Source organism: Lathyrus oleraceus, chromosome 2 (assembly GCF_024323335.1).
Source record: "Lathyrus oleraceus cultivar Zhongwan6 chromosome 2, CAAS_Psat_ZW6_1.0, whole genome shotgun sequence".
NCBI lineage: Eukaryota > Viridiplantae > Streptophyta > Magnoliopsida > Fabales > Fabaceae > Lathyrus > Lathyrus oleraceus.
In genome coordinates, this window is record NC_066580.1 from 1098210 (window position 1) to 1242388 (window position 144179).

At 35.1% G+C, this 144179-nt stretch overlaps 5 protein-coding genes across 5 annotated transcripts; 1 reads left to right on the forward strand and 4 right to left on the reverse strand.

Annotated features, from left to right (window-relative positions):
- Window positions 1-24503: 24503 nt before the first annotated feature.
- LOC127120978 (uncharacterized) lies at window positions 24504-25538 on the reverse strand. Its single transcript, XM_051051601.1, has 3 exons — window positions 25152-25538; window positions 24646-24906; window positions 24504-24539 (listed from the first exon to the last, which is right to left on the reverse strand). Exons 1-3 carry the CDS (start codon window positions 25536-25538, stop codon window positions 24504-24506), a joined length of 684 nt encoding a protein of 227 aa, XP_050907558.1.
- A 37963-nt stretch (window positions 25539-63501) lies between these two features.
- Window positions 63502-64657, reverse strand: LOC127120980 (zinc finger protein ZAT3-like). The gene has a single exon (XM_051051602.1). It carries the CDS (start codon window positions 64633-64635, stop codon window positions 63502-63504), a length of 1134 nt encoding a protein of 377 aa, XP_050907559.1. The 5' UTR covers window positions 64636-64657.
- Window positions 64658-65824: 1167 nt separating this feature from the next.
- Window positions 65825-68948, reverse strand: LOC127117453 (uncharacterized). The gene is made up of 6 exons (XM_051047472.1): window positions 68721-68948; window positions 68553-68633; window positions 68293-68421; window positions 68139-68201; window positions 67401-67525; window positions 65825-66300 (listed from the first exon to the last, which is right to left on the reverse strand). The coding sequence occupies exons 1-6, from the start codon at window positions 68805-68807 to the stop codon at window positions 66108-66110; spliced, it is 678 nt and encodes a 225-aa protein (XP_050903429.1). The 5' UTR covers window positions 68808-68948; the 3' UTR covers window positions 65825-66107.
- Window positions 68949-70227: 1279 nt separating this feature from the next.
- Window positions 70228-77235, reverse strand: LOC127117454 (protein DETOXIFICATION 45, chloroplastic). Its single transcript, XM_051047473.1, has 14 exons — window positions 76672-77235; window positions 76425-76594; window positions 76181-76327; window positions 75741-75919; window positions 75454-75589; window positions 74347-74443; window positions 74161-74261; window positions 72667-72830; window positions 72231-72302; window positions 71963-72079; window positions 71778-71873; window positions 71570-71691; window positions 71006-71063; window positions 70228-70575 (listed from the first exon to the last, which is right to left on the reverse strand). The coding sequence occupies exons 1-14, from the start codon at window positions 76995-76997 to the stop codon at window positions 70564-70566; spliced, it is 1797 nt and encodes a 598-aa protein (XP_050903430.1). The 5' UTR covers window positions 76998-77235; the 3' UTR covers window positions 70228-70563.
- A 14385-nt stretch (window positions 77236-91620) lies between these two features.
- Window positions 91621-95994, forward strand: LOC127117455 (protein ROOT HAIR SPECIFIC 17). Its single transcript, XM_051047474.1, has 10 exons — window positions 91621-92298; window positions 92384-92443; window positions 92540-92630; window positions 92915-92991; window positions 93494-93582; window positions 93719-93902; window positions 94189-94370; window positions 94569-94671; window positions 94767-95098; window positions 95232-95994. Exons 1-10 carry the CDS (start codon window positions 92113-92115, stop codon window positions 95647-95649), a joined length of 1722 nt encoding a protein of 573 aa, XP_050903431.1. The 5' UTR covers window positions 91621-92112; the 3' UTR covers window positions 95650-95994.
- Window positions 95995-144179: the final 48185 nt, after the last annotated feature.

Below are 144179 nucleotides of genomic sequence, written 5' to 3' on the forward strand. Positions count from 1 at the left end.
TGGGGTGCACCAGTGTTATTGGTTAAGAAGAAAGAAGGTACTATGAGGTTGTGTGTGGACTACAGGAAATTGAATAAAGTGACTATCAAGAATCGGTATCCTTTGCCGAGGATTGATGATTTGATGGATCAATTGGTTGGTGCGAGTGTGTTTAGCAAGATAGATTTGAGATCTGGGTATCATCAGATACGTGTGAAAACTGAGGATATTCAGAAGACTGCTTTCAGAACAAGGTATGGACATTATGAGTACTCTGTGATGCCTTTTGGTGTGACTAATGCGCCGGGAGTATTCATGGAGTATATGAATAGGATTTTCCATCCGTACCTAGACCAGTTTGTTGTGGTGTTTATTGATGACATTTTGGTGTATTCGAAATCTGAAGAAGAGCATGCTGAGCATTTGAGAGTGGTTTTAGAAGTTCTACGAGAAAAGAAGTTATTTGCTAAACTGTCAAAGTGTGAATTTTGGTTAGAAGAGGTTAGTTTTCTTGGTCATGTGATTTCAAGAGGTGGTGTTGCTGTTGATCCTTCTAAGATAGAAGCGGTATCTAAGTGGGAAGCTCCGAAGTCAGTTTCTGAGATAAGGAGTTTCCTTGGTTTGGCTGGTTACTATAGGAAATTCATTGAGGGATTTTCTAAGTTGGCGTTACCGTTGACGATGTTGACTAGAAAGGGGCAAGCGTTTGTTTGGGACTCAAAATGTGAAGAAGGTTTCCAAGAATTAAAGAGGAGGTTGACTACTGCTCCTATTCTGATATTACCGAGTTCGTCGGAACCATTTGAGGTTTACTGTGATGCTTCATTGTTGGGTTTGGGTGGTGTGTTGATGCAGAATGAGCAGGTTATAGCTTATGCTTCGAGACAACTGAGGGTTCATGAGAGGAACTATCCGACACACGATTTAGAGTTGGCAGCTGTGGTATTTGTTCTGAAGTTATGGAGGCATTATTTGTACGGGTCAAGATTTGAGGTTTTCAGTGACCATAAAAGTTTAAAGTATTTATTTGATCAGAAAGAGCTGAATATGAGACAGAGGAGATGGTTAGAATTTCTGAAGGATTATGATTTTGGTTTGAATTACCATCCGGGTAAAGCAAACGTAGTAGCTGATGCATTGAGTCAGAAATCATTGCATATGTCGATGTTAATGGTTAAGGAATTGGATTTAATTGAGCAGTTTAGAGACTTGAGTTTGGTGTGTGAGAGTACTCACAATAGTGTTAAATTAGGAATGTTGAAGTTAACGAGTAATATTTTGGATGAGATCAGAGAGGGTCAGAAATCCGATATGCTTTTGGTTGATAAGTTGTCCTTAGTGAATCAAGGTCAAGGTGGTGAATTCAGAGTTGATGAGAATGGTGTTTTGAAATTTGGTAATCGGGTGTGTATTCCGGATGTTACCGAACTTAAGAAGAGTATCCTTGAGGAAGGACATCGTAGTGGCTTGAGTATTCATCCTGGAGCTACAAAGATGTATCATGATTTGAAGAAGTTATTTTGGTGGCCGGGAATGAAAAGAGAAATTGCGAGTTTTGTTTATTCTTGTTTGACTTGTCAGAAGTCAAAGATTGAGCATCAGAAGCCGTCTGGGCTAATGCAACCGTTGGCTATTCCAGAGTGGAAGTGGGATAGTATCAGTATGGATTTTGTTTCTGGTCTGCCGAGGACAAATAAGAATTTTGAAGCCATTTGGGTGATTGTTAACAGGTTGACAAAATCGGCTCATTTCATTCCGATCAGAATGGATTATCCGTTAGAGAGATTAGTCGAGTTGTATATTGAGAAGATTGTAAGTTTGCATGGTATTCCGTCTAGTATTGTTTCGGACAGAGATCCTAGATTTACATCGAAGTTCTGGGAAGGTTTGCAGAGGGCTTTGGGAACTAAGCTGAGATTGAGTTCTGCATATCATCCGCAGACTGATGGTCAGACTGAGAGGACGATTCAGTCGCTAGAGGATCTTTTGAGGGCTTGTGTTTTGGAAAAGGGAGGTGCTTGGGATTGTTATTTGCCTTTGATTGAGTTTACCTACAACAATAGTTTTCATTCGAGCATTGGTATGGCACCGTTTGAAGCTTTGTATGGTAGGAGATGTCGGACACCTTTATGTTGGTATGAGTCCGGTGAGAGTGCTGTGGTTGGACCTGAAATTGTTCAACAAACTACGGAAAAGATTAAGATGATTCAGGAGAAGATGAGAATTGCTCAGAGTCGTCAGAGGAGTTATCATGACAAGAGGAGGAAGTCACTTGAGTTCCAAGAGGGAGATCATGTGTTTCTTCGTGTTACTCCGATAACTGGAGTTGGTCGAGCTTTGAAGTCGAAGAAGTTGACACCTCGATTTATTGGTCCTTATCAGATTTTGGAGAGGATAGGGGAGGTAGCCTATCGTATCGCTTTACCGCCGTCACTTGCGAATTTGCATGAGGTTTTTCATGTATCTCAGTTGAGGAGGTACATTCATGATCCGTCGCATGTGGTCCAAGTAGATGATGTCCAGGTGAGAGATAACCTGACTGTTGAAACATCACCTATGAGGATTGAGGATCGAGAGTTGAAGCAGTTGCGGGGTAAAGAGATTGCTTTGGTAAAGGTAGCTTGGGGCGGACCAGCAGGTGGCAATGTGACTTGGGAACTTGAGAGCCAGATGAAAGAGTCCTATCCAGAGTTATTCGCTTGAGGTATGTTTTCGAGGACGAAAACTCTTTTAGTGGGGGAGAGTTGTAACACCCCGATAAAATAAGATAATTATTTAAATTGAGTTAATAATATATTTATTAATTTAATTAAATAATTGGAATTATTATTATTATTGGAATAATAATTATTGGAATATTATTGGGATTATTATTATTGGATTATTTTATTGTTATTATTGGAATAAAAGTAGAAATCAGTAAAAGGGTTCCATTTGGTAAAAAGAGTTATTTTCACGTGAAAAGGGAAAAGAGGCAGAGAAGGGAAAAGAGGCAGAAAAGGGAAAAAGGGCAAAGAGCCAGAGGACGAAGGTTGAAGGAAGGAAAAGCTTGGAGCTCAGAGATTGCCGGATTTACTCAGGTAAGGGGGGTTTATCATCGATTAATGGGTATTATGGGATAATATGTGATGGGTAGTGAGAAACCATTGAATTGCCTCTGATTGAATGATGTATGATGAATTTGTGAACTTTTGGGATGAACGAAATTGGGATTAAAATTGAAGAAATTCGTAGGAATTAGAGGTAGAAAGGTTAGCCATTTGTGAAATCGAAAGTGCATGATTCGGGTTAGACGAGATGAATGAATTGTGTGTAAAATTTGGGCTGTGGAAGGTTGAATTGGATAGATCTCGTAGCAGAGAAAGCCATTGCAGATCTGGAAATTCTGGTTTCTGGTCATACGCGTATGGCACTAGGCAATACGCGTATGAGATGGCTGATACGCGTATGGATGAGGCCTTACGCGTATGGGTGAGGAAAATGATATTTTGAACGTAGATTTGTCTCTGTTGGTACGCGTATGGGAGAGTGGTACGCGTAGCATACGCGTATGAGGCAGATGATACGCGTATGGGTTGGGCGAGGAAATGCGCCATACGCGTATGGGCATAGGCAATACGCGTATGGACAGACTTGTGGTTTTTCTGAACTATGGTTGTGCAGTTTTTGGTTGTTTAGGCTGAGTGATGTAACTTAGCTGATGTATGACGTAGTAGGGACCATTTTCCCGTTGTTTTGAGTAGTATAGGTATTAGTAGAGTGTGCTAATACTGTGTTTAATTATGCGGCATGATATGATATGCTTTTGTGATAAAATGTGTTGATGATGTGTGATGGTATGCATGATGCTGTGAATGTATCAGTTATGTATGCATTTGTGAATAGACTGGTTTATGGCTTAGAGTGTGAGCATATGTCTATTCTTGAGTTGTTGTTGTTGTTGCATTGCTAGGTGATTAGCATGCATATTGTGGCCTTTATGGTGGTAGCTAATTCCCATGGTGAGGAATTAGTGAGTAAATCATTTTGATTGTTGTTGATGTTTGCATGCTAGGTGATTAGCGTGCATAGCATGGCCCATTTGGGGTGGTAGCTAATTCCCATGGTGAGGAATTAGTGAGTGAGTCACTATGTCTCAAATGAGTGGGACTAGTGAGCTTGGTAGCCGTGCCTGGATTTGGACGGTGAGGTTGAACTATATGTTCACAAATAGTCGGTACCGCATGCATGGAGTCTCATTGCATAATATATGTATGGCGTATAATATGAATGGATGTATTCCAATATTATACGTGTTGTTTGTGTTGGTGTTGAGTATTATGTTGAGTTGATGTGCTGTTACTGAATACATGTTTGGATTAGGGTGATGAAGTGTGTTAAATTACTTAACATGACATGATATTTTATAATACTTATTATATTGATTGAGGAACTCACCCTTACAACTGTTTTTCAGGTAACGAGCAGTGATTGAGTAGGAGCTAGTACTTGGAGTCTAGAGTAGTTCCTTAGTGGGTCATGCTCTGATAGATGTAACATCGGGGAGGGATGTTTTAAATGTTTTACTGTTGGTTGTGAACCATTTTACATGTAATGTGTTACATGCATTGATTGATTTGATTTATATCCGTTGCGATTTATGCAACTGTTTATTTGATTAAATAAAGAGCATGACTGTTATTTTGGAACATGGTGTGAAGTGATTATGTGACACCCTTAACTGCATAATTACTCTGATGTTGTATTTTGATATTTAATTAAATTATTGGGGTATTTTAGAAGGGTGTTACACATGTGGCGGCAAACATCAATGTCTAGGGAGAGCATGTGTAGAGAGTCGAGCGTAGCAAGCTCCGCGTGTAGGTCTAAGGCACGAGCTATAAAAGTAATGAGTCCTCCAAAAGCGATGTGCCCCTTCCCAGAGCACGGGCTTTCATGTGGGCCAACAAAAACGGGGCTGAATTAACCCGTGTATGCTAAAAAAACAGAGTGTATATAAAACAACTCCTTAGCATTAATCCTACTTTTGTTTTCTCGGCCAAAAGTGGTGTGTGGTAACATTTAGCGAAAATAGCGTATGGTCGGGTTATGGATTTGTGTGGCGTTATTGCCCTCAAAACTATCAATCTTGTTACTAGTTAGTTGCTCCCAAAATGGACCGACTTCATATGGCCAATCAGTATCCAAGGGTGTTTCACAAATAACACCCTCTCAGTGAGGAAACTGTAGCAAGTCGACCATTTGGTTAAAATTAAACTCATATTCCATGTTGAACATGCAGAATTTAGCAGTGCCTACTATGCTGGCAGTCCAACTATTTGTAGTGTAAACTAATGAGCTAAGAATCTCTAAGGTCAAACTAGCATATGTGGGATCTCTGCATGCATTTTTTTTGTTAAACTCAACCTATCTAGCATCCAGTATACACTATCATACAGTCCTAGACTACGTAAGCAAGAGTCATCTGTATACCTTGTCGGAACAATGTCTCGGGTCAACATAGCTTCATAGTGCTTTTGCTGCTTCCGACCGTCTCTACCTTCGCGGAAGACTACTCCATTGAAATTAACATTTCCTCCTTGAGCCATTGTTAGAGTTTGTATAAAAGGTATGGTGAAGAGGGAAATATGTAAGAGTGAGAATGGTGAAATTAGTGATGGTAGGTGTTGGTTTATACAGTAATGAGGTTGGAAGGTGAAAGAGTGAAGAAATAATTAGGGATTTTTTGGAATAAGGGTGATTTTTAAAGGGTTAATTAATGAGGGTAGTTTGAAAGTTAGGAGGATAAAGTGGGAAAGTAAAAAATATGGGTTTAAGAGTGATTTTTGCACTCTGCAGGTTCATGGCGACCGCCACAGGGTGTGTGGTGAATGCCATGCTTTATAGTTTTGGAGTTGCTGGTTTAAGAGTTTGTGGCTAACACCACAAGGGGTGTAGCTAACGTCGTGCCTTTTATGCGCTTGGGCTTGCTCTTTTGGGCCTCTGGGCTATTTTTTGCCTGCATCATTGTTAGTGGTGAAATTTTTTCTTTTTGAAGAGTAATAAAACTGCATTTAAGAAATAATAAAAATATAATGGAAAAAATAACATAACATAACATGAAAGAAAAATCGAAAAATTTAATAACATATAAATAGGAAAGAAATTGTGGTTGCCTCCCACACAGCGCTACGTTTTACGTCAATAGCTCGACAGCTCAAGAGTGTAAGTACTCATGGTGGTTCTTCCGAGGATGAGTCCTAGGTTAAGCCTTTAATAATCTTCTATTCCCATGGCCACTTATCAAGCCATCTCTCATATCCCTCACCTTTTCTTTTCTTCATTCTGCGAGGTGGTTTGTTCTTCTAAACTTGTGGTGGTGGTTCTGGCTCTATCCTGAGAACCAAATTTTCAGGTTTGGGTTCAATTTTTTCATCCACCACCTCAAATTCTAACCTTCCCATCTTAACACTAAGAAGTTCCCTAGTTTCACGGTCTTCTAATTTTCTCTTCTTACACAGGATCTCAAACAAAGGTGCATTGGCGTGGATATTTTTCAATAGCTCCACATACCTTTCGGATTGGAAGTCTACCTTAACTTCCACAGACCTTCGCAGGAAATAAATCGGTGATTTATAGGAAGGATGGACAACACATGGTGCTTCTTTCTCTACCTTTTCGACAACCTCCCTTTCGGGTGGTGTCGGTGGGTCTTTCTCAATCACTACTATTTTCTCATCTGAACGCTCCTCATTATTACTTTCCTTAGTACTTCCTATTTGTTTTTCACTAATGGTTGTTACAACATCTGCATATTTCTCAGGGAAGGATCCTAGAGGTGTCTGTGTAAGCAGGGAGAATTGAGTCTCCAATGCCTCGTTGTGAGTGGATAGGGACTCGACCACAGTGTTCAGCTGCCTAAGGGTTTCATTGGTATATAGACTTTGTTTTCTAAATTCTTCATTCTTGAGAGTTTGTGTTTCCACAAAGTGCTCCATCATATATTTTATCCTAGAGTGGGTCTACATCGCAATGAAATCCTCCATTAAAATTTTGAGGTCGAATTTATGGGAAACTTGTTGTTCCTCAAAATACTGGGAGTGGTAATCATAGAGAAAATTTGGGTGATACATAGTAATAGAGAAAAGAGTGCCTTAGTCTATATGGTGCAACAAAGGAGTTACAATATTAACTAAATTGGTCCCCAGCAACGGCGCCAAAAACTTGATCGCGACTTAGTGAGTCTATCAAAATATCTAACTGCAGGTGCAGAGTTATATCATGTAGTTTTAAAAGATATCGAATCCATAGGAACCAATAATCAATCTTATCGTTATCTATTGTTGCTATGTAAATCTAAGGCTTATGAAAATTTGATTTTGGGGAAATTAATACTAAAATTAAAATAAAGTTTAGAAAATATAGCAGAAAAGAGAGGCCAAAACGTGAATCCCGGTGTACCTCGGGGACTCAATAATTTATTGACATGCGTTAATATATTGGATCACTTTTCAGTAGAGAAATATTACTTTAAAAGCTTTTCTCTCACACTCGTTTTGTTAACTCTAGCTATAACTCCAGACCAAATGCCTACTCTTGCTAGCCCATTTGCAATCAGAAAATACTTTTAAAAAAATAATAAGTTCTAATTAATCCTAAAGCGATCTCGCTATTTAGGATTAATACCCAACTTTTACTATCCGGTTCAAGTCTCACACTCTTGTTTTATTGACTAAAATTTTAATGTTTCCCTCTTGTGCAAAAAAATTTAGAATTAAAATTAAAAATTAAAACCAGAAAAAATAATTTATAAAAAGGTTTACGCCAACTTATTATCGAGTCCCGTCGGAACGACGGTCCTCACATACTAGACTCAAAGCAATTTAGCCGGACATGATATTAAACATAATTTTTTTTGGGTTTTCAAATTAAACAAAGATATAGTAATTGGTTTCAAATAATTCAAAGCAATGGTTGCAGATAAATTTAGAGGAGAGTAACAAAAACTCAGTACAATAACAATAATGGGAGAACTTATAAAGCGAATTGTAAATGGCAGAAAGTAAACATTACAGAATTATAAATGGCGGAAAATAAAGGCGGAAAAATAATTGCAATAACTTAAATGATCTTGAAAATAAATTGGAAAGTAAAACTGAGTTGAATAAATTCGAATGATGGAAAGATTGTTTGATCCAAGATTTATATAATGAATGCTTAAAAACACTAAGATGTAGTATTCCCTCTATGTGAGAAAGCTACTACTTTACAAAAGTGAGTTCTACTTAAAACTAAAATTCTCTAAACAGTGTACGTGGCTTCGATCCACAAAACTTCCACATTGTAAAAAGTACATGTCATTTGCAATCTATAGTGATACAATGCTGAAAACGAATGCCATGAGAGTGGAAATCTTGGGAGAAATATAGGAAGAGTAGGGATGAACCAAGTCAATAACTGCTACTGTTTTTTAGGAACTGAAGTTCATGGCGGTCGCCATGAAGCTTATGGCGGTCGCCACAAGTTTAAATTGTATTTTCGGTCTTTTTTGATGTTCATGGCGAATGCCATGAGGCATGTGGCGGTCGCTACAAGCCTGGACTCCATCTTCAGACTTCCTTTTTCCTCTCTGGTGGGTTTCATGTCTGCCTAGTCATGGCATGGGCTATATAGGTCTCCGCAAGTGTATTTTTTTCACTTTTCTCCATTTTTCATCGTTTTTGTCCGGTTTCTTCATAAATCGACTATTACTCGTAAAGTACCTGAAACATCCATAAACCACAAGCCTAATACTATAAAATGCATCAAAGTAATAATAAAACATATGCAAATCGAGTTAGAATAAACTATGTTTTTCGGTGTTATCGCTTAGCTCAGTCATTAACCGATTATGCTAGAGGCTTCAAGTAGCTTGGACTTTGACTAGGCCAGAGGTTTAAATTAACTTAGCTCAGTCACAACCAATTATGTGGAATGTACCTGCCTTAGGATGATTTCTCACCAGTTCTGGGTGTAATCCCGAATTTTGTCTTAGGACCGTTTTGCCTGCTTTATAAATTTAGAATACAATCCTTTTAACTATCGATGCCTCATTAAAAACCCTTGCACTTGCAAGGGAAAAGAGTGAGTTCCCACAATTTTATTTATGATGTCTATTACACATTTTAAATGAAATGAAACTTAAGGTTGGTTACATTCCAAGCTCTAGGTATTTGACCACCCTCTAAACTTTCTAACTTATAAGCCACATTATTTAACTTCTGACGGATACGAAAAAGTCCTCCCTTATTCGGAGTTAACTTGCCTTTCTTCTTTGGATCAATCACCTTCTTCAACATCAGATATCTTTTGTGAAATCCTCTAGCAATTATTTGGCTGGCCATGAAATCCCTTATGTGGGTCATTTCCCTGGCTTCATCCAACATATATGTAGAATTGTCCATATCGTCCGACTTGGTGTTTTCATCAAAAGCAATACGCTTCTTAGTCGGATCATTGATTTCTACCAGAACCATTGCCTCAGCTCCATAACCCATCATGAAAGGAATTTCCTAAATAGTCAAATGAGGGATAAAATGATAAAACTATAAGGTCCTATGCAAGTAATCGGTCCACAACCCCTTAGCCCCACCTGACCTCTTTTTCGTCCCGGACGCAATAATCTTATTTGCTGCCTTTGCCTCTTCTTCTGGTAACTCATTCTGGTTTCAATACTGAACGATAGGTATCCTCTAACCCCTTGAATTTTTTAATTTGAAATAGATTACCTCATAATAATGATTATTCTTGTTTGTCATCAATTCCACCTTATGAGCATCCAACAGATCCATTCGTATCTTATTCAAGTCAGTAAAATTCATGCGCATTCGCCACTTCCCTTATTTCTTTTTAATCATGATTATATTAGCCCACCAAGAGCTTATTTAATATTTTAAATGAAATATGCCTTCCAAAGATTTCCAACTTCATCTTCTATCAATGTTCTCTTCTTGTCGCTACCCTTCCTCTTTCTCTGAGACATTGGCTGGATGGTTGGGTCCAACATCAGACGATGAAAAACTATGCATGGATCGATACCATGTTGGTTAACTGGTTTCTGTGCGAACAAATCTACATTCCCTTTCAATATTCTTATGACCTCGACTTCCTCCCCTAGAGACAAATTAGAACTAATATGAGTTGTCTGAGATATTTGGGTGCCGATCTGCACCTTCTTTTAATATTTAATAGGCATTAGATTATCTTCACCCGAGTATTTTCTTGGCTCAATATCAACTAGATTCACCTTTAAATGATCACCCTTTATTGGCTCATTAGCTTGAGATTTCTTTTTGAGCTTCAAATTGTCTTTGTAGCATTTTCTTGCTAATCTTTGATCACCTTTTATCACTCCAACACGACCATCTTCGAGAGGAAACTTTAGAGTGAGGTATAAAGTGGATAATTCCGCCTCCAAAGCCTTGAATGATGGTCTTCCAATAATAATGTTGTAAGGAGATGTAGAATTTACAATCAAGTACCTGACCTTGAGACTTTTCGCATAATCTCCACTATCGAAAGTTATTATCATATGCAGATGTCCTAGAACTTGCACCTGTTCTCCGAAGAAACCGACCAAGGTGTCTTTAGAAGGTAATAGCTCGGGAATATCGAAATTCATACATTTGAATGCATCCCAGTACAATACATTTGTTGAACTTCCCGGATCTACCAAGACCCGCTTCACACTTCACTCATGAATTTGTACTTCAGTCACCATTGGGTCATTCTCGTGGGCCAATACTCCTCTGACATCTATTTCGGAGAAGCTTATTTCGATTGGGTTTTCATCTTCTTCTGAAAGCGGCTTCTGTCTGACATGCATCATTGGCCGAGCATATCTTTTCCTACTTGAGCTGGTTTCTCCCCCTCATGTGAATCCTCCAACAATGGTATTCAAGGTATGACAGGTCACCCGGACTTCGCAGACCTCATCTGTGCTCTTCCCTTTTTTTATGTAGAGGATTTTCCAAACCGGTATCTTCTATGGGAGGACTTATTTTTTTCCGGATTACTTCCAAAGTATTTCACATAGGATAACAAACGACCTCTCTGAATTAAGATTTTGGTTTCCTTTTTGAGCTGATGGCAATTTTTCATGTGATGACCACGAAGTTTGTGGTATGCACACCACGCATTCTCATATTTTCCCATCATGGCGTGGACTCCCTTTAGACGCTCCAGTATGGGTAGTAATTTGAGATGGTAGATTTCTTTCAAAATATCCTCTTGTATGGTATTCAGTGCCGTGTACCCAACATCTTTGTCAAATGGTCGTCGGGATAGTCTAATCATGGTCTGGTCTCTAGGTCCGGGCCTATGATATTCCTTCCTATGCCTAACTCTCTCCTCCTTAGCTCTCAATTTTTCCTTGACGTCTTGATACCTCTTTTCCTTGTTGTTCTCATCCCCTTTGATGTAGTATTCCACCATGGTAATAACTTCATCCATGATGGTTGCCGACTTTTGTGCTAAGGATTTGTTGAACTGCCCGACTTTGAGGTCGTGTTGAACTTCCCCCGCAAACATCTCCGGATTTGGGTGCGACACCTTAATGGTTTCTTCATTGAATCTCTCTAGATACTCTATGAGAGACTCTGAGTATCCTTTTCGGACGTTGAATAAATTGTAGTCGACACTTTTCTATGTTTGCTTGCCGAAAAATGTTGTACCATCTTTTTAGTTAGGTTCTGATAGATAATGGCCAAGAATCCGGGTAAGCTCATATACTAGTGAAGAGCCCCTTCTTTAAAGGTATGTGTCACGAGTTTACACTTAAGGGAGTTGGAAGCGCCTACTCTCGCCATTTGATTATCAATCGCAATAAGGTGCTCATGTGGATCAGTTTTACCATCAAAAGAAACCAACAGTGGTGGTTTGAAGTTCTCTGAAACTTGATCATCCAAGATTGCTTCAGACAATGGTTGGGAATCCAGAGGATCCTCCTCTATATCCCCATCTTGTTGACTATGTTTTTGTAAAATATGGACACTAACTTGAAATGTTTCATTCTGTTGACGGAGAGCCTCCACCACTACGAGTCATTGGGTTATATCTGGTGGCAGAGGTGGACCACTTCGGCTGGGAGATGATTCAGACATCTTACAGCTGGGTTGGGTGATGATTTTTGTGTAGCCTGGGAAAATATTACCAAGGTCTCATGGTGGGTGCCAAATGTTCTTGCTAAAAAACACTAAAATATTTACTTCCCCAATGCAATTTAGGGAAAGCCTCAAGTGACCAGTTAAGGGTGTGTAAAATGCTTTTTCAGGTCGTTCTCCCTCCCTTTCTCTTAGAGGGAGTCTCCTTTAATACCCCCTCCACCATCAATGGTCATCCAAGAAGTGCTTCTTCATATTCCTCATTAAGGGGACTTGGGATAACGTCTGTTGTCTCCCACAATCATCATATTTCCCTAGTCTTCTGTAACCCCCTTCCATTATGGAGACGTTTCATAATTGACCATTGTGATTATTCATATGGTTTCCTAGCACCGATGTTGGATTCGATTGTCTTCCTCAGTGATAGCACGAGATCGGCTTCGATGTGCTTATCTTGTGTCTAATTGAACCCTTAATCGGATTCTAACTTGTGTAAGGCTATGGCTACTCGGCCCTCTTGCCTTTTCGTACTCGGTTCACAAAAGCTTAGCCTTAAGGAATTTCCGGGATGTACACTCACCAAACACCTCTTAACTCTAATTCTCCCATCTTATTTAAATAAAACCCTAATAACTTTTATTAATTCTAAAACTCTCTTCAATTCTTACTAATTCCACCATTTTCGTCAATTTTAATTAAAACTCTAATTTCCTCCCCAAACTCATATTCTTATTATTTATATTATTCTAATTAAATAAAATTAGTAATAATTCTAACAAAATTCCACCCAACCTTGAATACTACAACTAAAATGATAAAGCACCCAAATAAATAATATAAAGCATATTATTTTCGCCCTTAATATAAACTCCTTTAAAATGAAATAAATGGAAGTCAGGTTGTTAAACGTCTCCACCACTTAAAGTAATTTTCGCCCTAGATATTTACTCGTAGAAAACATATCTAGATTAGACTCCTCATCCGACCCTCTAACTCCCACGCCACACTACCCTCAATGGATTCTTCTCCACTTGTTTCAAACCCACTCCTGCTGGCTAGCGGTTAAAGGAAAGAGACGGTCGACAGAGTTTCACACACATGTCGTACGCCAGAGTACAACCAAGTTCATAAAACCTAGGCTGAATGAACCGACATGCTCTAGTACCAACTATGTAACCCCATAAATCATAAAACTCTTATTTAGATAAAATCCTGTAAACAAAAATATTTTTTATTCAGCAAAGGGTGTCACATCTCTCTTATAAACTATCATTCTCAAAGTTTTAGAATAAAGCAACGAAACTCAAAAACATGTTTCAACTTAGTTGTCTCATAATTCAAAACAACCTCAATTAAATAAAAAAAATAGTTCAAAATCTCATAATAAAAAATAGAAAGGTAATTCATCTCAGTGTTAAACTATTAGAGCGACACACGAAATCTAAAATAAACTCAAATCGATAAACCACGAAGAAGACAAATACACCATCTTCCAACTCAACCACAACTAAAACTCATATACTTGAGTATCTGTATCATCGGCCCAACAAGCCACACAAGCAAACAAAAACGTGTGAGAAACACGTTCATAATGTTAACAGTATAATAAACAGTTAGGATAATCATACATAACATCAATTATCATTCACACATAATAATTCACAAAATAAAAAAGACAATCACAACACAAATGTATTAATGCAATGTACTCTTTCTCCAAGAATGCATGTGGTACAGGGGTTTTAGGCTTCAGAGATTTATTAATGATTTATCCATATCTCTGGTTCCTCTCTGAACATGATACCGTCATGGTTCCTCTCTAAACTTGACCACACTGGACCGAAGTCCTACCTAAATCAAATATATATGTATGGAAGAACATGACAACAGAAATCACAAAGCTCAAAACAAAAGAAAAATATACTCAAAACTCATACTCAAAAGATTCTTCTCTTAATCATAATTTTGCCAATATAAGGCCAACACCTTAATTACTCTCTGAATTACTCATCTCAAAGTTTATATCACAAATATTTATATTAATAATCATAAATAATCAACAACAAAGTAAAAATATATTATTACTCAACAACTCAATTTACTCATCAAGTCAAATTGTTTATCAATTCAGAAAAATTCCCAAAAATATCAACAAAGTAATAATCATAATAATTATTTACGTATGCTCACAACTCATTAAAAGGGTAACAATTATTCTCCTTTACTCAACAGAGTTCTCAAGACGAACTCTAAGTTATTTTAAAACGATCTCTGCAATTCTAAAATAACTCTAAATGACTCTAAATTACTCCAAAGTACTCTATTAATAACTCTTGCATATAAATATAACTCTTATGAACTGTGTTGCCTTGCGGTCTGACTCAAATAATAATATAACTCAAAACAACTCTAAAGAGTCAAATACTTTCACTTCAACTCTAAAGCTAATCAGATTTAATTCTAAACAACTCAAAATTAACTCTGAAAAATCTATAACAAATCTAACAAGCTCTCACATAACAAATCTAACTCATAAACTTATCAGCAAGGCAACAAAAGGTCACTAAACTCAAAATTGGTAAAAACTCTAGAACTAACTCTAAAATTGTCTCACTTTAATATAGCCCCAAATATTATAGGCTTATGATAAAATTATGAAGTTCTCCAGTCTAAAAGTTATTTAAACTCTCTTTAAAATGTAGTTAACCACACCTCAAATGGAGTTAAGAAAACTTTAGTTTTATTCGTTTTAGTTCATCCCTATCGCGATAATTCTTGCATAAACTCTAAAATAAAATGTTTGACCTCAAAATAGCATACAAAATCATATACTCGTGATAAAGTTATGAAACTCTCCAGTTTGAAAGATCATTAACCCTCTTTCTGACGCAACTGATGAAACTCCAAATGGACTTAGGAATCTCAAGTTACGCATGAAATATGATGACCAACGCGAGACTGAAATTGACTACGCCTTTGATATAAAAACTAGTAAACTGCTATTGTTGTAGCACTCATATACATAATTTTTGTTGTGTACAAGTGTGAGTTGGAAGTCCCATATTACTTAGAAAAGTTGAGGTTGAGCACTTTATAAGTGAGAGGAACCATACACCTATCACCTTAAGATTTTGGGTGAATATGTGGTGTCTCTCTCACTTGTCTGATGCTTTTGACCGAATGTGGATGCTCCTTATACCTAAGAGTTGTATCAGAGCTTATGATCCAGTCCGAGTATAAGTGTTACTAGTATGCTCAGTGGTTGCAGTTTTGTCTGATATATTCCATATCAAAAAAGAATGGTATTGTTATGAAAGAGTCATTGAGTCGCGGTCACAAACTCTGTTGTACTATTTGGGATATACAAAATTGATGGAAGAATTTTTTTGACTTGTGGAAATTTCAAGTCAAATATGCAAAACATTTCCAACATGGACAACGAGAAGAGGGAGGAACTAAATTTGAGACCTTCGAGTACAATCTGCATGTCTTTGACTAAGAATATTCTTGGGAACATTCTTGGTACATCGTCAGCCAAAGAGATTTAGGATAAACTTGAAGGGCTATATCAAGTAAAGGGTATATCAAATTATTTATTGTTGAAGAAATAGTTTCATAGCTTGCGTATGGATGAACATGCGAAAGTATCTGATCATCTAATTGTTCTATAAATGGTATTATTTATGAATTATAAACTATTGGAGTCAAGATTGATGATGAACATAAAGCTTTGAGACTCATATGGTCCCTTCCATATTCCTATGAGCATATTAAAATTGTTTTAATATATGGGAAGTAAAAATTTGAGCTTTGAAGAAGTTACTAATAAGATTATTTCTGAAAAAAGAAGATTCAAGGGTGAGGAGAATACTTCATCAAACTCAGTGTTGGTCGCTAGAGGAAAGTCGTATGTGAAGAAAAACAATCAAATAAGCGCGATATGTTGGAAATATGGAAAGCTTGGACATATAAAGTATAAGTGTTCTAATGGGGCAGCGTTAGATAAGGGTTTTTTAATTAAATGCTAGCGATGTCTCTCTCGCTGTGAGAAAGGATGGTCTTCTCTGAAAATTGAGAAGTGTGTTGTCATGACATTTTCGTTGTCATGGAAAAGGAAAAGTTATTGCTAGCGGATTAACACACGGGCTTCCGACCAACATGGAAGTTGCACCATAATATTTCAACTTTGTTTTCGACATGTGAAAATTCTTAAAGTGGTTTAGATTCAAGTGAATTATACTCTTCTTTAGGTGGAGTATAATAGTTTTTTAAAACTATGATTGTCGATAAAGATAATGTGAAAATTCTTGGAGTGGTATAGCTTCAAGTGACTATACTCTTTATGGTGGAGTATGATTGTCAATAAACACAATGCAAGCTTATGTATTATTTTCAATCAAGATGGAGATTGTTGGGGTTGGTTGAAAATATACATGTTGAAGAAGTCTCACATCACTTGGTTTTGTTAATGAAGAGAGAGTTCAAGGCTATATATAGAATACAAGTTCTTTGAAGTCCCACATCTCTTAGTTTTGTGAAGGAAGAGGGTGTCCAAGTCTATATATAGGATTCAAGTTCTTCATTGCAAGATGTACCAGTCAAAAGCACTTAAAGCTTGTATTTGAATTTTTTATATTTTCTATTGTATTCTTGTTTTAGAGTGTTGTGAGAGGTAGTTAAATTTGGAGAGTGCGGTTGTATTGGTTCTTGGGGTGGTTGAGGGTAGTCTATGTGTTGTAACAATTTTCACAAAGTGTTATTATCTAGTTGTCATTTGACAACAATCATGGTTTTTTCAATGGTTTTTGAGTTTCCACGTTAATCTCTCATGTTGTTATTGTGTTTCTCTTTTTTCTCTATGATTTTTTGCCTAACAAGTGGTATCAGATCCTATGGTTCAATAAAGGGACTGACTTCTTGTATCAAAAGTCTTCGTCACAACGTGGTGGCCAGGTGACATGTTTCATTGTAATGTCTGCAATGGTTGTGCAAATGTATATGGACGAAAGAGCTTTCTCTTGAGGAGGAGATTAGTGGATGGACTTACACTTGAGGGGGAGATTGTTGTGTACAAGTGTGAGTTAAAAGTCCCACATTGCTTAGAAAATTGAAGGTTGAGCATTTTATAAGTGAGAGGACACATACACCTATCACCTTAAGGTTTTAGGTGAATATGTGATGTCTCTCTCACTTGTGTGTTACTCTTGACTCAATGTGGATGCTCCTCATGATAACCCAACAATTACCCCATATCAAAAGAAAGATCATAGCTTTATATTTCTAGCAAAACTGACGACACCTCAAACAGACTTAGGAAACTCAAGTTACTCATGAAATAAGATGATCAATCCCCTTCTATGTCTACCTTCAATTTTCTGCATTTTTATCCCTATTGAACAAATTTGAAACTCGCCTATTTCGCCTATGAGTTCTCAACCTCCCAAAAGACACATCGATAAACATAGTCATTGAAAATTAAACACTATAACTCTCGGCTTAGCATAAGGAAACAACAAAAATCTCAATTCAACCTCCGCCTTATCAAAAAGGAAAATTAAACATTTGTACTCTTGCCTTATTACAAGGCACCAACATATGTATCAAATCACAATACAAGAATGCACATAGATCACTCAATAGAGTATAAAATATCTATCATAACAATCGTCTTAGAAGGTTTTGCACAAACCTTCTTCGACATCAAACATTGTCAAAATGAAAATAAAAAAGGAAGAAGGAATGAGGGAAAGTAACTCTCACTATCCATCTTCTTAAACATCCATAGATGAATAATTTCTCCCCATTACCTTGAATTCATAGAAAATATCAAGCTACGACTATGGAGACTCTCTCTTCTCTTACCTTTTGGTCAGTTAGGGCTTTCTCTGACTCTATTGACATCTTTTCTCATCAAACAACTTCTAATTCTAATTATCCTCTCTTATTTAAATAAAACTCTAATAAATTTTATTAATTATAAAGCTCTCCTCAATTCTTACTAATTCAACCTTTATCCTTAGTTTTAGTTAAGACTTTAATTTTTTTTTCCTCGCCAAAATTCATATTCTTATTATTTCTATTATTTTATTTAAATAAATTAGTAATAATTGTAATAAAATTTTACTCAACCTCAAACATTATAACTAAAATAATAAAACATTAAAATAAATAAGATAAAGTATTTAAACTCATTTAAAATGAAATAAATAGAAATTAGGGTGTTACAACTTTCCCTCTTTTAAAAGAACTTTCGCTCTCGAAAATTATCCAAGGAAAACATCTCTAGATAATACCCCTTCATCCGACCCTTTAACTCCCACGTCATGATACCCTCAATAGATTCTCCCCCACTTGTTTCAAATTCTCTCTTGCTGGTTAGCAGTTAAAGAAAAAAGAGTGTTGATATTGTTTCACACACATGTCGTATACCAGGGTGCAAACAAGTTCACAAAACCAAGACCGAATGAATCGACATGCTCTAATACCAACTATGTAACTCCCTACACCCCAAAATACTTATTTAAACAAAATTATGTAAAAGAATTACTTTTTATTCAGCAAAGGGTGTCAGATCTCTCTCATAAATTTATCCTTCTCAAAATTTTGAAATAAAACTGCGGAATTAAAAAACTAGTTTCAATTTAATTATCTCATAATTCAAAACAACTTCATTTAAGTAAAAACAAATAGTTAAAACTCTTAGAACACAAAATAAAAAGATAACTCATCCTGGTATTACATTATCAGAGAGACGTACAACAACTAAAATAAACTCAAATCGATAAACCACGAAGAAGAACATTACGCCATCCTCCAACTCCATAGTAGATAAGGTTCCTCTACTTGAGTTTATGTACCATCAACCCAACAAGACACGCAAGCAAACAAAAAGGAGTGAGAAATACATTCATAATATTAAAGGTGTAATAAACAGTTAGGATAGTCATACATAATATCAATTATCATTCTCATACAATAATTTACAAAACAACAACGACAATCACAATGCAAGTGTACTAATGCAATGTACTCCTCCTCCAAGAATGTATGTGGTACCGGCGCTTTGGACATCAGAGATGAATTATTGATTTATCCATGTCTCTGGTTCCTCTCAGAACCACATTCCTCTTTGAACATGAGACCGTCAGGGTTCCTCTTTGAACATGACCATTGGACCGAAGTCCTACCTAACTCCAATATATATGTATGCATGAACATGATAAAATAAATCATAAAGCTCAAAACAATAGAAAAACATACTCAAAACTTATACTCAAAAGATTCTTTTCTAAATCATAATTTTGCCAATATAAGGCCAACACCGTAATTCCTCTATGAATTACTCATCTCAATTATTTAGATTAATAATTATAAATAATAAATAACATAGTAAAAAATATTATTACTCAACAACTCAATTTACTCATCAACTCAAATTATTTATCCATTCAGAAAAATTCCCAAAACACATCAATAGAGTAATAATTATAATAATTATTTATGTATAATCACAACTCATCAAAAGGGTAACAATTCTTGTCTTTTACTCAACAAAGTTCTCAAGACGAACTCTAAATAACTCCAAAACAATCGCTACAACTCTAAAATAACTCTAAATGACTCTAAAGTACTCTATTGACAACTCTTGCTTATAAAGATAACTCTTACGAAATCTATTGGCTGGTGGCCTGATTCAAATAATAATATAACTCTAAAGAGTCAAATACTTTCACTTTAACTCTATGAGAATACTATATAGAAAGTTATGCAAAGTGTCATAAGTTATTCTCATGGTGATAATGGTGTATGTCACTCTTCGATCTGAAACCACTATGGACCCTAGATGTAGAGTCGAGTGCTTTGTTGCTGATCCAACGTTGTCCGTAACTGGATAATCATAAAGACAGTTGATGGGTACTCCACGAAGCATGTTGAGGGACATGAGTGACCTAGATGGAATTTGCCCATTCTGCGTAACAGGATAAATGTCTATGGGCCCAATATTGAACTGGACAAGGATGACACGGTCTATATCTTGTGTTCAATATAGACATAAGGGCAAAGTGGTAATTATACACATAATTATTATCACAGAAGGACTTGTCAGATCACATGACATTTTCGTGACTTGGGTAGCAGTGATGTGTTGCTAGATACCACTCACTGTTTATTATGTTAAATGCGTGATTTAATATAATTGCCAACGTCGCGAAAACCTACAGGGTCACACACAAAGGACGGATTGATGAGAGATAGAGTAACTAAGGAACATCGTAAGGTACGGTGCACTTAAGTGGAATACGAAATATGGTAAGGTACCAAATACTTAAGTGCTTTTGGCATATTATGAGATATGGGCCAAAATACACTTAAGTGGGCTTTTTAGCTTGAAGCCCACACAAGTGGTTCTATAAATAGAACCCTTGGGTAGAAGCATTGTCACAGAGACTAAAACTCAAGTGAAGACTTGGAATTTCGTTTCCCTCTCTCTCTCACTCAAAGTCTTCATTCGTACTAGCTAGCACTGAGATTGAAGGAACCCGTTCGTGTGGACTGAGTAGAGACGTTGTCATCGTTCAACGTTCGTGATCGCTCCGTGGATTTGTATCCAAGGTTTTGATTGTTACAACAGATCTGCACCAAAGGTTTGAATCGCCACAAGAGGTAACGATTCTATCACTGATCATGCCCATTCGTAAGGATCACTAAATGGAGAAATTTTTAAATTCCACTGCGCCTTGGATGGCAATTCTCCTTCACCAAATACTATAGACTTGTGATAAAATTATGAAACTCTCCAGTCTAAAAGTTCTTTAAAACCTCGTTCAAATGCACTTAACCGCACCTCAAATGGAGTTATGATAACTCCATTTCTATTCTTTTTAGTTCATTCCTATCGCAATAATTTATGCACAAACTCTAAAATATAATGTATTACTTCAAAATAGTACCAAAAATTATATACGCGTATTAAAATTATGAAAATCTCCAGTTAGAAATTTCATTAAGCTCTCTTTCGAACACAACTAACGGCATCCTAAACGGACTTACGAAACTCAAGTTACGCGTGAAACATGAGCACCAACGCATGACTGAAATTGACTATGCATCTGATATAAAAAACAACAAACTGCTATTGTAGTAGCTCTCCTAGACCCAATTTTCTCACATCAAAAGAAAGATTATAGCGTTAGATTTGTAACACAACGGACGACACCTAAAACAGACTTAGGAAAGTCAAGTTACACATGAAATAAGACGAAAATCCCCTTCTATGTCTACTTGTGATTTTCTACAATTTTCTCCCAATTAAACCGATTCGAAACTCACCTATTGCACCTATTTGTGTTCTCACCGCCCCAAAAATATATTGATAAACATAGCCATTGAAAATTAAATATTATAACTCTCGCCTTATCATAAGGAAACAACAAAAATCTAAATTCAACATTTGCCTTATCAAAAATGAAAATTCAACATTAGTACTCTCACCTTATTACATGACACCAACATATGTATCAGATCAAAATACAAGAATGCACATAGATAACTCAATAGAGCAGAAAAATCATATCATAACAATCCCCTTAGAAGGTTTTGCACAAACCTTATTCAGCCTCAAACATTATAAAAATGCAAATAAAAATGGGAAGAAGGAAGTAGGGCAAGGAACACTCACTATCCATCTGCTTAAATACCCATACATGAATAATTTCTCCCCTTTATCTCGAATTCGCAGAAAATCTCAAGCTACGACTATGGAGGCTCTCTCTTCTCCTACTTTTTGCTCTATTAGGGGTTTCTCTAACTCTGTTGACAATTTTTCTCTCCAAACAACTCCTAACTCTTATTCTCCCCTCTTATTTAAATAAAACCCTAATAACTTTTATTAATTCTAAAACTCTCCAAAATTCTTACTAATTCCATCCTTATCATTAATTTTAATTAAAACTCTAATTTCCTTCCCGAAACTCATATTCTTATTATTTATATTATTTTAATTAAATAAAATTAGTAATAATTCTAATCAAATTCTACACAACTTCAAATACTACAACTAAAATAATAAAGCACCCAAATAAATATATAAAACATCTAAATTCACTCAAAATGAAATAAACGAAAATCGGGGTGTTACAACTCTCCCCCACTAAAAATAATTTTCGCCTTTGAAAGTTACCCGAAGAAAACATCTCTAGATAAGAGTCCCTCATCTAACCCTCTAACTCTAACATAACGCTATTCTCAACGGATTCTCCCCCACTTGTTTCAAACCCACTTTTATTGGCTAGTGGTTATAGGAAAAAGAGTGTAGGCAGTGTTTCAAACACATGTCATACACCACGGTATAAACAAGTTCACAAAATCTACGCCAAATAAACTGACATGATTTGATACCAACTATGTAACCCCCTAGACCCTTAAACTCTTATTTAAATAAAATCATGTAAAGGAATTACTTTTTATTCAGCAAAGAGTGTCATATCTCTCTAATAAAACCATCATTCTAAGAATTTTAGAATAAAACAACAAAATTTAAAAACATGTTTTAACTTAATTGTGTCATATTTCAAAACAACTCCATTTAAATAAAAACAAATGGTTCAAACTCTCAGAATACAAGACAAAAAGGTAACTCATCCCAATGTTACACTATTAGGATGGCACACGGAATCTAAAATAAACTCAAATGGATAAACCACGAAGAAGGTCACTACGCCATCCTCCAACTCAATAGCAGCTAAAGCTTATCTACTTGAGTATTTGTACCATCAATCCAACAAGACACACAAGCAAAAAAAAGGGTGAAAAATACGTTCATAATGTTAACAATATAATAAAAAGTTAGGATAGTCATACATAACATAAATTATGATTCTCATACAGTAATTCACAAAACAACAACCATAATCACAATGCAAGTGTACTAATGAAATGTACTTCTTCTCCAAGAATGCGTGTGGTACTGGGGTTTTGATCATCTGAGGTATATTACTGATTTATCCCTGTCTCTAATTTCTCACCGAATCGTGTTCCTCTCTGAACATGTGACTGTCATGGTTCCTCTTTGAACCTGACCTCATTGGACCTAAGTTCTACCTAACTCCAATATACATGTATGCACGAACATGACAACAAAAATCACAAAGCTCAAAACAACATAAAAATATATTCAAAACTCATACTCAAAAGATTCTTCTTTGAATCATAATTTCACTAATATAAGGCCAACACCGTGATTTCTCTCTGAATTACTCATCTCAATTATTTATATTAATAATCAACAACAGATTAAAAATATATTATTACTCAACAACTTAATTTACTAATCAACTCAAACTGTTTATCATTTCAGACAAATTCCCAAAACACATGAACAAAGTAATAATTATAATAACTATTTATGTATACTCACAATTCATCAAAAGGGGTTTTTCTTCTGAAAGCAATCATTTATTAAAATTAGAATACAAGGGGTATCCTAACCCATTACAAAACCAAGGATAAAGGGAGAAATTCTCAACCAACACCATACTATCCTAAGAAACTTAATGGATCCATGCAAAAGTCAAGAAAATTAGAGTTGGAATAAGGAATTTCTCCAATACAAGACCATCTTCAAGCTAAAAATTTAACATTCCAAAACATATCGTTCAAATTATGAATACCATTGTTGAGAATTCTTTCATCCCTACCTTTCCACAAACACCAAACAACCGATAACCAAATCAAGCTCAACTTAAAATTTCCTTCTTGATTATTACTCCAACCACACCAAGCTAGAAAAAAAATTCTCACGAACATCCTGAAAACGAAACTAAACAACCAAACCAAGACCCTACTAAATCCCAAAATTTTGAAGATACAAAACATTCAAAGAGGAGATGCGACAAATTTTCTTCTGCTTAAACACAAAAAAATGCAAGAATGTTCAACGTTTGAAAACCACATGCCTCTTATAATCAGTTGGTCTTTAGTAGCCAATATGTTCAAAAATCCTCCAACCAAAAGTTTTTATTCTCGTCGGCACTTTTGTTCGCCATAGAAAGCAAAAAGCCATGCAAAGGTCAGGCGGTTGATGATCCTATAATATCGACATAGACAATAAAAGATATCATGCTTTAACAATATACCCCATTGATTCTTTATACATACAAACCATTAAATCCTTTGATTCCACCGCAGGAGAAAAATCAGACAAGAGGGACTTCAACTTCTAGAAACTATCCTTCAAGAGATTCTGATCCGACGATGATATGCTGAAGTCACCCTAACTCCAGTTTCTGTCGAACCATTCACCCATATTCTCCACAAGAGCTTATTTTACGTTGCTAATGACAAACATATCATGGAAAATAATATCCAAAGAGGTAGAGCCACATCACACAACGAACCAAAAAGGAATCAAAGTTCCAACACCAAGTTTGAAAGAAATGGAACCTACAAAACAAAAACCAACATTATATGTTAAAAATCTTACTTTGATGATGTCTTTCCATCAGAAAGATGTTGATCTATTGGCTTTAAAGATGTTCTCCTTCAAAACAAAATGCTCTATTCCACCATATCTAGCTTTAAGAACCCTCTTCCACAAAGCATTACTCTCTTCCAAAATTTTCCACTGCCACTTAGAAAGAAGAGCTAGATTAAAATCTTTTATACTCTTAATTGCCAGACCTACCAAATCCTTTTCCTTACAAACATCATTCCATCTAACCCAATGGATGTTGTTCTTTACTTCTGTTCCACCCCACAGAAAACATTGTCTAATCGTATCCATATCTTTCCATATTCTCACTGGATCCTTCTAATACGAGAGAAAGTAAATAGGCAGACTGGTGATAATCGAATTTATTAGAGCCATCCTTCCTACAAGATAAAGATACATCCCTATCCATATGCCAACCTAGATTTGAACTTATCAATTATTGGAGACCAAGATTTGATTCTTCTAGGATTGCATGCAATGGGTAATCCCAAGATTTTGAAAGTAGAATTCTCTAACTTGCAGGTCAGAAAGTTTCAAGCTGCCAAAAGAAAGTATTTTCTAACATTTATACAAATAAACCTACTCTTATGAAAATTCACTCCCTGCCTAGAAACAGGTTTAAAACCCCTGAGAAACGCTTTAATGCTCCAAAGATGCTTCCATCCACCGCCTCCAATAAAAACCGTATCATCCGCAAATTGAATCAGTTCCACCGAAGTTTCCTCATCAACTTTAAACCATTTGAAATCACCCATATCTAACGCCTTTTTTATCAACCCCAATAAATCTTTGGCTATAATCAAAAAAAGAAAAGGAGATAGTGGATCTCCTTGTCTTAAACCTCTTCCCACTTCAAAATCCTTTGTAGGACTTTCATTGACTAAGATAAACCAATGACACTTGAAAATAGACGCATCAATCCATTTCATCCACGTACTTACGAATCCCATTTTAATCATTATAGATCGTAAAAACTCCCAGTTGACACAATCGTAGGCTTTTTCTAAGTCAACTTTGAAAAGAACACTCTTTTTTATCCCTAGTAGCCAAGTCCATAATTTCATTCACGATCAACACTCCATCTAAAAGCTATCTACCGGGGACAAAAGCAAATTGACAATGAGATATGAGGCCACCAATAACAATTTTCAATATAGCCGCCAACAATTTAGCTAATATTTTGTATAAGCTCCCTACCATGCAAATAGGTATGTCATCATTAAGATTGATAGGATACTGAATCTTGGGAATCAGAGTAAGAAAACAAGATGTAATAACCTTCAGTAAAGTCGCTTTACCATGAAAATCCTTCACATAAGAAATGATTTCATCTTTCAGGAAATACCAACATTTCTTAATAAAAACGAAGTTGAATCCATCGGGATAAGGACTTTTTGTACCATCGCAACTCCAAACAACAACTTTGATTTCCTCCTCTATGAAAGGAGCCTCCAAGAAACTAACTTCTACCTCAAATAAAAATTTGAAAGGGATGCCTTCCAACATAGGTCTACTATTGTCTAGTTCATCAAATTTTGCTTTGAAGAAACTCCTAATAGCCTCATTTACTTCCTCTACTAAATCCACCATAACCCCTTCAGTAATATTTGAAACAATAAAGTTTCTCCTAGCCCAACCCTTGATCAGATCATGATAATACTTTGAATTTAGATGACCTTTTCTATTCCACTTCACCCTAGATTTTTGGAACAACATATTATCCTTGATATACAAATGCCTCCACAGAGATTTATAGGTAGTATTACGATTGTCAACTAAATCCTTCACTTCATTCCCTTCCCTCAAACATAATTGATTATCAATATCATTAATGACATCTATATTCTCTTCAGCTTTAACGTCGTACCACCCAAAAACTTCTTTGCTCCATATTTTAATACTCCCCTTCAACATTTTGGAATTTTCTTCGATAGTGTAATCACTCATTGTTGGTGTAAGCCCTAGAGGCCAATACTTTTGGTACTTATATCGAATTATTTATTAATAATAAAAGGCTTTTCCTTTATTATGTTTGTTTAATAAAGTCCCTAGAATAGATGGTCCTTTTAATGTATCAAGTGTGACTTAATCATGAGATCCCATTAAACATAAGGACATTATTATTAAAGTATTTGTAGTCGAGCTTTGTTGTGAAGTGGGATAACATTAAAGCATCAAGACTATTATGTATATAGACTGATGATCACATCTCATGGATCATGGATAAGGAGATATCAAGTCTTAAACATAAGTATGAATATTAAGAGTAATATTTATACTGGATTGACCCGCTATGAGAATACTATATAGAATGTTATGCTAAGTGTCATAAGTTATTCTCATGGTGATAATAGTGTATACCACCCTTTGACCTGAAACCACTATGTACCCTAGATGTAGAGTCAAGTGCCTTATTGTTGATCAAACATTGTCTGTAACTGGATGACCATAAAGACAGTTGATGGGTACTCCACGAAGCATGTTGAGGAACATGAGTGGCCTAGGTGGAATTTACCCATCCTGCGTAACAGGATAAATGTCTACGGGCCCAATATTGAACTAGACAAGGATGAGACGGTATATGCCTTGTGTTCAATATAGACATAAGGAAAAAAGGGTAATTATTCACATAAGTATTATCACAAAAGGATTTGTCAGATCACATGACATTTTCGTGTCTTTGGTAGAAGTGATGTGGATCTAGATACCGCTCACTGTTTATTATGTTAAATACGTGATTTAATATAATTGCTAATGTCGCGAAAACCTACAGGGTCACACACAAAAGGACGGAATGATGAAAGATAGAGTAAATAAGGAACACCGTAAGGTGCGGTGCACTTAAGTAAATTGTAGAACATCATAAGGTACGGTGTACTTAAGTAGAATACGAAATATGGTAAGGTACCACACGCTTAAGTTATTTTGACATATCATAAGATATGGGCCACATAAATTTAAGTGGAATTTTTAGCTTGCATCCTACATAAGTGGTTCTATAAATAGAACCCTTGTGCAGAAGCATTTGTTCAGTTGTAATTTAGTTTCTCTCTCTCTCTCTCTCTCTCTCTCTCTCTCACACACACACACACACACACACACACACACACACACACTCAAAGCCTTCATTCGTAGCAGCTAGCACTGAGATTGAAGGAATTTGTTCGTGTGGACTGAGTAGAGGCGTTGTCACCATTCAACGTTCGTGATCGCTCCGTAGATCTGCATCAAAGGTTTCAATCGCCACAAGAGGTAACGATTCTATCACTGATCATGCCCATTCGTAAGGATCATTAAAGGAGAAATTTTTAAATTCCGTTGCATTTTGGATCGCTCTTCTCCTTCAGTGGTATTAGAGCCACTTACAAAATCATGCACCTGATAGTTGTTTATTTTATGTATTTTCTATATTAATACGATTAAAAGACATAATGAATCAAAGAATAAACGAGTAATTAAATTTGGCATCATGTGTGTACGATTTGGATGATTGATATTGACTATGCTTCGGAATCCGACGTTAGTATGGTGAAGCAGCGATACATCGATCGTCCATAGGTTACGCAATTGAGATCGATCAAGTTATATATATGATATAAGTAATCACTGATCATGCCCATTCGTAAGGATCACTAAAGGAGAAATTTTTAAATTCTGTTGCGTTTTGGATCGCTCTTCTCCTTCAGTGGTATTAGAGCCACTTACAAAATCATGCACCTGATTGTTGTTTATTTTCTGTATTTTCTATATTAATACGATTAAAAGACATAATGAATCAAATAATAAACGAGTAATTAAATTTGGCATCATGTGTGTATGATTTGGATGATTGATATTGACTATGCTTCGGAATCCGACGTTAGTATGGTGAAGCAGCGATACATCGATCGTCCATAGGTTACGCAATTAAGATCGATCAAGTTATATATATGATATAAGTAATCCTGATGCAAAATACGGTATATATGATATATTGTTTCTGTTTCGTTCATTCAAACACTTAATGGTTGTTTTCCTTTGAGCGATCAATGGTCATTTGCTTCTTGATCCGACATTAGTATGGTGAAGCAATGACGTGTTAATCAATCATATTGAATTAACAATCAAGGTGTGTTTGACAGTCTAAAATTGGTGCATTGGGGTTCATGACGGTACAAGGGTTGTTCTGTCAAAGATTTATGCGATTAGGGTTGTGACTGCGCAAGAGTTGTGCTTTAAAGTATCAAGTGTTGATGCGAAAAACGACGTCGATTTCAAATGAGTTTAATTTGGTTTAACTCTGCGTAGTGTGATCGGTTGCTGAAATTTAATTTGGTTTATTTAATTAACAGAATTTAAATTAATAATAATAATGTGTTTATTATTATTGTTTTGTGGTGATCGGCTATGGCCTTAGTTTTTCTTTATTTTGTTTTGGGATTTTAAAATACGACATGCGTGTCGTGCCTCTCTTTTAATCTCTTAATGTAACTTCTTTTATCATCTCACTCCCTCGTATGTAAAACGCGTTTCTTTTATTTAATGTAATATTATGAAGAAAGAGAAGAATACAATATCAAAGGAGGACACCCTTGAAGATCTTGTTTGGAGAAGCTTAGATCGTTATTATGATAACTTAGGTTCTCTCATTGGCTTGGGAGAACAATTGCGCTAGGGCCCGTAACTGTTTCATTTTGTATGTATGTTGATGCATGTGAGATACGATTTATATGATAAATAAGTTGGTGAGATCAGAATTATTGTAAATTCCCTCAAATTAAATATTAAGTTTATGCTTTCCAAGTTTAAGCACTCATCAAGACTAGTATCGAATAATGTAGGTTTCGCCTATGCGAGGTGCATGTTCTATATTAGTAAGGTGCGATGGGATAATTGTAATATCCAATTGCTAAAAAAATGGGTCAAACTTAACTAAACAAATTATAATAAGATTATATATGTTTAGAAGCAAGAGTTGGAAATGATTCATGTGATGGATTGGATTAAGGAGTTATTCACCCAACTAAAATATTCGAGAGTTGTATTAGATACAATTGGAAGGAGTTCCTACCTAAATAACCTAGTTTTGTGTAATCCGCCTACACGGACTTAAATCAAAGTGAAATGTGGATCTCGACCCACTAGAAAATCTTCCAACGGGATTTTCCGAATCAAATGGTGAGGGTCATTTGTTTTGAGTAAAATAGTGGGAGCATATTTAATTAAAGGCCTAATTAAATATGTTATTGATACTTATATTTTCATTATTTTCATGTAGATTACCATGACAAAAACACCTCTAACAACATTTTACGATCAATCCTTGATAAGGAAAAAATGTCTGGGATAAATTTTCTGGATTGGCACCGAAATTTGAGGATTATCCTCAAACATGATAGAAAGTTGTATGTCTTGGAGAAACCTATTCCTGAAGAGGAACCTCCTAGTTCTGCACCTAAGGCAGAAAGAGATGCTTATAACAAGCATGTCGATGATGCCAATGAAACTGCTTGCCTCATGCTAGCTACCATGAACTCAGCTTTGCAAAAGCAACATGAGAACATGGCAGCGTTCGATATGATTGAACACCTGAAGATGCTCTATCAAGAGCAAGCAACGCATGAAAGGTTTAAAGTTTCAAAAGCCCTTTTTCAAGGCAAGTTAGCTGAGGGATCCCCTGTAGGTCCCCATGTGCTCAAGATGATTGGGTATGTGGAGAACCTTGAGAGGTTGGGTTTTCCCCTCAGAAAGGAACTTGCGACTGATTTGATCTTACAATCGTTGCTAGATAGATTCAGTCAATTTGTCCTTAATTTCAATATGAATGATATGGACAAATCTCTTCCTGAACTGCCAGCCATGTTAAGAACTGCTAAGCAGAATCTGAAGTCAAAAGGGAAGTTCATTCTGATGATCGGAAATGGAAAGAGACAGAACAAAAGACCCATCAAGCAGGGTGATAAAGGGAAAGGCAAGGAAGTTGCCAAACCCAAACCCACTGCTCCTGCTTTGAAGCCTAGTGGAGGCATAGCAAAGGAAGGCACCTGCTTCCATTGCGGTAAGATCGGACACTGGAAGAGAAACTGCCCAAAGTACCTGGAAGATAAGAAGAATGGAGTAGAGACTTCAACTTCAGGTATTTTTGTTATTGAAATTAATTTATCTACTTCTGCATCATGGGTATTAGATTCTGGATACGGTTCTCACATTTGTACCAATGCGCAGGGGCTAAAAAGGAGTAGAGATTTGGCAAAAGGTGAAGTTAACCTACGAGTTGGCAATGGAGCAAAGGTTGCTGCTTTAGCCGTAGGAACTTATGTATTGACTTTACCTAGTGGTTTAATAATTCAGTTAGAGAACGGTTATTATGTACCTGCAATTAGCAGGAATATTATTTCCGTTTCTTGTTTATACAAGTTTGATTTTTCATTTATAATAAAGAACAATTGTTGCTCCATTTATTTGAATGATATATTTTATGCTACTGCAGAAATGAACAATGGACTATATGTCCTTGATCTTGAAATGCCTATGTATAACATTAATATCAAAAGGATGAAACCTAATGAGTTAAATCCAACTTACCTTTGGCATTGTCGATTAGGCCACATAAATGAGAAACGCATTTCCAAACTCCATAAAGATTGACTCTTGGACTCTTTTGACTATGAATCATATGAGACATGCAAATCTTGTTTAATTGGAAAGATGACAAAGTCTCCATTCACAGGAAAAGGTGAAAGAGCTAGTGATCTTTTGGCCCTCATACATACTGATGTATGTGGACCACTGAACATACCAACCAGAGGAGGTTTTCAGTACTTCATCATATTTACTGATGATTTCAGTAGATATGGTTATGTGTATTTAATGAAACACAAATCAGAGTCCTTTGAAAAGTTCAAGGAATTTAAGAATGAAGTACAAAACCAACTAGGTAAGAATATTAAAACTCTTCGATCAAATCGAGGTGGTGAGTATTTAAGCCTAGAGTTTGATGACCATCTGAGAGAGTGTGGGATACTATCCCAACTTACTCCTCCTGGAACACCCCAATGGAACGGTGTATCTGAGAGAAGAAATCGAACCATGTTAGACATGGTCCGATCCATGATGAGTCACGCCTATCTTCCAAACTCCTTTTAGGGACATGCATTATTGACAGCAACTTACACACTTAACCGTGTTCCATCCAAAAAGGTTGAGAATACACCATATGAGATATGGAGTGGTAAGAAACCACATATGTCTTACATGAAGATTTGGAGTTGCGAAGTTTATGTGAAACGACAAATTTCAACTAAGCTTGAGCCCAAATCTGACAAATGCTTATTTGTGGGGTATCCTAAAGAAACAAAAGGGTATTACTTCTACAATCCTTCTGAGGGCAAAGTGTTTGTCGCTCGAACTAGAGTTTTCCTAGAAAAGGATTTTATTTCCAAAGGAATAAGTGGGAGGAAAGTAGAGCTTGAAGAAATTCAAGAATCACAAAGCATTGATACACCTATGGAGGAATTAGAGCAGGAAACACAAGTTGTTATGGAAGAGCAACCTGCTCAAGTAGAACAAGACCAGCGTAGGTCAAGAAGGATACGTCACCTACCTGAGAGATATGGATATATCATAACTTATCAAGGTGATGTATTACTCATGGATCAAGATGAGTTTATGACCTACCAAGAGGCCATAACTGGTCTCGAGTCTGAGAAGTGACTAGAAGCCATGAAATCTGAAATGGATTCCATGTACACAAACCAGGTTTGGACCTTGGTAGAGCCTTTTGTAGAAGTTAACCTTATAGGATGAAAGTGGGTCTTCAAAAAGAAGACTGACATGGATGGTAAGGTACATACCTATAAGGCAAGACTGGTTGCAAAAGGATATAAACAAATTCATGAGGTTGACTATGATGAAACCTTTTCACCAGTTTTAATGCTTAAATCTGTTCGAATTTTACTTGCTATCGCTGCATATCGTGATTATGAAATATGGCAGATGGATGTCAAAACTGCTTTCCTTAATGGGAATCTTCTTGGGGATGTGTGTATGACATATCCTGAAGGATTTGACATACCAGAAGAAGCCCAAAAGATATGTAAGTTACAAAGATCAATCTATGGATTGAAGCAAGCTTCCAGAAGCTGGAATCTTCGTTTTGATGAAACGGTAAAACAATATGTATTCATCAAGAATGAAGATGAGCCTTGTGTCTACAAGAAGGTTAGTGGGAGCATGATCATCTTCCTGGTATTATATATAGATGATATATTACTCATTGGAAACGATGTCCCTAACCTACAACAAGTAAACTCTTGGTTGGGGAAATGCTTTTCTATGAAGGACCTAGGTGAAGCAGCCTATATATTAGGAATCAGGATCTATAGAGATAGATCACATAAACTGCTTGGCCTAAGTCAGAGTACATATATAGACAAAGTGCTGAGACACTTTAATATGCATGATTCCAAGAAATGATTCATACCTATGCAACATGGCATGTGTCTATCAAAAATACAATCCCCTTCAACTAAGGAAGAAAGGGATCGCATGAATAAGATTCCATATGCATCTGCAATAGGATCTATCATGTATGTCATGTTATGTACTCGACCATATGTCTCGTATGCTTTAAGTGCAACGAGTAGGTACCAATCTGATCCCGGTGATGCTCATTGGATAGCTGTCAAGAATATCCTTAAGTATTTGAGAAGGACTAAGGAGTCATTCTTGATATATGGAGGTCAGGAAGGGCTTGTTGTAATTGGATACACCGATGCTAGCTTCCATATAGATAAGGATGACTTTAGATCGCAATCTGGTTATGTGTTTTGCTTAAACGGTGGCGCTGTGAGCTGGAAAAGTTTAAAGCAAGATACAGTTACTGATTCTACAATCGAAGCTGGGTGTATTGTTGCCTCAAGTGCAGCAAAGGAAGTTGTTTGGATCAAAAAGTTCATTAGTGAACTTGGCATAGTTCCTAGAATTGTGGATCCCCTTGATCTCTATTATGATAACTATGGTGTTATCGCACAATCTAAGGAGCCTAGATCTCACCAATGATCCAAACACATACTTAGGTGTTATCACCTCATTCGAGAGATATATAAAGGAGATGTGAAAATATGCAGAGTACCTACACTTGACAAATTGTTGACCCACTAACAAAGCCTCTTGCACAGCTGAAGCATGATGGTCATACTAGATCTATGGGCATTAGGGGTATGCATGATTGACTCTAGTGCTAGTGGAAGATTATTGGTGTAAGCCCTAGAGGCCAACAATTTTGGTACTTTTATCGAATTATTTATTAATAATAAAAAGCTTTTTCTTTATTATGTTTGTTTAATAAAGTCCCTAGAATAGATGGTCCGTTTAATCTATCAAGTGTGACTTAATCATGAGATCCCATTAAACATAAGGACATTATTCTTAAAGTATCCGTAGTTGAGCTATATTGTGAGGTGGGATAACATTAAAGCATCAAGACTATTATGTATATAGACTGATGATCATATCTCATGGATCATGGATAAGGAGTTATCAAGTCTTAAACATAAGTATGAATATTGAGAGTAATATTTATACTGGATTAACCCACTATGAGAATACTATATAGAATGTTATGCTAAGTGTCATAAGTTATTCTTGTGGTGATAATGGTGTATGCCACCCTTTGACCTGAAACCACTATGTACCCTAGATGTAGAGTCGAGTGCCTTATTGTTGATCAAACATTGTCCGTAACTGAATGACCATAAAGACAATTGATGGGTACTCCACGAAGCATGTTGAGGCACATGAGTGGCCTAGATGGAATTTACCCATCCTACGTAACTGGATAAATGTCTATGGGCCCAATATTGAACTGGACAAGGATGACACGGTCTATGCCTTGTGTTAAATATAGACATAAGGGCAAAAGGGTAATTATTCACATAAGTATTATCACAAAAGGATTTGTCAGATCACATGACATTTTCGTGTCTTGGGTAGCAGTGATGTGTTGCTAGATACCGCTCACTGTTTATTATGTTAAATATGTGATTTAATATAATTGCTAATGTCGCGAAAACCTACAGGGCCACACACAAAAGGACAGAATAATGAGAGATAGAGTAAATAAGGAACACCGTAAGATACGGTGCACTTAAGTGAATTATAGAACATCGTAAGGTACAATGTACTTAAGTAGAATACGAAATATGGTAAGGTACCATGCGATTAAGTAATCTTGGCATATCAGAAGATATGGGACACATACACTTAAGTGGGCTTTTTAGCTTGCAGCCCACACAAGTGGTTCTATAAATAGAACCCTTGTGCAAAATCATTTCTTTAGTTGTAATTTCGTCTCTCTCTCTCTCTCTCTCACTCACTCAAAGCCTTCATTAGTAGTAGCTAACACTGAGATTGAAGGAATCTGTTCGTGTGGACTGAGCAGAGGCGTTGTCACCATTCAACGTTCGTGATCGCTCCGTAGATCTGTAGTATTACGATTGTTAACTAAATCCTTCACTTCATTCCCTTCACTCAAACATAATTGATTATCAATATCATTAATGACATATATATTCTCTTCAGCTTTAACGTCGTACCACCCAAAAACTTCTTTGCCCCATATTTTAATACTCCCCTTCAACATTTTGGATTTTTCTTTGATAATATAGTCACTCATCCCTACCCCTTTAAACTTTTTCCACTCATTTTCAACAAACTTCATAAATTCTTTGTTATCAAACCAACAATCTGTTGGTGTAATCCCTAGAGGGCAATACTTTTGGTACTTGTATCAAATTATTTATTAATAATAAATGGTTTTTCTTTATTATGTTTGTTTAATAAAGTCCCTATAATAGCTAGTCCGTTTAATGTATCAAGTGTGACTTAATCATGAGATCCCATTAAACATAAGGACACTATTCTTAAAGTATCCGTAGTCGAGCTTTGTTGTAAAGTGGGATAACATTAAAGCATTAAGACTATTATGTATATAGACTGATGATCACATCTCATGGATCATGGATAAGGAGTCATCAAGTCTTAAACATAAGTATGAATATTAAGAGTAATATTAATACTGGATTGACCCACTATGAGAATACTATATAAAATGTTATGCTAAGTGTCATAAGTTATTCTCATGGTGATAGTGGTGTATACCATCCTTCGACCTGAAACCACTATGGACCCTAGATGTAGAATCGAGTGCCTTATTGCTGATCAAACATTGTTCGTAACTGGATGACTATAAATACAGTTGATGGGTACTCCACGAAGCATGTTGAGGGACATGAGTGACCTAGATGGAATTTTCCCATCTTGCGTAACAAGATAAATGTCTAAGGGCCCAATATTGAACTGGACAAGGATGACACGGTCTATGCCTTGTGTTCAATATAGACATAAGGGCAAAAGGGTAATTGTTCACATAAGTATTATCACAAAAGGATTTGTCAGATCACATGACATTTTCGTGTCTTGGGTAGTAACGATGTGTTGCTAGATACCACTCACTGTTTATTATGTTAAATACGTGATTTAATATAATTACCAATGTCGCGAGAACCTACAAGGTCACACACAAAATGACGGATTAATGAGAGATAGAGTAAATAAGGAACACCATAAGGTACGGTGCACTTAAGTGAATTGTAGAATATCGTAAGGTACGGTGCACTTAAGTAGAATACGAAATATGGTAAGGTACCCCGTGCTTAAGTGATTTTGGTATATCATAAGATATGAGCCACATACACTTAAGTTAACTTTTTAGCTTATAGCCCACACAAGTGGTTTTATAAATAGAACCATTGTGCAGAAGTATTTGTGCATATGAAATTTCATTTCTCTCTCTCTCTCTCTCTCTCTCTCTCACACACACACACACACACATTCAAAGCCTTCATTCGTAGCAGCTAGCACTGAGATTTAAGGAATCCGTTCATTTGGACTGAGTAGAGGCGTTGTCACCATTCAACGTTCGTGATCACTCCTTAGATCTGCATCAAAGGTTTCAATCGCCACAAGAGGTAACGATTCTATCACTGATCATACCCATTCGTAAGGATCACTAAAGGAGAAAATTTTAATTTCTGCCGCATTTTGGATCGCTATTCTCCTACACAATCATTCGATTTGAACGGTTTAGGCCCCCAATTGATTGAGCTAATGTTCATCCAGATCAAATAATGATCAAAGATATCCCTCCTCCCTATGACTTGACCAACCACCCCCATCTATCCATGATTGAATCTGCTACCAACAATCTGACAATCCTGCTCATTGATTTACCATCCTCACTAAACCAACTAAATTTATTCCTTGTGTAAAGAATATCCACTAAATCCATTTCATTGATGAAAGCTTTAAAATCCCTTTGTTCTGACTTTTGATTGTTACTAGACGACCCCTTTCTTTCAGAAGATTTAGATACTACATTGAAATCTTCACCCACCAACCATAAGTCATCTATCATCTTCCTCTTAAGATCAAGTAACTCACATAATATCTTTCTCTTTAAACTAATATTGCATGCCGCATAAACGTTAACCACATAATAAACATCATTCTTCCAAGACAGTTTCATACCAAGAAAACCTTTCCCTTTGAAAGAAAAAATAGGACTTATAGACTTATCATTCCACATAGTAATAATTCCTCCTGATTGACCAATAGCATTGCTACTAGACCACCCTACCCCCTGCCTTTTCCACAAACTATTAACAATAGAGAAATCCACAGACTTCAATTTAGATTCTTGAATAAAAAAAATATTTGCTTTACTTGTATTATCGATATGGTTTCTTATCTTCCTCTTAGACATATTGCCTCCTCCATGATTATTCAGAGATCCTATAATCATTATGCACCATTTTTTGCTCTCCCTCTTGCCACTAGCTCTGACCTTATCTTGTGCCTCCAATTTCACTATCCTCTTAGGATAATCCTTATTTTTATCCCTCACTACAACTTCCAGATTGGAAATAGCATTCCAAACCGTATCCCATACATTAGATTCAAGGTTATCCCAAAATCTGAAGTTGCAAACGCGCGCATCAGAATACGTTGTGGGATCTCAATATAATATTGTTCATGTTGAATAGCTATTTAGCCCCTCCAAAGATTCTTTCTGAGATTTTTGTTGAAAAAAATTAGAAGAAGAAGAATTAGTTTTTTGATAAGATTATCAAAATATGATGGTTGCGAGATAAACTCAATTGGGTTCTCATAATGGACAGACCCAATAGGAGATACCAGGCCCAACATCCTTTTATTCTTTTTGGTCTTTGACAAACTTCTGTCCACAGGCCCAATAACCTCATTAACACTCATATGTTTTTGTTTCTTAAAAGTAGATTTTTTCCCTCTCCCTCTCTTGTTGACATTGAATTCCATCAAAGTAGAGACATGGGTAAAACCTCTGACTTTCCTCAAAGATCTAGAAATGTCACAATCATACGCCTCCTGAGAAGAGATTTTTTCTGCTGTGGCCGCTTTAGCCGCTTCTATAGCTGCGTCAAATTCTGACATATTTTTAGAAACAACCGCTCTTTTGAGCTCCTCATGATGACTCTTCAACCCAGCTTTGTCGCATTTCCCCACCACCAATCCCATAATTTCCAGTATTTCTTCTCTATCCGATGAGTGACATGCAATCACTTCTTTCTCACTATTCACGAATAACCTCTCCATGTCCTTATTAACATCCTCCTCCCTGTTATATTGACTCCGAGCATTGTCTGATTCTGAAGTCGATAACTGATCATCAGAAAACCTATCTTTGAACTTAGAAAAAATACGTAAAGGTCCATAAGAGTATTTTGTCATCTTGATTCTAAAAGGAACACCATTAATTAAAACGTTAAAGGGTTCATTGAGCACAACAACACAATTTGTCAGGACCATGATTCGAGCAACGTCCATGCAATCCCTATTTAATGTGTTCTCATCAACACAAATGTATTTACCCACCATGTTTGTTATTGTTTCAAAAAAAAAGAAAAGTTCCAAGTGTGACATGGAATGCCAAAGCATCGCAACCACGCGACTTTTTCCTTGTCAATGTCAGCTTCCCTCCATTCTTTGATCTCCAAGAACCACTGTTCCCACCAAGACTCATCTTCCTTGATAATGTCTCTAATCTCCCCCTCTTCAGTTTCCTCCAGCAAACAAATGTTAGCTCCTAAAGGAGTAACCTTTATGGAGAATTAACCTTCGATCTCGAAACTAGTTTGGATGTTGTAAGCCATACCAGGATTGATCATAATATCCACATAAGCCTTCTTGAATCTTTCTAAAGCATCCTCATCAGATTGATACTTCAGATGGACATGAGGTTTTCAAAAAAGAGAAGCAGAAAAGTTTCAAACCATTGTTAACCACCTCCATAAAAGATCTCTCACCCACTTTCGATGCTAAGTTGCCATCAAAACCTAAAGCGGTCCTTACTGGTTGCTTATGATTAATCCTAATTATGCTCCATAAATATCCTCCCTTGAACTCATTCTCTAACCTGGTGAACCTATGAACGTTTGTATGAATCTTAACATTATCAATAAGGATGCTATCCAACTTAATAACAAGCAATCTAACGTCATCAACATCTTAAAATCTTGCAAACACCAAAATGTTTTCCTATTTTATTTCTTTTAGGTGGAATAACCACCTCCTTCAACTTGCCGTAAGAGCCAAAGAGGACAAAAATCTCCCACGCCTTAACTCTATCAGGAATCTCAGAAAAATAAATTGAAGAAATCCCTTCCACTCCAGGTGAATCTGATCTTCCTCCTAAGGGGAATGCGTCCCATCATTGCACCAACGACTTTCTAAAGCCTTTCTTGGAAACTCTCTTCCACTTTATTAAAAGGGTAACAATTCTTGTCTTTTACTCAACAGAGTTCTCAAGGAGAACTCTAAATAACTCTAAAACAATCTCTACAACTCTAAAATAACTCTAAAGTAATCTAAAGTACTATATTGACAACTCTTACATAAAAAAATAACTCTTATGAACTCTATTGGCTGGCGACCTGACTCAAATAATAATATAACTCAAAACAACTCTAAAGAGTCAAATATTTTCACTTCAACTCTAAAGCTCATCAGATTTAACTGTCCACAATTCAAAAATAAATCTGACAACTCTATAACACCTCTAACAAACTCTCACATAACAAATCTGACTCTTAAACTTATTAGCAAGGCAACGAAAAGTCACCAAGCTCAAAATTTTCTCACTTCAATATAGCACCAAATATTATAGACTTATAATAAAATTATGAAACTTTTTAATCTAAAAGTTATTTAAACCCTCTTTCAAACACATTAACCGCACCTCAAACAGAGTTACAAAAACTCCAGTTTTGTTCGTTTCAGTCCATCCTTATCGCAATAATTCCTGCATAAACTCTAAAGCAGAATGTATGAATTCAAAATAGCATGAAAAATTATATACTCATGATAAAATCATGAAACTCTCTAGTTTGAAAGATTATTAAACCCTTATTCTAGCGCAACTGAAGACACCCCAAATAGACTTACGAAACTCAATTTACGCATAAAACAGGATGACTAACGCATGACTGAAATTGATTATGCCTCTGGTATAAAAACCAGTGAATTTTTACTTTTATAGCACTCTTAGACCCAATTTTCCCACATCAAAATAAAGATTATGGTGTTAGCTTTCTAACGCAACCGACGATACCTCAAACAGACTTAGGAAACTTAAGTTACGCATGAAATAAGACGATTAATCCCTTTGTATGTCTACTTGTGATTTTCTGCATTTTTCTTCCTATTGAACAGATTCAAAACTCGCTTATTTCACCTATTTGAATTTTCACCGCCTCCAAACCACACTGATAAACATAGTCATTGAAAATTAAACATTCTAACTCTCTCGACTTATTATAAGGAAACAACAAAAATCTCAATTCAATCTTCGCCTTATCAAAACGACAAATTCAACATTTATACTCTTGTCTTATTACAAGACACCAACATATGTATCAAATCAAAATACAAGAATGCACACAAATCACTTAATAGAGAACAAAAATCATATAATAAAAATCGTGTTAGAATGTTTTGCACATACCTTCTTCGGCCTCAAACATTATCAAAATGAAAATAAAAAGAGAAAATGAAGGAGGGTAAGGAACTCTCACTATCCATCTGCTTAAACACCCATACATGGATAATTTCTCTCCCTTTACCTCGAATTCGCAGAAAATCTCAAGTTACAACTATGAAGGCTCTCTCTTCTCCTACTTTTTGCTCTGTTAGAACTTTTTCTGACTTTGTGTTGAGACAGTTTTTAAGTGTCGGGTTTTTGTTATCGTATCCACAGAGATTGTAAGATATCACTGCCGTTCAATGGTTGAATTAATCTTAACTTAATGTAACACTAGGGTTTTGGTTTTAATCAAGTTATCTTGCATACAAAGTAATTAATTGCGGTAAAAGTTACGTTTTGATTAATATGAGAAATATTGTCAAAGTTAGGTTTCAATGATTACATTTGCTTTGCATGTATTTGCTCGGTCAATCATCTTATAAACTCCTTTAGATGATAAATAATTTCACAAAGTCCTCTCAATGTGTTTCTCTCGAACACCCATTGTGAGTTTTGCCATTTTGATCCATTGTTTCTCTCGAACACAATCTATCAAAAAGACAACGTTTTGGTTCAACCTTATGGTGAACAAAATCATTCGTTACTATCTCTAGCTAACAAACAAGTTTGGATGAAAACCTAGGTCAAGAATCGGTAAACATCTCTCGATCAAATACCAACACAAAGAGTTTTAAATAGAAACAAAGTTTTCATCATATATTTACCGTTAAAGAGTTTACATATGAGGATCCTTACATTTACACACAAAGCTAGCAATCACCTACATCTAACCTTGACAAATGGAAGACTTAGCTACTCATTTTCATGGTAGCTTGGTCGGCAAGTAAGGAAAGAGGGTTGATCAACATCCAAGTCGAATAATCGAAGTTGGATGGGAATCCACCTTCTTTTTGTGGAAGATGGTTGCTAGATGAAAAGAAATGAAATTAGGGCATAAAATCTCCCACAAAGCAATGCTGTAAAATATCTAGGAGAAAGTACAAAAAATGGAAAAGTTGGTAAAAAATGAGGTATGGTGCCCAAAAGTGGCACCTGCTACTTATAGACAAGTGCAGAACTGTCATGTTCGCTAGGCGAGCATAATAGCTCGCCTAGCGAGGTCCTAAAATGGGCACAAAAAGCCCCTGCGCCCAGAGCAAACAGGGCCTGCTAAACTGTCATGTTCGCCTAGCGAACATACCTTCGCCTAGCGAAGGAAACGCTTCAAGCTCGCCCCCAGCGAGGTTGAGAGGTTTTGCTACTGGAATGCTCGCTGGGGACTCGCTAGAGCCTCGCCTAGCGAGTGAGTGTTGGCTGCACTTTTTCACCAAAACAGAATGAATTCGCTGCAGACTTCGCCATGAGCTCGCCTAGCGAATTAATTTGCTAATTTACTGGAGCTGTTCGCCAGGAGCTCGCCTAGCGAACCCATTCTTCGCCACAGCCTCGCCTAGCGAGCAGGCAGATGAAATGCTCCTTTGCTTTGGTTCCTTTGCCAATTCTCTTGTGTCTTTATTATCAATTAATTCATGCCTTTCCTGCACAATAACAAACACATCAAAGGCACCAAGCTTGTTTATCAATGTAACGCATTCCATGTAAAATAAATGTGATTTTGACAATTTTAGCAAGGCAAAAGAGTGAAAGATGCCCACATATGATAGCTCAAATAAGCACTTTTGGGCATCTAACAACTCTCCCCAACTAGATTCTTGCTTGTCCTCAAGCAAAGTATGCCTCTTGAAAGACAAGAGGATTTGCATAAAGAAACGGTTTCTCCGAAGTTGGATAAACGGCTCAAACACAAGCGAAATTCGCATATACAAGTTCCCAACGGTTTGAATAAAATAATACCTAGGAACTTAAACTTAAATAGCAATGCAAAATATTTATCTATCTACAACAATACTCTTCTGAATGAATCATCCTATCTCTCCTCTTCGAATCAGGAATGAAGATTTTGCGCGTTTGCAACCGCGGGACTAATCTCGCTCTCTAACAAATAATGAAGAAATCAAACAGATTCATACAATGTCTAATCAATTAAAAATGGTACTGTGGAAGCATAAAGATCACTAAGGGCTTTTCGGTTGAAGCTTGGTCAGGTTAACAAACAAGGGTCATTTCTAAGGCCATTGAAACGAAAGTGCCGATGCAAAAGAGACATTCACAGTATTATTCACACTACTCGACTTGTTTCATCTGTTTCTTATTTGTAACCTTCACAACACATATTCCACAACTCAACTCTTATTTTTCACTATTTTTCTTCCAAGCAAGCATTCATTTTCATTCTTTATATTTTTGTTCTTTTCTTTCACATCAAATATACAAAACAGATGTTTCTTTTCTATATTTTCTATACATATATTTTTCTATGCTTGCTCGGTTTTTCTTTTCTTTTTCAAGAGTTGTGGTGCTTACCAATTCTTTTTCGTTCTCCCCAACTTATTTCTTCCACACCCTAAGTGAATGCTCTTACCTTTTTACGGCAAAAGAACAATAATCAATATTTTCCGGGTTGTAAAAAAAAGATTTTTGAGATCTCGCTTTATTTCAAGCCGAGATTCAACTGTTTAGGCTCAAAGGGGTTAACAAATACTCTCTCTGCTCACAGGTAAGTTGTTTTTGGATGTAGTTGTGCTCGAAAGAAAACAAGTGCCTTGATCATTTCTAATTGCTTCCACAATTTCACAATAATAACAGACAAATAATGAATCACATGAATCAACAAAACTTATTAGAATCCAGCATTTAAGTGAACAATGGAGGTTTCCTCACACTTTGTGGTTTTAGGTTCTAGATGAAACATTCATTCAATTATGTTGCACAAAGACAATATTCAATTTACCAAAAAGAGTAAAGTTCCTAATGCATTCTAAAATTCTAGCCGACGGTAACCATGTACCTTAGCTTCATTCACTTGTTATTCTTATCATTGCCATCCAAGCTCGGATGCACCTTCATTGGGTACTTCTTGAGGAGCAACCAATCTAGAAGGGTTTGCCACTCATTCAACCAAAAATTTATTAAACACACAAAATTAACAACAAACATAAATAACATTAACTGAAAAATAAAATTTTGTTCGTGGGGGACAAAACACCCCAATAGTACAACCCATGGTCAAAATACAAAATTCGAAAGTACAAATAAAAATGACATAATAAAAACTGAAATACAAATACTCAAAAACTTAACCCACAAAGGGCTCAAGACTCCTCTTCACTACCGGCTTCAGAACCGGTAGCCTCATCATCAATATCCTCATCATCAGCTTCAGCTCCCTCCCCCTCACCATAGACTGGCCTGTCCACAGGCCAATTAGCGTTGAGCATAAACTGCTCACGCGCTAACAATGCTCGAGCACCGGAGGGGTCATTACCTTGCAGCTCCAACCTCTGCATACTGTTGTGCATGTCAATCATAGCTCTTTGGGATGCTGCCATCCACTCAAAACTGTAGTCACAAACAGCCCTCAGGTACGGATCAAGTCCGGGAGAAGAAGCACTAGGACCATCAGCAGCCCGAGTACTTCCCGAGGCCGCACTGCCAGCGGTAGTCTTAGCTCTACAATACTTAGCTACATACCGATCATCAATTGGTGCCGGGATTCTAACCTGTCCACGAGACGGAAGCCGGACCCTAGCCTGAATACATAAGCTCATAATCAAACACGGGAAGGCCAGTGGGCAATTCACACGAGCCCCCGATTTCAGCCCACTCTCAACCACAGTCTTCAGCTCATTGGCGATTATCCTCGCCACATCAATCTCAACATTAGTGAGGATGGAATGGACTAAATGTGCCACTGGGATCGGCACAGTAGAGGTGTGTGATTTGGGTTGGATGTTGGTTAAAACCAGAAGTAGAATCAGCTGAGCCATGGGAGTCATGTCCTCCCGGTGATATCTCACAGGAACCCCAGATGGGTTCGGCTCAACCGATCTCCCAGCCAAAAGCAGGTCGGTGGTAATGGCAGCGACGTCTCGATGAAGTCTGAGGTCGGTGTGGTACTGGTCTCTTTGATCAGCTCCCAGCTGGAGCGGTTCCCCTAGGATTCTGTTGATCGCATCCCGGTCAAAAGGAATAGTACGCCCGGCAACTCTAGAAACCCAAGTGAAGGGCTCGTCGTCGTCGGGCAGTGCGTTAGCATAAAACTCCCGCACTGTACCAATGTCATAATGCTCCAAGGGACTTATCAACCTATCCCACTTCTTGGCGTCTATCAACCCGGCGAAAGTTCGGTAAGTGCCCTGCGGGTTGATCAGAAAACGCCTCTCAGGAAGGATTTTTCGCTTCTCCAAAGCGATGTAACGTGCCGCTTGTTTCGGGCCTACAAACTTGTCGTGGTCGAATTGAATCGGCACGGTCCTGGAAGTAGTTGCATCTCCTTTTCTCTTTTTACCAGCTCCAGATCTAGACTCCATTCTGCAAAATATACAAAGAAACAATACACACCAACAAACAGATTAGCCATTAAAACAAAATTCAAAATACTGTCATGTTCGCTGCTGCTTCGCCTAGCGAAGTTGCAGCGAACGGTCGCCCCAGGTCGCCTAGCGAGCTGCTAGCGAACCTTACGGGTTTTGGGATTTTCTGCATTTTCAAGGATGTTTCTCCCAATACCCGTACTCTATGGTTCCTACACAGAACCTAATGATTTCTAATGACAATGAGTCGTTCTATGCTATTGGGGATTGGCTAATTGCATGCAAAACCTAAAATAGATGAAATCCCCAATTTGAAAACCTAAACGACCTAACATTGCAAACTCCACAATATCTCATGCAACCTCCATGTTTCCCATACCAAATTTATCCTATTTGCTATGCATATTTGGAATTTAAGAGTAAACAAAAAGAAAAAGAAGTGGGGCAAACCTTTGGTAAACGGATTTGGAAAAGAGAAGTGGGGAGAGTTTGTAATTGGCGAAAGAAGCACGTGTCGGTGATAAAGATGCAACAGAGGGAGTTTGAGAAACCACGCACGAAATCCTCAGCAGTGCCGTTCAGACAAATTTTTGAAGGTAGGGCAAAATGGCTCTGCTGAAGTGTTTAAATAGAAAACAGTACTGCAGCGCTCGCTGCTGCCTCGCCTAGCGAGCAGCTTGCGAGCATGCTCGCTTCTGCCTCGCCTAGCGAGCTGCAAGCGAGCATGACAGCAAATGCATTTGCAAATGCAGCACTTGCAAGTCATCCAGCCTTGTTTCGCACACTGTAACAGAATTCAACATGATACATAAAACAATAAATACTTACAATGTTGGGGTGCCTCCCAACTAGCGCTTGTTTAACGTCGGCTAAGCTCGACGGTGCGATGCTCACAGGGGAGCATCGAGCGGCTGAGCACAACTCTCGCGATCCACATGACCGCCGAGATACACTTTCAATCGTTGGCCGTTCACGGTCCAACTGTCTTTCTCGTCCATGTCTTCAATGATAATGGCCCCGTACTCTTTTACTTCTTTCACCCGAAATGGCCCGGACCATTTCGATTTCAACTTCCCGGGAAACAACTTCAACCGGGAGTTGAACAATAGGACCAATTGTCCGGGCACAAATTCTTTGGTACGGATCTTCTTGTCATGATACTTCTTTGCTTTTTCCTTGTACAACCAACTTGAGTGGTATGCGGCATTGCGCATCTCCTCCAACTCAAGTAGTTGTACTTTCCTTTTGTTACCGGCCAACTCATGTTCAAAATTTAGAAATTTTAGGGCCCACAAGGCCTTGTGCTCCAATTCAACCGGCAAATGGCAAGTTTTACCAAATACCAATTGAAACGGAGTTAGGCCAATTGGAGCTTTAAAGGCCGTACAGTAGGCCCATAATGCTTCGTCCAATTTTTGGGACCACTCTTTTTTAGAATTAGACACGGTTTTTTCTAGGATTCTCTTAATCTCTCGATTAGAGACCTCCGCTTGCCCGTTAGCCTGAGGGTGGTACGGAGTTGTCACCCTATGCGACACACCATAATGTTTTAGAATTGTTTCCAAAGGTGCATTGCAAAAGTGTGACCCTCCGTCACTTATCAACACTCGGGGGGTTCCAAAACGGGAAAAGATGTTTTTCTTTAAAAATTTTATCACCGTTTTGGCATCCGCCCGAGGTGAGGCAATCGCCTCAACCCACTTAGAGACATAATCAACAGCTACAAGCATGTACTCATTCCCGTAAGATGGTGGGAAAGGTCCAACAAAATCTATGCCCCAACAATCGAACACTTCCACTTCTTGGATATTTTGGAGAGGCATCTCATCTCTCTTACCTATCCCACCACTTCTTTGGCAACTGTCACAACTTTGCGCATGGGTATGTGCGTCTTTGAAAATAGTTGGCCAATAAAATCCCGATTGAAGAATTTTTGTGGCCGTTCTAACCCCATTATAATGTCCGCCATAAGGCGAGTTGTGACAATGCCAAAGGATGCTCTGGGCTTCATCACCAGTTACGCATCTCCTTAACAGGTTATCGCTACCCAACTTAAACAAGTATGGGTCATCCCAAACATAATACTTTGCATCCGAAAGGAACTTCCTCTTTTGGTTCGAAGTTAGGTCGGCCGGCACACAACCACTAGCCTTGTGGTTTGCAAAGTCTGCAAAGCACGGCCTAACTTGAACCTTAAACAATTTTTCATCAGGAAATTCTTCCCGGATTTCCTTTTCAGATGCGATAACCTCGACATTCACCAAGCGGGATAAATGATCCGCTACCAAGTTTTCCGACCCCTTCTTGTCTTTAATTTCGACATCGAATTCTTGTAACAAGAGGATCCAACGGATGAGCCTTTGCTTCGAATCCGGCTTGGTCAGCAGATATTTAATCGCCGCGTGGTCGGTGTACACCACGACTTTAGACCCTATAAGATAGGACCTAAACTTTTCTAGCGCATACACTATTGCGAGTAGTTCTTTTTCCGTTGTGGCATAATTTATTTGAGCCTCGTTAAGAACCTTACTCGCATAATGTATAGCATGAAAAGTTTTGTCCTTTCTTTGGCCAAGTACCGCTCCAACGGCATAGTCACTCGCGTCACACATTAGTTCAAAATTTTCATTCCAATCGGGAGCGACTATTATTGGAGCGGTAACCAATTTTTCTTTTAAAACCTCGAAAGCTTGCAAACAATCGTCGGTGAAGAGAAATACCTGATCTTTGGCGAGTAAATTGCTCAAAGGTTTAGCCACCTTTGAGAAGTCCTTGATGAAGCGCCGGTAGAACCCCGCGTGCCCCAAAAAACTACGGATGCCCTTCACATTGACCGGAGGGGGTAATTTTTCAATTACATCAACCTTAGCTCTATCCACTTCAAGCCCCCTTTTAGAGACTTTGTGGCCTAGCACAATCCCCTCGGTCACCATAAAGTGACACTTTTCCCAATTTAGCACCAAATTAGTCTTCACACACCTTTCCAAAACCGTCTTCAAATTTGCCAAGCATAGACTAAACGTCCCACCAAACACCGAGAAGTCATCCATGAAGACTTCCATTGTTTTCTCTATTAGATCGGCAAAAATAGCTTGGACACATCGTTGGAATGTCGCCGGCGCATTGCAAAGCCCAAAAGGCATTTTTCTGTATGCGAACACTCCAAACGGACACGTGAAAGCCGTCTTTTCATGATCAACCGGGTCAACCGCAATTTGGTTGTACCCGGAGTAGCCGTCTAAAAAACAGTAGTATTGTTGGCCCGATAGTCTTTCAAGCATTTGATCCATAAATGGGAGTGGAAAATGGTCCTTACGAGTCGCGGTATTCAACCGTCTATAATCTATACACATTCTCCACCCCGTTGCTACTTTAGTCGGGATCAATTCGTCTTTGTCATTACGGATTACGGTCATTCCACCCTTCTTCGGAACCACGTGCACGGGACTAACCCACGGACTATCCGAGATCGGGTAAATCATTCCCGCATCCAAAAGCTTCACCACTTCCTTTCTTACAACCTCTTTCATTGTAGGATTTAAGCGGCGTTGTGGTTGAGCCACCGGCTTGAAATCCTCCTCCATCAAAATCTTGTGCATACAATAGGATGGACTAATTCCTTTAAGATCGGAAAGAGTCCAACCCATAGCTTCTTGATTGGTTTTTAGCACAATGATTAGACGGGCTTCTTCTTCTTTTGTCAAAAGGTTGCTTATGATGACCGGCTTTGCCTCGGTCTCATCTAGGAACACATATTTCAAAGTCGAAGGTAACTCTTTTAATTCAATTGGCGCTTTCTCGTCAATTACCTCCTTCTTCAAATTTTCTTCCTCTACTTCCCACGGTTGTAGGTCTTCCAAGCTATCAAGTTCCTTCAAACATTCCTCAAGAGCTAGCTCCTCTTCAACAGTGAAAACCTCCAATGAGTCGTCGAGAGCTAACTCCATAGGAGATATCTCGTGAATATGCTTTGAAACTTCCATAATAGCGTCTTCGATCGCATCGATGCGAAAGCTATCATTTCTATCCTTGGAATGCTTCATCGCCTCGAATAGATCAAAGGTGACCTCCTCATTTTGAACACGCACCTTCATTAAACCGTCATCAACATCAATCATCATTCTTGCGGTCTTCATGAATGGTCGGCCCAATATGAGCGGAGCATCATCATCTTCCTCCATATCAATTACAATAAAATCCACCGGGAAAAAGAATTTGTCGACCTTCACCAACACATCTTGGGCTACGCCATGAGGATGGGTCGTCGACTTATCCGCCAATTGTAATGTCATTCGGATGGACTTAATCTCGATGTTGCCAAGCCTCTTGATAATTGACAAAGGTATAAGATTTATGCTCGACCCCAAGTCAATAAGTCCCTTTCCAACATACACATCACCAATTTTAACCGGCAATGTAACTCTTCCCGGATCAACCTCTTTCTTAGGAAGCGTCCTTTGAATGATGGCACTACAGCTCGCATCAAGGACGATGGTCTCCGGTTCCGTATACCTCCGCTTTTTGGTTAGTATGTCCTTCATGAACTTGGCATACTTTGGCATTTGTTCCAAAGCTTCAGCAAACGGAATGTTTATTTGTAATTGCTTAAAAATATCCATGAACCGGGCGTAATGCCGTTCATTTTCCCTTTTGGAAGGGGCATGAGGGTAAGGAAGATTTTGGACCGGAGTAGCGCTCACTACCTCCTTTCCCTTTGCAATTCTAGCACTTTTCCATCTAGGCTTCTTCGCTACCTCCCTTATCACCTCATCATTTTTATTTTCCTCAATCTCCACACCTTTTTCTTGTTCAACTTCACCATTATTTTTATTATTTTCAACTACTTCCTCATCACTCCATACTCCTACTTCACCGTCAACATTTTCTTCCACTATTTCCTCCTCAATCTCCTTCTCTTTCTCTCTTTTTTCACTCTCCACTCTTTTTTCATTTTCACTACCCAACTCCCTTCCACTTCTCGTCATAATCGCCTTACAATGCTCCTTAGGATTTGTTTGCGTATTAGCCGAAAAAGAAGGACCGATTTGTTGTTCAGTGAGTTGCTTGGCAAGTTGCCCAACTTGAGTTTCAAGATTTTTTATGGCCGCGTCATTACTCTTTTGATTGGCCATTGACATTTGCATGAATTGCGTCAATGTCTCTTCCAATTTAGAATTGACTACCGGCGGTTGTTGAGATTGATACGGATTTTGGGGAGGATTTTGACGGCTAGAAGAACCACCTCCATAACCTTGGTTATGATAATAGTTGCTTCTAGGTTGGAACCCTTGGTTCCCTTGGAATTGTTGTTGTTGTTGTTGTTGAGGGTGCGGTTGATAAGGTTGTTGTTGTCTTGGTTGATAGTCCCGTTGATTGGCCATGTAATTTACTTCGTCAAAACCGGGAGGTGGACAAAATCCAGTGTCATGTTCACCTTTACAAAGTTCACAACAAGCTATTTGTTTAGCTTTTGACGGTTCTCTTAACTCTTTGATTTGTTGCGTTAAAAGTTCCACTTGTTGTGAGATGAGCTTGTTTTGGGCAAGTATGGCATCATTCGTCCCTAACTCAAGCACTCCCGCCTTCTTCAAAGAATTTCCACGACTTTGACTTTGAAGATCATTCAAAGCCATACGGTTGATAATGTTTGTGGCTTCTTCGGCACTCTTTGACATCAACGAGCCACCCGAGGTGGCATCCAACAACGTCTTACAGTTTGGTTGAAGTCCATTTCTGAAGATATGGATTTGAGTTAATTCATCAAATCCATGCCCTTTGCATTTCCTTAGCATGGACTTGAATCTCTCCCACGCTTCATTCAACGATTCACTGGTTCCTTGAGAAAACACCGAGATGGCCGTCTTTGATTCCATGAATCGGTTATGAGAGAAAAATCTTTCAATGAATTTCTCCTCTAACACATTCCAATCTGTCATTACGGCAGGTGTTTGATCGAGATACCAATCCTTTACTTTACCGAGCAAAGCGTGAGGAAATAAACGTCTGAACAACGGAAGCTCCTGAGCCTGATCCACTCCGGCAGCCAATGCTATCTCATAGAATTTTGTGAGAAAAGCAAATGGGTCTTCATGGTCCATTCCGGTGAATGGACTCCCATACAATAAATTTAGAGTTCCCGTCTTCATCTCAGCTTGCCTTCCAGTTTGGTTGGCAAACTGAGCGGTGTTCCTTGGACTGTTGATACATGGAGTAGAAATCGGTGGTGGTGGTTGTGGCTCCATGTTTGGTACGAATGGGTGTGGATTTGTGGTTGAAGAACTTTCTCCTTGCTCTTGGCGTTGACTAGCCTGTTGCCTCCTACGTCTTGTTTTGCTATTGAGCCTCCTTGCGGTTCTCTCGATCTCAGGATCAAAAAGAAGTTCGTCCACAGGGATTTTCCCTCGCATAAAACGTAAGCTGCACACTAAACCAAACAAATTACAAGCACAAGTCAAAAATTCACAAGCTAAAACTTAAACAACCAATGCGATGCTCGCAATATCAATTTACAATCCCCGGCAACGGCGCCATTTTGTTGAGACAGTTTTTAAGTGTCGGGTTTTTGTTATCGTATCCACAGAGATTGTAAGATATCACTGCCGTTCAATGGTTGAATTAATCTTAACTTAATGTAACACTAGGGTTTTGGTTTTAATCAAGTTATCTTGCATACAAAGTAATTAATTGCGGTAAAAGTTACGTTTTGATTAATATGAGAAATATTGTCAAAGTTAGGTTTCAATGATTACATTTGCTTTGCATGTATTTGCTCGGTCAATCATCTTATAAACTCCTTTAGATGATAAATAATTTCACAAAGTCCTCTCAATGTGTTTCTCTCGAACACCCATTGTGAGTTTTGCCATTTTGATCCATTGTTTCTCTCGAACACAATCTATCAAAAAGACAACGTTTTGGTTCAACCTTATGGTGAACAAAATCATTCGTTACTATCTCTAGCTAACAAACAAGTTTGGATGAAAACCTAGGTCAAGAATCGGTAAACATCTCTCGATCAAATACCAACACAAAGAGTTTTAAATAGAAACAAAGTTTTCATCATATATTTACCGTTAAAGAGTTTACATATGAGGATCCTTACATTTACACACAAAGCTAGCAATCACCTACATCTAACCTTGACAAATGGAAGACTTAGCTACTCATTTTCATGGTAGCTTGGTCGGCAAGTAAGGAAAGAGGGTTGATCAACATCCAAGTCGAATAATCGAAGTTGGATGGGAATCCACCTTCTTTTTGTGGAAGATGGTTGCTAGATGAAAAGAAATGAAATTAGGGCATAAAATCTCCCACAAAGCAATGCTGTAAAATATCTAGGAGAAAGTACAAAAAATGGAAAAGTTGGTAAAAAATGAGGTATGGTGCCCAAAAGTGGCACCTGCTACTTATAGACAAGTGCAGAACTGTCATGTTCGCTAGGCGAGCATAATAGCTCGCCTAGCGAGGTCCTAAAATGGGCACAAAAAGCCCCTGCGCCCAGAGCAAACAGGGCCTGCTAAACTGTCATGTTCGCCTAGCGAACATACCTTCGCCTAGCGAAGGAAACGCTTCAAGCTCGCCCCCAGCGAGGTTGAGAGGTTTTGCTACTGGAATGCTCGTTGGGGACTCGCTAGAGCCTCGCCTAGCGAGTGAGTGCTGGCTGCACTTTTTCACCAAAACAGAATGAATTCGCTGCAGACTTCGCCATGAGCTCGCCTAGCGAATTAATTTGCTAATTTACTGGAGCTGTTCGCCAGGAGCTCGCCTAGCGAACCCATTCTTCGCCACAGCCTCGCCTAGCGAGCAGGCAGATGAAATGCTCCTTTGCTTTGGTTCCTTTGCCAATTCTCTTGTGTCTTTATTATCAATTAATTCATGCCTTTCCTGCACAATAACAAACACATCAAAGGCACCAAGCTTGTTTATCAATGTAACGCATTCCATGTAAAATAAATGTGATTTTGACAATTTTAGCAAGGCAAAAGAGTGAAAGATGCCCACATATGATAGCTCAAATAAGCACTTTTGGGCATCTAACACTTTGCTGACAACTTTTCTCACCAAACAGCTCCTAACTCTAACTCTCTCCTCTTATTTAAATAAAACCGTGATAACTCTTTTTAATTCTAAAACTCTCCTCAATTTTTACTAATTCCACCCTTATCCTTAATTTTAGTTAAAACTCTAATTTCCTCCCCAAAACACACATTCTTATTATTTTAATTAAATAAAATTAATTATAATTCTAATAAAATTCTACATAAACTCAAATACTACAACTAAAATAATAAAATACTCAAATAATTAATCTAAAACATCTAAACTCATTTAAAATGAAATAAACAAAAATTAAAGTATTACATCTAATATATTTATAAATATCATCTCTCATTATAATTATAATTAATAGTGAAACATTAATAAATTCTTCCTCTTACTTTGTTTTACAATATTTTCACTCTTCTCCTTTTTCAGTTTTCCCAACAAAAAGCACAATCATTCTTCAACATTGTTACTATAGTATCTCAAGGTATAATATAATTATGTGGCAAAACCTAATTAATTAGTAGCATAGTTTGTTTGTGGACCCGTTGGAAGGTGGTTACAAGTTTCCTTGAGATTTCCAACACAGATTTGACATTAACTAATATTTCTTGTTTACTATAAAAATAATGAAGAAAATTACTCTCAGTAGCAGTGCAACATGTCTGATCAACAGGAAACCAAATTAAATTATACTTAATTGTTAATTATGCCGGCAATCAGTGTTAACAGGATCTGCTTATGTAATTCTCACACAAATATATATGCATGGTTATGAGATATTCAATCGTAATGTTTTAGATTCTCACATTTAATCATAGATACAGTTTTTCTATGTTCAAGATTTCCATATCTTATATAGGGATGTGTTACTCTAAATCATCTTCAACTTTTTTTATTTTATTTTTTCTTAGTTGATTAATAGTTTCTTTTATATATTTATTCAAGTACGGTCAATGTCAATCACGTGAAATAATAATAATATTATTATTGTTTCAAACTGCAAGTTTATTTGATTATTTTAATGCCAGATTTAATTATTTAATTAATAAATGTTTGTTTCATCAATTATTCTCTACAGTTTTTGATTTATTAAATAAAAAGGTTGCTATCAATAATCAAGAACATATACTCTAATAATAATTGGTTAGGAACTAATCTTATGTGAGATCATTTTTGTTTTACAAAATTATAAGGATTTAAGTAACTGTATATTTTTTATTGATTAGCTATAATAGTGTACAATAGTATTATATTCTTCCTAGCTTCTTCTATTTTGAAAAATATATTTTTCCTTTATATATGATTTATTCAAATTTTTAATTTTATTAAGTTATTCTTGTACTAAAATATATCAAAATATATAAATTTTTAATAAATATATCAAAATAACGGTATATTATTCCTAGTTATAAATTATTCCTGTATTCAAATTTACAACTAGAACTATAAATTTTTAACTCTACTAAATTATTCTATGAAATCTATAAATTTGATTGACATTTTAATATAAAAATATATGAATTAGTTTTTTAGTTTCTCCATAATGTAATATAAAATAGGAAAAAGGAGACCAGGCGTTATATTAGTAAATCTATATTACATCTGCAGTCCAGATTCTCTCATTTATATTTTATTAGCAATAAAAAAACTGGGTCTACATGCTTGATTTCTTTTTTTTCTTTTTTGATTATTTCAGATTCTTTTTCATTCTAACTAAAAAAAAATCATAATATTTAAAGAGACATGAAATGAGCAGGTAGACAAAACAACAATAAAGAAGATTTGATTTATGAAATCAAATTCTAATATTTTCTCTACGTAAAAACAAACGACTCTATTCATGAGCTGCGTATCCTTCAACTTTTATATAGGATGATGAATGATGATAATGATATTAATATTTCATTCCAAATTTAGTAGCTGCAAGTGCAAGTACGATTCAAGACTAGTGGTAGAGATTTAGAAAACACAAAAAGAGTATTTGATTCTTAATTAAATATATCAATTATTGTATTACTAAATGGTAAGTGAATCTTTTAAATGCACTAAGCATAGGAGACATGAGGTCACTTGTTTATGCTGCAATATTTTTTTATGTGATAATGTAATATGATAACGTTTTTTTTTCAATTATAAAATGAAAACAAATAGTTGCAGATAACATCTCTTTATGGCATGTTTGTTTTACTTTTAATTTTTTTTTGTATTTTCAAAAATAATTTTTATAAAAATGTTTTCCAAAATATTATAATTTTTTTTTTAAATTCGTTTTTTATAAATTGAAATACTAATTTTAACAATGTTAAATATTTTTTTAAAATTTTAATATCTAAAAAATATTACAATAAAATGATAAAATACTTAAAATAATACTTTAAAAATAATTATTTAAAATATTTTTATTTAAAATATTTTTTAATATAATCTTCGTAAATTATTTTTAAAAAAAAATATGTAATATTGTAAAAAAAAAAACTAAAACAAACTAGTCTTAAATCAGCTCCATTGATAATATGCACTAGAAGATATAATTATAAACGTGTGAGTTCAAATATATGAGATTTCATATTTTGACCATTAAGCTATATGATTCAAAAATATTGGTTTAAGTGGTTTGATAAAATACAAATTTGAATATTTTTTGAAATAACAATTTATAGATTGTATTTATCTTTGATTAAATTCTAAAAAATTATTAAATATATTAAAAAAATGAACAAAAGTGGTTTGGTAAAATACAAATTTGAATATTTTTTGAAATAACAATTTATAGATTGTATTTATCTTTGATTAAATTCTAAATTATTAAATTTCTTTTATTAAAATAATGAACAAATTATATATATATATATATATATATATATATATATATATATATATATATATATATATAATGATATCAAAAAATTGTTAAATTTAATATCACGAGGTCACTGGAATTGGAACCTGTTTTGTAGGATCTTTTTTAATTTTATTATAGATAAGATTCGTGCCATTTTGCCTCCTCTATTTTCTGATGACATCTCTTATACTTGTTTTTGGGGTGATACAAATTCTAGAATTTTTTTAATATCTAATTTGTACTCTAATCTTAGCAATTTTCCTGAAGATTCTTTTCTTTTCTTGTGGGATTCTATTTGAAAGCTCTAAGTCCCCGAGCATATCCGTGCTTTCATTTGGAAAACCTTTCACAACGATATCATCACCAATTCTCATCTCAATTAACCGAAGGAAGTTCTGGAATAACATTTGTGATATATGTGGAGAACATCCAGACACTCTTTTGCATGCTTTACAGGACTATGCTACTCCTAAAAGAGTTTGGTCTGACTTAGTTAATTATGATAATAAAGATCTTTTCTTTTCCGTTTCTTGTTTAGATTAGTTAGTCCTAAATATGTCTCATAAGTTACATCATTCTTCTCATGATTGGGCTGTATTATGGGCACTGGCTGTCACCTAATTTGATCCTGGAGAAATAAAAAGCTACACAATCCCATCTTTGTCTTTCTTCAAATTTTGAAATATGAAATTTGCAATCAAATCTCTCTTTGCAGTGCCAACATGACTCTTATCGACCTATTTCTCGTCAATGGTGTCCTCCTTAGGCTGGATTTGTCTCAATTCTGATGACTCTAGTAATGGAAATCATGTTGCTAGTCGTGGGGGTTTTATGTGATAACCTTGGGCTTTGACTTGGTGGTTTTTACAAGTATCTTGGTAATTATAATAGTCTTTCTGCTGAGTATTGAGATGTTAGTTTTAGTCTAGAGTTTTCCCTAAAGATTATTGTCCTAGTGGGCAACAAGAGTGTTGTAGATTCTCTTGTTGGGTCGGGTCTGGCTCGTAGACAAGGTTTATCTTTAGCTAGGCATATCCTGCTTCTCAATCATAATTTTGATGTTGTTGTTTTCAAGCATGTTCTTAGAGATTCTAATAAGTGTGCTGACTTTATGGTTAAGCTCGAGATGATGGCATTTGGTTGGAAAAGTGCCTGACTGAACTTGTCATTTGCTGATGATTGATTGTATTGATTCCTCTCTTAGGCTTGTTGCCTAGTTTCTTTATTTTTGGGCCTTTGGCCATCTATTTCTACTAAAAAAACATATCATGACACCTTCAATAACTCTTTATCGCATATCCGTACAACAAAATCAATTAATGGATTTAAAGATACTATTATATAAATCATGTATATAAAATTTAACATCAGTCGAAATCATTTGAATTGTTTATGGGATGCGTAATAATTAACGTATTAGTATTACGAAAGTTAATCAAAACAGTTAATTTTGATAATCTCTTCAACATATTGAATGATTTATGATTGATATTATATTTTATAGATATGATCTATATGGTAGTAACTTTCAATTCAATAGTTAATTTTATTATATAGATATGCACTAAAGAATTATAAGAGAGTAAGTTTTTTTAGTTTACTCCAAATCATAACTTTTAAATTAGATTTATTCAAATGGTTAATTAAGTAAAAATGTTAATGTAGTCATTAAATTAGATTCAATTCAAAGATTATGAATGATTTAGAGTAACTTAAGAAAATTTACTCTTTGATTAAGTTAAACTTTTATATATATATATATATATATATATATATATATATATATATATATATAATATATATATATATATATATATATATATATATATATATATATATATATATATTCATTTTCATTAGTTTATATTAAAGATGTTGTTTCAATGTTTTATTTCGGTGTAGGAAAAATATATTTAAATAATTAATTATTTATTAATTTAGTAATGTATGTTTTAATTAGAATTTTTAGAGCTTCGGCTCTTTTAGCTTTTATTGTTCATAATAGATTAGCCCATCTATTATCATCATCAACAATTAACGTAATCTCTTAAATTATTTTATTTAGAAGCCCATAATAGAAGACGTATTCTATTGTAAAATTTATAACCACCATTGCTAAGAATGAAGTTAATCGATAAATTTGATGATGATTGGTATTTGATGAATAGAAAAGTTGTAGGATAAATTCGACAATAAATAGATTAAAGTGTCTTTTATCTTGTTGCGCAAGAAATAGTTGCGTAAATGTTATGGACGGAATTAGAAATCATATACCAAAAAAGATGGTTAAAATAAAGGCTCTATTGACGGCAATCGGTGAATCTCATATAAAAAAATCTAAAGTGTTTTTGAATATATAAACGATTTTAAAAAATTAATAAATCAACTCAACCGTGCTTGAAGATGAATTGCAAACACAATTTTAGTCCAATCACCTTAAATTTGCATAGTTAACTTTTAACCTTTTTTAATAAAATGGATTAATATATATTGATTGTTATGTTAGTATTTTTTCTCCTTGTCAATAGTCAAATTGTAATTTTTTAACTCTTTTACTCTTGATGTTTCTTCACGATTATCAATTTTAAAATCTTTAATTTATAAATCTTAATATCTATCTTACAACTATTAATTATTAAAAATGTTACTATCACTTTTTAATAACTTTATTATCAATATTAATTTAAATAAATACTTATAATAATTTTAAAACTTCACATAAAATAATTTTCGCAAATTTCTGAACATTGAAGTTGAAAGAAAATTCAGTTTGATTATTTAAATCGAAAATACTTAAAGAAGAAATTTATGATTTATATATTCAAAACCAAAAGTATGATACATCAAAACTTCTGGAAAAATCGAAGATTTTTTTTTGGAGGTTTGATCATTTTCAAAAACAAAAATTTAAAGAAATTAAGTTTTGAGTTTTCACGTCGAGTGCATTGAAATTATTATATTTTAGAGGGTATAGAGGCAAAATGGAGTGTATGAAATCATATTTTCCAAAAAAGAAATATAGATATTGGGCCTGCTTATTTATTCCACTTATTTTTAGCCACGCTTTTATTAAAACATTTATTACTTTGACTGGAATATTTTATTGTTTTGTTAATTTTTCATTTACATTTAATTTTTAACTTCAAAATAATTTTGTCGAAAAAAATCAAAAAAATCTACAATTTTTTAAAGAAAATGTTTGTATCATTTTTATATTTATCAGAATAAATAGATTAATTGGTCAGCAAATTTTAATTTAATTGATTAAAACGGATATTGTTAAGTTGTATTTTTTCATAAAGGTTTAAATTCTTGGGCCTCATAAGAATTGCTTGACCGCTTCTCATGATGGATGAAAACTTTATCCTATACTTCTATATTTATCCCTATTTTGTGAAATATTTCAATTTTGTTCATGTTTAATTTTAATAATTTACTATTTTATTTTTTACTATTTATTTAAAAATATATATTTAATTTGAAGGAGTTTATATCCTATAAATGTTTTTCGAATAACTACTAAAAATGTCCGATAATTTGAAGTTATGTTATCTAGTTTGTTTTTCCTTTTATTGGAGAATGTTATTCAGTTTGTATTTTTTTAAAATTGTATCAGATAACTTTATACAATACAGTGTATTCTATTTGTGTATCGAAATACTTATTGTTAATTTATATGGTGAATCACATTTTGTTAACCGGAAAATTAAAGGTAAGTTATCTGACAGTCATTGTTGCAATTTTTTTTAAAAAAAATTTTGTTGCAACAATGAAAATTCCTTTACAAATATGCGTTAAAAATTAAATATGTGTGGATACCTCTGATATATTCTCAACTATACAAAGATTCGATACACGAGAAGAGATGATAAGATAGATTAAATGGATTGAAATTAAAAATAAAGTAACTATTATAATCACTCGTTCACATACTGAAACAAGCAAGAGAGGAAAAAGCAACAAAGTAATATTTGATTGTGATAAATGTGAAAAATACAAGGATATAGATAATGGAACACACACTGCCACTAAGAAATGTGGTCGTCCATTCAAAATTAGTCCAACACCGTTGAAAGATGGGCCTGGATGGAAAGTTGATGTAAAATGTGAACTTCATAACCATGGTTTACCTGATAGATTAGAAGGTCATTCGTTTGTTGGTAGGCTAAGCACAAATGAGCAGCAACATATTATTGATTTGACAAAGCGACATGTTCCACCAAGACACATATTGCATTCCTTGCAAGAGAAAGATCCAGAGAATGTCATTCGGATCACACAAGTATATAAACATACGATTAAGTTAGAAAAAGAGATAATAGGTCATATAAGTGAAATAAAATATTTGTTTAAGCTGATAGAGGACACATGCCATGTTTACTAGAGTAGAAGAAGAGATGACTCAGAAGTTGTGAGGGATATTTTTTTATCCCACTCAGATTCAATTAAGTTGTTGAATATGTTTTCTATTGTGTTAGTTATGAACAAAACCTACAAGACAAACAAAAATAAACAACCTCTGTTTGAAATATTTGGCATGACGTCAACCGAGTTGACATTCGGTGTTGCATTTTCCTATATGGAATCTGAGCAAACGAAGAAGTTTTGTTGGGTGTTAGATAGGATGAAACAATTGTTTGTCAAGAAAGATTTATGTCCACGAGTGATTTTGACTTATAGAGATCTTACTTTGATGAAAGCAATTGAAGTTGTGTTTCCAAGGACGATTAATTTGCTTTGTCGATTTCACATAAAAAAAGATGTTGGTTCAAAATGCAAGCAATATGTGGTGAATGACATGCAAAAGGCGATAGACACAGGAAGTTATGTGGGCTAGTGATGAGGTTGAGTATGATTAAAGTTTGCAACAACTTAAGTAGGAATATGTAGATTGTGGTGAATTTATTGATTATGTGAGAGACACATGCTTGACTCCTCATAGTCATACATTTTTTGGAGCATGGATTAATAGAGTGCTGCATTGGGTAACACCACGACTAATAGGTATGTATCGTTAGTATCTTTTGTTTGTATTCTTTTCTATGTGTTGGTTTAATTTTTTTTTATATTTTTAATTTAGGGTTGAGTCTACTCTTTGGAAGTTAAAGTATATGTTAGGGAATAATATATGTGACATGGTTAAATGTTGAGAGACTATGAATATCAACTTGAAGTTACAATTGGACAATGTTAGAGCTTCTTTTCAGAAAAAAATTTATGAAGTTGAGCACACGCACACTAGTCTAACACTAGTCTATTTTAAGGTAATGTGTATGGATCGGTATCCCGGGATGCTTTGAGACGCGTAACTGAATATTTATCGAGGGTTTGTTATGTGGGAACCAACAGAAAAATATGTGGTATTATTCTTAGGATATGTTATGGGTTGCCTTGTGCTTATGAGTTAGAAAGATACACATTTTGTGGTATACCAATACCAATAGATCTTGTTCATGTTCATTGGAGGAAACTAAGCATGTAAGTTGAATTGGAGGTAGATGTACATGATGGATCAAAGATGGATATGAGTAGTGCAATAGATGAATTATGGAAAAGGTTTAGGTCACTAGATCTTGATGACACTCTGTCATCATGTAATTTTATTAAGCATTTGCATATTTTTTTATTAGCTTTAGGTTAATTGTGTTCAAGTTATATGAAGAAATGAGAAGAAGACGAATAAGTAAAGAAACAAAGCAGAAAGATGAAAACATGGAGAAATTATGAAGAAAAGAACATTTTCAGCATAATTTACAATATGATATATGTTCAATAATTTGATCATATATGAAGTTTCGTAACTCGGATTGAGGCAGAACATTTTGCAAAGGAAATCTAACATCCAAGGCTACAACTTTTATGGGTAAGTCAAAATCTAAATCGAAATATAAAGGGACTAAAAACAGTGAGTGAAAATATGACGTTCTTACAATGTTGAATTGTGTATTGTATTTTTTCTCTCAATCCTAAAAGCACAATATCAATTTCTATTTAAAGAGAAGTAATATAAGGGTTCGAAGGGGATGGATATCATATTTTAGAGAGCATTGGACGCCTGCAAGAGTTCAAGGAGATAGGATCGAAGGTTTCTTTCCATTGAAAACCAATTTCCATCTCCAAATTCATGTATCTTTCTTCTAAACATATTACTATTATTAATTTGATTATGAGTAGCTATTTTTTCTTAGATTAGGCCTTTTGAGATGACTATATTCTGATATGTTTGAAAGATGTTATTGGTCAAGTACTGCTTCATTAATTTACAATTCTAGTATTATTCACTTATATTTTGTTCTTAATGTTTTTTTTATGTTTACGAATATATGAATTAATATAGGTTTTGAATGATTATTGACCCTAAATTTTGAAACGTGGCCTAATTTATCTATTCAAAATTAGTAATCATTTAATAGATAATTATAATTTGGTGATATAGGAATTAACGTGCAATAAAACCTGTTTTGATTTCTATTTCACATAAGAGATTAGGGGATTGTTATTAAAAGAGGGGGGTTATACACCAAGGAATTGAGGATAAATAATTTTTTAATTCATTGTAGTATTAGATGATTAATAATATTAATTAATTATAACTTAATTTAAAATTAAAAAAAAAACCAATGCACTCATGAAGCAAGATGAGTGGCACATGCTCTTAGAAAAATAATGGATGTGTCGGAGATATTGACGCATGAGTATTGAATGCGCTAGTGAACATGACGCCTATTAAATGCATGCGTCAACGATTTTTCTTTTATTTAAAATATGAATATTTTGATAAATAATTTAAAATAGTATTAGTTATTTTAGTATTTAATTTTACATAGTTATATGAAAAAAAAATTAGAATAATGAAGTTTCTATGCCTCGTCGTATTAAGACTTACTTTTTTTTTTTTAAGTGTTTGTAGTACATTTATGACTATCGATATTTTTCTATTTAGAAAGACTACATTTTCCCTATATTGAGAAGAAGTGGAGAGGTAATAAAAATAGTTTAATTTTACAAAATCTAATATTTTAATAAAAATGGTGGAACTCTAGTTTTGAAATCCTTATTAAAAGACCCACAATCTCAATAATAGTAAGATGGCCCTGTTAGCTAGATAGAATCAAGAGAATTATACCGAAAGAGTGTTGAACAATATTATTGAAAATGGAAGCAAAATTAAAAGGAAACTCCGTATTAATACTAATTCTAAAAAAGTGACATTATTATCTAATAATCATGGCTCCAAAGGATAACAAATTAGTAACATAGCTCAAGTTAGAACAAACTATAGCTAAGCAAAAGTTTGTATACATCTATAACAAGAATAGCATAATTGAATGTATAGAACATCAAATAAATAAATAAATAAATAAATAAATAAATAAAACATAAACATACACTAAAAGTTAATTAATAAGTTGAATGAACATAAACAGTGACGAATAATAACACTAATTAACTAAAGCAATATGAAGTAGTAATTAGTATAATAAGTAGTAAATAAATCAAAGTCCTAACTTCAAATCAAGAGTAAGAGGTGAAGAATCATCATCATCAAGAGGAGAAGGTGGTGGAGGAGGGAGAGGAGGAAAAGGGAAATTCAAATCAACATTAAGAAATGATGATTTGTTAGAAGTTGTTGCTGTAACAGAATTAGAATTAGAATTAGATGAATCAAAATGACACCTCTTATGTCCACCAAGTGCTTGTCCAGTTGTAAATACCCTCAAACATATTCCACACTTATGTCCTCCTCCTCCACTAATTTCATTAACCGTTTCCCCTTCCACGTCAGCATTGTAACCGTCACGAGGTACAATCATCAAATTCATCGTCGAGTGGTGGTTATATTCATCATCATGATGATCAGCACCAGCACCGCCACCACCACCACCGCCACCGATAAAAGCATGATCTTCTCCTCCGCCAACTCCGCCTTGAGTTTGTTGTGTCCACGTCATCATCTTACTAGTGGAAGCGGTTACTGTTGTTGTTGGTGAAGAAGTTGTATTGGCGAAACAGCCCTTGACATTCTTGTGACTCGCTCTGTGTCCTCCAAGAGCCTGATGCGATCCAAAAACCTTGTTACAACACGAACACACAAAATGAGTATTACTATTGTTAATCTCTTGATCCATAACCGACGATGAATCATCCACAGTAGTAGCCACCGTAGTAACTGCCGCAACCGCCTTAAGCTTAGCGGTTTTGTTGATGCTGTTGTTGTTCGTCTTCGAATTTGAATTTGCAAGTAAAAGCAAACAAGCAGCAACTTCGTGATCTTCCTGCGTCATGATTGAAAACTGAGAAGGACTGTGACTGTGAGTATGCGGTTGTTGTTGTTGATATTGTTGATGCTGTTGATGTCGTCGGAAATTCGGAGGAGGATTGATGCCTCGCCATTGACGTTCAGGATGGCAACGCATGTGACCAAAAAGAGCTTTCCATGACCAGAATTTCTTGCCGCATTCAGTACAAGCACGAGGAGTGTTATCGTTGTTGTTGTTACCTGATGAAGACGATTCGGTTTCTCTTCTCTTTTTTCCGGAGAGTGAAGAAGAAGATGGACGGTGATGATGGTGATCTTTCATGATGAATTCTGCATTTCTGTGATGATCGGAATTATCTTGTTCTCTCATATTTCATAATTGTCTCTCTGAGTTTTTAAAACCAACTAACCATAACTTTTCCCAATTCATGCATTCCACTTATCTACACACCCCAGTCCCAAGCGGTTACTTCAACTTCCTCTCCCTCCCTTTCAATCGACGGTTACTTTTCTTTTTTCTTTCTTAATTAATTAGTTAATTATTCTGTTTTTATTAATTAGTTAATTATATATACTATAAAAAAAAACCAATCTATTTCCTAGTAAAAAAAGAAAGTCATATACTTTTTTTAAAGCCAAAATATATATTAATATAAAAAGTCATCTACTAAGGACAATGTGTGTCTAGAGTAAAAAGACAAAGAAAAAAGTTTTTTTTTTCTCAAATATACCATTTTGTTTCCAATATTAATATCAAACATCCATATTTTTTTCAAAACTTTCGAAATACTATCTTTTCAAAAAAAAACTATTTTGAAGTACATCCGTCAATTTAATTGGCCCTTCTCTTTTATATTTTTTAATAATATTTATTTTCCTGTTGATTTTCTTTAAAAAATTTAGTCATATAGAATTTACTATGAATTTTTAATTGGTTCTTCTATAAATAATTAAAAAATAATTATAAAAAAAGCATAGATCCTACGTAGTGCGGGTCTTCATGGTATGATTAGAAACATCGTCGGGAATGGTGAAGTCCGGAAAAGAAAATTTGTTACGGTAAAAAATTTGGAAAATTTTTTGGAGATGGCTCAAAGTTCAAATTTTGGAAAAAAAATGCTTGGTATCGTGAGTCTCAGATCAACATCAACATTTTTTTATTTTCATAGATCCATTTCAATTCCAAAGGCTCTGATTTTAATTTTGACAATTAATTATGCTTTCTTGCGGCTTGGCTCAATCTTTTTCAATTTTTAGAGGATAGAATGTAGGATAGTAACTTGAATACCACTGATGCATTTGATCAATTGGTTTGGCCTATTGATGGAACAAGAAAATTATCCCTTAGAGAAGACTAGAATTATAAATCTCATGATTCTTTAAGAGATGACAATTTCATGAAATTTAATATTTTCATGAAACTGTCCCATCCAAATGTCGAGATTAAGCATTTTTAGGCATTGCTACAAGAACTTAATTCAATGTGCACTTCTATCATTTACAAGCGTGAGCTCATTGCATTTAATGTCGAGATCAAGCAACAAACAACGAGTAACTGATTAACATCGACAAATGGCAAATACTCAACTCATAAAGCAATGAAGACAATTGAGTGATTTTCAAACAAATCAATGAAAAGCTGATAACACAAGTGCTTCTAAAATCTCAGACATTGTAACACCACAAAGCTGATAAAACAGATGGATTTCTTCTTTACCGTGCTCTAGTTTGTAGATCTGGTCCCAAACTCAAATCTCATGAAGGACTTGCCTCCCAAGACTAAAAATTACAAGAACTAAGCAAGAAAATTGTAACACCATGTCGACAAGATTGGTGCATCTTTCAAATGACTCTCCTGAGCTCTCCGGTATTCAGTGCATATTGGCGGTGCTGGGACAAGATTGGTGCCACCTGAACTGCCGCTAATATTGAAGCTAAGTCATCAGAAGTCGGTTCCTTATGTTTATTAGCTGCATGCATAACTGTTTGCAAGATTTGAAGAGGATCCCCATGGCTTACAACCAGAATTGCACATCTGCAGGATATGAAACCGACCAAAATAACATTAATGGATAAAATATACCAAAGCATACTTAAAGAAATAAGAACAATCTCGATGTTGAATAATATATTGTAACCTAGGTTGTCGATAGCGCGCTATAGCATAGCAGTACGGGACCTCGCCGCCATGCTTTTGGGCTGCTAATAGCTATCCTCCATAACGGAAATAGCGTCCGCTATTTATGATGTCGTGGCGGTGCAATAGCAGCGCTATAGCGGTTCTGTAGCGGTTTACCGACCGCTATTGTGAAGATGAAGGCAATATTGTTAGTTTGAATTTTTTTTCAAGGAAAAATGGTATTTTTCCCTTTTATTTGACTAATATAAAAGCTCCTAGTGATGCTCTAGGTCATTTCCAATTCTCTCTTCACTCAAATCAGCACACGGTGGATCTAATTAGTCGTTGTCTCTCTTCCGCAAATTTTCCTCTTCCACATTCTTCTCAACCTAAAAATCAGCAAGTGGTGGATCTTTCTCATCCATTCTTCCAAATTCCTGTTCACCTATTCATCTTTTTCTGCACTTTCTCAACCATTCACATCTATTTCTCCCGTGTTTTGCTAATCTCTCATCTATTTGGAGATGAGGAGTTGGAGGTGGAAGAAGAAGAGTTTGAAATTGAATCAAGTGATGAGCAAGATGATATTAATATGGTGGAACTTAGAAGTGAAGATGAAACATAATTTAGTCATTTTTGTTTACGTTTATAATTTGGTTTAGTCATTTTGAGCACATTAATGATTTGATTTTGATGGGAACTAATATTGTGGTGCTGATGGAATTTATGTATGTTGTTGCAACTTTTCTTTTAAGTATTTATGTATTCATGTTAAGTATTTACCTTGGTTTTTAAAGCTCATATTAGCGGTCATCCCGCTATCCGCTATGCCGCTATAGCATTTTGGGGGTACGGCACTACGCGCCACTATCCGAGATTAACAACCTAGATTGTAACCACAAATAGAAGACCTCGCAGGCTGGATCACAAGTCGAAATAATAAATCAACTACTTGAAATTTTGGATAGTAGTTACATATACAAGACTCAAATGATATTTCAGGCAGAAATCAGTACCCTTCAAATTCTGATTCAATTACGGCCATTGTTTTTGCAAGTCTACCGGCAACATCTTTAACACTTTCTCCTCCTTCCGGTCCAACAAAAGGATCTTTCGCATCTAATTCCCAAATCTCTGCATACTGTCAATGAATGGAAGAAGAAAATCAGTAAGTTTTCCAATACTGCAGTTGGTTTTAGCATACTTTAATTGTGAGGAATTTGGTGCTCGAAAGTTCCTGCCACGGCAGGGTCCAAGAAAGGATTTTTCAAAGCAGTCATAACTTTCATTTGCAAAATACTGATTTTCTAACTTAAACTATGTAGACAATAGAAGCAACTCCAACAATTGCAATACGGCTACCCTTACATAATATGTTTGTAGTGGCACTAATACTCTGTTTGGCATAAAAAATAGCGGATAGATGATAAACGAGCTTATAGCGGATGAACTCATAAGCTAGTTGATGACAAAACAGATCTTTTTAAACATATTAACTTATAAGCTATAAGCCATAAGCTCAAAATATGACATTGTCAAACAAAGCCTAAATGGACTTGATCGGAATCTGACTAAGGTTATGAATCACAATCACTGCATCATTAACTCGTGATCAATGATATCACATATAACTATGGTCAAAAGTGGCCTAATTTGCGGCTACAGAGACATCAAAAACCTTAATGGAGCTGCACAAATTGCAGTTAGTAACATTTTTATAAAAGCTAAACAGAATGTTATTTAGCATGACTTACTTTATCATGAGACAAAAGCTCAAAGGAAGGACCAAAATACCGCTCTCGAAGATCATCGATCACCTGCGTAAACAATTAGAAGCAATCAAGTAGTGAAGTTTTGTTCTATTAGGATGAACAGGGGTATTTCAGTAAATTTTATAGACTCGCTGACCTTACACTGGGAGCCATCAAAAGGAATGTTCAATTCAGTTGCAACAAATTTTGCAGTGTGAGTTGTTCTTGAAAAAGGGGAATAACAAATGCGCACATTAGCCAGAGCTATATTATTAGCCTGTAGTTCCTGTTCAAAGTGAAATTGTTAGGTTAAAATTGAAAACACAATGTATTAATCTATGAAGCATTGACACCTCAAAAATGACCGTGTTCGACACAGACACAGGATTGGTAATAATAAAATAAAATGAAAAGTACCTTTTTAAAGGAAATTCCGGCGATTTGTGCTTGATTAACTCCGTCGGGGGCTAACTGAAATTCAGGGCGTGTGCCATTTTCCTGTGATTTGATTAAATAGAAATTGAAACATAAACATGATTAATTAAAGTAATTAAAATTGAAAAGATGGGTTGGTTAGTTAGTTACGATGGAGGAAACAACGATGCCTCTCTCATTGGGAATGCTTTTGCCATGCCTCAGAATCCAATATCTGTTTTTTAATGCCAAAGACATTCTTGATTTCAGTTATTTCTCTCTTTCCCTTTCTCCTCTTCTATTAGTAATTTAGTTCACTACAACTATATTAAATACTTCCTTTTCTTTTAATTAACTAAAAACTTTAATATTCTTTAGGTTCTATCTAGTAGGAGTATTTTTTTTACAACAGAACTGCATGGTGGCAAGACGGATTTGTCTCGAGACTCTAAGCAAATAAGGTGGTCTCCTCCTCTTTCAAATTGGGTGTGATAGAACACAAACCGAACTAATACAAATGACTCGATAGTTAGATGTGTTCGTCTTTTAAGACATTGTATCGGTGAGTGACTTAGAGGTTTCACAAAATGTTTGGATTCTTGTAGTGCATATATTGTTGAACTTAAGAGTGTGTTAGACATATTAAAATTAACAAAAGAGTTTGGGTTTTGAGCGATTAAGCATCTTATAGATTTCAAAATAGTTGTTCAAAATATTTTGATTTTCGATTATTATATAAGTATCTTTGCTAATGTATGAAGCTAAATCCAATCTGTGTTCATCAAATGATATGTATAAGTAAGGAACTGCTATTAAATTATAAAACATTATTAAAGTTAACATAAATTTATCGTATTTTAAAGTAAGGAATTGTTATTAAAAAATTGAGAAAAATGTTAATAAAACATGATTAAAATATAAAATATTATTAAAATTAACATAAATTTATCATGTTGTCATTGATATGTATAAAAAAGGAATTATTAACGGTCGATCTGATAAAGAATTATTATTTTGTTTAGAAAGAACATAACTTGATGAAATGTGAGTAAGATAGAAATACTTGAAATGGAAGAAAAAAAATGCTCAATTATGGAATATGAATTCGGTTCTACCACACTTGCACATTAGTAATGTTTTCCGGTCTTTGAAAGTGATGTTTTTCTTATTAGAAATGATCGATAGTGTTGACAGATTGGAGGCATTGATAAGGTCATTGAATTTGATCAATTTGAATTTGTTAAAAACCTCTTAAATTTAAACTCCATTGTCATGAGATTCTTTCAATTTAGGTTGGAATTTTATTACACATGCAGGGTTATAGCTAATGACACTCTCAGATGTTAAATTTGTGAATTAGACAAGTGTTTAATTGAAACTAAATGTTAGATGATTTGTTTTTGAGATGATGTAGTGTGAGTTTTGTTTCTCATTGAAGTCCCACATTAATTGTTTAATAAATTAATTAGTGTTTATATATCTCATTAATACTAATACTTATAAACTTGAGTATTGGTCTGGTGGTGCTAATACAATATTAAAAAATAAATTATCCTAGTAAGTGATTCCACATAATTAAGGGACCAAAATAGCCTGTTTTATAATAGGGTGATCAATTGTTTAAAACCTTCAAATTAGAGGAATAAAAAATGCATATATATTCAGGAAACTTGAGCTCTATCACATAAATTTTTTGTTCATGCACAAAATTGGTTTCATTTTCAGTATGAGTCGCCCGTAATTTCTCAAAGTAATAGTTGTCTACTAGGATTACATAACTAAGATGGTCTACTTATCTCTACAATACTGGCTGTTCTACACCGCATTTTGATGTACTATGGACAACATTGGTAACTGATTGGTTACAGTGGTTACAGAAGTACTTCTAAAAATTATTTCTTACAATAAGCACTACAGAAAAATCAAAATTCCAATTTAACCTCTAAATACGGTATCCTGTGCAGAGAGTAAAATGTCAGGTCCACAGTTTCATCCATATTCCCTGTCTTAAGAATTAAGAGACCGTCTGCAAACATAGAATTACAAGATTAGGTGCCAAATCTATGGTAGATATACTGCAGACTATGAAGAGCATAACTATATAATATTAATCAACACAGAATTTATAGAATAGCATTGTTGTTTTCCTCCCTAAGTGATTAAAATGGACTTGATTTCATTTTCAACAAAGTCGTCTGTTACTTCTCAACTTCTGAATTCCTATTAGTTCTTGCTATAAAACTAGGAATTCGTTATGGTAATTTACTTTTCTTCATTCTAAATCATTTTCTCTCCTCGAACGTTTAAGGTAAGGAACATACAGCAGGCAAATAGAGATGCGAGACTAAGTATAGAAATTAAAAAATAATAATAAAAATTCAAAAGTTGAGTGAAAAGTAAATGCCAAGAATGATGTTTACTTTATTTTATTTGGAATTAAACAAATACACACAGACCTTTGTAATCTGAAAATCCTTGTGTAGAAACCACCACGGACCATTCTTTGATAGTAATCTGAAAATGCAAAAGCATGACTTGTTCAACAACAAAAAATGGTACAAATAGAAGATGCAATAATGGAGCCATGCTATCTTACGTTGGTAAATCTATGAAATTCACTTCCCATACTGTATACTTTCTCCACATAAATTCTTTACAATCTTGCTTCAAGATTTTACAATTAATCTAACCGGTACTAATTATGGACTAATAATTTCAAACAGACCATCTCAACAAAATAGGATTAAAATCAAGGTGCTAGTACAATTTCAAACAAAACTACTCTAGTATAGTATGCATATCATTCATACTTTTATCATTTAAATACGATTAACGGAGTTGAGTTGTCATGCGCCCAACATGCATAAAATAATTGTTCCAGTATATGATGGACAAATGGCTGAGCGTTAAAGTAGCCACCATAAGTGGATAGATTGCATATTTAGACAGGAAAGAAACAACATGAAACATTTATTTGCGATGCTCACGTGCATGGATGCAGCATTAATTTGTCAATTTACCTGACAGAACCAGCTGCTGCTCGAAGTGCCATGAAGAGAGTCAAGCCCATCCATACACCACGAAGGCCAAAACGAGGAGAGGCAAATACCAAAAATGCTGAGGAGAATGCTCCCACAATCATCTACGAAGAAGTTATCATATAAATTAACCTTGTAAAACATATTACCAGGACAGGAACATTGTAGCAATTTCAACAAAGAAATTTACCATGGAGAAAGCAGCATACGGGAAATCAGAAACACCATAATGGAGACCATCAAAAATATAAGCCAGTGCATTAAAAGGTTGAGAAGCACTGACAAACTGGCAACAATCACACATAAGTTATAACAGTGTAAACCAATATCTGAGGCAAACATACTGACCAAATAAAAAAGCAAGACCATACATACCAACACTCCAGTTCTGACAACCTGCAAAACTTCCAAGTCCTGGGTGAAAAGGGTAGCTAAAGATCCAAAGGATACACCCAGAATTGCAGTCAGGCAGAGGCCTGTCAGCAGTCCAATCTGGAAAGAGACATCATCAGGTTCACAAACAAATTCACAAAAAACTTTTTATTTAACACAGTTAAAACAGCCATAGATTTCCTAAGTTGTAAGAATAAACAATGAAAGCACTTACCTTTAATACAAAATGCACAAAAAGGAAAACACTTACCTTTAATACAAAATGAGTAATTTCCTTCACAACTTTGTATTCATGTCTTGATATAGAACTTGCAATTAGGGCCTATCAATAGTAACATAGAAGTATAAGGAAATAAAGGCATATGCAAACAAGAAGATAGTAGTGAAGAAAGTAATTGCCAGGCTTTTAAGAAACTAGGATGTTAAATTTTTAAAATGTGACTCAAACAGACTGAAATTTTGGCAAACATTCAATGATGCCTGTCTAAATAAAAGGTCACTATGACAGAACTTTTCTGTATGCCATTATAGTCAGCCTTTTGTTTGCTTAACTTGCTATATTGTAAGACACCTTATAACTATTACCAGTTTAAGAAAGGAAAAGAAAAACATCACACAGGGCAGGGGGGATTAAAACGAAAGAAAAGTAAAAAAAAAATGTTTTTAGATAAAGGATGATTTAATACCTGACCAGATACAGCCAATGCATCTGTAAGAAGGGAAACGGCTAACCACACTTGCATGCATATTTGATGTGCAGCCATAGCTACTGGACCATGACGAGCAGCCATTGATGTCCCCAATGTCAAGGTTGTAAGAACAGCAAGTGTTCTGCCAATAACGAAACCACCTATAGCAGCCCACGGATCATAACTGAAACAACTACATTAACCTAACAGAAAGCTATATAATGTACACACTAAAGTGAAAATGAGAAATGTTCATGTGAAAATTTTGTTCACTGTTCCCTCTATCCAAATTGTAAGTTAATTTGCGAGGGTACTAAACTTTGGGAAAATATTATGTCCCAAATTCTAAAACGTTTTAGAATATCAATGAAAGATCAATGTTTCTTTTCCTACTAGACCCTTTACTATTTACTATTATTTCGTTTTTCAATTCCTTTAATTTATCTCTCTAATACCATTAATGAAAGATGATTTTTTTGTAAAGTAACTCATAATTTCTCTTCTTCATACAACATTAACTACATTTCTTAATTTGTGCGAAAACGCCAAAGTGACTTAAAATTTGAGACAAAGGGAGTATCAAAGGGAAAGATAATGCAAGACAGGTAACAATATGTTAGACTTCTTATTCAAAATGTGTATAAGATGAAAGGACAACAACAACAACCAAAGCCTTCTTATCCCACTAAGTGGGGTCGGCTACACTACATGGATCAACTTCCGCCATAATGTTCTATCCAAGACCATGTTTTTATCTAAATTGTTAAGCTCGAGATTTTTCTTAATAACTTCTCTTATAGTTTTCCTAGGTCTTCCTCTACCGCTAACTATTTGACCCCTCTCCATCTGATATAATCTCCTTACCACAAAATCTAAAGGTCTTTTCTCTACATGAAAGGGAAAAACTGATTATATCAGTTGGGGGAAAATTACTGCCACATATACTTTATGGGATAGTAGGTGCTAGTTAAGGGGTATTACTGCTACGGGCAGTAATTAATTATGCAATTATTTATGTCTATTCAATTCTAGGTGGTGTGTAATTATAAAAGGGAAAGACACTGGGAATTTATCTGGGAATTATTGAGTGGTTAATGGGAGAGACCCAACTCTCGAACATTTGGGATGGGGAGAGAACCAACCTCTCGAAACTTGGTAGGAGGAACCGTGTCTTCTGCACTGTTTCTTTGTAACTTATCAATTCTGCAGAATAAAATTGTGCAATTCTATCTTCTATCTCTGATTTGAGATCTCATTTAGCATCTAATTGTGATCTTCCCTTTCTTTTCCTAATATTCTATGGGGGAGAAAATCAGTTTAGGAGGAGAACCACGTGCACTCTTTGAACTCAGGTCTAAGCAACACATAATAAGTAAACAGAAACCCCAAAATAACACATGATAAGTAAACACCAAAAGCACAATTTAACCTCAGGTCTTAGCAACACGTCACATATAAACAGAAACAATCAAGAGAAGGATAACTCCTTACCAGACTTAATATAACCGCCAAATTGCAAGTTTCCCATTTTTGGAGGTAGTAACACAGCTCTCTTATTTAGACACCAGATCATCAACAAGGTCCCAATATATCTGAGGCATGAAAGTTCCATCATAGTTAGAGTAAAATTAAGTCAAGAAATAGAGAAAGAAAAGAATGCAACTGAAAAGGTCATACTGAGAGAGAACAGTGGAAATGGCTGCACCGGCTACACCCAACTTAAAGTGATACATAAGTAAGGGAAATAAAAAGACCGCTGAAAGATTACCAATGCCTGCAATTTCATCAATGTATTAGGAAGACACATGCATACATTATCTGAAAATCATGAATATAATTTTAAATTTTTACCAATCATTGAATCACATTAAAAAACAAGCACCCTTAAGATATCAAAAAAAAATTGTTCTCCAATTTTAAATATAAATTCCAACAAATTTAAACATCATTAATACCTGTTCACTCTTCAGAGAACATGCCATGGATGATTTTATCCTTATGAAATGCATTCAGCCATGCTAAATGTTGGATGAGAAAAAAAATACAATAATAACAAGAACATTTCCTATCTCAAAGGCTGTACATGTAACTTTCCAATTACATCATATAGCACGCGTAATGCATTTATTTTCTAAAGAAATTCAGAGATCAGTATAAACATATTCCAATATGATTAACAAAGTAGCCTTTATTTCCCGTCTTTACATATCAAGCTTCCTATCATGTGCAAACAATTTACAGACGGAAGCTTTCTCAAACACGTACAATTAAGTTCTTAGGCAAAAAGACTTTTGTGCTAGCACTCCTTACTTTACATGCTTGCAATATGAAACATTAGGCCGTAAAGCCACAATTATGGACAATGAAATTTTCACATGATTTATGCGAGCTTGATAGAAAATCCAAACTACTGTCTCAGAAATCATGATTATAAGAAAGGCATTCAAAAGGCAAGCAATAAGCCAAGAATCAAAGTTTTAAAGCAGATTATTACCAAAACAAGGAAATGATGTAGTGATTGGTGCTATAGTATTTATTTGTATAGATTTTTGCAATCTCTTTAAATAATAATAACAAAAACTACTACTACAGCAATTACAGCCTATACATGAATAGTAAGTATAAAAAGAGCTTTCAAAAGGATAAGAAAATGCTGAATAGTTTGAAGCATATAATGGCAAGGTATTAGAGCATATGCAGAAGATAGACTCCCAAAAAACAGAAAAGATGCTCAAAAACACAAAATTATCAACAAAAAAAAGACACATTAAACCAAACACTTGCCTAGACATATAACAGGAGTTTTGGTATCCTTAAAACCACGAAAAATTCCTTGAAGAGCCAAAGAAAGTACAACTGCAGGAGCACCAAATGCTCTTAACGAGAGAAATTTTTGTGCCGGAACAAGTGTTGGATTTCCCTGATAAAAAGAATAATTATTCAAAGAGGAGATTACAATCCATGTTATAGACTATAGTCTTCTAATTCACAATCAAAAGAATCATGCATTCAAAGTACTACAAATAGACACGAAAACGATTAGCAAAGACAGCGTTGAGGTGAAAACATACCAATGATACACCAATCAAACGAAGAAATGTTCGAGATCCAAAACACAAAGCCAACGCCTCAAAAATGCCAATCCCCATAGCTAATAGCAAAGCAGTGGAAACAGAGGAGAGTTGCTTTCTTTCATAAACTGTTGTGAAAGGGTTACTGTAATCACTAATTTTTGTACTACCACCCTGATCTGCAAGGAAAATCAAAGTCATTAGAAAATGATACAAATGCAGTAAAAGTAGTACAATATTTGTCAATCGCATATCGCAAATACGTAATAGTTTGTCTAAAAATCCGCTATGCTATAGCATAATAACACTAATATAACCGCCCGCAACACTTTGTACTAAATAGCCTATCACCTAACAATAACTATTTATTCAAATTGCGCAACTATTTGACAACAATGGAATAATTAAACAAATAAATCAGTAAGAGGTGATAAATTAACCTGAAGCAGAATCAGAATTTTTAGCAACATTTGCCATATCTTCAGCAACAAAAGAAGTAGCAACACTAAGAAGTGGAATATTAAATAGCTTCGAAATGATATTAAAGATGGAAACAGAAACACCAGCAGAAGCCAATTCAACAGTCCCTATAAATAAACAAATCAAATAAGAAAAAAATAATCAGTTAAAATGTGAATAACAAAAGGAATTCGAAGAAGTTGTATTGTAGTAGTAACTACTAACCGAGTCGACCAATGTAAGCAGTTTCCATCAACTGTGCGATTGGATCAATAGCTTGTCCAGCAAGTGCAGGCAAAGAAAGCGATATAATCTCACGTTTCACATCCGAAATCGAGAAACCTTTTCCATTTTCATTCTGATTTTGATTTTGAATTTGATCAACCGGTAATTCACTGTCACAAATTGAAGAAAAAACATGAGAAACAGTAGAATGAAAAATTGAAAAATTGAAATGAAAACAGAGGCTTACGGTGTGGTTTCGATGTCGGCGTCGGCGTCGGAATCGCGATGAGATTCATCATCGAGAAGAGATTGTTGATTGAGGTGAGAATGATGAGAAGAAGCGAAACAAGGTTTTGGTGAGGGTTTAGAGAAACGAAGGGTTACGAAGCGGGAATTTCTGAGTGAAAGTAAGTGTGGGCCATTACTGAGACCTATAGCAAATTTATTAGAAGAAAAAGAAGCACTACGCCTATGGTTGAATGAGGTGAAACGGTTACACTGAGAAGAGACGTAGGAGGAAGAAGAAGAAGCGTTGTTGAAATTGGTAGCAGCAATGTTCATGTTCATGTTCATGATTTCTTCTTCGAATTAATCAATACATGAGGGGATAAGAGTAGATTTTCAAATACTAGATGAAAACAATGATAATTATGATTAGCTAGGTGAATAACGAAATGGAAATTTTTATTTGATTATGATAGGATGATTATTGAATTCAAATTTAAACAGAGAAATGAAAAATGATTTATTTAAAAAAATTAATAATGATGATACTATTAAAATTTCCAACCTCTACCGAAAGCCCACAGAATCAACTTTTCTGGGTTTTGCAATAGCATTCTCCACTTTTTTTATATATATATTTATTTTGGGGTTACTACTATATTTTTATCTCTTTCATTTTTTATTTATTAGAATGAACTAGATTTGATTCATTTCCTGTTTTTGTAAAAATAATAACAATAATAATTAAATTGTTTGTTACAATTAATATTAACTATTAATTAAATTAGTTAAATTAGATATTATGGAAACATTTTTACTGCTCTCCTTTATGGAAACTTTATATATATATATATATATATTTATTTTGAATGAGTTTTGACTTTACTCTATATTTTAAATGGTTTTTTTATTTTTTTTCTTAGAAATTTGTAATTATATAACGGTATTCTAAATATGTTTTTCTTTCTTAAGTAAATTATAGTTTTTTTATTTTGACTAACAACTATGTATGCACAAAATTCTTTCTACCAAACTTCATTTTAATTTTTGAGATATTTTCTTTTTAATTATTGTTTTCCTTTTATTTATTAGAATGTTTTAATATTTTAATTTGGTTGATAGAATAAAATTCAATTCTCTTTTGATTGATATAAGATTTTTGTTCTAAACTCATCACTCGAGTAATTCAACCACACTCTTTATTATAAGATTATTCCCTTGCAAAATATTTTAAAAAATAATAATTTTCAGCAATGAGAGAAGATAATATTGAGAGAGTATTGGTTTTTTTAGAGAAAGAAAGAATGTATTGAACTTTATATTATTTCAAATACAAAGTGTCTTCTTATTTATAATGAGATTACTTGCACATCAAGGAATCTCAAACTAACTAACTAACTAACTTCGACAAGTGGTATTCGACTCTGTCGAATACATGCAGCTTCGACTACTACAAGTTGTATTCGACTATTCGAATACATGTTGCTTTGACTATTCGAATACATGTTGCTTTGACTGACGAATCTTGCATCTACAAACATGTTTAACACAAAAGATTACATGTTTAACACACCACTTAATTCATTTTGTCTAAGCTATTTACATTCATCATGATTCTCAATCTCTTGAACTATTTCACATGCACGACCTTGGTCACGATGTTTGTAATCTAACTCTCAGTTTTGTAGTGTTCTAAATTCAGTTTTTCATTTGTTACTTGCTCTCTAAGATAATGGACTATCATTTAAATGTGTTTGCTTCTTCCACATGATATCGGGCTCGTGGCCAAATTGATAGTAGACAGGTTATCAATCTTCATGATCATTGCTCCATGATTCTTTCCTCTAATCTCCTCAATCAGATTCACCATCTGTTTTGCTTGACATGCACAAAGAGAGCCAACTGTGTATTCAGCCTCACATGATGGCAGAGCTACAAGTGGTTCTTTTCTTGAGCTTCAAACAACTGGTGCACCACCTAGCATAACCACATAACTAGATGTGAATTTTCAATCCTCAACATCACCACGCCAACTTGAGTTAGTGTATCCCACAAGTTCGCATTCCTTTCGTTCATCTGTTGCAGGAAACAAAATGTCATAATCTAGTGTTCCTTTGAGGTACCTTCGTATCCTATCGGGGGTTGCAAGCTGAGATACATTTAGCTTTGGCATGAATCTATGCATCATACTTATACTATATGTGATGACTTCTCGACAAGTGTATCAATAGTGTCGTAGTAATAAAAGATCTAATCCACGGGGACTGTGTTCGAACAAGCCAATAATTGTGTAATATAAAGGAAAGTAGTAAATGAGAGGGTTCAGGTTTCAGAACGAAAAATAAACTACGAGTTTAAAACAGAAATATTAAGACTGATAGGTTATGTGTCGAGTTCCCTTATCCCCTCTTGTTGATGTATGATGCCTTGTATGAATGATCTTATCCTTATAATCTCACGGTGAATTAACAAAATCGTGATAATTGATCCCTCACGAAATAACTCACCAATCACTACTCAGAGCTTCATATTCCTAGTCCACCAGTGTAAACAGGATTATGCAATGTACAGAACGTTAATTCCCAATGCCATTACACGGGGTCTCATATCCATATTCAACCAGTGTAAATAGAACAGTTGCCCTAGGTCTAACACATAGGCTAAGGGTCAGTAATCCCTATGTGTCCAATATCAGATTAATAGAGTATCTTAAATAAAAAACATTAAGATTAAGAAACAATTGAATAAGATTATAACTCAAATGATTTGTATAAAGTCAAACCAACATATAATTCCAACAAGATTGAATAAGGTTCATCATAACCCAATCTAACCTAAAGGAGCTTAGTTACTCATTATTCAGAAAATAATATCACAATTGATAGATGAAAATAACATAATAAGTCATTTGAAGAGATGGCCTCAAATGGCTTCAAATACTCTAAAAATCACCACTTATGTGTCTCCAAATCATGCTTCAGTCTCCAAAATTCATAACCCCTTGTCAAACTATTGAAAATCTCATTAAAAAGAGCTCATAATGGGTTAGAACGCGTCAGAAAAAACCTAGAAAAGTGCCCATCACGCGCGATATAACTCATACATCTCTATCGCGCACGCAATGTTGCGCGACAGTGCGCGTGATTATTCTAGTAGTTGCGCTAAAAAACACTTTTTTCACCAGAATTTTTACTAAGTCTCATTCTTCCATACTTGGCTATTTTTCACTCATTCTTGGGTCTTTCTTCTTTCTTTTGACTCATCTTTTGCTTGTTTTTCACCGATTATTCGCCTATTTATATGCAATGACGGGTTGTCATCAATATGCTAGACCAGACCTTGTATGCCAAAGATATCTAAATGATCTAACGAGTCTTCTTTATTGTGTTGGACTAACATCATCTTCATTTGAGTCCTTCATTAATTGCAGTCTCGATTCAGTTGGTGTTAAAACTGCATTGTAATCCTCAATCTCAAATCTTTTTAGTATCTCACTTGCATATCTTCTTTGGTGCATCATCAAACCTCTACTACTCATTTTATCAATGAAGTATCAGATGTTGCCTAGGTCAGACATACCAAACTCCTTGCTCAGGTCACATTTGAAATCTTCAATCTTCTTACAAATGTATGTTATCAACAGGTCATCTACATAGAATCAAAGCATGAAAAATTTACTTCTTCTTCTTTTAAGTATATGTTTATAATATTTTATATTTTATATTAGATATATGTTTATTTTAAAAAATAATAATAATAATAATAATAAAAAATATATAAAATAAAATGTATAATTCTATTGATAATTTGAAAATATAACAACGTGAATATGTACTAAACCAAATATTTCAAACATGTTTACCGTCTTATCCTAAAATTTGTTAGATATTTGTGGTTCTTCACAAATATATATATATATATATATATATATATATATATATATATATATATATATATATATATATATATATATATATATATATATATATATATATATATATATATATATATATATATATATATATATTTCTCACTTTTCTTTTATTAAGACTAATTTTCAAAACATCTTCGGCGGGGAATTCATATACATACGACCCTTTTAGCCTTTTTAAGATTAATTTTACATTCTCAAAAATTTGAATTTGTCTTTCGGACGTCTGGATATACATCTTAGAACGTATCCAAATCACAATTAAAATGCACTATTCTGAGATCCACAATATTTTTGACCAAATTGTGGTTTGAAGATGCATCTTTGTATGTGTATTTCCGGATTTGGTGTATTCGAATATGCATCATAGATGTCCCCTGATTTTTTTTAATTTGGTAAATACAAAGGGGGGTTTATTTCAGAGATGCATCTCCGAAATCTTCCATGAATCATATCAGAACAATATAATTGTCCAAAATTTTAATTTTTGTGAGGCCAACTTATATTAACTTATATTAGTGTAAATTAAAAGTAAAATTGAGTTATATTAATGTTAAATAAGGGTGAAAATTCTTTCACAAATAAAAAAAAAATCAAGATAATTCATACATAATATTTGTCTAAAAATACATCAAAAATACCCCCAAAAATAATACTCCTAATATAAACTATTAGGTATGTCTAATCGCTTGCCACCTCTACCGCTTGTATTGCATGGTATTCCGTAACTCGGAAATCATGTGTTATACTAGGGACAACTGGGGACTGTCATCCACAAAGATTCATGACTTTATGTTTGCTCTGCCCATCTCTATAACACGCTGACATACTGTTGTCACACTTTCTGTCTACTCATCCCGAACCTCAAGTACCTTCTAGTTAGTTGACCTAGGTTTTTCTCTAGGAGCGTATGATGTCATGATTGATTAGTTGACCAAGGTTGTTCTCTAGGAGCATCTGGTGTCATGATTGGTTAGTTGACCTAGGTTGTTCTCCAGGAGCGTTTGGTGTCATGATAAAGTGTGACACCCTGTAGAACCATGTCATGTAGCCCTCAACACAAACCCAGTGTACATGAGGTGGCTCCTGACGATACTCCTCTAGTACCAAGTGACTCTCAAAATCATCCAATATCGCCTGTAGGTGTTTGTGGGATGCGGTGGAAGGAGTAGACTCATGGGGAGGTCTCAGAATAATTTGCAAGTGGCAAAACTGGTGCGTCACTCGATCAAGCAGATAAGGATACATAAGAGATTACCCATATCCCAGACAATAGGAGTATAAGGAAATTAAGCAAAACTAACGTGTCTGGCGGTGACCCTCGTATGGGTAGAAGCAAACACAATTTGTTACCATACGGTCAAGAGAGACTCTTAATGGCTCGACCTCACCATTCCCAATGTACGGAACAAAAGCAGATGCACGGGGCTAGTCCTTTATGTAATTAGGTACAACTTCTCACCCAGTGATACGAGGGAAGTGGGAGATGATCCAACCCTGAAAATATTGCGGATACAATATTAATAACAAATAAATTATGAAAATATTAGTAACAAGAAATTAATGTAACCAGCGTGCAGCACTCCGTCAACTACTTTGTCTACCAAAGACAACTCTCGCCCAACTTCGAGTAGAGGTAAACCAAACAAGCGTCCCCCTAGTTGTACTCATGAATTATAGTCAGGTATATGAAGTACTTGAGGTATACCATATCGACATTTTTTCACTTTTGTCCATAAACATGGACGTGTTAACCAAGAAAAAGAAGTAACACCTCAATGCGCAATGTTGGTGGTACTCAACCCGTATATCATCGCCAGCGGCATCCAAAGCCCCAGTTACGTGTTTGTTACAAAGCTTTTCCAAAAAAGTCAAATTGTGCATGAACATCACTAGTGAGAGCTTCCTCCTTCACCGCCTTACCAGGGTCATCCCCAAATAAGGTGACCATCAGATCAACCTCTTCCTCTCGTTTGATCCTCCGATGGTCCAGTAATTTTCCTATGATGGAAAGATGTAGGAGGCATGAGACGTCATCCAAAGTGATGGTTATCTCGCCTATATGTACGTGGAAAGATGACGTCTCTGAGTGTCACCTCTCTGTACAAGCCTCATGCATGTCGTGGTTTATGGTCATGTATGTAGATGACCATAATCTGGAAAGACCAAAATAACATACAACATCACTAAGCCAATGATCAGTGGGATGTGGAAACACCAGTATCTTCCTGTCGTGGTTAATCATTTTCAAGCAATCACGCTCCTGGAAAAAAACATAATCCTTATGGATTTAATTAGTTGACAACATATGTGTTACAAAAGAAAATAAATATACCAACATGTTTTGCATAATTATAAAGTAAGGAGGTGTCATATGACCCTTCTAGATAACTCTCTAATGGGGCATCCTGATCGGCTTCCTCCTGGGCTTCTGAGTCAACATGATTCTCAAGTTCTGCTACATGATATGCCTGAGATAATCGGTTAAGAGAACTAGATGGTCGGACCTGCGAAGTAGATGCAACATCAAACGAGTTATCAATAACTTATGGCCTCATGGTCCTCGCTATGACCCTCTCACGTTGTACTGACGCGACTTGGAACACACGCCCGAGCCTAATCCGACCAATGTTGTCTTCAGCCATTATACTTGTGTGATAAAACATAGACAATTATCAACAACATGCTTGGAGAAATTCATAAAATATCCCAATTTTTTGGTTGAGTCCAATCTGAAGATGCATTTCTGAAAATAATGTCGAGAAAATACAGAGATGCATCTCCGGACAAAGCTATGATTTTTCTTCCGTGGGAGTAACACATTTTATGCCCTAATAGTTCCAATACACCTCATTGCATGTTGCTCTAACCTACCAAGTCTGTTTACATTACTATCTAAAGTGTCTAAAACAGCTAATGTATCATAAAAAACTAACTACAAATTAAAACACAAAAAGAAAATAAAATTTGAAAGACTTACCAAAATGAAATTGATTGATAAGAAGGAGATGTTTCGATGTTATGAGATGATGAAAATGAGAAGAAAGAGCTCCACTGATGCTTCAATGTAATGAAAAGATGCTTCAATAATTGGGAGAGGGAGAGGTGAAATGTTGTTTTTTAAGAGCTTTTTAAAAAATGAAGGAGGAAGAGGGAAGGGTTCTGGCACGGGTTATGAAAGAAAAGCGTAAGGAGATGCATCTCCGGACCACCAACACATTTTCAAATAAATGATGTTTACGAAGATATATCTTCGAACGCACTTTTAATACATACAAGATGCATCTCCGGTATAAATTTTAGCATAAAAAAGGTGTCTCTTCAATGTGGTATGAGAAATAGTGAAAATAGGTGCGACCGAAGATGCATTTTCAGACGCTATGAACATTAAAAACTTTTCATGATAGTGTGGGAATATCCATAAGGGTAGAAAGAACATTCTCATTTTTCCATTTGCACACGTTTACCCTTCAATCCTTTATTCTCTCACCAAGCCCAACAACTCGAACAATTGTGTTTATTTCTCTATTAACAATTCTTGTTGTGTGATATGTTTTTTTTATATATGGAAGCGTATTGTTGATGCAAATGATAATATTCAATTTTCATTTTCAGTATGAATGAATATTTCTTATTATGGTGAACGACTATGTATCATGTTAGATGTTTATATTTAATATTTATATTAAATTTTATGTATGTGTTATGTATATGTTTTTAATGTTTTATATTTTATATGTATATGAATGTTGTCTATGGATTTTATGTTATGTAAAATGCAACTCTTATAAATATTAATATTATATTTATAAGGGGTTATATTTACATAAAATGTTTTAAAAAATATAACATTACAAATATATATCTAATATAAAATATAAAAAATTATAAACATATACATAATTCTGATTATAAAACATATACATAAACACAAACACCTACGATAGTAACCACCATAACACATAACACATATACATGAAATCTAATATAATTATTAATACAGACATCCATTATAGTAACCTATATAAAAAATAATAAAAAACACACACACACACACACATATATATATATATATATATATATATATATATATATATATATATATATATATATATATATATATATATATATATATTCTTTAACTAACAGTTGAATATTATCACTTACATCAACAATATCGAAACGACAATTAAATATTATTATCTAAATCATACATTTCACATGGAACTTTAGTATATTTGTATATCCAAATTAATCAACTTCATTATCGCAACGCGGAAAATCACCCAAGCGCATTACACACTCATAATAACAATAGAGTCGTCACCGATCTTTATTTATTTCAAAGGAGTGGGAAAATATCGAATAAACTCCGCTAAAACTAAGGGGAATGGTTGTCGCAACTAGATCGGGTTCGGGAGTCGATTATACAAGGGAAATATATTAGCACCCCTCACATTCGTTGTACTTAATGGGACCCATTTAGTTAGTCATGCAAATGAGTGTTAGCGTGAATCATTTACTATCTTCTACTTATTATGCGAGAAGCGAGAAAAAAGAAAATAAAGAGACTAAACCTAAGTTTTTATTATTATTGTGCTCGCCAAGATTTTAGAATCATGTGTCTACGTGTTCTCATGGTGCAATGAGAAAATTAGAGCTTCGTTGTTCATTGTAGAAACCCATGGGTTGGTTGATTACTTTTAAAGAGTGATGCTTAAATCGCATTTGAGCGGTTAAACCTTTACTTGTTGCTCGCTCTTGGAGACTGAAGTCTTTATTTGTTTCGCGTCGAAAATGGATAAATTATGTCTGTTTCTGAAAAGGAATTTCAAGTCGCACACGGGCGAAAAAATAAATTTGATGTGTTTGAATATTTTTGAGTGACTGATGAATATTTAAATTGTAGGCTAAGTGCGACAATCACATGAATACTTGGGAAAAGGAGAAGAAAATTACTTCCGCATGAATCCTTTTTCAATCAAATTATATGAAATTTTTGTGACGAATCAAGTCGTATTTCTTTAACGGGCGACAAATATTCGAACGGTAGGCTAAGTGTAGTCATCACCGGAATACTCGAAAAAAATGAGAAAATTACTTCCACCCTAATAATCCTTTTTCGTCCATGAACGAATTAACTTGATTAACTTATATTAAAAATGTTTTGAAGCGATCGGCGAATGTTCAAATGGTAGGCTAAGTGCGGCCATCACATTAATATTCAGGAAAGAAGAAGAAAATTACTTCTGCTTCAATCTTTTTTCAATCGAATTATTTATTGCGAAAAAGAGTTTAAAAACGGAAAACTTGACGTTGGATCAAATGTTTGAAGTAAATTACAAAAGAGTTTGGTATGAAGTATAAAGGGTACTTAGCGTTGGATCAAGCACTCGCATTGCATTCAATTTGAATTTTGATTTGGAAAAATGTTTATTTATGTATAAGATTGAAAATGTGATTTTATATTTAATTAATTAAAAGAATTTTTGAAAATGTTCATTTTAAGTTTTTGAGCACTTTTGCGTTCAATTTTTATTCATATTCAATCATTTTATTTTTATTTTCTTGTCAAAATATTCATAAAATTTTAAATAAAATTTCTCATGCTTTCATTTTAATTATATTATATATATAACTAACAGTAACAGTATATATATATATATATATATATATATATATATATATATATATATATATATATATATAACTTGTGAATCGGAAAGTTTGAATATATATAGAATATAATTAGTATGTACTGACAGTGACAGTGTAAAGATTTTTTTACGATGTCAATTAATTATAATCACTAGTTTATTTGAAAGATTTAACTTTTATTTTAACCACTTGAAAAGTAATACAAACGGATAGTTGTGATGCATTGACGGTGTAAAACTTTTTACACCCATATATATATATATATATATATATATATATATATATATATATATATATATATATATATATATATATATATATATATATATATATATATATATATATATATATATATATTCTGCTAAAATAAACTAGAACAATAAGAAAATAAAAGATAGAAACTATAAAAACCAAGCACTCAATTCAAACAAAAACACTAACTCATTATAAACAAACAAAATCAATGAATCATGAAGGGAAGGTAAAATGGAAGTGTCATACCCCAATTTTGTCGGAGCATTTTTAAAACTTTCATACATTTGACTTTATCTTTACTTTGCAACATCTGCATAGCATAACATGTCTTTCATCACGCATAATGTCTAAAATATCAACCATAATAAATTTTTGAATCTAGAGATAGATCGGTTGAATCGTTTTGCAAATATACATAAAATTAGGGGGCAAAAAACTTAAAGATTGGGCATGCAAACGTCAATTTTATTGATTTACGATTTCCATAGTTTATCCTGGCGTGGTCGATTTAATTTTTTGACCCCTTATTTGATCACATTTTGATCGACCTGAACTTTTTCAACCGAAATTTTTTACTTCAAAATTGAATAAAAACCTGTATGTTTCCAAAAAAATTATTTCACGTTGATCATTTAAGTGCATTCATTTTAAGTTTTTGAGCACTTTTGCGCTCAATTTTTATTCATATTCAATCATTTTATTTTGATTATGTTGTCTAACATATTCATAAAATTTGAAACATAATTTCTCATGCTATCATTTTAATTATATTATACATATAACTAACAATAACAGTAAATATATATATATATATATATATATATATATATATATATATATATATATATATATATATATATATATATATATATATATATATATATATATATATATATATATATATATATATATATATATATATATATATATATATATATATATATATATATATATATATATATATATATATATAACTTAATTGGTATGTACGGACAGTGTAAAGATGTTTTACCGTGTTAATTAATCACAAACACTAGTTTATTTGAAAGATTTGACTTTTATTTTAACCACTTAAAAAATAATACAAACGGATAGTTGTGATGCATTGACAGTATATATATATATATATATATATATATATATATATATATATATATATATATATATATTCTGCCAAAATAAACTGGAACAATAAGAAAAGAAGAGATAAAAACTATAAAAACCAAGCACTCAATTCAAACAAAAACACTAACCAATTCTAAACAAACAAAATCAATGAATCATGAAGGGAAGGGAAGATGGAAGTGTCATACCTCAATTTTGTCTAAACCTTTTTAAACTTTCATACATTTGCATTTATCTTTACTTTGCAACATTTGCATAGCATAACATATCTTTCATCGCACATAATGTCTAAAATATCAATAAATTTTTGAATCTACAATAGACCGGTTGAATCGTTTCTCAAATATACATAAAATTAGGGGCGAAAAACTTAAAGATTGGGCCTGCAAACGTCAATTTTATTGAATTTACGGTTTGAATAGTTTAACATGGCGTGCTCACTTTAATTTTTTGACCTCTTATTCGATCACATTTTTATCAGCCTGAACTTTTTCAACTGACATTTTTTACTTCAAAATTGAACAAAAACCTATATGTTTCCGAAAAGTTTATTTCACGTTGATCATTTAGGTGCGTTAGTTTTAAGTTTTTGAACAGTTTTGCGTTCAATTTTTATTCATATTCAATTATTATTTTTTTATTCTTTTGTCAAAATTTTCTTAAAATTTTAAATAGAATTTCTGATGCTTTCATTTTAATTTTATCATGTTTATTTAAAAAGGTGTGAATTTTATTTGTTTTAATGCTTTAATCTCATTTAAAAATTTTAACGCTTCTAGAAGAGACAACTTTGACATTTTAAATTATGTGTACTTCTTTGATTAAATCTGGACCATTGTTTCAAAATTAATCAAGAGCTCACATTTGTTATCCTTGTATTCCCCGTCATTCAATCAACTAAAAGCAAATGGTGAAATTAAAAAAAAGAAGAAAAAAGGAGAGCCAATTGAAAGGGAACACGCGTATCATGGATTTTTCTCTCTCATTTTTGCTGGCATCTCACAAGAGGCTTTCATCAAAGATAAAAGATCCCCTCCTCCCTTAAGGACACACCACACGTCCCTTTTGTTATAGGAAAAGGTTGAAAAGATTATGGTGACATGATGATAAAAAATACGTCCCTTTTGTTAGGGAAAGATTCACTTGGAAATATCTTCGTGAGAACGACATGCAGGATAGAAACTCACTCAGAAAAATACCACTGACTCGATTGAGGATTTACCCGGACTCTCACGATTGATCCGGATCCTGACTTATACTATGTATGCATGTTTAATTTTTTATGACGTAATACTTCAGCTCGGTGAAAATGCTGCGCATGATATGACGCATATTGATTTATGGGGAAAATATTGATTTGTGGATTACTAATTGGTTGAGAGACAAAATTAAAGATTTAAACTTAGTATTTCTAGTGGATATTCAATTTATGAAAACTACTAAGGACAGTTCAATTATCCAAGACATCAATTGGAACATTCCTCGTGACCTATCCATTTTGGCTCTTGAAATTGTTGAAGATATTTTGAAAATTAACTTGTCATTTTATAATACTACTGCTAATAAACTCATTTGAAAATGATCTGCAAATGGTGACCTATATTTTAAAGGTGCATATGATTGTATCAATACGGATCACACTGAGCCTTCTTTGACTAAATTCATTTAACATCCCTGCATACCATATACTAAGTCATTATTGACTTGTAAAATAATGCATAATGTTATTGTAACAGAAGGCAACCCGAATGCATATGGTTTCGAGGTGCTCTCTACAATCATTATGTGGAAATTGCATATAACTTATTTCTTAGATGCAATTATACTTTAATTTTCTGGCATTAGATGGAACAATTGTTTGACATGAACATTGATAGAGCTAGTTACGAAAGTTTATTCAAATTTGTTGGTAGAAGTTTGAGCTCTTAAATTCAAAATCTGATCACAACTCTCATCATAATAATTATTTGAAAAATTTGGCATATAAGAAATGATATAAGGTTTCAAAATTGTAAAATTGACTTTGATAAAGACAATTTTCATGTTAAACAGTTGCTCTATATGACATCTACTTCTTTTCAGGAGAATCTTTACTCTTCAATTCATGAATTTACTCTTTAAATTTGGAGAAAATTTTATCTTAAAACTAACTCATTATTGATCCTATGTTCATTTCTTAATGTGAATATTGTTCATTGACATCTTTTAATTAAATAAGAACATCTTATATACGGTACAATTATTTAGATTTAAGATATCGCACGTTTACATAGAGAGAAATATATGTGTACATAGATTAGTCAATGCAATTTTTTTTATTAATCATTACACTTGATAAAATTCACTTCTTATTTGAATTTTTTAAATTTTTTTGAGAGATAAATTGGACATGTCTAAGTACCAATTTTATTAACTATTTGATAGGTTAATATATATATATATATATATATATATATATATATATATATATATATATATATTTCAAGAAAAAAAAGTATTATACGTTTTCCTGTTTTTTACGGATAAAGGGAAAGAAAAAATTGAAGTCCAAAGAATCAAAGCTGTAACAAAGTTTAAGAGTGAGAAATAAGAATTTATAAAAGCAAGGTAAGCATATATAATAGTAACCATACTCTAACCAACATTGAACTCCAAATTTAGGTATAGAATCATCTAGTTAATTTGTCAGAGTCAAGCATCCAACAAAACTTGCTAAGCACTCCATATTTAGAGTAAGAAAAAAAATCATCATATTTAGATTTAAAGAAACAGTTTTGCAGTGATAGATATTTGATTGTAAATACAGGCTGAGTTTGACTAGAATCAAACTTTGACAATTATATGCATTTGTTGGATGCACGTCCAACGGCAAAATAGATGCACCCAAACAGACACTAATTATCTATTTCATATAAATTTAAAATAACAAGTATTTGATGTGTTCACAAAAATAAAATAAAAAAAGTCAAATTAAAAAAAAATTATCTTAAGGAATACTACTATTCTTTATTCTGTCAAAAAACTTTTCTTTAAATAATACTCCATTTATTTTAGAAAGACTCTTTGTTTATTATCATAAAATATTGTACTCTTATTAAATTGACCTTATTAATGTCTTAGAAGCAGTATACAAAATAATTATTAAATGATATAATTAAAAAAAAAAAATTATTGTGAAAATAATATTCATTTTATATAGTAGAATAATATTCATTTTAAAATAAATTTCTCCCCTTAAATCAACATTCATTTTAAAAGTGAGAAACTAGAATATCGGAAGGAGTTGAACCCAATCTCCTCTTCCAATGAAAGAGACTTTTATAATCTCATATAAATATCTTTTTCAATAAAATTATGAATAATCGATATTTAGACCGATAAATATTTTGATGTAAAGGTACATAGGAAGACAACTTGCACGTGAGAATTCAATAGTAATTTTTTTATTAGTGAAACTGAAACTGCTTCAAATAAAATGATCAAACATTAAAAAATATATTTTAACAATCAATATATTTTTCATATGATTTATTTTATGATACTTATTATTTTCTACATTAGAAAATATAGTGAATCTTTTGTAAAAATATTTATGCATAGAATATTGTTATCTCTTGATTCAATAAATATAATTTAAAAAAAATCTATTTTGTCATAAAAAAAATGAAGCGATGCAGTTTGTAGTTCATTTGCCTTTTATTTTTCTTATAAACTTTTTAAATTTATTAGAGATTATCTTTAAAAAAATATAGGGATTAAGTATTATAATTTATAAGTAGTGTCTAATATTGGTTGAACAACTCTTATATATACAAAAAAAAAATAGAAATCGGCTGAACAGTTTTCAAAAAATTAAATATTCGTTGAACAAAATTAAAAGAAGTAAGAAAGAATCTTATCAAATTGAATAATGAATTAATTTATATATCATACAGTGCTTAAAATATATATTATATATAGAGGTGGATCCTAATAGATAGTGCTATAAGTAATGTAGTTAGAGGCAGGATTAGTTACTTGTTATTAGAAGTTAGTACAGAAGTAAGATGTTGTTGCTGATGCATGATTGACAGAGATTAGATAGGGATCGAGGACTAACATAATTTCGATCAATTCAAAATCAACGGCCCTAAACGACTCTGCTTTTATTACTTCATCACCAACCTTTAACACCTCAGCCTAATTACGGTTACGTTCGTTTTTCTTTCTGTTCAAAAGTCTCCTTCTAAACTAAACCCCTCTGTGCTTCATATTTCACACGCAAATTTCACATTTTCCAAATGGAAATTCCAACAACACAATCTCATCTTCATCTTCATCATCATCATCGCATTCTTCTTCATTTTCTTCATCTTCTTCGTATTCGTAACTGTAATTTTTGCAGTTGCAATTGCAAATTCAATCAATAACAATAGTTAATTCATAATAATAATAATACACCAAACGAAACGAAACGCAGTAACTGTAATTACTCTGTAAAATTCATAAACGAAAATGCATATAGCTACATTCAAGAAAAAGAAGAATCACACGTATACGCAAAAGTCCAGAATCATCGGAGTTTTTCTCACCGGCGTCCTTCGCCGTCGGCTCATCCACCGTCTTCTCATTTCGGCTATCTCCGTTTGCGTTCTTTTGTTGTTTTCAATGCTCTCTCTATTCGCTCCTTCTTCTGCTATGGTAAATGCGCTTTATCGTTTAACTTCAATTACGTTCTATGTGTTGTATTGTGCTGTGTGTGACTTCGATTGTGTATCTGTTTTAGGAGAATAACCTGGTTAGCTCTCGTTTGATTTTGAATCATCAATCGGAGTTTTACGTTCCGGTAATCTATTGTTCAATCAAAAGCGATTCTCAGTTTCTTTCTGCTTTTTTTATTTATTTTACTTAATTTTTTCTTTTTGTTCGTTGAATTTTAAAGGCAAGTGGAGATAGTTACCGGCATGATTTATGGAATTCGACGAACTCGCAGCTTTTCGCTGGCTGTAGTAATGCCGGCTTCAACTTCGCAAGTATAGTTCATTCTAGTCCTTTTTAATTCTTTCATGAGTTTAATTTTGGACTTCAAATTGTAAGGTTTTAGAAAACATAAGCAAATGATTTCGGTCGACGATCGTCACGGTGTGAATTAACAACAATTTATTCTTTAACATAAAACTGATAAACAACTGTATCAGTACACGTCCGTTTTCGCGGTCGATGATGGTTTTTTAAAATCTAGATTCCTATATTGAATTGTTTTTGATTGAGGTGCAATTTGATTGAGTATATTAATTTATACTTCTAATTCTTGCAGAAACCAATAGCAAAACTCATCCAGATCGATATGTGTTAATTGTAACCAGTGGAGGCTTAAATCAACAAAGAACAGGGGTAAGCTAAGCTTCTTTCTTAATGAACTGTGTTATTGGTTTGTTTATGCAATTCTTTTGATCAAGTATATAGAAGTTCAGTGAGGTTAACTTATTAATTGAAATAAGAATATATACCTCTTTCTGCATATAATCAGTTTTCTTTTAAGCATGAATAGTTCTTTCAGTTTTTTTCCATTAGTAAACATAATTGCACTTACACTCAAAGTATTATAAACAAGATGTTTTTCCTTTATATACTGCCACCTGAAATATATAATATGCTTTAACTTTATTGTACCATAAACATGCTTCGTGTAATTTGCAAAATAAGGGTTGAAATGTCTCACAAAAACTCAATAATTATGGTTTGGCATGAGAGTTTGTTTAATAGAAAATTTGGTAATTTGATATACAGATTTTGTGTGTGCCGTTCTGCTAAAAAAACTCAATTAGGAGTTTCAGAATCGAATTTGATGAATGATTGATGATACTGATTTGAATGATATATTATGTGGCTGCAGATAATTGATGCTGTTGTGGCTGCCTATATTTTGAATGCTACTCTTGTTGTTCCTGAGTTGGATCATACATCTTTCTGGAAAGACAACAGGTTTGTCTTTACATTTTACTTCTATCATATTCATATCAGGATGTCTCTTAAATCACACATGAATATATGATTGTTTTTTTGCAGCAATTTTTCTTAAATCACACATTTTTCTAAGTAATATATGATTTCTTTGCAGCAATTTTTCTGAACTATTTGATACTGATTGGTTTATAAAATTCCTCCGGAATGATATAAGAGTTATAAAACAACTTCCAATTATGGGAGAGAAATTTGTGGCCCCATATACAGTGCGTGTTCCAAGGAAATGCACCCCCAAATGTTACGGGGACCGTGTTTTACCCGTGCTGGTCAAGAAACGTGTAAGTTTTTAATTAAAAAGTCTTTAATTGGAACCTTTTATGAAAATTATCTTCATGTAAGTTAATAAAATGAGGTTCCAACATTGAAAGTGTGGAATCTGACAAAAACGCCAAGAATAGATTTTTAGGTTCAACCACCTACTATCTTCATTTTTCTCCCATTTTTTGAGCCAAATTGATTTATATAATACCATGTATGTTAAGTATCATTTTAAACTAAGTCCAACATTCTACATATCTTACCAAGTATTCCATGATTGAATGACATTTAAATTGCATTAAGCAGGCTGTTCGGCTCACGAAGTTTGACTACAGACTTTCTAATATGTTGGATGACGATCTGCAAAAGCTGAGATGCAGGGTAAACTACCATGCGCTCAAATTTACGGACTCGATTCAGGGAATGGGAAATTTGTTAGTGGAGCAGATGAGAATGAAAAGCAAGCATTTCATTGCTCTACATTTAAGGTATGATTTAATAAATATAGCTAAATATTTGTCCCTGGTTCCTTTGCTATGCGTATGCCTTTCCTCAATATGTGATTAGCTTATCATTTTTGTAATTAAGACAAATGGTTCTAGGACAATTTGGAATTTAGTTTTCTTTGCGAAGTTCAATGTGATAACTTGTTGATCCAAAGTGGTTGTTCTGTGTCATATGTATAGGTTTGAACCCGATATGCTTGCATTCTCTGGCTGCTATTATGGTGGAGGAGAAAAAGAAAGATCAGAACTTGGTGAAATTAGGAAGCGGTGGAAAAATTTACATGTAAGGTTTATTTGCAATTTGGTAACCAAGATATTTTTATTAACTGAATGAAAATTGGCATTTTCTTACTATTTTCTAATTAATGTGACTGACAGGCAAGTAATCCCGACAAAGAAAGAAGGCATGGAAGGTGCCCACTTACCCCAGAGGAAGTTGGTCTTATGCTTAGAGCACTAGGTTTTGGAATTGACACTCATATGTACGTGGCTTCTGGAGAAATATATGGCGGTGAGGAAACATTAGCACCCCTCAGAGCTCTATTCCCTAACTTCCATTCAAAGGAGACCTTAGCTACCAAGGAAGAGTTGGCACCATTTGTTCCATTCTCTTCTCGCATGGCTGCACTTGATTACATAGTTTGTGACGAGAGCGATGTTTTTGTCACAAACAACAATGGGAACATGGCTAAAATTTTAGCTGGAAGAAGGTAAGCTAGTTTATTAAGGCATGCGATTCTTCTTCTATCTAGTGTCATGTGCTTAATTTATTCTAACTAGTTGGTTTCTATTTGGACAATACATTTCCAAGGCATATTGATATTCATACTTTTTCTGTTGCAGGAGGTACTTTGGTCATAAACCTACCATCCGCCCAAATGGAAAAAAGTTGAACCCCTTATTCATGAACAAACATAACATGACATGGGAAGAATTTGCACCTCGAGTTCGAAAATTCCAGGTAGGGTTCATGGGAGAGCCTAATGAGTTGAGGCCAGGCAGTGGTGAGTTTCACGAGAATCCAACATCTTGCATATGTCAAAAATCAGGGTCGCCGGTAAAAACTGAGGGATTCGGACCGATTAAGGTAGAAAACATAACAGAAAAGCAGCCCGCGGAGGAAGATCGGGAGTGGTCTGAATTAGATTATGATTTGGACAATTATAAAAAACAGGTTCAGCTGAAAGGAACTAAAATTGATTCAATCCCTCTTCAAACGGGAACCGAACAAGTTGAAGTGCAAGAATTCTTTTCAGATTAAATGTTTCAATTCTTGCACTGATGAGAATAAGATCTTCAAACTTCATTTTTTAGACTGTACTGAAAATTAAGCCTTAGTACATAGTTTAGTAGATTTTGATGGGGAGCTGCTTCAAAATGTATATTGTAACTTTGTAGCAAGTGTAAGTAATATGTTGAAAGTTCTGAAACTGAAATTTGTGGGAAGGTTTGATAAGGCACTCTTTTTATTCATATTGTATAGTATAGGACAGGATAGCCATAGGGGCAACAGAAGCGGCTATTCCAAACATCGTGGTTCCATCTCAATGTGATTTTTTTAGTGTATTTAGATGTACATGTATAAAAAGTGATTACAATTCAAGAACCATTATCCATAATTTTTTAGGTTTTTTTTTCTCTTTGCTTTGATCTCCATAAGGGAACTTCAAGGTTTGTTCTTCAAGTAGAGTGTTTTGCAGTATGTAAAGATACTTTATATATTTGACATATTATTGGAACACACAATACATAATCAAACTTAAGAGTCAATAATTCGCCTTATTGTCCCCATTGATGGACTTCCATTTTGTTGGATAAATGGTAAGAATGTGATAGGAACTGATATTGTGATTGTTTATTTAGAGCAATATATTAGAGAACTAGTACTGCACCAGTCATAGATGTTGGGGATATGATCATATGACCAACGTGTGAATGAAGGATAAGAATAGAAACTATAGAACAGGGGAACAAAACTTGCTGATGTAACTTCCAGCAAGACAGTTATTAAATTGGCAAATAATACAATCTGTATACTTATTCTGCTTTATGGTCTATGCTTTGTAGTAGAGTCTAGAGGATATAAACCCATAAATAACATAAAATTTATATACAAAAGAACTTGAAATTCTACCCCCAATCAATCCATTGCCAAATAAAAAGAGAAATGGTTCAACATTAAGTTGAATGGTTACTACAATTCAGAATATATGATTTATGGTATTTGTTTATGGGTCGAAGTTAATAACCACTTTGGAATACTTTTGAATACTTTTAAGAAATTTTTTATCTCGAAAAGAATTTTATGAAATTTTAAAAATGTTTTCAGGTTTGAGAAATATATTTTCGAACGCACTTCTATATAGATACAATTCATTAGTTTTTGAGCTATAATGCAGTTTTATGATTAAATTTATTTCAAAAATATATTTTTGAAATAAATTTAATCGTAGTGTCTCAAAAACGAATAAATAATGTGTGTTTAAGATGCGTCTTAAGATGAATCTTCGTAATTTAAGTTAGGCTTAATTTTTTTTTGTCCTTTAAGTTAATTTATTATTTTGTTTTGGTCCCTTAGTTAAAAAACGTTATATTATAGTCCCTTAAAACGATTTTGTTAGTTAAATTGATTCATTCCGTTAAATTTTAAGAAAACACGTTAAACTATATCATATGTGACCGTCTACTTGACCGTATTTTATCTTACCTGAGTTTTTTGATTTGTTTATTTTTAATTTTTTTTTAAACATGTAAAACACTATAGTAATCCTAATTTTATTTTATTGGATCTTCTTTTTTGTATCCTCTCTTTCCAAAATCCACCTTCTTCTCCTTAGATTTTTTTTTATTATTCTTTTTCTGTTTCTCACAAAACTCTCCGATTTTTGTACTATTTGGTTGCAGGCTACTCTTGGTAATACTTTTCAACCCATCGAACTAAAGTTTCCGATTTCTTATTTCTGATTGTCATTATTCACAATTTTATTCATAATTTTAAGAAAAATTTAAAATATATGGTTGAATGGTTAATACAATTCAAAATATATGGCTTATTCTTTTTGTTTTGGGGTCGAGGTTGATAACCGCTTTGGAATACTTCTGAATACTTTTAGAAAATTTTCATCTCATTGAGATGGAAAATAACCCTATAGAATTTCAAAAATATTGTGAGTTTTAGGAAATGTATCTCCGAATACATCTCATATACATACAATTCATTTGTTTTTGAGCTACGTCCCCAATTGTATTATTAGATTTATTTCATATATATTTTAGAAATAAATTCAACCATAGTGTCTCAAAAACGAATAAATTATATGTTTAAAATAGGTCTCGTAATATGAGATATTATTATATTTTCACGAACATATTTTATGGACCCAAATCATGAAGCCCATCAAATGCTGTTATGAGACCTCAATCATAAAGCCCATCAAATGCTGTTATGAGACCCCAATTATAAAGCCCATCAAAGTACAATCCTATGAAAGGTCGACCACTACTTTTGAGTTGGGACAATTCATTTTCTGGGCCCCACCCTAAACTCAAACAATCAAAGTACAATCCTTAGTAAACATAACATTCCTCCAAACAAGCCCCATATATCATGTGTAAATGTTTCATTTAGTAAACACACACTCTCTAATATATTCATATTCATCCGCTCTATTTTTGTTAGAGGTTTTTGTCCACGCAAATATTAACAATTTCATTGACCAGCTAAAAAAGATGAAAGAGAGAAGTAGGTATAACTATGAAAAACTTACATATACCAACAAACTCTTAGAATGGAATCCAATATAAGGTGTTGAGTCTTACAATATCAGTATTTGTTGATGGGTCTAAATTTTATGTAGAATCAATATTAGTATATTTTAATTTCAGTGCTGACTGAATGAGTTGACAGTACATTTCATATTGTTAATTCACAGTGACATTGCATGCATGGTGGTGTGGACTGTAGAGTAAGGAGATAATAATTTTAAGTGCTGAAAATGAACAATCACATTCACATGTGCTCTGCATGTGATTCCTCAAAAGTGCTTATACCTTTTTTTTATCTTCCCTTGTGTATTTGTCCCTTGTTTGCTTTCATCAGTATTGGCTCCTCACTACTACACCCTTCCAAAAGTTACAACAATCACTAACTTTATTCATTTTGATGCTTTCTATTTATTTGTCTTCTTCCAATAAAGATCTCATACAGATTAAATACTTTCATCACAGTCACTACTTTTTCCATTGTCTGTGCACCATTTTTATACCTTTCGCCATTCGATTCTGTGTTTCACAAATTCACTCTTCTCTTCCATTTTTCTTTCTTCTATCTCTTCCTTTTCTTTGTTACTATTTGTTGAAAATATTGTTAAAAAATGTATTTTCTTAGCCTTTTTTTTAAATGGTAGAAAAAAGTTGTGTATTTTCTTAGCCTATTTTTTTTTTTTACAATGTTAAAAAATTTTAGAATTATTTTTCTAACAAAGATAATAAAAATAAAAGTACATTGAGAGGAAGAAAAATATCTATCTAATTTTCTCATTTTTTATTAGATTTATTTTTCTCATAATTTAAATTATATATCAAAATTATTTTTACTAAAATCATATGAATTCAAATTATAATAAAAATAATTTCATAGACAAAACTTTGCTATCTACCTAACTCTAAGTTATCAACTTTCATTTTGTTTTGGGGGCAGAATTACATAGTTAAGACAAAAGAGAATCTATTTTATTATATTACAAATTTAATATAGTTACATTTATATATTTATTTAAATAAATAGAATCAATTTTTTAGAGATAAATTAGTAATTTTATATGAATTTAATTGATATACACTGTCAGTATAAAAAATTTTTACACTATCAATTAATCACCACCATTGATTTATTTAAAATATTTAACTTTTATTTTAACCACTTAAAAAGTAATACAAACGGATGATTGTGATGTATTGATATGTAAAAAAAATTTACATCGACATCGACTGAGGATAACAATTAATCTCATTTTATATTATACCTTTTCATTTTTTATTTTTTCCTATTTTTCTTTTCACTTCTCTTCTTTCTCTAGTTTCTTTTCTTCTTTATTTATCTCTTTCTTTTCAAATTTGTATATCACTTTCTTTTTATTTTCAACTTTTGTTCTTTATCCTCTTTCAATTTCACATGGATCTAATCTAAACTTATACTTTCCATTCTTCTCTTCAATTACTAATTTTTCCATCTATTTGTTTACTATCTAATTTATATAAAAAAAAATTATACTTTCACTCTCTTCAAAAAATGTCCAACATTTTATTAAGGTTAACTGTAATAGCATATAGTGTTGTTTAAAATCAGTGTAGGTTCAAAAAACATCATACAATTAATAGCAACTAAATAACATCATACCAATTATAACAAGTGTAAAAAGTAAATATGAGAGTGAATTTTCTTTAAAATTTAATGCTCTGAAACACATGAAAACGACGTTACATAACAACATTGCATTCGTGCATCTGTCTATCTAATGAACCAAAAAGGAAAAGGAAAAGAAAAAATAACTCAATAATTTGAAGATATTTTCAATGAGAAACTCTCTTTTTTTTTGGACCATTCTAACATATTCACTCCAATTCTCTTTTTATCATTCATTTTAGTATTTTATTAAATGGAATTCATGTTATTCTACTCTTCTAAAAACTAGTATATATATTTTATCACACCGAATTACAAGTATATTTATTTATCACACTGAATTATAACTATATTAAAATAATATTTTGTAAAATATAGTATTCAATAATCAAAAGTAAAATTTTTGTTATCGTATTCGGAGAGACGGGTGCAATATTATTGTCGTTCAACATTTAATACATTTTTAAATAGATAGTCACAAAGTGTTTTAGAGATATAGTTTTAGAGATATAACAGTTTGTTGGGATTGAGTTTCATCCACCGATTGCGTATGTGTTGGTGCACAAGGTTAAAGATGAAGATGACGAAGAGAGAGAGAGAGAGAGAGAGAGAGAGAGAGAGAGAGAGAGAGAGAGAGAGAGAGAGAGAGAGAGAGAGAGAGAGAGAGAGAGAGAGAGAGAGAGAGAGAGAGAGAGAGAGAGAGAGAGAGAGAGAGAGAGAGAGAGAGAGAGAGAGAGAGAGAGAGTATATCTAACTAACTTTTGAGAGAAACTCTATTGATTGCATTATGAAATTTTGTCATACGTTTGGTTTATATACACAAACAAAAATGTCACGTAGGTAAAATGCCAACCTACACTAGCTAGGTTAAGCTTAACAAAAATAATACTACAACCAGAAGCTAAACATTACTTCTGGAACACACACGTCAGAAGCTTCTGCTTTCTGATTAATAATACTACTTCTGAATATGTATTGCTTCTAACATTATCCCTTAATTTATATTCAGCTAACTAAACTCTACAACACCAAATATTTGCTCCAAGTGAAGGTACTTTAAATGGTCCACAAACATCAGAATGTACTACTCTCGAAGCATATTTTTCTCTTGGGGATACTTCTAATGCAAATGACAATCTAGGTTGCTTGCCTTTCTTGCATATCTCACATGACTTCTCAGGCTTCACAATCTTGGTAATGCCATATACCAGCTTCTTAGAGTTCATATGCCCTAAGCTTCTGAAATTAAGACCTTAACCTCTTGTGCCACAACTCACTCTCACCTTCAGTGCCTTCTGCATTAAGGCATTTAGTTTCAACTATTTCCACATTCACCTTGAATGTTCTGTTGCTTCCCTGCTCATATTGTATAATCAACTTCTGATCAGAATCATACAACTTTAAGAGATTGTTCTTCATAGTAACTGAAAAACCTTTCTCAATGAGCTGACCTACACTCATCAGATTGCTCTTCATGCTAGGAACATACCAAACATCATTGATCATAACCGTTTTACCATTCTTCACCTTGACTTTGACATTTCCCATACCTTTAGCATTGAGGTATTTATCATCAGCAGATCTGATCCGTGTCCTCTTTCTAGAGTCGAAATCAACCAGCCATTGCTTGTTTCAAGTTAGGTCATTTAAGCAGCCAATGTCCATATACCACCAGTCTACCAAATATGCACCATCAGATTCAGAAGCCATCAATAGCACTGGTTCATCATCAGAATCTCCTCTGGCTACGTTTGCTTCTTCTGGTTTCCTTTTCTTATTTGACCAATAGTCAGCAGCAAAGTGGCCAAACTTCTTACAACAATAGCGTTGAAACTTTTTCTTGTCAAACTTCTCCTTTACCTTATGATGTTTCTTCTCATCAAAATTGGAGCCTTCTGACTTTTGAAAAATACCACCATGTCTCTTCTTGGCTTCTTACCAAGACTGTTATCGACTCTTCTTCTTAGAAGACGCCTTAAGAGCCTGCTCTACCTCTCTTTCAGAGGTTCTCTCAGTCAGACACGAATCTTGTGCCTCTAGACTACTCTAAATCTCTTCAATCCCCATGGTGTTTAGGTCTTTAGAATTTTCATTTGCTACAACAATGTAATCAAATTGAGGAGTAAGAGATCTCAATACCTTTTCAATGATTACTTGTTCTGTCAAATTTTCTCCACAAGATTCCATCTCATTATGATCATAATCATTCTAGAGATGTAATCAAGTATCTTCTCAGTATCCTTCATGTTGATATTCTCATACTATTTACATAGAGATTGAAGCTTCACCTTCTTCACTGAGACATCACCATCGTAGCATCGTACCAATGTGTATCACGCAGCCTTCGTCGTCGTCGAGTCAACAATTTTATCAAACATGTTCGCATACGCACACTGATGGGTGTAGAACAACGCCTTTTGATCTTTCTTCCTCGTTTCTCTTTGCGCGTTTCTCTATACTTCTGTCGCATCCGCCGCAACCGGAACATAACCGTCATTGGCAAGATCAAGAATGTCTTGAGCGTCAAACAACACATGTGTATGAATCGACCACTGATTCCAAGTTTTTCCATCAAACACTGGAAGCTTTGTATTAAAGCTACCGTTTCCGCCGTTCATCTTTGATTTTGTGCACTGAAACTCACACAAATCTCACCAAACACTCGTGTTTCTCAATCACGCAAAATCAAGAAATGTGATTCTGTTACGATTTCAATCGTGAATCCAAGAAACAAAATCAATCACACACGCCTCATAGTACACTCGTGTTTCCCTATGAATCTTTCCTGTGAATCTAATCGGAGCTATAGATACCAATTATTGATGCACAAGGTTGAAGATGAAGATGATGAAGATGGAGAGAGAGAAGACAGAGAAAATAGATCTAACTAACTTTTGAGAGAAACTTTATTGATTGCATTATGAAATTATGTTACTCGTTAGGTTTATATACATAAATAAAAATGCCACATAGGCAAAATGCTAACCTACACTAGCTAGGTTAAGCTTAACAAAACTACTACTACAACCAGAAGCTAAACACTACTTCTAGAACATGCACATTAGAAGTTTCTACTTCTAATTAACAATACTACTTCTGAATATGGATTACTTCTAACAGTATGTAGTTTACTTAATCAATTATACATAACCTAGATATTCATCAATATCATCACGGATCGCTCACAAATATTGTTTATGTCTAAAAGCATGTTGAAATTTCGATCATATTGTTTAATCGAAACAATAAGGTAGCATCAAAAATCGATACGTGTTGTTAATGTTTAACTCTAAATCTATATAGAGTTTAGAGTTTTAACAAATTATTATCTTAGATCAAAATTAGAACTGTATCTCTCAATAACAATTCCAATCTATAAAGTTAACAGTAAAACAAAGATAAAATCGAAAAATCATGAATAAATAGATTATATAATACAATGATCAATAAACATACATACGGTTACGATTAACTACATCTAATCCCAACAAAAGAGAAGAATTACCTACTCATTATCATGTTAGCTTAATATAAAAGAGAAGAATAAAGATGAATGAGCATCAATGGTGTTTTCCCGACGGTTGATGTGTATCCATCTAGTTCTTCAAGTTTCACTTTTCCTCTGTTTCTATCTCTTTGATCTATGGTATATTTTAGTGTCTCCCCTTTTTATTTCTCACTAAAGCCTATTTATAGATTTCTGTCATGCTGATTGCGCCTGGCGAGTTGTAGCCTCACATGGTGAGCAATGTTTTTTCATCATGAAGTTTCTGCCACATCACCATCTAAACCACCTTGCTTTTTCTTGCGAGAATATGGATCGCCTGGCGAGCTTCCTCGCTGCAACCTCACCAGGCGAGAATGCTGAATTTGCAACTTTGATATTTTTTTTCTAACCTCGCTGATGAGTTTGTTGGGCGAGATACAACCTCGTTAGGCGAGAATGTTGAGTTTGCAACTTTAAAACTTTCTGTTTGGACTCGCATGATGCTCGTTGGTAACTTCGACGGACGAGAAGGCTCGCTTGGAGAGAATACTGATTTTTCTTTATGGAAACATTTTACTTCTCCTCGCTTGTTTCTCTGTTGGCTTGTTGGGCGAGGTGTCGCCTGGATCTCGCTGAAGGCTCGCCGGACGAGGCTATTTTTTCATGCTTGAGTGACCAAATCTTCTTAAGAGCCAAAATTTCTACGCAAAACAAATGAAATATGCAGTGAAGAGGGTCAACACATTTAATATCCTAACATAACTCTAATCTTATCAATAATTGAGATTTTTTCTCTACTAGAAACTTACATACCAAGTCAATAAGTGCCTTCTTTCATTGTATATAATTACTAACTTTTGACACTTATCAAAAGTCGAAGAAAAAAAACCTTATGTCAATCACACAAAAAAAGAATAAGAGAGAAAGTATGGCTAAAGCCCAAGAAAAAAAACCTTATGTCAGTCTCACAAAAAAAACAAAGAGTGGGAGAGAATGTCTGGCTAAAGTCCAAGAAAAAAAATCTTATATCAATCACAAAAAAAAAAGATTAGAAGAGAAAGTCGGGATAAAGCCTAAGAAAAAAAATCTTATGTCAGTAAAAAAAACAAAGAGTAGGAGAGAAAGTCTGCCTAAAGCCCAAGAAAAAAAACTTTATATTAGTAAAAAAATAAGGAGTATGAGAGAAAGTCTAGTTAAAGCTCAAGAAAAAAAACTTTATTCCAGTCACACCAAAAAAAAGTAGGAGAGGAAGTCCGGCTAAAGCCCAAGAAAAAGAACTCATGTCAGTCACAAAAAAAAACAAAGAGTAAGAGAGAAAGTCTGACTAAAGTCCAAAAAAAAGAACACAATAAAAAAACAATAGAAAAACCAAACAAGAAATAAAATCACAAGTCAATCAAACCATCTATCCAAAAAAAACAATCCAAATATTGGACTAATTGGCTTCAGATAAAGCAAACTGGAGGAAGGCAGACACGACTACCTACACACAACCACAACACAAAGGATGAGTGCCACATAAGAGGGTTGTTGGCCATGCAACACACCCCTATTTACAACACAAAGGATGAGTGTCACATAAGAGGGTTGTTGGCCATGCAACTCACCCCTAATTACGCAGATAATTTTTTTACAACACAAAGGATGAGTGTCACATAAGAGGATTGTTGCCATGCAACTCACCCCTAAATACGCAGATAATTTTTATAAAAAAATGCATAGTGGTGATCCTCGTATGAATTTCATCTAATAAATATCGAAAATGAATGCACATTAATTTAGGTAAATGAATTTCAAATTCATCCTTAAAACGAACTAGTAAGTACACTCTATGGAAGAAAATGTACAAATATATTTTAAAAATTCACACATTTAATATAATTTTTAATTAAATACATTAACTTTTCACATTTTATTTTAGCTTAAGTTCATTCTAAAAGTAGTATTTTTTAATACATAAAACCTACTCTCTTCATTCTAAAATAATTATAAATATTTTTTTTAATTATATTTTTTAAAATTTATTTCACATTTTGATACTAGGAGTAGCAAATGGACATGCACGCTCTATTTAAGTTTGTTCCACCAAAACCCGTAAACAAAGTGTGACGAATACGATTGAGAGTGCGAATTTAAAATCGTGATTTGTTCCACACAAAAATAAGGATGGATTCACATGCAGACTATGCACCTCTAAATATTAAAAGTTGTAAAAATTCCTACTAATACATATGCATTATGCATTCAAAAGAATCGGAAAAAGGAACCAACATATTAAAAATACGATTCTTAAACCATGACTTGATCAATAATAAAATGCGAGGCAAACAGACATACAAACTAGGTCAAACCTCTCTCTCTCTCTCTCTCTCTCTCTCTCTCTCTCTCTCTCTTCCTCTCTCTCTCTCTCTCCTCTCTCTCTCTCTCTCTCTCCTCTCTCTCTCTCTCTCTCTCTCTCTCTCTCTCTCTCTCTCTCTCTCTTCTCTCTCTCTCTCTTCTTCTCTCTCCTCTCTCTTCTCTCTCTCTCTCTCTCTCTCTCTCTCTCTCTCTCTCTCTCTCTCTCTCTCTCTCTCTCTCTCTCTCTATCTCTCTCTCTCTCTCTCTCTCTCTCTCTCTCTCTCTCTCTCTCTCTCTCTCTCTCTCTCTCTCTCTCTCTCTCTCTCTCTCTCTCTCTCTCTCTCTCTCTCTCTCTCTCTCTCTCTATATATATTATATATATATATATATATATATATATATATATATATATATATATATATATATATATATATATATATATATATATATATATATATATATATAGTAGTATTCAATGCATATGAAGGGTCTAAACCCATCTAACAGGCCCACTCCACTCTGTGATTTGAAATTGAGGATGCCCCTAAACCTATCCTTGTTAGAGGCACTTGCTTTCACACATACCTATAATAACAAACACAATTATCATTAAATAGTTGGCCCATCAAGTGATATGAGTGAGTCATGAGTACTAGAAACAAAAGAATATCCTCTTCCAGCTCATTCAGTATATACTCTTATAATTTCATCATATGCAAAAAAATCTAGATCTTACTTTAGTAGGACAACTTTACTTTTACTTTAAAAAATTTAACACTTTTTATTTTGTTCAAAAAGATTACTAGGCCTCTCTCTTTCTGCATATTCTAACTTTGACTTCTTTTTTAAATTAGAAAGACAGGAATTTGGAGAGAAGAGAAATATAGAAGAATGTCTTAATTTCTTTTGGAAGAGTATTAAAAACCAAATTAATTTTTATTTATTTAAAATCATCTTGAAACTAAAAGTAGAAACTAAAGTTAATAAAAAAGTAATTAAAGTTAATAAATTGTACTATCTTGAAATGTTTTTCTTTTCGTACAAATGGTGTAACTGTAACTGGATTGAGTGATAATCATGACTCATGCTCACATGTAGATTTTCATTATTTGGATGCATGATGTAGAAAACTAAGCAAATATAGTAATTATTGAACACTAATTACTACAAAATTTTGTTTATTTTTACTTGTTTTTGCCACTCATAATTAAAAGCAACAAACAAATGTGGAAAAGAAGTAACATAGGACTGTGATATGCGATAATGATATTCGATATTATGACATTCAATTGTTGTTTGGTACAAGTTACTATTATTAGTACAACACTCTCATGAATTACCATGTACCTTAAATCTTTACTCTGAAAAATCTCAACAAATATCATTTCTATTTTCTATGTGATTTTTCTCTTTAGGTGTCAACTCTTTTAGATTACCATAAGTTATGATTATGTGTCCCAAGACAAGACTCAAGGCCCAATAACGCATATAATCCACAAATGCATGATTCAACAAAGAAGTTTAAATGATGTTTGGATTGATACTCTCTCCGTTATTTTATAAGTGTAATTTTTTTGAAAAAAAAATTATTTCTTTTTAACGGTCACTTGTAAAGTTTAAGGTAGTATTAATTGCACTTTTGTCACAATTACTCATAGGTAATCATTATAGAGAGATAAAAAATAAAATGAATGTAATAAATAATTAAGGGTTTTATAAGTAAAAGATAAATTATTGTTTGAAAAATAACAATAATGATTAACTTTCTTGTATGTGTAAAAAGTAAAAAATGACATTTAAAAAGAAACAGATGGAGTATATTATTATGATGTCATGTTGATGATGTAAGACAAAGATGCTCACAATTAACTAAAGATTCGAAGAAAAATTTAGGATTTCAAAAAACTAAGTGTAGACATGCTTTAGAAAAACACTTGATCAGGGCAAAGAATTGCAGGAGGTTTAAGACGAGTTATATTTTAACATATGTCTACGTGAATAGCGATTGTACACTAAAAGGTTCTATGCCCTAAAAAAAAACTAGAAACCTTCTATAAAAGGAGTAGTAAAATGTCAAACAAAGCACACATATTTTTACTAAAATATATCTTGCATCCAATATAAATTGACTTATGCGTCAGAGTTCTTGTAGGTGTACCACTCCTACAAGACAATAAACCACGGTATAGAGAATCTCACCACTAGTTAGAATCGTGTAAGCCAGAACATGTTCACAATCATGTGACCGAATCTTTTGCTAGTGAGGTTGTGAGGAGAAATCAAACTCTTGAATAAGACTTCATGACTGTTAGACATATGGCTCCATACACAAGAGGGAATGGATTGTGAAAGTTTGAAAAATGTTGATTTAAAGAAATTATTTGTAAAATCAGAGTTTAAAATATTTAAAAAACTAAACGAGTAATTAAGTAGTAGAAAATCAAAGAAAAGACAATAAAGTAAAGAGATAAGGGATAGAGAAATATACCAGAGATTTATACACGTCTGGCCTAAACTGACCTACTAATGTACCCAAGAACTATTCTTGAGAGTATCCAATAAACTTGAAAATCTTTAGAAGGATATGGCCACAAACCTCCTTATATAAGGAAATGAAGTTTTAAGGCTAACTTCCAGTCGATCTTGAATCAAGAGGTTTTCCATAAGCTGATCTTGAATCAATATAGAGTTTTAAGTTGATTATCTCTAAACTGAATTGGGATTTCCCACAGGCTAACCGCAAATAGAATTAAGATTTTATATTGGCTAATCTCGAACTCACTGAACTTTTACCGAGATAGACTCAAAAACTAGGTTAAAATTTTACCCAAGCTAATCTCAAACTAATAAAAAATTTAATGGGATGACCTCAAGAACCATTGTGGAGATTTTATTGACTAATTTTCACAAGCAAAAAGAGAGGTTTTTCTTCAAGGTGAAACTCACGAACTAAGAGAGATATTTTTTTTAAAGGCAAAACTCATGAACCAAACAAATACTTTCTAAGGTAATTTCCAAAAATAAACAATAGCTTTTATTAGTTTAGCTCACAATTAAACAACCGTTTATAGAGGAATATTTACTCAAGAGATAATACACTTTTGGTAAATTATAACTAAGCGCTTACTGAGAACAATGATCCTCACTTAAACTAAAAAATACTCTTAAAGCACTATGACATAATATATTTGTAAGAAACCGAGATATTTATACAAATTCAGAGAGAGTGAGAAAGTGAGATCAAAGTTCTTTTTCTAGATGTGAAAAAGTGGTAGAAAATATCTCTATTTATTGGCCAAGGAATGGTATAAATCTGGAAACATTTTGTGGAACATTTAAGTCATTTAATCGATTAGGCTAATCGATTATTCAACCCTAAAAAGAAATATTTTTGATTTCTAGTCGTTGAAAATCATTAAGAGACTTTACTAGTCGATTTTAGACTCAACCTAGTGAAAATAATTGAATAGGTCATTAGGTCTAATTGACTATTTATTTGGAAAAAGTCTTCCAATCAATCATGTGGAACCATGTTTTGCAGGTTAAGTAATCAAGGAAACTTTAAATAACATGTTTTTTAATGATGAATATGCTTTTGATGATGACAACTAAAAAGAGTTATAAGTAATTCAACTTATGGGGATTCAAGCATAACAAGCGGTCAAAGATACAAGCAGACAAAGTAGGGTGTGATGATCACCGCGGACATCCTCTGATGATGGCACTCAACTTGAATAAAATCCAAGCCCCACCTTCAAGAAGAATTAAATAAACTGTATATATGATTGGATTAAGTCACAAGTCTTGAATTTTCAAAGTGTGAAAGCGTGTCAAGTCGCGTATGAGTGAATCGAGTGTTGTAAAAACACAAGGGAGTTTTCATAAAGTTATACGGCTAAACCATACACACTCTAAAATAAATTTTTAAAACTTCTTTTTCTTAAGAAAATACTTCTGAAAATGGTTTGGAGTCGTTCCCGTTGAATCGTGATCTATCTGAGAGTTTTAGACAAATGTTTGTACTGGCCAATCAATTGGCACTTATGCCCAATCAATCAATTTCCACTCATACCCAAATCGATTGGGTTAGTGCAAAAATTACCCTTAAAAGTTTATGAGAGCACCATAAAGAAGGGAAAGGGTTATATATCTTTTCCTTCATTTTTAAGCATCCTAAATTATTAATTTAAGGCTTTCCAATTAAATGGAGTAGGGTGTCAATCGATTGTTAATTTGTGTCAACCTCTGGCCTATAAATAGAGATCATTCCCTTCAAAATTTTACATTAAGAAAACATGAGCATTCTATCTCACTCCTCTCTCTCTCTCTCTCTCTCTCTCTCTCTCTCTCTCTCTAAGAATATTTTACACTTTCCCTCACTTAAAATTAGTCATAGCGCTTTCGAGAACGTTTTTTATTTAGTAAGAAATCTTGTATTCTGGAAAGGTCATAATTGTAAATTCACCAAGGAATATTTTTTTTTATCTTGGTTGAATAATTTATCCATAAGAAAGTGCTTGTTTGGGTTTGAAGTTAAACTTTTTAAAAGCTTTAGTTTGGGGATTTAGGTTTTAAGTCACTGGTTTGGTTCGTAAGCTAAGCCTGGTAAGAAGCTTATTTGGTTCGAGATCAGCCCGATTCATAATCTCAACTTGGTTCATGGTTATCTTGGTAAAAAACCTTAGTTCGGTTCGTAAGCTCAACTCGGTCAAACGCTTGCTTTGGTTCGAGATAAGCCAGGTTTAAAGTATTGGTGATTCATGGTCAGTCTGGTTAAAACCTCGATTCAGTTTGGGAGTTTAACCCAGTTCAAAATTTCACCTTGGTTCAAAATAAGCCCATGGAAAATATCATTTTAGTTTGGGGACTAACCGTTTTAAGTTGTTGTTTAGAAATAAGACTAACCGCTTCTCTTGGTGTTCATTTCTTAATTGAAAGTTAGCCTGAAACATCATTTTTTTCTTGTATAAGGGGGTTCAGGAGTTCAACCTACTAAAAGCTCTTAAGAATTACTAGATACTCTCCAAATCAATTCTTATGGAGAGGATTAGGTCACTTAATTTTGACCTAACCTCTATAATTGTTGGTGTCAGTTATCTTACCCTTAACTCTTTATTTTCCGCTGCTAATTTCTAAAACAATTTTATCAAAATGTTTTCAAACTCTGATAATGATAAAGAAAGTTTTTTTCAAACTACCATTTTTCTAAAACCCATAATTCACCCCCATTCTCTATTGTGTGTGGAGTCAGATGTCCAACAAGTAGTATCAAAGCCTAACTCATGTTCAAAGACTAGTCGTCTCATGAGTAAGATGCTTCCAACACATTTTTAAACAAGAGATTTTTCTTAAACACACCTCCACCATTTAATGGTGCTAGCTTTGAATAATGGGAAGCTATATTTAGAATCTTTATTCAAAGAATTAATTTTGAATTGTGGGAAACTCTAATCAATGGTCTGTTTATCCATACTCAACAAATAGATGGAGAAGTAGTAGATAAACATGATACCTTTTGGGCCATAGAAGAAAAGAGAAAAATTGAAATTGATTTAGAAATCAAAAACTTCTTACTAATGTTCCTAAATGATAGTATACTTATTTATGTTTATAATTGCAAAACCGCCAAGGAGATGTGTGATACTCTTGAAATGATATATGAAGTTTCTCTAAGTATCGGACAAGAGGAAATTTAACACACGAGGAAAAAATTTAAAATCTTCTTTCATAAATGTTTTTCCAAATTTAGGAATGTTAGAAATTATTTAGGAATGTTTGTTACTAACCAATATCTCAGAATTAAGAAAAGGAAACTTAATCCAATCTTTAAATCAAAAGATGAGAGTGTTCATGAATCTAAAAAAAATTAAAGAAAAATGAAATTATTGAAAAGTTGAATGAATTAGTCCAACTACTAAAAGATGTAGGTTTTAGCTCAAAGACCGAAGAATCCTCAACAACCTCATCAAACTTCTATGAAACAACTCACATGCTCTTCTTCGAAAGAACATACTCAGTAGTTGGACGATCCTCGGAAAATTCAACATCAAATGAATGAACCTCATATGTGAGAGAATGTGAATAGGAAGCATCATTTAATGAAATCTTTGAAAGAACAAGAGAGGAAGAATCAACCTCATGGATAAACATTGAAGATTCCTCTTCAAATGAATAATATAAAGTTTGATTGAAAACATCTTACGAGGAAGATGATTATGAGGTAACTAAGTTATCTTACGAGTAATTATTTGAAACTGGTGCTAAGTTGATTGAAGAAAATGATAGGATTAAAAAAGTGCAACTTAAAACTTAAGAAGTATCTAGAGTTTCTTAAAGAAAACAATAAAAAGCTTAAGTTAGAAATGTTCAATATGAGAAACTCAACAAAAACTTGTGAGACTTGTGTCTCGTTGAAAAAGGAAGTGACAAATCTTCCTGAAAGTCTAAGTAAATTTACTAAGGGCAACGAAAAACTTAATTTGATCTTATCGAGTCGAATGTCTTCCTTAAATAAAAATGGACTGGGATTTAAATCAGATAAAATAACTCCTAAAGGATTAGGCAGGAAGAAAAAGTATTATCTCATTTATAAATGCTCACATTGAAATAAAATTGTCCACTTAGATCCATTTTTCTTTGATAAGTTAAAAAGGTCTAAAGGTAATAACCTTAGACCTTCTGAAAGAACTAACACACCTAGGCCTAAGAAAATATGGGTACCAAAGGTGAAACCCTATTATATTTTGTATGGATGCTTTACAGCTCAAAGTCGTATTGTAAGTGAAGTTGTGCAAAGAAAGGAGTATACTTTCAAGTATACATTTTTTTGTCTTTGATCCAACAATCATCAATGATGGTGGATATCACGATAGTGATCAAAGCAAGGCTTTTCATTGAGGATATCTTAACATTTCTGATCTTCAGTGATCATCTAACCTCACAGTAGGTTGATTGGATACGTTTATGGTGGAAATATCCATCTCTTTGTTTGAGCCAACTCTCACATCCAATTATTCACAGAGAAGGACACACCATAATGTGTTGATGTTCCCTTTAAAGAGTGGAAGTTTTATCAAGATTTCTTGATATTTTAGGTAGAGCATTATTTTAAATTTAAAATGATCAGCAAACTCTGATTAAATCCTTTAAAATAACGGATTTGATTTAGCTCATCAAATAAAATATTTTCGTTAACCCAATAAATGAGTTTCATAGAAAGGAGGTGCAAATAAAGTTGAACAGAGGTACATAAAAGTAATAACCAAAATAAAATCCAGCACAAGGCCCAAAAATCACTAAGGAGACTGATTGACATAAGCCCAATGGATTGGCATTCTAGGGAAATCTGTTGGACAAGCTTGGCGCACATCCTTTTAAATCAAATATGAGATAAATGTAGTCTCTAAGGCAATCAGATCCTCTCATTGATGATAATCGCTCAATATCTTGAAAAATATGATAATCCAACCGATTGGAGCCCCAAGCCAACCAATTAGCACACCACTTTTGGAATTATTTTGATATGATTTTGAATGTGCACAATTACCATTGATTACTTGCAAGAATTACATGCTTAAAATTGTTAGGAGACACACTATAAATAGGTACTCATTCCTCACTCTTTTTGCATCTCAAGCTTTCTTCTTTGTTAGTATTTTTCTTGTGTGAGCTCTCTCTCTCTCTCTCTCTCTCTCTCTCACCATAAGTATCATCATGGCCTCATCAAAAAGCCATAAATATGGAAATTCCCCTAAGAGAAATGTTTTCACTGCTGGTTTAATAGATAGAAGTCAAGAAAAGAAGATGGTGATCCTCGAAAAAACGGTGACCTAACCATGGCACATGGAGAAAAGCTTCATGAGGAGTTACAAACCATACTCTCATATCTGTCAAGCTTCTCTAAAGGAATTCTTTACAAAGGTACCCGATAGAACTTTTCCAAACCTTGTAAAATAATTTTACTCAAACTTACAGATTATAGGAACATCCCTAAGATCATCAGTAAGAGGAGCAGAAATAGATATCCACAAGGATAAGTTTGGTAAAAGAAAATTGACTTACCATTTTAAGGAACATCGTACACCTATGAGAGACCCTTAGGATTTAATAAGTTCAAGCGCTCAATATCCGTAAACTACTTTGTTATTAACCCTATGTAGAAAATAAAGTTCCCCTTCAAATCAACCTTCCTAAAACTAAGGGTACACATCATCCACTAACTTTAAACAAGAATCATTTTTCCAAGGAGCGTCAACCTTAACTATGTCATCAGAGAAGATATCCTACCCCTCTGGCTTTTAGCCTAATAAGTTCCAACAAATTGGGTAAAAGGAATATTTCTCCATAAGATTTGCTCTAAATAAAACCAATTAACACGACTTCCCTACAGAGTAACGATCACCAAACTCCTAGGAATATTCAAAGTTGAGACCATATGAGAAACCATAGATTCATCCAACAACATGATCAACTATATCACCCTCGAAGAGATGAAGTTCTCATTAAACATGGAGAATTAAAGGACGGCCTAATAATCAAAGAAGAAGAAGAATAGATAGAAGAATCAGAAGACACAAAAATCAACAAATTTTTGGAGATATGTCAAAATTTAGCCAAAGATGTGGAATAGATCATGAAAATCATCTCAAGGAATGATGATATTTTTGTAAACGAATAATCTCACTTATGTGTCTTAATCTGCTTGCTTTCCTGTTTTTCACCTTATATTAAATTTAACACATTTCTTGCTTTTTTTGTACTTTGAATTTCAACAAATTTGTATTAATAAAAGCGTGATGTTTTTCCTATCCTAAATCCTATTTTGCTCATGTCTGCATATTTAACTTTTAGCAATGCATCTTTTACCCGCCTTTTTGATTTCGACAAAGAAAAAGAAGTATACTCTTTACTTATTTGAGGGGTAGTTTAACCAATCCAAATATATATTAATTTATTTCTTTTACCACCTCGTTGAGAGATGCGTTGTCACCATAAAAAATAGAGAGAATGTAGAACCATGTTTTACAGGTTAAGTAATCAAGGAGGATCTCGATAAAATGCTCTTAGTGATGAATAAGCTTTTGATGATGATAGCTAAAAAGAGCTATAAAAAATTCAACCTATGAGGATTCAAGCATAACAAGCGGTCAAAGATGTAAGCAAACAAAGTAGGGTTTAATGATCATTCCAAACATCTTATAATGATGGCACTCAACTTGAATAAATCTCCAACCTCGTCTTCAATAATAATTCAAGTAATTATCTATATGATTGGATTACCTGACAAGTCTTGAAGCTTTAAAGTGTGAAGGAGTGAAAGTGTGAAAGCTCATCAAGTCTCGTCTGAGTGAGTCGAGTGTTGTAAAAACACAAGGAAGTTTTTATAAATTTATACGAAAAAATCACACACGCACACACACTAGAACAAGTTTTAAAAGCTTATTTTTTTAAGAAAATACTTATGAAAATGGTTTGAAGTTGTGTCAGTTGAATTGAGAGCTGTCAGAAAGTTTTGGACAAATTTTTGTATTGGTTAATGGATTGACACTTATACCTAATCAATTGGGTTAGTGCTAAAGTTATCCTAAAACATTTTTTATAGCATCATAAATAAGGGTAATGGCTATATATCTTTTCCTTTATTTTTAAAGCTCCTAAATAATTAATTTGAGGCCTTCCAATCGATTGGAGTATGGTGTCAATCGATTGAAACATTAAATTTATCCCATAAAAGTTTCCTTTTTTGTGCCAACCTCTAGCCTATAAAAAGAGGTCATTCCCTTCACAATTTCACATCCAGAAACGTCAACATTCTATCCCACTCATTATTCTCTCTCTCTCTCTCTCAAATATTTTTCACTTTCTCTCACTTAAAATTAGTCGTAGCGCTTTTGATAAAGTTTTTTTTGTTTAGTTAGGAATCTTGTATTCTTGAAGGGTCATAATTGTAAACTCACCAAGGAATATTTTCTTATATTGGTTGAATAATTTATGCATAAGGGAGTGTTTGTTTGGTTTTCGAAGAAAACCCCTATAAAAACTTTGGTTTGGGTATTTAGGTCCTAAGTTACTGGGTCGGTTCGTAAGCTAAGCTTGGTAAAAATCTTTTTTTGGTTCAAGATTATCCTTGTTCAAAATATCAACTTAGTCTGTGGTTATCTTGGTAAAAACCCTGGTTCGGTTCGTAACCTCATCCCCATCAAAATCTCTCTTTGGTTAGAGATAAGCATGGTTTAATATCTTAGTGGTTTGTGGTCAGTCTGGTCAAAACCTAGGTCCAGTTCATGAGTTCAGACTGATTCAAAAGCTCACCTTGGTTTGAGATAAGCCTATCGAAAATATTTTTTTAACTTGGGGACTAATCACTTTAATTTTTTGTTTGGAAAGAAGACTAACCGCTTCAACTTTTTATTTGGAAGGAAAAGTAAACTCTTTTCTTCGGTGTTTGTTGTTTGGTTGGAAGTTAGCCAAAAAAAATTATTTTTCCTTGTATAAGGGAGTTCGAGAGTTCAACCTCCTAAAAGCTCTTAAGAATTACTCGATACTCTGAAGATCAAATCTTGAGGAGAGGATTATGTCACTTCTTTTTTATCGAACCTCTATAATTTCTGGTTTCATTTCTCTTGACTTTAACTCTTTATTTTCTACTTATTTATTTTCCATTGTAATTTCTAAAACAATTTTATCAAAATATTTTTGTACTGGTCAAAAAGTACAGGTGTGTGTATGTTCCCCCTACAAGGGCAAGGAGACTCATATGCCTTATTAAATTTATAACAATTATGGGTGAGAGGAGAGAGGCTCTGCAGATTTTTGTACTTGCTCACGTGAAGTGAAAGACTCTGTAGATGAATGAAGTGCTTAAGTATAAGCTTCTTAGGGGGTGATAGATATGATTTAAGTGATATGCTTTAGGGACTGTAATGATTTGTATGAATTAATATGTGTCCTTCCTTCTACATAGGAGATGTATTTATAGAGGCCTCTATGGCTTGGGATTCTCTTAGGAGGGGTCACCACACACTTAGTCAATGATGGACCATTGAATCCCTATTTCACAGGAATTCATGGATTACTTATTTACCTTGACTTCTCTCTGCCCTCGAAACATCTTATCTCAAGTTTCCCACTATCGGGCGATAGGAAGGTCTTGGGTCGAGGTGATACCTCCCTTTGGACATCATTCCAATGTCGCCTCTTATGGGACAGTCTAAAGGAATCACCCTAGACGAGTCCCTTTACAATTATAACACTACATAGACCCTCAAGCACAAGACTTTTTATAGAAGGTGAATTAATTTTAGGACGCAACTCTAGGGAAGCATCCCAAGAACCTGTATTTCCTCAAGTGAGGCCTAAATTATCTTGGGAAATCATGGCTCTTTAGTTATAATAATGTGTATTTTAGCTGAAGAGACACTAAGCCCATCAGGCGAGGGTTTAGTTATCTTGGAAAATCTAAGTCTTTCAGGTAGAATTGTATATTGCCCAATTGATGAGATTGTAAGTCCCTCGGGCGAGGCATTTGACCTACTTGTGCGGGACTTCCATTGAGCCCTCGGGAAAGACTTATGATCAAGTCTCTCAAGTTGGATATTTGTCACACCTCTTAGGCGTTATTCTTAAGTCATGTCTCGCTCGAGGAGACGCTAAGTCCCTCAGGAAAGATTTTAGTTATCCTGGAGAATCTAAGTCATTCAGATAGAATTGTATATAACCCGAATAATGATACTTTAAGTCCCTAAGGCGAGGCACTCAACCTACTTAGATGGGACTTCCATCGAGCCCTCAAGTAAGACTTATGATTAAGTCTCGTAAGCTCAATATATGTTGCGCCTCTCACGCGTGATTCTTGAGTCTTGTCCCGCCCAAGAAGACACTAAGTCCTTCAGGTAGGAGTTTAGTTAGCCTGGAGAATCTAAGTCTTTTAGTCAACATTGTATGTAGCTTGGTGATTGATGTTGAGTAAATAAAAAGAAGTATTTTGTTATCGTATCCACAGAGACTGGAGTGATATTACCAACATTTTAGATTACTGATATAGTTTAAGTTCAAGTTTCGGAAAGTTTAAAGTTTCAATAGAAAGTAATAGCGAAACGTAAGATAAACGGAATAAAATAAGCGAAATTGTAATATGAAAAATTATCTTGCAGGGATTGGATTTGTTCTACCGTTTACATATGCAATGTACCAATTAATTTTGGCATAACCATGTATTCATTCATATTTCCACATACTTTTCGAAACAACATGTATGTCAACATGAAAGTTTCAAGATTCCATTCGGCTTGTTGAATCGATGATGTCTCAACCGATTAAACAATCCGATTGTATGAAGATCAAGTATTTTGAGATGGATATTAAAACTAATTCCATGTCTAGAAATTAGAGTGTAATCAATTTGTTATCTTTGATTCATGAGTTCGAAAAGCAATTTTCATTAACAAATCAAATTCATAAAATTTGACGATAATAACAAGATAGAATCAATAATCTTGAAAGCATGTTTATATTAAGAATATAATCGGTAAATATATATACGATTATGGTAAACTCTTCCAATCCCAGCAAGAGAGAGAGATTAGCTAACCATTTTCATGGTAGCTTGTACAAAAAGGAAGAATTGGAGATGAATGAGCATCAATGTCAATTCCTAGATCCTTGATGTGTATCCAACTTGATTCTTTGATTCACTTCCCTAAGTGTCTATTACAACCCTTTTTGACAGAATATAAATAACTATTACAAGTTGTTATCAATAAAAACTAGATATCTCTTCTGCATTGCTCTTGGTCCCTTTTTATAATGGTTTTGAGCTGTGAAGCCAACTACCATTTCTTCTCCTTTAAGTTTTGAGTTGTGAAGCCGCCTTCCAGGAGCCGCCAAACTTCGCTACGTGAAGTTCCTTTCTTCTCCACTAAGTTTTGAGATGTCAAATCGCCTTCCACTGCTACTCACTGCTAGCGAACCTGGATGCTTTACTTCTGACTTGGTTTCGCTAAGCAAACCAGAATTCGCGTAGCAAAATAGAACATATTTTTTGCTTTGCTTTTTCCTTCCTTTGATCGATTCCTGTAATAATTAACCACACATCATTAGAAGTATCATTTTCTTGGCAAAGTGTGTATGATTTCATGAATAAGTGTTTCCTTAATTCGACAAATGTTATTTTTCATAAGTAAATAATATCCATTTTTGGGCATTTATCAAATTCTCCCCAACTTGAATACTTGTTTGTCCTCAATAAAGATCATCAATTATATAGTTCTGTTTTCAATCATTTTCTGAGAGGATATGGTTCAAATGGAATATACTTGTTGCAAATGGTCTTCGTTCCTTTTTCACCTTGATAGGATCAAAGCATGATTATGCAATAATGTGCTTCCATTTAAAAGTTCACTTTATGCAATCAACTAAAGCAGATCATATCTCTTTCTTTGAATCATCTTATCTCTCTTCTTCATAAAAATGATGAAGATTTCTTTGAAGTTGTTTTGGTGGTAAATTGAACTCTCATTAATAACCTTGTCAACATCTTGATCAACTCATATTTTCACCTTGACAATTTCTTTTTGAAACATTTTGTAAGCATAATTCTCAAGGCTTTTGATATGTTTTTTCATTTTGGTATGGTTTTGTGAGTAGGATTTCTTTCCTAAAGTTAAAAATATGACATTTTTGTTGATTTCTCTTTTGAATTCTCCTCTTTCTTTGGTTGCAACTATTTGGAGAGACTATGTTTTTCTTTTTCATTCTATTTTTTAATCATGATGTATAGTCTCTCCTCAACTTTATCTTTTTTCTTTCTTCTTTTTCCAGAGTATTCTTTTTCTTTTTATTTTGCTTGAAACTAAATTTTCATGAATTGGTTTTGGTTCTTCAAGAGCCGTGTGACTTGTTCTTTTGATATTTCAAGTTCTATTTGATTCACTCTTGAAATCTCAAGGCTGGTTTTCTTTTGTTTCAACTGATGTTCTTGGTTTAGACCGGTTTTTCAAAAGTTCACTCAATTCACCGGGTTATGTTGAGGCTTTTTGGTTGAGTGGTTTTCCTCAAACATAAGACTTGGACTTGATTCTTTTTATGCTCCATAAAAATTTCAAAAATAATCGTTAGGTTCCACATGAGTCAATCGAGTTTCAATCAAGGATTATTAGCAATGACTTCTACTTAGTGCACAATGGAAGGCTCCTCACTTTTTTCTGGTTTTTCAGCTATATGATTCAAGCAAGAAGATATGTGATTTGTAAAATTGAAGCATGAAATGATTTTTCAAGAATGACATATTTCAAAATCATGTTATCATTCTACAAAGCTTTTAAAAACATGTACCTTTGCCTTGTGCATTTCGTCCGAGTTCTATCATTACCACTCATGTTTGTTGAATTTTATTGAAAACGTAATTTTTATTTGAACTCTTGATGAGGATGACAAGAACATAACAAGCAAATTTTCAAAACAAACTTACGGCATGCCTACCGCTTAAAAGAGTACCAAGTGAGTTTACGATATGAACTACCGTAAAAAAGATTCAAACGATTACAACGTAAAACTAATAAACTGGAATTTCAAAAATAAAGTACTAAAATTGAAATTGAAATTTAAAGAACTGAAAGCTTTTTAAAATATCACTCATTTTACTCTCCTCCCATCTCTTCATCATCATCGGATGTTGTATCTTCATCGGATGATGTTTTAGAACCTCCTGAAGTTCCTTCTTTATTTCCCGTTTCTGCTTCAGCATCTTCTTCATCATTATCATCTCCGTGGCCAACTGCCTTTCCCTGATAGAATGGCCTGTCCCTAGGTCACACAATGTGCGTCTGGAATTCCTCCAGAGTCATGAAATGGTGACCTGCATCGGGTTGCCCTCTTGGCTGAATGTGCAACCTGTAAAAAGAGACATGCAAAGAAATAATAGCTCTATGAATAGTTATCACATCATGAATGGTATATCAAAACATAAGACAATTATAGGAACTCCTTAACAAAATTTTCTTGTTGAAAGATTCAATAAGACATTTTGGAAAGAGTGAGATACATGCTCTTGAGTGCTAGTTTGAATAAGATATTTGGGATAAGATTGTTATGACTGGAACATACCAGATAAATAGGTGTACTTCAATTGTTTTGGATATGAAGGCATCCTCCAAACTTGGAAAAACTCAAGTTTTTAATTGTGTTGCATGTACTCACATTAGGAAAGAAAAATTAGAATTAAGGGTTATAAGATGTATGCTCCATATATATCCAGAATGAGGTAAGAGCTTATAAGTTGCAGTGTTTATAATCAAGACACAGAAAGTGCATCGTTAGTCATGATATTGTGTTTAATGAAACTGAGATGGATTTTGAGACAAATTTTTATGCTAATTCTCAATCAAATGCTCAAGATAAAGAATTTGGTCTAGGGGGAGTTCATCTTGAGGTGGAGCCAACTGAAGGTGAAGTGCAAGACTAAGTTGTAATTTCATCACCTAATAGGAAGAAACTCAAGTTAGGTAAATTGATGATGAATAAAAAATAGGTGATGATTACCTACTAAAATGGGATAAAACTAGAATAGTCATTGTCATACCCCAAAATTTGCCCATTAATATTTTAAGACATTTTTCAGGGCATTCCGACTCATTTTTATGACACTGATCTTAAAGGAACAAAGGCCCAGCTCACGAATGGCCCAATCCAGAAAATGGCCCAAACTGGCCTGTTCGCTACACGTTCGCTACACGCTCGCCTAGCGAACGTTCGCTACACGCTCGCCTAGCGAACGTTCGCTACACGTTCGCTACACGCTCGCCTAGCGAAGCTGACAGACAACAGAAAATTTCGGGCTTCATTCTGAGCCCATTAGGTCATCAAAGGAGTATTATAAATACCCCAACTCCAGAACGAAAAGGGGAGGACGAAAACAGAAGAAGACGGACGGAAACCCTAGCATAGAAACCCTGGAGAGTAGCCCAGAGAAGTCGGAGTGAAGAAACCCTGACGGCCGCTCATCCGCACCGAAGTTACCGCCGCCCCAACTCAACCCGATACCAAAAGTGACTTGCCAATTCAGCATTACCACTCCATTGCAAACAGGTTTGTGTATCATTATTGTTTTATGCTTCCAATTTGTAAATCTCTAAATACATAATGCATCATGATTGAATTTTTGGATATGTAATTAGACTTTGCATGTGAATTCCAGTACGCCTGGATATCCTGAGTGTTTGACCATATTATTTCTGTAATTGAATGCAATAAGGCATGCAGCATGCTGAGATCATACTGTTCTGAAATTCAAAACCCGCAGCCGCTCGCTAGCACATCGCTAAGCGAGCATGTAGCGAGCATTCGCTAGGCCCTCGCTAGGCGAGGCAGAGGCGAACGGGACAGCCGTTGATATTTGTTATGTCCTATGTGTAACCTGATCTATTCTATGTTAATTATGCACTGTTTTGCCTGACATTCATGCTGCTGTGTTTTCTTTTGCGGTGTAATCCTCGATTGCACCCTGATTGGTATTCTAACCCGTTTGCTGAATTTTGTAAAGGTTCACATATCCCAGGAAAAGAGTGCTGTTTAGGCCTTCCACTTTATTTGTGGGATACCCTTATGAAGATCCACCCTAAATTGCTTAATTAATTTTAATGTATTAATTTTAATGTATTAATTTTAATGTATTGATTTTAATGTGGAGATTCATCCTAATTACCTAATCGATTGTAAAATACGGCCTCTAAATATGTGATCTTGGACCTCTCTTTTGCCTTACGATATTACGGCACCACGGTCATGTCCCGCGAATGTGGGGATACACTTGGCAATGGCCCTTCGATTAAATCATCATAAAATAAATCATAGTCCCTCGGATGTTGCCTTCGAATATATGATTTCGTCCCTCGATGACCCTTCGGTGTAGCCTACGGTTAAATGATGATCGTCCCTTCGAATGCTAAGGTATCCTTACAACTGTTGCCTTCAATGACCTATCGATGACCCTACGATGACCCTTAAACATCCAAAGGGTAAAATTACTTACTTCTCAATAGTAAGGACAGTTTTACCCCCATAAGGATAGGAAACGTTCATAACGACCTTAGGAAGGTATAACTCTCAATTGCTGGATCATAACCTAAAACATTTTCCACCCCTCACACTTTGCAAGTCCTAGAAAATCACCACTTGGTATACATTCATACTAGAATCATTACCAAGTTATATTTTTCTAAACTGTTTTTCAAAATCAAACGAGATAAATACTTTGTATACATTCATACGAGAATCATTACAAAGTTAAACTCTCTTTTCGAAACATTTTTAAACAATTCACCAACACTTTTCAGACAAAAATATAAGTGATCCAGCAATTAAGAGCCCATGGATAACCATGGATACAAAGGGTGCTAATACCTTCCCTTTGTATAATGTACCTCCCGAACCCAAAATCTATTGAGGTCTTTCCTGTTCTTTTCCACCTTTCCTTATTGGATAAAAGAAAAGTCGGTGGCGACTCTTGCTATCCGCGACATTGCGATAAAAAGCAAAATACCCCAAGTCAGTTCACCGTATGACAGAACTGGCAACTCTGCTGGGGACTTACAAAGAGAGGTTACCTTAAAAACAAGATCACTTATTAAAATTGTCTGATTTACTTTTAAGGGATTGCTTGGGTATTCTCGAGTGAAAGATCCTACACCCGGATCTAGTGTACCTTAGGTAAGTAGCAATAGATCATCGCGACTATCCGGCGTATACTGGAATGGTTAAAATGATGGCTACGGTTAATGTGACACTTTGGATGTCCTGATGTTCCTCATGTTTACTTGAGGAAAAATTTGGCTTCTGCGTGGTGTCATCAAAGCATTAACCAGACCTTTAGAACCCTAATTGACTCATCCTAGCCATTAGAAAGTAGTGAGATAACTGACTTCGGTTCCGACTGGGGTTGGTTGAGACTCGATACTACACTCTTTGAGATTGGACTTTAGGGAAGCTTCGGTCAACCACTTGGTGTTGCACTGAAGTGGACTTAAAGGAAGGTCGATGATTTGAGATCCTTCTAGAACCCGATGACTATTCTAGGACAGGTTGAACCAACCAAACTTCAGTGGGGAGGGTACTTACCTATGGAACTCATGCAAGCCTTTAAACTTAGGAATGATGGTTGTGTGACTTGCTTGTGCTTGTTATTTACTTAACATCATAACATCATAACATCATAACATCGTAACATCATGACATCATGGCATTGTACTAACCATTTCAAGGATTTTAAACATTGAAAACATTTCATACATTGCATAGCATGACATAACATTGCATAACAGGTACTCTAAAGGGATCAATGTTCTCACGGTTTTCCTCCAAACAGAAAAATGAACCTCGAACAAACTGTCAAAGATCTCCATGCTCAGAATGCTCAACTCCAGGAGATGATCTTGAACTTATCCAGGGGGCAGGAGGAACTGAAGGCTCTCTTGCTCGAAAAGAAGAAAGATAAGAAACCTGTGAGTTACATTAACCCGGGAAGAAGGCTTAAAGGACAGGCTGCGGGAGTCAAGATTAGAATTCCGAAGGATCAAGAAGAAGGGATAGATTCAGAAGATGAGAATGCTTATCCTTTCAGCCAGGAGGACGACGATGAAGATTATGAGAATGAACAATACTCTCCAAAAGATGCTAAGTATAAGTTGCTGGAAGAACGCATGCTAGCTATGGAAGGTCAGAAGGTGCCCGATCTGGATTTTGAAAGCTTAGGTCTGGTCTCAGATGTGGTCATTCCCCGTAAATTCAAGGTCCCCGCTTTCACTAAATACGATGGGGCATCTTGTCCTCAAATGCATCTGAGAGCTTATGTGAGAAAGATTCAGCCGTATACCACCAATAGGAAACTATGGATCCATTTCTTCCAAGAGAGTCTATCTGGCACACAGTTGGAATGGTACTATCAGCTCGAGAGCTCTAACATCCGCACCTGGACTGATTTAGCAACAGATTTCTACAAGCACTACCAGTATAATTCTGAATTGGCACCTACTCGGCTACAGTTGCAGAATATGACTATGGGATCTAAAGAAAGCTTCAAAGAATATGCTCAAAAATGGAGAGATTTGGCTGGCAGAGTCAAACCCCCTATGACTGATCGAGAATTAGTGGACATGTTCATGAGCACACTGACTGGCCCATTCTACAGCCATTTATTAAGGAGTTCCTCATTGGGTTTCACTGAACTTATATTAATAGGTGAACATGTTGAAAGCGGCCTTCGAAGTGGAAAGATACATATGGCTACCTCTGATCCTCCGGAGACTCCTAATGTCATCACTGCTCCTCTGCCTAATCCTGACGAGACTGTCAATGCTGTGGAAGATGCTGATAGCGATTGCAACCTGGATAGCTGGATTTTCCCAACAATGGGTGACGGACTCAATAATTGGAAAGCTGAAGACATTATCCTTATTTCCTTTAGTCGGGAGTAATTGTTATCGCTATTTTAGCATTTTAAAGCATTGTGTCTATACCCGGGGCACAATAGCTAATTTTTTCAAGGGTTTTGTCATTTTCATAAGCATATTCATATTCAATAAATCAATGGACTTTTTGCATTCAAATATTGCGCTATTTATCTTTCCTGTCATTTTTCAAACAAGCTATGTTTCTTGCACACACTCACGTAACAATTTGCCGATCCATATCCACTCTGGATCCTGTTGATAGTAATTCTGCTACTGTTCATTATGACTTTGAAGATCCGATCTACCAAGCCGAGGATGGAAGTGAGGAAGACTGTTAAGTACCTGGAGAACTTGCCAGACTACTGCAAGAAGAAAAGACTATTCAGCCGCGTGGGGCATTGATCGAAGTCGTAAATCTGGACCACGTCACCCGATTTAGCTCCCATTCGACCGCTACTCCATCTTCAAATTACTGAGACAAAATCAAGAAGTATCTCCAAGAACCTCCAATTCTGATACCACCAGTTGAAGGAAGACCTCTAATCATGTATTTGACCGTGTTAGAAAATTCAATGGGGTGCGCTGGGGCAACATGACGAGTCTGGTCGAAAAGAGCATGCAATATACCACCTTAGCAAAAAGGTACCGACTGTGAAACAAGATACCCACAGCTCGAGAAAGCTTGCTGCGCTTTGGTCTGGGCTGCTCGCCGACTAAGACAATATATGTTGAACCATACCGCTCTATTGATTTCTAAGATGGATCCTATCAAAGAAACCTGCGGTCTCCTGAAAGAGCTATCACTGACAATGGTACTAATTTGAACAACAAGATGATTACTGAACTCTGCACGCAGTTCAACGTAAAGCACCATAACTCTTCTCCGTACCGACCAAAGATGAATGGCGCTGTAGAAGCTGCTAATAAGAATATCAAGAAGATCATACAAAAGATGACGGTTGTAACACCCCGATAAAAATAAGATAATTATTTAATTTAAGTTAATATTATATTTATTAATTTAAGTAAATAATTGGAATTATTGGATTATTATTATTATTATTGGAATAATAATTATTGGAAAATATATATAAGTTGGAAATAAGGAAAAAGAGTTCCATTTTTTGGTAAAAAGAGTTTTCACGTGAAAAACAGAGAAGCGGCTGAAAAGAGGAAAAGGGCAAAGAGACAGAGCAAGAGGAAGAAGGTTGGAGAAGAGAAAAACTTGAAGCTTAAAGATTCGCCGGATTAACTCAGGTAAGGGGGGTTTATCGTCGTTTAATGGGTATTATGGGTTAACATGTAATGGGTAGTGATAAACCGTTGAATTGACCCTAATTGGGATGTTGAATGCTGAAAAATTGTGTTGGATAAGTTGTGTTAAAGCTGTAATTGAATCTGTATTTGTGTGAGTTGTGATTTCCCGAACGTATAGCTTTTTACGGAATCGGAATCGGAGGTCCGAAAGTCCTCCAACGGCGGAAAATGCGGAGAATTCTGCATTCTGCTTCGTGTTAGCGCAGGAACAGCTTTCTGTCTTGCGTTAACCGGTTAACCCAGGGTGTTAACCGGTTAACACTGTTAGGAATTGTGAGGTATTGCTGTTTTGCTTGCGTTAACCGGTTAACCCAGGGCGTTAACCGGTTAACACTGTTGCGAGTTGTGAAAATATTGCTGTTCTGTCTGCGTTAACCGGTTAACCCAGGGCGTTAACCGGTTAACACTGTTGAGTTTTGCCAGAAAGCGTGTTCTGTGTTGCGTTAACCGGTTAACCCAGGGCGTTAACCGGTTAACACTGTTGGAAAAGTGAAAAATTAATATTTGAATAATGTGTGCATAATTGGTGTTTGGCCTATATTGGCGTATGATGTAATAGGGATTAATTCCCGCTGTTTTGAGCAGTATAGGTATTAGTGGAGTGTGCTAATACTGTGATTAATTATTTGACATGATATGATGTTTTAATACGTGTGTTGATGAATGTATGATGGTATGCATAATGCTGTGAATGTATATGTTATGTATGCAATTGTGAATGGACTGTTTATGGCTTAGAGTGTGAGCATATGTCCATTGTGGATTATTGTTGATGATTTTGCATTGCTAGGTGATTTAGCATGCATATTGTGGCCTTTATGGTGGTAGCTAATTCCCATGGTGAGGAATTAGTGATGTTAGTCATTTGGACTGTTGTTGATGTTTGCATGCTAGGTGATTAGCGTGCATAGCATGGCCCTTGGGGTGGTAGCTAATTCCCATGGTGAGGAATTAGTGATGTGAGTCACTAGGTCTCAAATGAGTGGGACTAGTGAGCTTGGTAGCCGTACCTGGATTTGGTCGGTGAAGTTGAACTATATGTTCACGAATAGTCGGTACCGCATGCATGGAGTCTCATTGCATAGTGTATGTATGGCGTATAATATGAATGGATGTATTCCAATATTATACGTGTGTTTTGTGTTGGTGTTGAGTATGAATTGAGATTATACGTGTGCTTTATGTTGGTGTTGAGTATGATGTTTGAGTTGATGTGCCGTTACTGAATGTGTGTTATGATTAGGGTGATGAAATGTGTTAAATTACTTAACATTGCATGATATTTTATAATGCGTATTATATCGATTGAGGAACTCACCCTTACAACTATGTTTTCAGGTAACGAGCAGTGATTGAGTAGAAGCTAGTGCTTGGAGTCTAGTGTAGTCTCCTTAGTGGGTCATGCTCTGATAGATGTAACATCGGGACGGGATGTTTTACCTTGTTGAATAATTTTACATGTAATGTGGTACATGTTTTGCATGATTGATTTGATTTCTATCCGCTGCGTATTGTGCAAATGCTTTATGTTTTGAATTAATAAAAGAGCATGACAGTTATTTGGTGAATGGTGTGAAATGATTGTGTGACACCCTTAATTGCATAATTACTCTGATAGATATATGTTGTTATTTTAATTAAATATTTGGGGTATTCTAGAAGGGTGTTACATTAGTGGTATCAGAGCCTGGTTGGTCGAGTCGAGTCGTAATTATTCTGTTTCCCCTGTACGGGATAGGTGTTGTGTAACCCTATCAGTACTTATTGTTTTAGCTTGATTGGGTTTTCAGAATAGAGATGGCTGGAAGAGGTAGAGACGATGCTGCGATTGCTGAGGCTCTGGGTATGCTAGCTGGAGTACTTGGGGGAAATCCGAATGTTGTGGGAATGGGAGCTGCTCGTCAACTGAGTGAGTTCCAGAAGAACAATCCTCCAATGTTCAAGGGAGCATACGATCCAGATGGTGCTCAGAAGTGGTTGAAGGAGATCGAGAGGATCTTCCGAGTGACTGAGTGTGCCGATAACCAGAAGGTCAGGTTCGGTACGCATATGCTGTCAGAAGAAGCAGATGATTGGTGGGTTGCTACCCACACTGAGTTGGAATCTGCTGGGAATGCTGAGATCACTTGGGCTGTGTTCCGAGAGAGATTCCTGAGGAAGTACTTTCCAGAGGATGTCAGAGGAAAGAAAGAGATAGAGTTCTTGGAATTGAAGCAGGGCAATCGGTCTGTTACTGAGTATGCTGCTAAGTTCACAGAGCTGTCGAAGTATTACACTCCCTATGATGAGGCTACTGGGGAATTCTCGAAATGTGTGAAGTTTGAGAATGGGTTGCGTCCCGAGATCAAGCAGGCTATTGGATATCAGCGGATTAGAGTGTTTTCTGATTTGGTTGACTGTTGCAGGATTTTTGAACAGGATACCAAGGCCAGAGCGGAAAGCTATCAGCAGAGGGTTGATAGGAAAGGCAAGAATCAGAATGATCATGGGAAACCGTATGCAGCTGGCAAAGGTTTCCAGAGACAGAGTGGGATGAAGAGGCCTAGTGGGGGAGACTCCAGTGCCCCTGCTAAGTGTTACAGATGTGGTTAGGCTGGACATCGTTTCCATGAGTGTACCGGTGCTGAGAAGAAGTGTTTCAAGTGTGGCAAAGGTGGTCACTTGGCTGCAGAGTGCCGGTTGAAGACTATGACTTGTTTCAACTGTGGAGAGGTGGGTCATATTAGCCCACAGTGTCCTAAGCCGAAGAAAGAGAACCAGTCGGGAGGCAAGGTCTTTGCTTTATCGGGTTCTGAGACTTCTGCAGATGATCGGTTGATCCGAGGTACGTGTTATATTAATGGCTTTCCTCTTGTAGCTATTATTGACACAGGTGCGACTCATTCCTTTATATCTTTGGATTGTGCTGTGAAACTTAAGTTAGAGATATCTGAGATGCATGGAAGTATGGTGATTGATACTCCTGCGAAGGGTTCAGTGACTACTACTTCAGTTTGTTTAAATTGTCCTTTGAGTATTTTTGGTAGAGACTTTGGGATGGACCTAGTGTGTCTTCCACTAGTGCAGATTGATGTTATTCTGGGTATGAACTGGTTGGTGTGTAACCGAGTCTCTATCAACTGTTTTGATAAGACTGTGATTTTTCCTGAGATCGAGGAAGGAAAGAGTTTGTTTCTATCAGCAAGGCAGGTGAATGAGGCAGTAGCAGATGGGGCAGAGTTGTTCATGTTGTTAGCGACTTTGGAGGCTAAAGATAAACTGATGATTTGCGATCTAGCTGTGGTGTGTGATTTTCCTGATGTGTTTCCGGAAGAAGTGAATGAATTACCGCCAGAGCGTGAAGTTGAGTTCTCGATTGATTTGGTACCTGGTACTAGGCCGATATCTATGGCTCCGTACCGTATGTCTGCTGTCGAGTTAACTGAATTGAAGAGTCAGTTGGAAGATCTGTTGGATAAGAAATTTATTCGTCCGAGTGTGTCGCCGTGGGGTGCACCAGTGTTATTGGTTAAGAAGAAAGAAGGTACTATGAGGTTGTGTGTGGACTACAGGCAACTGAATAAAGTGACGATCAAGAATCGGTATCCTTTGCCGAGGATTGATGATTTGATGGATCAGTTGGTTGGTGCGAGTGTGTTCAGCAAAATAGATTTGAGATCGGGTTATCATCAGATACGTGTGAAAACTGAGGATATTCAGAAGACTGCTTTCAGAACGAGGTATGGACATTATGAGTATTCTGTAATGCCTTTTGGTGTAACTAATGCGCCTGGAGTGTTTATGGAGTATATGAATAGGATTTTCCATCCGTACCTAGATCAGTTTGTTGTGGTGTTTATTGATGATATTTTGGTGTATTCGAAATCTGAAGAAGAGCATGCTGAGCATTTGAGAGTGGTTTTAGGAGTTCTACGAGAAAAGAAGTTATTTGCTAAACTGTCAAAGTGTGAATTTTGGTTAGAAGAGGTTAGTTTTCTTGGCCATGTGATTTCAAGAGATGGTGTTGCTGTTGATCCTTCTAAGATAGACGCGGTATCTAAGTGGGAAGCTCCGAAGTCAGCTTCTGAGATAAGGAGTTTTCTTGGTTTGGCTGGTTATTATAGGAAGTTCATTGAGGGATTTTCTAAGTTGGCGTTACCGTTGACGATGTTGACTAGAAAGGGGCAAGCTTTTGTTTGGGACTCAAAATGTGAAGAAGGTTTCTAAGAGTTAAAGAGAAGGTTGACTACTGCTCCTATTCTGATATTACCGAGTTCGTCGGAATCATTTGAGGTTTACTGTGATGCTTCATTGTTGGGTTTGGGTGGTGTGTTGATGCAGAACAAGCAGGTTATAGCTTATGCTTCGAGACAGCTGAGGGTTCATGAGAGGAACTATCCGACGCACGATTTAGAGTTGGCAGCTGTGGTGTTTGTTCTGAAGTTATGGAGGCATTACTTGTATGGGTCAAGATTTGAGGTTTTCAGTGACCATAAAAGTTTAAAGTATTTGTTTGATCAGAAAGAGCTGAATATGAGACAGAGGAGATGGTTAGAGTTTCTGAAGGATTATGACTTTGGTTTGAATTACCATCCGGGTAAAGCAAACGTAGTGGCTGATGCATTGAGTCGGAAATCATTGCATATGTCTATGTTAATGGTTAAGGAATTGGATTTAATTGAGCAATTTAGAGACTTGAGTTTGGTGTGTGAGAGTACTCACAATAGTGTTAAACTGGGAATGTTGAAGTTAACGAGTGGTATTCTGGATGAGATCAGAGAGGGTCAGAAATCCGATGTGCTTTTGGTTGATAAGTTGACTCTAGTGAATCAAGATCAAGGTAGTGAATTCAGAGTTGATGAGAATGGTGTTTTGAAATTTGGTAATCGGGTGTGTATTCCGGATGTTACCGAACTTAAGAGGAGTATTCTGGAGGAAGGACATCGTAGTGGCCTGAGTATTCATCCTGGAGCTACGAAGATGTATCATGATTTGAAAAAGTTATTTTGGTGGTCGGGAATGAAAAGAGAAATTGCGAGTTTTGTTTATTCTTGTTTGACTTGTCAGAAGTCAAAGATTGAGCATCAGAAGCCGTCTGGGCTAATGCAACCGTTGGCTATTCCAGAGTGGAAGTGGGATAGTATCAGTATGGATTTTATTTCTGGTTTACCGAGGACGATTAAGAATTTTGAAGCTATTTGGGTGATTGTTGACAGATTGACAAAATCGGCTCATTTCATTCCGATCAGAATGGATTATCCGTTAGAGAGATTAGCTGAGTTGTATATTGAGAAAATTGTAAGTTTGCATGGTATTCCGTCGAGTATTGTTTCGGACAGAGATCCTAGATTTACATCGAAGTTCTGGGAAGGTTTACAGAGGGCTTTGGGAACTAAGCTGAGATTGAGTTCTGCATATCATCCGCAGACTGATGGTCAGACTGAGAGGACGATTCAGTCACTAGAGGATCTTTTGAGAGCTTGTGTTTTGGAAAAGGGAGGTGCTTGGGATTGTTATTTGCCTTTGATTGAGTTTACCTACAACAATAGTTTTCATTCGAGCATTGGTATGGCACCGTTTGAAGCTTTGTATGGTAGGAGATGTCGGACACCTTTATGTTGGTATGAGTCCGGTGAGAGTGCTGTGGTTGGACCGGAGATTGTTCAACAAACTACGGAAAAGATTAAGATGATTCAGGAGAAGATGAGGATTGCTCAGAGTCGTCAGAAGAGTTATCACGACAAGAGGAGGAAGTCACTTGAGTTCCAAGAGGGAGATCATGTGTTTCTTCGTGTTACTCCGATAACTGGGGTTGGTCGAGCTTTGAAGTCGAAGAAGTTGACACCTCGATTTATTGGTCCTTATCAGATTTTGGAGAGGATAGGGGAGGTAGCCTATCGTGTCGCTTTACCGCCGTCACTTGCGAATTTGCATGAGGTTTTTCATGTGTCTCAGTTGAGGAGGTACATTCATGATCCGTCGCATGTAGTCCAAATAGATGATGTACAGGTGAGAGATAACCTGACTGTTGAAACATCACCTATGAGGATCGAGGATCGAGAGTTGAAGCAGTTGCGGGGTAAAGAGATTGCCTTGGTGAAGGTAGCTCGGGGAGGACCAGCAGGTGGCAATGTGACTTGGGAACTTGAGAGTCAGAAGAAGGAGTCTTATCCAGAGTTATTCGCTTGAGGTATGTTTTCGAGGACGAAAACTCTTTTAGTGGGGGAGAGTTGTAACACCCCGATAAAAATAAGATAATTATTTAATTTAAGTTAATATTATATTTATTAATTTAAGTAAATAATTGGAATTATTGGATTATTATTATTATTATTGGAATAATAATTATTGGAAAATATATATAAGTTGGAAATAAGGAAAAAGAGTTCCATTTTTTGGTAAAAAGAGTTTTCACGTGAAAAACAGAGAAGCGGCTGAAAAGAGGAAAAGGGCAAAGAGACAGAGCAAGAGGAAGAAGGTTGGAGAAGAGAAAAACTTGAAGCTTAAAGATTCGCCGGATTAACTCAGGTAAGGGGGGTTTATCGTCGTTTAATGGGTATTATGGGTTAACATGTAATGGGTAGTAATAAACCGTTGAATTGACCCTAATTGGGATGTTGAATGCTGAAAAATTGTGTTGGATAAGTTGTGTTAAAGCTGTAATTGAATCTGTATTTGTGTGAGTTGTGATTTCCCGAACGTATAGCTTTTTACGGAATCGGAATCGGAGGTCCGGAAGTCCTCCAACGGCGGAAAATGCGGAGAATTCTGCATTCTGCTTCGTGTTAGCGCAGGAACAACTTTCTGTCTTGCGTTAACCGGTTAACCCAGGGTGTTAACCGGTTAACACTGTTAGGAATTGTGAGGTATTGCTGTTTTGCTTGCGTTAACCGGTTAACCCAGGGCGTTAACCGGTTAACACTATTGCGAGTTGTGAAAATATTGCTGTTCTGTCTGCGTTAACCGGTTAACCCAGGGCGTTAACCGGTTAACACTGTTGAGTTTTGCCAGAAAGCGTGTTCTGTGTTGCATTAACCGGTTAACCCAGGGCGTTAACCGGTTAACACTGTTGGAAAAGTGAAAAATTAATATTTGAATAATGTGTGCATAATTGGTGTTTGGCCTATATTGGCGTATGATGTAATAGGGATTAATTCCCGCTGTTTTGAGCAGTATAGGTATTAGTGGAGTGTGCTAATACTGTGATTAATTATTTGACATGATATGATGTTTTAATACGTGTGTTGATGAATGTATGATGGTATGCATAATGCTGTGAATGTATATGTTATGTATGCAATTGTGAATGGACTGTTTATGGCTTAGAGTGTGAGCATATGTCCATTGTGGATTATTGTTGATGATTTTGCATTGCTAGGTGATTTAGCATGCATATTGTGGCCTTTATGGTGGTAGCTAATTCCCATGGTGAGGAATTAGTGATGTTAGTCATTTTGGACTGTTGTTGATGTTTGCATGCTAGGTGATTAGCGTGCATAGCATGGCCCTTGGGGTGGTAGCTAATTCCCATGGTGAGGAATTAGTGATGTGAGTCACTAGGTCTCAAATGAGTGGGACTAGTGAGCTTGGTAGCCGTACCTGGATTTGGTCGGTGAAGTTGAACTATATGTTCACGAATAGTCGGTACCGCATGCATGGAGTCTCATTGCATAGTGTATGTATGGCGTATAATATGAATGGATGTATTCCAATATTATACGTGTGTTTTGTGTTGGTGTTGAGTATGAATTGAGATTATACGTGTGCTTTATGTTGGTGTTGAGTATGATGTTTGAGTTGATGTGCCGTTACTGAATGTGTGTTATGATTAGGGTGATGAAATGTGTTAAATTACTTAACATTGCATGATATTTTATAATGCGTATTATATCGATTGAGGAACTCACCCTTACAACTATGTTTTCAGGTAACGAGCAGTGATTGAGTAGAAGCTAGTGCTTGGAGTCTAGTGTAGTCTCCTTAGTGGGTCATGCTCTGATAGATGTAACATCGGGACGGGATGTTTTACCTTGTTGAATAATTTTACATGTAATGTGGTACATGTTTTGCATGATTGATTTGATTTCTATCCGCTGCGTATTGTGCAAATGCTTTATGTTTTGAATTAATAAAAGAGCATGACAGTTATTTGGTGAATGGTGTGAAATGATTGTGTGACACCCTTAATTGCATAATTACTCTGATAGATATATGTTGTTATTTTAATTAAATATTTGGGGTATTCTAGAAGGGTGTTACAACGGTGACGTACAAAGACTGGCATGAGATGTTACCGTTTGCTCTTCACGGTTATCGCACTTCAGTACGCACTTCGACAGGAGCAACTCCTTTCTCTTTAGTCTACGGAATGGAAGCCGTTTTACCAGTGGAAGTTCAGATTCCCTCTCTACGAATCATGAAAGAGGCGGGCTTAGATGAAGGTGAATGGATTCAGACTCGACTCGACCAGATAAACTTGATCGATGAGAAGAGACTTGCGGCTGTGTGTCATGGACAGATATATCAGAAGCGCATGACCCAGGTATTTAACAAAAAGGTCAAGAGACGAGTGTACCAAATCGGCGACTTAGTTATCAAGCGTATCATTCTATCACAAGGTGATCCCAGAGGCAAATGGATTCCCACGTACGAAGGGCCGTTTGTAGTTAAGAAGGTATTCTCTGGTGGAGCCATGATACTAGCTACAATGGACGGCGAAGACTTCCCGCATCCCGTGAACGCAGACATGGTCAAAAAATACTACGTATAAAAGACCCGCTAGGTCGACGTGTCTAGGCAAAAGTAAGGGCATCCCGGCGAGCCGAAAAGGGTTCGGGCAAAAATTAAGGGATAAACATATAAAAATGTACACCCGGCAAGTCGAAAACCTGAAAAGGCGGCTTGGGCAAAAAAGGGTATCCTGGTGGACTGAAAACCTGAAAAGGCGGTCCAGGCAAAAATTAGGGATCAAAGCGTATGACTATGTCCCGTTCTCTGTCAGCTTCAACCAGGTCAAAAGGACTGAACAAGCCAATCACTTCTATCCGACAGCAGGAGATGAGAGGCTTGAAGACATAATGACAGTAGTGGAATTAGAATCGATAGGACTTTTTCTGCATAGCTTTCTCTCTGTTTTCCTGACAATTTCCTCTTACTAGGATTTCTGTCTCCTTGTACTCAAATTGCCTATTTATAGGTCCTCTTTCAAAATCAATACAATTTTATTTCGAAAAAATGTTGTTGTCTTACTTCCTCTGCTTTGCTTGCATAAACGTCCATTTATTTAATTTGAATTGATTTATGCATTTGAATATGATCAATGTTTACAAAAATGCATGCCTAAAATAGAAATAGCGATTACTACAAGACTTCAGGATCGAGGAGAAGGTCTAACCATGCTTTCCAATGAATCCGTCGCTAATTCTATTCCCCAACAAGAATCAGCTATTTCCCAGAAGAGGTTGGCATCGCCAGATAGACTGGTCATCTCTTTCATCTCCAGCCGGGCTCTGTTGAGTGTTTTCTACCATCAGACAGAAATCAAGCATCCCCGGCTAAGAAAGGGTCATCGATACCAGTATCTCCCAACCAGAAGATTGAGATTTATTTTCCCCTGTAGAGTCCTCTGGAAGAACTTTTCAGATGCATAATTCATTCATTACATCATTTCACAGCATACGCATGCATACATCGTTCGCAGTTATTTTCGAAAGCATAAAACATCTCATGCATCATGACATGGCATGAAGCTAACTTTATTTTTCAGGTTAATTATCTTCCTGATACAGTCAAAATAGAGAGCCATTCAGACGGACATCTTCATCGATTACGTTCAGATTCAAATACATCTTTCAGATACACTCCATGACAACATTCATCCTGACGTCCTCCTAGTGATGGCATCTATAAGCCCATCCCAGACATTTATTGCAAATACAACATATACAAATACTATCAGATATAGCCTAGCGTACGGTTCATTCTGATTCATCTCAACATATGACTCTTTCAACTCAGATGCGATCTAACGTACGATCCATTCCGACCTTCAGCAACTCCAATACGGTCTAGCATACGACCCATTTGGACCTTCAAGGCCTCAAATGCTACCTAGCGTACGGTACATTCTGAAGTGTAGTCTGGCGTATGACTACCCCCTTCATCATCAGGTACAGCCTAACGGACGGCTCAGTCTACAACTCAGATACGATCTAGCATACGATCCATTCTGATCCTTCACCCCCAGTAACGATACAGCCTAACGGACGGCTCGTTCCGCAACTCAGATACGATCTAGCGTACGATCCATTCTGATCCTTTATCCCCAGCAGTGTATGACTCATTCAGATTCTTATCTCGTTTTGATTCGGCACAACATATTACTCCTCCAACAATACGGTCTAGCGTACGACCCATTCGGATCTTCATTCCTCAGATACTACCTAGCGGACGGTACATCCCGAGGTGTAGTCTAGCGTACGACTACTTTTCGTCAGATACAGCCTAACAGACGGCCCATTCTGCAACTCAGATACGATCTAGCGTATGATCCATTCTGATCTGTTATCCCCAGCGGCGTATGACCCATTCTAACTCCCCAGTGAAGTCGACGGCCTAATGAATGACTCACTATACGGTCTAGCGTATGACCCAGTGACACCCATGACTTCAGATATCTTCTAACATACGACGTACTCTGAAGCTCTCATCATCAAACTTCCTAGATGGCATCTTTAAACCCATCTCCATCAAGACTAACTAATTGACAAGTGCAAATTTTTGGGGCATCCTAAGTGTTCAATAATCTTCCACCTCCAGACCACGAATGGCGTACATACCATTCTGACTCTCTCGGTTCAGGAATATTGAACAGGGGCAGCTGTCATACCCCAAAATTTGCCCATTAATATTTTAAGACATTTTTCAGGGCATTCCGACTCATTTTTATGACACTGATCTTAAAGGAACAAAGGCCCAGCTCACGAATGGCCCAATCCAGAAAATGGCCCAAACTGGCCTGTTCGCTACACGTTCGCTACACGCTCGCCTAGCGAACGTTCGCTACACGTTCGCTACACGCTCGCCTAGCGAACGTTCGCTACACGTTCGCTACACGCTCGCCTAGCGAAGCTGACAGACAACAGAAAATTTCGGGCTTCATTCTGAGCCCATTAGGTCATCAAAGGAGTATTATAAATACCCCAACTCCAGAACGAAAAGGGGAGGACGAAAACAGAAGAAGACGGACGGAAACCCTAGCATAGAAACCCTGGAGAGTAGCCCAGAGAAGTCAGAGTGAAGAAACCCTGACGGCCGCTCATTCGCACCGAAGTTACCACCGCCCCAACTCAACCCGATACCAAAAGTGACTTGCCAATTCAGCATTACCACTCCATTGCAAACAGGTTTGTGTATCATTATTGTTTTATGCTTCCAATTTGTAAATCTCTAAATACATAATGCATCATGATTGAATTTTTGGATATGTAATTAGACTTTGCATGTGAATTCCAGTACGCCTGGATATCCTGAGTGTTTGACCATATTATTTCTGTAATTGAATGCAATAAGGCATGCAGCATGCTGAGATCATACTGTTCTGAAATTCAAAACCCGCAGCCGCTCGCTAGCACATCGCTAAGCGAGCATGTAGCGAGCATTCGCTAGGCCCTCGCTAGGCGAGGCAGAGGCGAACGAGACAGCCGTTGATATTTGTTATGTCCTATGTGTAACCTGATCTATTCTATGTTAATTATGCACTGTTTTGCCTGACATTCATGCTGCTGTGTTTTCTTTTGCGGTGTAATCCTCGATTGCACCCTGATTGGTATTCTAACCCGTTTGCTGAATTTTGTAAAGGTTCACATATCCCAGGAAAAGAGTGCTGTTTAGGCCTTCCACTTTATTTGTGGGATACCCTTATGAAGATCCACCCTAAATTGCTTAATTAATTTTAATGTATTAATTTTAATGTATTGATTTTAATGTGGAGATTCATCCTAATTACCTAATCGATTGTAAAATACGGCCTCTAAATATGTGATCTTGGACCTCTCTTTTGCCTTACGATATTACGGCACCACGGTCATGTCCCGCGAATGTGGGGATACACTTGGCAATGGCCCTTCGATTAAATCATCATAAAATAAATCATAGTCCCTCGGATGTTGCCTTCGAATATATGATTTCGTCCCTCGATGACCCTTCGGTGTAGCCTACGGTTAAATGATGATCGTCCCTTCGAATGCTAAGGTATCCTTACAACTGTTGCCTTCAATGACCTATCGATGACCCTTAAACATCCAAAGGGTAAAATTACTTACTTCTCAATAGTAAGGACAGTTTTACCCCCATAAGGATAGGAAACGTTCATAACGACCTTAGGAAGGTATAACTCTCAATTGCTGGATCATAACCTAAAACATTTTCCACCCCTCACACTTTGCAAGTCCTAGAAAATCACCACTTGGTATACATTCATACTAGAATCATTACCAAGTTATATTTTTCTAAACTGTTTTTCAAAATCAAACGAGATAAATACTTTGTATACATTCATACGAGAATCATTACAAAGTTAAACTCTCTTTTCGAAACATTTTTAAACAATTCACCAACACTTTTCAGACAAAAATATAAGTGATCCAGCAATTAAGAGCCCATGGATAACCATGGATACAAAGGGTGCTAATACCTTCCCTTTGTATAATGTACCTCCCGAACCCAAAATCTATTGAGGTCTTTCCTGTTCTTTTCCACCTTTCCTTATTGGATAAAAGAAAAGTCGGTGGCGACTCTTGCTATCCGCGACATTGCGATAAAAAGCAAAATACCCCAAGTCAGTTCACCGTATGACAGTCATTAAATCTATCTATGTGATTGTAGGTACAATATTTTCAGTAATTAGATGTTCACAATGGTTTTAATGATGAAAACACTATGGTGTGAAGTCTTCATCATTCAATATCAAGATGTTATCAAGATATTCTGTTAACAAGATGTTAAATCCAATCGCAATAAGGACAACATTTAATGTCAAATGGTGTTTAGTGGAATCCATGATGATTTCTATTCGAGAAGTATCGGATGATGATGTCTATCAAGAAACCTTATCAAGCCTCATCAGTTAGAAGAAGTCAAGTTCCATATGAACATGATGAATCAAGCAAGGTATTTTTAAGCTTCAAAGATTGTGAAAGAGAGGAAGTGTGAAAGCTCGTCTGGTCTGTGTCTGAGTGATCAGAGTATTGTAAAGATATTAGAGTAATAACTAAATTACTAAGGTAATGCACACACCTACCTAGAAATGTTTTAAACCTCTATGAATTTCCTAAAACACCTTAAAACTTATAGAGGAACCATCAAGGTGCTTGTGGGATTTACCAAGAGTTCCTGGTCATTTAGGAAGCTTGTATACATTGCCTAATCGATTAGGCACCTTAACCAATTTATTAGATAAAGGAACAAAGATTTTTAATCTATTATGAAAACTCATAACTAATTAAGACACGTAGTTGTTGTAGGTTTTCCATTTTGGGAATTAAGATTGTTGTATTTTGAATCTCATAATATATTAATCATATGGTTTAATTGATTATCCCGTTTAAAGGCCCATTGATCTTTTTTCCTTTTTAGCCAATTTTTTATCTTATAAATAAATGGTTTCTAATCACTTTCAAAAAGCACCAATATGAAGCAAAACCAAAACCAAAATAATAATATAAAAGATGAGAATCAACACACATAAAATTATTTACCCAAATCGATCTTAAATGATCTACTCTAGAGGAGATAATGGCTCTTTGATCCACTACACCCAACACTCTTTAATAGGGGTGGAAAAAATGCATGTTTGTAACTCCCCAGATTGCTTCTTTCAGGATTACTGACTGACCCCACAAACCAACACGAGTCTTTTCAACATGTTTTATCCTCACTCACACGTTTTCCAAGAAACTTACCAGAAGGTCACACATCCAAATACTACTCCAAGTTAAACCTCCTTAAATATGAAGTTATTATTTGTTAGTCTATCAAAAATAAAATGCATATTTTTGGTATAGGTAGTATCAATAAATCCTTATAAGCATATTTTCAACCATGCAGTTTCATCCGTGCATGCCTCAGGATCCCTCTCATTCTTATGTGAATTCGGCGACCACTATCCGCCCTCTTCGGCCTCGAGTGTTACATCCACTCTTCGCCCTCTTCGGCCTCGGGTGTTACAATGTCAACCACTACTTAGGCCCTCCCCATAATAACCCATAAAAAATGGAGCAAAGCGGACACATCATAGGGGATGAGCTAGAAACCTTGACCCACCCCGCCAAAAAACATGGAGGGGCCAGCCATGCAAACCTTGCACCCCCATATCCTAAAAGTGACAAAATAAAACCATGTCCTCACCATTAATGCTAATGTAGGCCAAAGTCCAAAAAAAAGGACATGGCAGAGCGAACATAATAGAGTGTTTGAGCCTAAAACTTTGATTTGGCCCACCAAAAATTGTGGGCAAAATAGGCATGTCCAGCGGGTCAAGATTGTTTTTTCACTTCTAATCTTTAACAAGATATTAAAATTTGTGATTCAAACTCCTATCCTCTCAATAAATTAATCACTTAATTCCAAAATATTTAGAAGTGTTTCTAACCTTTAGTAAATATCCAAAGATTAGCACCCCCTTAGAATAGTGAATCCTAAGAAGTTCTCTCTTTGTCTTCATATGTCTCTCTTTAGAAAATAATATTTTACTATAAATAGGAAAAAAACCTTATATATGACAAAGGCTATGAGAAAAACGTCATTGCATTTCTATAAGACGTATCACATTATTGTCCAAACTTTTCATGTTTGAGGTAGATTTAAAATCTTGAGAAAAGCTTTTTTTAAATGCCTTGTTGTTAAAGTGTAATCCAAATTCAGTTAGTTAGAACTTCATTTGAGTTTCACTTAGGATTAATTTGAGATGACTTTAATTCCCTTTGTAGCTTAAATACTGAACTCAGTTTCAGTTTGGATATTGAACTTAATTTTGTAACTGTTTTGCATCTGAAAAAGTTAGTTACAAATTTTGTTTTCTCTCTTCCATCATATTTTTCATTTTCAACCTTGAGCTCCAACAATTGATATCTAGAGCTCAGGTTCAGATTTAGGAACGAGAAATACGAGTGTACATGAGGCGTGTATGATTGACTTCGTTTCTGAAATTCAGAGTGAATTGGAGTTCAGAATTGAAACAAAACCAAATTTCTTGATTATGGGTAGTTGGGAAACACGAGTGTTAGTGAGATTTTAGTGAATTTGCACAAGAACAAAAATGAAAGGAGGAAGAGGTAGCTTGAACACAAAGCTTCTAGTATTTGATGGAAAAAAATAGAATTGATGGATGATTCAGATGTGTGTATTGTTTGGACCTCAAGATGTTCTTGATCTCGTCAATGATAGTTACACGGCGGTTGCAACAGATACAACTAAAGCACAAAGAAACACACTTAGAGAAACGAGGAAGAAGGATCAGAAGGCATTGTTTATATCCATCAGTGTGTGGATATTACTGTGTTTGAGAATATAGTTGATTCAACGATGAAGAAGGTTGTGTGGGACACACTGGTACGGTGTTACGATGGTGATGCATAAATTAAGAAGGTGAAGCTTTAGTCTCTACGTAAGTAGTGTGAGAATATCAACATGAAGAACAATGGGAAGGTACTTGATTACAACTCCAGAGTGATTCTGGTCATAAATGAGATGAAATTTTATGGAGAGACTCTCTTTGAACAATTAATCATTGAAAAGGTACAAAGATCACTTACTCATTAGTTTGATTACATTGTTGTAGCAATTGAACACTCTAAGGACCTCAACACCATGAGAATTGAAGAGTTGTATATTAGTCTAGAGGCACAAAAGTTGTGTCTGACTAAGAGAAACTCTAAAAGAGAGGTATAACAGGCTTTGAAAGCATCTTCTGGTAAGAAGAATCAGAAGCAGTCTTGGTCAAAGGCCAAGAAGACACATGTTGGTGGTTATTAGAAGTTAGAAGCCTCCAACTCTAATAAGAAGAAACATCAAAATGGAAAAGATAAGTTTAGCAATAAGAAGGTTCAATGCTACTATTGTAAGGAGTTTGGTCACTTTGCTGCTGACTGTTGGTCAAACAAGGAAAGGAAATCAGAAGAAGCAAACATAGAAAGAGGAGAATCTGATGATGAACTTGTGCTATTTATGGATTTTGAATATGATATTGGATATTTGGTAGACTTGTGGTATCTGGACATTGGCTGCTCAAATCACCTAATTGGAAACAAACAATGGCTGATTAATTTTGACTATCAAGTGTGTTGATGATAAGTATCTAAATGCAGAAGGAAAGGGAAATGTCAAAGTCAGGGTGAAGAATGGAAAAGCTACTCTGATCAAGGATGCTTGGTATGTTCATGGCATGTAGAGCAATCTGATGAGTGTAGGTCAGCTAATTGAGAAAGGTTTCTCAGTTACTATGAAGGACAATCTCTTAAAGTTGTATGATTCTCATCAGAAGTTGATTACAAAATCTGAACAGGGAAGCAACAGAACATTCAAAGTGATTGTGGAAACAGTTGAAACTAAATGTCTTAGTGCAGAAGATGTTGAAGGTGACAATGAGTTATGGCACAAGAGATTGGAGCATCTGAACTTTAGAAGCTTAGGGCATCTGATTTCTAAGAAGCTGGTACATGGTATTCCTAATATTGTGAAGCCTACGAAGTCATGTGAGATATGCATGAAAAGAAAGCAAACTAGATTTCCATTTGCATTAGAAATGGCTCAAAGTGCAAAACATGCTTTGGGAGTAGTACATTTTTTATGTATGTGGACCATTTAAAGTACCTTTACTTGGAGGAAACAAGTAATTTGTGTCATTTACGGATGAGTTCATAAGAATGTCATGGGTATCACTCATCAAGTTTAAGCATGAGGTGCTTGCTGAGTTTTAGAAGTTCAAGGTGAAGACTGAAAGACAAAGCAGTCAAAAGCTGAAAGTTCTCAGAACTGATGATGGAGGTGAGTACAACTCATCATAGCTCAGAAGGTTTTATGAAGAGAATAGAGTTGAACACGAGGTGAGTGCTCCATATACTCCATAACATAATGGTCTTGTTGAAAGAATAAATACAACTTTGCTTCATATGACAAGGAACATGCTGAAGGCAAAGAAGCTCCCTCACACCTTGTGGGGAAAAGTTGTTCCCACTGCAACATATGTGCTTAACAGGTGTCCAACCAAGTGTAGCACCTCAAATTTGCACCTCCTATTTGTATATACATTTTTATTTTAGGTCATTAACATTGCATTGTCATTGCATAGTCCATCATGTCATCATGCAAGACTGATCAGGAGGTTCAACTGTGCAAGGCAACAAGAGCATTTTTTCCTGAGATCAAATCCCTAGGGTGGTTCCCATGAGCTCACATGATTCAAGGATCATTTTGAAGTGGTTTGGCCAAGTATTGGAGGCTCAGAGATCATCAGTCCATGTGCAAATCATCTGAAACCCTAAAAAGTCAACAAAAGTCAATTGTCAGTTCAACTATGGATTTGGAGGTGGGAAATGGTTAGAGATGCCTCATTCATGTTCATACAAGTCTCATTTGACATTTCAAACATCAATATTGAAGAATTTGAAGCCAGATCAAAACTTTCCCAAAATAGCAGGTGACCTGTAATTTGAACTTGCCAAAAATGGAAAGGTTATCAGAAGTGACTGTTTCCCCAAGCAAGTCGGAAGGCTATCAGAACTATTGTTTTCCCCTGCAGAGACGTCTGTGGAGTTTTATTCCCTAGC

What these genes read in the sequence shown, in the direction of transcription:
- LOC127120978 (XM_051051601.1), bottom strand. Translation starts at nt 25,538, where the DNA reads ATGGGATTCGTAAGTACGTGGATGAAATGGATTGATGCGTCTATTTTC. An exon ending in GTAGGTTTATTTGTATAAAT is followed by an intron (nt 24,907 to 25,151) that starts GTTAGAAAATAC and finishes CTCTCGTATTAG; the next exon opens with AAGGATCCAGTGAGAATATG. An exon ending in ATGGTGGAATAGAGCATTTT is followed by an intron (nt 24,540 to 24,645) that starts GTTTTGAAGGAG and finishes TTTGTTTTGTAG; the next exon opens with GTTCCATTTCTTTCAAACTT.
- LOC127120980 (XM_051051602.1), bottom strand. Translation starts at nt 64,635, where the DNA reads ATGAGAGAACAAGATAATTCCGATCATCACAGAAATGCAGAATTCATC.
- LOC127117453 (XM_051047472.1), bottom strand. Translation starts at nt 68,807, where the DNA reads ATGTCTTTGGCATTAAAAAACAGATATTGGATTCTGAGGCATGGCAAA. An exon ending in TTGATGGCTCCCAGTGTAAG is followed by an intron (nt 68,202 to 68,292) that starts GTCAGCGAGTCT and finishes TTGTTTACGCAG; the next exon opens with GTGATCGATGATCTTCGAGA. An exon ending in AGCTTTTGTCTCATGATAAA is followed by an intron (nt 67,526 to 68,138) that starts GTAAGTCATGCT and finishes ATTCATTGACAG; the next exon opens with TATGCAGAGATTTGGGAATT.
- LOC127117454 (XM_051047473.1), bottom strand. Translation starts at nt 76,997, where the DNA reads ATGAACATGAACATGAACATTGCTGCTACCAATTTCAACAACGCTTCT. An exon ending in TGGCGGTTATATTAAGTCTG is followed by an intron (nt 72,831 to 74,160) that starts GTAAGGAGTTAT and finishes GGGCTGCTATAG; the next exon opens with GTGGTTTCGTTATTGGCAGA. An exon ending in GCAGCAGCTGGTTCTGTCAG is followed by an intron (nt 71,064 to 71,569) that starts GTAAATTGACAA and finishes TTGCATTTTCAG; the next exon opens with ATTACTATCAAAGAATGGTC.
- LOC127117455 (XM_051047474.1), top strand. Translation starts at nt 92,113, where the DNA reads ATGCATATAGCTACATTCAAGAAAAAGAAGAATCACACGTATACGCAA. An exon ending in AATCGGAGTTTTACGTTCCG is followed by an intron (nt 92,444 to 92,539) that starts GTAATCTATTGT and finishes TGAATTTTAAAG; the next exon opens with GCAAGTGGAGATAGTTACCG. An exon ending in TAAATCAACAAAGAACAGGG is followed by an intron (nt 92,992 to 93,493) that starts GTAAGCTAAGCT and finishes ATGTGGCTGCAG; the next exon opens with ATAATTGATGCTGTTGTGGC.